The sequence below is a fragment of the Loxodonta africana genome, chromosome 2, assembly GCF_030014295.1.
Source record: "Loxodonta africana isolate mLoxAfr1 chromosome 2, mLoxAfr1.hap2, whole genome shotgun sequence".
Classification (NCBI taxonomy): domain Eukaryota; kingdom Metazoa; phylum Chordata; class Mammalia; order Proboscidea; family Elephantidae; genus Loxodonta; species Loxodonta africana.
Genome location: NC_087343.1, coordinates 75,640,271 through 75,762,166, shown reverse-complemented (window position 1 = coordinate 75,762,166; position 121,896 = coordinate 75,640,271). Strand labels below are relative to the sequence as shown.

General features: G+C 42.1%; 1 protein-coding gene across 2 annotated transcripts; it reads right to left on the bottom strand.

The window, feature by feature from the left end:
- Window positions 1-5,045: 5,045 nt before the first annotated feature.
- MAP1B (microtubule associated protein 1B) lies at window positions 5,046-108,925 on the bottom strand. Of its 2 annotated transcripts, XM_003408093.4 has the most exons (7): window positions 108,700-108,925; window positions 100,503-100,604; window positions 31,683-31,765; window positions 29,014-29,154; window positions 14,140-20,599; window positions 10,525-10,763; window positions 5,046-9,309 (listed from the first exon to the last, which is right to left on the bottom strand). In XM_003408093.4, the coding sequence occupies exons 1-7, from the start codon at window positions 108,881-108,883 to the stop codon at window positions 9,154-9,156; spliced, it is 7,365 nt and encodes a 2,454-aa protein (XP_003408141.1). In that variant the 5' UTR covers window positions 108,884-108,925; the 3' UTR covers window positions 5,046-9,153. The 2 variants fall into 2 exon arrangements, with proteins under 2 accessions (XP_003408141.1, XP_010586507.1); XM_010588205.3 differs by lacking the exons at window positions 100,503-100,604; window positions 108,700-108,925 and adding an exon at window positions 34,298-34,587.
- Between the last annotated feature and the right edge of the window lie 12,971 nt (window positions 108,926-121,896).

The window sequence follows — 121,896 nt, the reverse complement described above, 5'->3', positions numbered from 1 at the left end:
ACATCCTGTCATCCTTCCAACAACCGTACAAGGCAGGAATTATTATCCTCATTTTGTAGAGGAGAAAACAGACTTATATGACTTGCCCAGGGGTGCACAATTAGTAAGTAGCAAGGGCAGTGTTTGCATCCAAGTTCGTCTGATCCCAAGCCTACTTTCCAACAACTACACCACATAACCGCTGTGTCAACCTGAGACTATATTCACTCATTCATTCAGCAAGCATTTATTGAACACCTACTATGTGCCGGGCACTGTTTAAAAAGTCACTCAGGATATAGAAAGGAACAAAAAAATTCTTTCCCTCCCAGCACTTACATTCTGTGGAAGGAGACAGATAATAAGCTAATCAGTCTATAATGTATCATATGGTGATAAGTGTTTTGGAGAAAAATAAAGCAAGGACGAGAAATAGAGAATGCTAGTTAAGTGGTGGAGGTGCAATTCAAAACAGGCTGGTTAGGGAAGGACTTGCTGAGAAGATGACATTGGAGCAAAGACCCAAGGGAGTGAGGTTGAGAGCCACGGAGTCACCTGGGGGGAAAGCACAGCAGACAAAGGAAACAGGCTGTGCAAAGGTCCTGAAATGGAAGCATTTCTGGCGTGTCTGAGGGATGATGAGGCTAGTGTGGCTGGAGTAGAATGTGTAAGGCAAGGAGTAGGGGATAGGAGGTCAGAGAGAAGGGGCATAGGAAGGCACGGATTTTATAAGGCCTTCTAGCCTGTTAGTAAGGACTGGAGATAAGCAGCCACTTGAAATGTTTGAGCACTAGGTGGCATGACTCAGCTTAACGTTTTTTTAGAGGATTATTCTACTCTAGCTGCTGTGTGGAGAATCAGCTTCTCTGGAGGTTACCGACCATGTTTTCACAGCTGGTGGAGCAGTGCTTCAGAGGCTTGGTTCACAAGGTGATCAAAGACAGAAACAGGGAGATGAGTTAGGAGGCTACTGCAACAATCCCAGAGGAATGATGGTGGCTTGGGCATGGGTCTTAACAGTGAAAGCGGGAGGATGGGACTATTCTGATGTATTTGGAAGAGAGAGCCAGCAGAATTTGCTGACTGGCCAAGTTTTTTGACCTGAAAACTGGAATTACGCATTTGCCATTTGCTGAGGTGGAAAAGTCTAAGGGGAGAAGCAGGTTGGAGAGGGAGATCAGGGTTTGTTTGGGGACATGTTAAATTTTGTTTGGGGTATGTTAAAATTCCTTATTGGACATCCAAACAGATCTTAATAAATAAAAAAAAAAAAAAAAGGTCTTAATAGGCAGCAGGATATATGTGTTTGGAGATCAGAGAAGAGGTTCAGGCTGGAGATATAAGTGTACAAGTCATCTGTTTATACATGCATTTAAGTTCATGAGCCTACATTAATGCAGCATGCATTTCTGGCTTGTGTGGAGATCTTCTGAACCATGAAATAGAACTGTGCCTTTTGGTCTGTGGAGAGACCACCCCATGAACGAAGCCTGGTCAGCACTGCTCTATCATCTGTGAACACATCGCCAGAGAGTCAGCTAGAAGAACTGCTCATAGTAAAGGTACTGGATATGACCAAAACAGCCTGCATACAGGGCTCCAGTGTGTTTCCAAGACACACAGTATAAGACCAACGATGAAATGGTGACTTGGGGTTATACAAGAGGCCAAGAATTCATGAGTCAGGAGTGTGTTAGGAGATCATCGTTAAGGACACAAAGCATCCAGAATGAGCACTACAATTTGCCTAGAAGACAGGAAAAAAAGAAACTGAGAGAAACCTACCTTCACCATATAGAAAAGGACTAGCTAGAAGGGAGTGAACTCTTCCCTGTTTTTTCTGGGCCTGGGTCTGGAAGGAATGGGAGGGAAGGTGGTATAAAGAACAGGGGGGGTTCAGGTAGGGTGACCTGGTTTGCCCAGGATTGAGAAATTTCCTGGGACTCGGGACTTTCAGTGCTAAAACCAAACTAGCACTGTCCTGGAAAAACCAGGATGGCTGGTCACCCTAGGTTCAGGCCAGAACTCGATAGTTTGGCAGTAGAATGGAAAATAACAATGGAAGTTTAGTCTGATAGATTTAAGTAAAATCTCTTAGTAATCCTTTCCTACCCTGAGGTCTAACATGCTTAACCCTTAGTTTCTAGAGAGATTTCAGAAGCCCTTCTGGCTAATAGTGACTTCTAATAAGATCAGTTAATGAACTCTATAGTTCGGAGGCACAATGTGAGGTCAAGGAGTGTGTGTGATAGATGAAGAGACATCATTATGACTCAGGACAGGCTACAGTGGCCTTTTGAGGCCAAAGAACCATCTGTGAAGTTTTGTGTGTGTGTTGTCATGTGGAAGCAACTGAGGCGCCAGGCCCTCCCACTCTATGTGCTCCCCAGCATGTGCTGGCCCTGGTCTCCGTTGAGTCTTTGTGTGAGCTCTTTCCCCTGTCTGAAATGTGCTTTCTGCCCAGCACACACACACACACTCCAGCTTCGACGTCACTCTGACGCCTTGCCTAGGGTTACCTAAAGTTGCCCTTGAACTTTGGAATCTCATGCCACAATGTAGTACCATTCCGTCCTTGCTGGTCTGCCTTCCTCGGTCAGTTAAGGCAGCAGTTATGTTTTGTTGACCTTTACATCCCTGCAGTAAAGTCCACTTCTGGATGCAGAGTAATGGTACAATAGTCATTTGAATGACTGAGGGGAATTTCTCCTCTTTTCAGGCACTCTTGTAAACTAAACAACCTTTAGTCCATGAGTCAAATCCACAGCACATTAATGTTATTTATATAGAACTTGGGTCCCTGAATGGCACAAATGGTTGGCACTCAACTACTAATCAAAATGTTGGCAGTTCTAATCCACCCAGCAGTGCTGCAGAAGAAAGACCTGGCAATCTGCTTCCACAAGGATTACAGCCAAGAAAACCCTATGGAGCTCAGTTCCACTTTATAACACATGGGTTCACCATGAGTTGGAACTGAATCAACAGCAACGGGTTTACTTGTTCTCCTAAATACAGAGCTTATTCTATAGTAGTGAGCAAGAAACTAATTAGGAGCTCAACCAAATGACAGACTACAGTAATTCCAAATGCAAATCAAAGTCATTTTAGACCCAGAATGGGGCCTATAATCCTACTTTCCAATCTCCTTCTCTTTGCTTTTATTGTAATGTTTACAAGAAACTTTTAAGAAAGCTTTGATACATTAGTATGCTAATATGCTTCCAAATTTTAAGAGCAAAATCTCTGAATTCTCTATGTTGTTGTTGTTAGTTGCCGCTGAGTTGACTCAAACTCACGGCGACCCCATGTGTGCAGAGTAGAAGTGCTCCATAGGGTTTTCAAGGCTGTGACCTTTCAGAAGCAAATCACCAGGCCTGTCTTCCAAGGCACCTATGGGTGAGTTCAAACCGCCAGCCAGCCTTTTGGGTAATAGTCAAGTGCGTAACCATTTTTGCCACCTAGGGACTTCTGAATTCTCTATAGCACCTCAATTTTGAAAACTCGCTCTTTCCAGAGTACTGATCGCCCGAGTGCACACATTGTGATTCTAGAGGCTGAGATCATATTTCTTCATCAACTCACCTACCCGTGTAGTCCCAGCATCACACTAAAGCTCTCTACAAAGGGCTCTGATATGCGTCTCTTAGAGTCTCCACCTCTGGCTGTTCCTTGCGGGCATCCGTGAGGGGATCGGGAATCAGGGGTAACCTCAAGTGCCATGGGCTGTAATTAGAGTAGAAGGCGGAACCCAGAACCACTGGAAGTTACCCACACTCACCTGAAAACGCACGCTGACAGTGGCACTTCAGAGTCGTTTGCTCTTGAATCTGCAGAACCTAACCTAGGATGGCACATCTATTGTGGCGACACTAGTGCTTGCTGTCACCTGAACCAGCTGGTTCAGACCCTTTTCCATAACCAGAAACCACTTCAGTGTCCTTAGTGTCTCCAGCTCCACAAGCTCCGCCAGCTTGTAATCTGAAGAGGCTCAAGCATGATAAACCCACAAACAGGAAGAAACCTTTAACTTGAAATTCCTCAACCTGGCAAAATACTCTCCCCCATGATAAGCCTGGTAAGATGGAAGGAAACCTGTTTAAACATTAAATTCATGGCAGAAATAAGCAAAGAAGTTTATTGGAGAAGTTACATTTGATGACTGTGGTAAGAGGACCTCCCACTGCCTTTTTTTCTCTTGGGAGTTGGGTTTTGACACGTACATTTTCATTTCATGTACGGAAAGGAAAGATGGCGATAATAACACATTGGGTGTAGTTAATGAGTGGTTCTTAGCCAACAACTTTGTAGAGCCCACAATATCAGCCTTGAGACCATCAAATTTGACCCTCTTGTCAAAAGTCCCTCATTTTACAGATGAGGAAAGGAACAAAGGAAGGCCAGACAGGAAAAGTGACTGTGGTTTGCAGCTAGGTGTGGCAGAGCTAGGATTATTAGAACCCGGTGTCTGATGTATTTTTATTTGTCGTTTGCACAGGAAACCCGCCCAATATCCTCCTTCAGCTACACTGGTCTGTTTATTTATTTCAAGGTCAATGATGAGTTTAGCTATTTGCTCTGTTGTTGTTATTGTTAGTTGTCATTGAGTCAGCCCCACGCTCATGGCGACCTATGCACAATGGGGTCATTCCCCACCCCCCGGAAGTAGATCTCCCGACCCTTCTTCCTAGTCCATCTTAGTTTGGAAGCGCCTCTGAAATCTGTTGAGCATCATACCAACTGTCCCATATGGAAGGCAAGAATTCTACCACTGAACCACCAGGGCCTCCTACTTTTTTTAAGCAATAATTCTAATTGTCCCTTCCCCTCACCTCCTAGTTTCTAACATTGGTATGTCCTTAAACCCTAAAATACTCAAGGGCTTGGCTAGTAGCAGTTGGATAAATTAGGAGCAGGCCCTCTTGCTCCTTGCCAAATGTCTGGATCCCCTGTGAGAAGACACTCATCTGCCATGAATGCCTCAGCTGCCTGGGTTGTGTGTGGGCGGAAAACCTCAACTCCCGAGGAGCCAAACTCAACAACACAAAGACAGCACACACATGAACTTTTGTCACTTTTGTATTTTATTGTGGAACTGAGATTTTTTTTTTCTTTTTCCTTTTACATCAAATATCCTCAATGGAAGAGGGGATATTGCACACAAATATCATAAAAGCACTACATATTACTTTCACTGGAAACTAATTCTCTACATTAGATATGACTGGATAGGATAGAAGTGATGCAGGATTATAAGACATAATACCATACACAGCTGCAGACTGACACAAACACCATTCAGAACAAGAGAGAGGAGTGTGAGGGGCTTCTCAGGCTGGCTCAAGACCACTCCCTCCCAGGGGGAAGAGAAGGCTGCATGCAGCACATCGGCGCTGTGCTCCCCAGGGCAGCCCAGCCTTGATGCCTCTTCTCGGTCGGTGGCTCCTGTTCTGAGAGCTCTGAATGAGGGCAGAGAAGCTGCTTATTTTTTCTCTTCCTTTTCAGTTTTTGATGCTGCCTTTTAAATTAGTAAAGTCACAGGTTTTTTTGTTTTTTGTTTTTAATAGCAAATAGTTTTAATACCAGGTGAATAACCTAATTGCTTTTGAAAAAATGCTCATCCCTAGGCTGCTTTTGGTGTGTTGTTCAGTTGGCTAAAAGATAAAAGCCTACAGTTCCTTTCATATGGGAACAAGATCTTTTCTTCTAAATCAGAAGCGCAAAAAAAAAAAAAGTTATCATCCTAACTCACAATATCTTTACTGAGCAAGAGCCTCTTGTGACAGGTGACTAAAGAGAGGCAATAAAAGCAACTTCGGAATCGTAGAACGGCTCCAGAGAGCTGAAATTTGGGAACAGAGGGGAAACGCAAGATGGTAAAATTCCATTAGCAAATGATTAAATCTTATTAAAAGAGTATTGGAAAGCTCCTAAACTGCATAAGCTATTGGAGACACTTAAAACATTCATATACACTGGGGAAACCATTCACTATGATATGTAAGGTTTAAAAAAAAAATTTTTTTTTTAACTCCATGGGAAATGACGTTTAAAGAGGGAGTCAGTCATTGTATCCAGTCCCACCACAAGACTGAGAAAGCATGCACAGGGGTTGGGGTTCGGGAAAAGGGGTAGAATTGGTTAAAATTGAAAATGGAGGATCATCTCTAACATTTAGTCTCTGTAGAATTTTGTTTAAGAATACTACCAAAAAGGTCATGATCATGAGTGCTATCTCGATGGAATCCCATCATTTCAACAGAGTGTAAATTCTTTCCACTCAAATATTCAATCTGTACAATTGGAGTCAGTAATCAGTATCAAACAAAGCTCCTAGAAGTCTGTCAATCTTTTGCTCTCACCATGAATGTACATGGTACATTGTGATGGCTGTTACAAAACTAATCGTGTACGTATGAAACTAGCAAAATTAGGTTAGTCACAAGGTAGGAAAGGTGTCTAGAAGGACAGGAGCAAACTGTAATGCAAAGTTTGGTTTTCCTGGTTGGTCATCATTGGGAACAGTGGGTGGAGAAAGGTGCTGAAATATTTTCTAGGAAAAAGAGCCAGCTGACCAGTGACAGTTTTTGTATATTTTTTCCCATTAAATCCCATAGCAGAACAGAAAAAACAGGAGTCGGATAGAGTGGTTATAATTGAAGATGGGCTATAATTCTCCTAAAATGTTTGTACTTTTTAAAGCAAAGTAAAGTACATGTATCTTAAGTAAGTCTCTTAAGTGGTCTCATGAAATGTTTGACTAGATCAGTTTATACTCAAAATCATTTTCATCACAATGACTTTTCCACTGTGTGTTAATTTTTTGTACCCTTAATCAATGTGTTCTTTTCAAGGACTTGAGAGAAATAGGGTAATAAATAAAAGTGTTTCTAGAGAAGCCTAACAAAAATAGAACATTTATAAAAAAAAAAAACTAAACATTTGAAAAATGTCATTCACAGCATTAAGTAGACTGCATAGTCCCTCAGTGAAGGAAGGGACCTTGAAGAAGCATTGTTTAAACCCTCATAGCAGTTAGCAGTGCAAAACATATACTTATCAGTCAAAAATAAACTAACAATGTTAATTCTGAAATAAATAACAGACAATAAAATGAGGTCACTGTCCACTACTTCGTAGATCTCAGAGTCTGCAGGAAATGCAACACGACAGAACACAGTATAGTTGTCACGGAGAAGTTGTTCCATCTGAACACTGGGTGCAGTGATCTGCAACTTGAAACCTGACATCAGTTTTAACCATGATCTGGCTTCCCAGGTTCACAGTTCAATGATGGAAATGATCTCTGGACTCTACGTGATGAATCGTGGGAGTTGGGAATTCATTTGCTTTCAATGTATTATTTCTTTTGTTTTTTCTCCAGAAAAGAACATCCCAAAGCAAATTTATGCTAGGGTCCTTTGAACGTGGCTTGGCTCTTTTACCACATGGTTGAACATCTTGAAAGAAGTATGTAGGATGATGTACTTGTAAAGGCCCTGAAACATAGCCTACCATGCCGTCCTCCCCCACTCTCAACTAGCACATACTCGGATTTCTATGTTATGGGGATCAAGGGGTGGAAGGTATCATTATTCCTGTTAGTTATGGGTTTTTTAATATTATTACTGCAATATCAGACTTCAGTCTCACCAGAACTTCAAAAAAATCATTCATTTTTTGTCTTACGAAACACTTAAAAAAAGACTTCTTTGCAATTTCCTGTAAATGAAAACATTTGTTAAAAAGTTCGTCTATGAAAAGTTCTCACATATCTAAAAAAAAAAAAAAAAATTCTTCTGTACATTTGTTCCCACTATTATGTTGAAATTAATTGAAAATAAAAAAAGCAAATGTAAGACAAAGGAAGGTAAATACTGTACACCTGCTGAGAACCTCTTCCACTACAAGATCCACTGTTTTCCCAGTTCTGATCATAGAAGCCATTTCAATCTTGAACTTGCAGTAGTAAAGAAGCTATGAAAGGCTCAATTTGTTTGGCTGAGGGGCCACAGGTGCACTGAGGTGGTGTTCAACACACATGACTCAGCATCAAACCATTGCACCAATCAGATCAGCTTCTAGTACCCCCACATGCGCACACACATGCTCCTTTAACTCAAGTATCTATAATCCTACACAGATGTTTTATAAACTTGCCGCCTCACATTAAAAAATAAGTGCATCAAGTATCTTTGTACATTCAAGTCACTTTCTAAGGCAAATTGTCTACCGTATGTACTCCCAACTGCTTTGGTATTTGCTTCAGTTAATTGGGGTGGACTTGGGTGTTGACACATGCAGGTTAATTGACTCAGAGCGGCCTAAGTGGGTGGACAAATGCTGGGAGCATGCCTTAGATCAACCTAGTCGTGTGTTTACAAAGTCTGAGAGTTCCGAAGGGGGTTCAAACCACTTGCATGTCCAGTCTACACTCGCTATGCTATGTCAGTGTGCAGCCCTCAAACTGAAGGAGCTAAATTAAGGCGTGAAAATCTCACACGCCTTCATAACAAGTTTTGTTCTTTTTGTTTTCTTCCGCCAACTTGTTTTAGAAAAGTAAGACCTTTTTTGATGACTCAGTCTGACACAGATTGAAGTTTCCCTAGGTAGACTACAGAATGCCTATTGCCTGAGAAAATGCAGACCTAACTCTTGGTTATTTTCTTGTCCTTACCCCACCCTGCTCTCTCTTTTTCTCTCTGGGTATCTCACCAGCAATCTTTCCCTTACATCTCCTTCTCTTGCATTCTTTTTCTTTCTCATTCTCTGTTTCTCTCTCTCCTGTGTTCTCTCTCTTTGTGCGCTTGCTTTCCCTCTTGCTCTTGCTCTCTCTTGCTCTCTCTCCCTCTCTCTCTTAAGACAAATGCCTCTACCTAGCAGAAGTCAGTTGGGTTTGCTAGTGCATGGTTTCCAAATGTTCAGCAGCGATGAACTGGGGTAGGTAATTCTGCAGTAATTTGAACCCTATTGTGGGAATACTGTTACTTCCCTTAGCAATCAGCAAAAACTGAGAAATATTAGTGACTTGTATCACCATGACACAGTATAGCATTTGGCAGGTAATAGTTCAGTGACTTAATTAGGCGAATTGATTTTTTAGAAAAGATGGTTTCAAATTGAAGAATTTCTGGATGTAAAGTTCAAATCCTGTGGTGTGGCTGGTCTTGGTTTTTACAGTTCAATCTTGCATGCAGGGAAGGATTCATCTTGCATAACCACTGTGCTGCTGCTTGCTAAAACCATGATGTTGAGGTCTTGCTGTTTCTCATGGGTCTCCTGGTACCATTCTCTCATCACTTCTGAGTCATGAGTTGGGATCAGGGTCACCTGCAGGGAGAGAAAAAACAAATTTAAAGGCAGAGCTAGAAACCAGATGAAAAAAAAAGTAAGAAAACAATGACAAGGTGTTAGTTAAATCATTAGAGGAAGAAGGGAAAAGCAAGGAACATTTTCTGTATTCCTCAAGAAATGCAAAGGACGTTTCAACTTTCATTTTCCAGGAACCAGAACAAAGCCACAAAGAAATTATTTATTCTGGGGGGAGATGAAGGCTGGAACCAAAAGGCAACTAATGACTAGTCAATAAGTTCATCTATATTCACTGCCAGTTTTTCAATTCTTTAGTGTTAAGAGAAGTGCTTCAATTATGGTGCAACTTCTTGTATTTCCTTTAACACAACTGGTGAGTTTTGCATTAAAGATGCTGTATATTTAATCCAAGGAATTTTAGCTATTGTGGTAACTTAAAGCCCTTAGAAGTCCACTAATTGTGTGTAATTGTAATTTCATCCTGGAAACAAAGATTTGTATCTTTAACTTGCGTGTGTGATTGGGGGTGGAAGAGCGGGGTGCATGGGTAATGGCTTAAATAGAAAAACTTTCCTCTAGTATTCATTAAGAGGTCACTTGTCCTTCTCATTAAATCTCTATGATTAAGTAACATGTAATTCTATTTAAGATTATGCATACGCAGTTTACTATGTGACTCTGAAGAACCACAAACAAAACACAGATAAGGAAAGATCACAGCTGAAATAATATGGGGCGGCTCATGGCCAGACAGGTTATTTGGAAGTAGACATTTGGGAGCAACCTATTGAGGACCATTTTCAGCAGTGTCCCTCCTGTGGAATTTCACATGGACAGCTGATTTTCTAAAAGTCCGTATTCTTAGCTTGGTCTATTTATGAAATGCAAAGGAGTAAAGACGATTCTTTAGTAGCTCTCACATTTAAACATAATCACTTTGATTCATGCACACACAATACTCTTGGTATATTAGGGGACAGAGCAAGTAATCTTGGACCCATTTTGCAGATAATTTAGTTATGCCCTTCTGGAGGTGAAGTGGCCTTCCTCCAAGGCCGTGGTGGTGGTGCCAACACAAATATTTGAGACCAGGTTCTATTTGTTAAATCTGCTTTGCCCTCAGGAATGTCATGTGTGATAGACCCATGAGGCACCTCATATGGATCCACAGGCATAAAGGTGTCTCTGGGTACAGCTCCATCAGCAGTGCAGACACTGTCCTTGGGCTCTTACCTGCATGTTACTGCCCCACTGAGCCTTCCCTTCCAACAAGGCGTCCAGGACAGCCCGGCTGGGCTCCTCAGCAGCAGGGTCATTTCCACTCACCACGTAGTAGGATGACCTCACTCTCTTGAAAAATTCGACATCAACATTCTTACTATTGCTGTGGTTGGGAATATAGCACAGGTCCAAATACACAGGGGGACCTGGAGGCACGGCTGAGGATTTGGCCGTCTTGGTGGTTCCTGGTCCTTTGGTAAGTAAACAAAGACAAAGAAAAAGCAAGGGTCACAGCAATGAGAAGGGACCTACACATCCAGTCTACGTTCCCTACTCATCCACGAAGAGATTCTCTGGGACATGCGATGGGAGCACTGGGCATTTCCATCCCCTGGGAACTTGTGGAGGGCATTCAACACTGACAATCCGAGAAAATATAACATGGTAGTTTACCATCACAACAGAGAAGTGAAGAAGTGGATGGTTTCCCTTTGTGAACAACGCATTAGCAGAGTGTTTCGAGGCCTTTCAAAAAGATAGAATTAGAGAATAACTCTCCTCCTTCAAGAGCTACTAATGTGCATCTTAATTTGAAAAATGATCTAAGAAACAGATTTTAAAGTCAAAAGGAGACACTTGCATTTGGTAAAGCATAGTCAAGCGATCTCAGGAATCCACTCTAGGATTTCATTTATAGCAATTTTATAAGCAGTTGAATACCCTCACATTGGATCTTGCAAATGGATCAGATTTCAATCCCATATGGATTTCAAAGGCCCTCAGCACCTCACTCCATTCGTAAGCAGTGATGAACCACTGTGTTCTCTCCTCTGCACAGTACTTTGAAAAGCCAGACACGTCCCTCCCTAGAACAAGGCTGGATACTGAGCTTTGGCAAGAGGAAGGCTAAGAAAGACTAGGCTTTGTCTAGCCAAGCAGGACATACCAGACTGGGGAGGGGGACACCTTGTAGCCAAAATTCCCAGTCTAAATCAGAACAGGCTGGACAAAGTAAGAATAAGGACGGTATCCAACCAAAAGTTCCTGGCATCTTGTTTGGTGGGTTGGCATTCTCACTTGTTCCAGGAAGCAGGGGCCACCTCAGCCAGTTCTCCTGTAGCTCGTGGGCCCTTTCTCCCCCTTCAACTTTCTACTGGGTAAGGGAGACAGAAATCTGCTGCAACTGAGTCCCTGCAGGTTCTTCTAACTGGTGGGCCCCTCAGCAGGCCTTGTACCAACTTTTCTGCTTGAGAATAGTACTGCCCCCCAGTGGAGAAGTCCACCCAGGCCAAGACTGAAGTCTAGGTGGGGGCTGATGTGGAGAACACAAGCCATTAAAATTAAGGCTAAAACTTTGCAAATGCAGTATAACAAACAGGAAGAGATGATAGAAACTGGACTCGAAACTGAGTTCATACAATGAGCCATGATCAATTAAAATGTTCATTGTTTATGTGGCTCATATTAGAAGCTGCTCTTGTATCCCCTCCCCCATTCCACCCCAAACCCCAACAAACATACTCACACTGACAAAACTAATTTACAAATCTCAGAAGGTTTAACGTCTTTGAAACACTAACAGAACTAGCATTAAAAGGCAGCGGCTCTTCACCCTAGATGCACAAAGAATCACCTGAGGCTCTTATGAAAAATGCTGATGCCCAGGCCGCGCCCTCCAGACTCTGATTTACAACTGGGCTGGGGCTGGGGCTTGGGCACCACTATTTGTTAAAAGGGCCCCAGGTGATTTTAATGTGCAGCTGGTTTTGAGGTCACCGCTCTAAAGTCATTGAAAACACAGGCTGGATCCTTTATGCTTGATCCTCTTTCCACTCTCTATGGGATTTTTAAAGGCTGTCATCACATAATCAAAACCATCAGTGAATTCTGTCAACTGTCCAATTTTATTTTTTGCAGGAGGTTGGAGGGTAAGAACCAGCCAAACTGATACTTGAATAAACTGACTCACTTTTTGACTACATTAACTGGTCACTTTAATGAACCTGAGCTGAAATTCAGCCTTCAAAATACTGATTTGTGGGCCTTCTAAAGAATTATGGCTTGTAGCAGAAGTTTGTGTTCCTTTTCTTCTAATAACCTGAGCGCTAAATCACTCCCATGAACACCAAATGAATATTGCTCACAGAAGCACAAACCGAGGAACTTGCCAAAAGTCGACCCAGGTTTGTTTTAGATATCAATTAATAGTGTGATTTTCCCTTTTTAGAAATTCATCAGAAAAGCATTTTAAGGCATGTTCAAATTAACTTGTCTTTATTTATTACTTTGCCCTTAGATTACCTCTTTAAATGACCAAAAAGATTTTTAAAAAATCAATTGCATGGGCTAGGGCATATGTTCTCGCAAGTTTGGTGGCATATTTAAGTTTGTTTTTATCCATTGGAATGGATATCATGTTTTCTCCGAAGTGTGGATGAGCTGACAACTCTTTCAGACCAAGGAGGGACTTGTCTGGTGGTTTGTCATGAATTATAAGCATGAACAAATGCAGTTTGTTTTCTACATGCATGTAAAAGACGAAATCTGATGAGAACTGAGTCCTGAAATTGATGCTCTGTATTGCTTAAAGTAAAAATTTGTAGCTATAACTGATACTTTCTAAAATGTACTGAATTTGAGAGCTCCAAAGCTTCATCGATCAGATTTTCCCTAATAAATCAAGGAAATGTTATTTATATTTTGTTTTATATGTTTGAGTCAATTTATATTACTTTGTGAACTGTGATCTGAAAACCCCAATTAACTGTGTAAAACAAATAAAATGTATTAATGCAAATCGCCATGTGGGTTGGAAGCAACAAGAGGAAGCTGGGTCACCTGTTCCATAAAAAACCCAGGTCATGTCTGAGGAGTAATATAAGTCTGGGAATCAAGACCAAAACAGGAATGATCAGAGCCAAGGTCATTGCCAAGTAGGATCTCAATCTGCAACAGTGTGATGAATCTCTACTAGTGAGGCTGTGGAGTAAGAGAGCCTTCGATACTTCTCTCTCAATTTGTACTGGGTACCCACTGGTCAACTGAAATTATGGTATTTATTGGCTGATAATAAAACAAAAGCATTGCCTTTAATAGGGAGGTATCTCCAGCCTGATGATTTTTTTTTTTAATAGAAAAAAAAAATTGGAATATAAATCTTGGGATTAAACTGCTTATTCCAGGCTTGACTCAGAACACTTCGGTTTTCCCTTGTCCTTTCGGATCTTTGGCCTGTGTCTCCTCGGCTTGATTCTGGGGCCGGTGTGGCTAAAGGCAATGCTGACACAGTCTGCCAGGGAAGGTTTAAACTATACCCTTGGTTCTGAAGACTTAGAACAAAGCTTCAGCTGCTGTGTTCCAGAATGGTGCAGGCCCAGGAATCCCGTCTGGTGAGCCTGAGCTTCTCTGGGTCATATGCTGAGCTATCCCTAAGTCTAAGGGGCTCACTGGGCTGGGATATCTACCTTCTGGCACAAAGAGGATAGTAAAGAGAAGGTAAAGCACCAATTTGTGCTCCCTCATGACCCTAGCACAAAAAGGGAAACTTAAAGGCTCCAAACAGCTTCTTCAAATGAAAGTAGGACTGTTGTGGCCTACATCGGGGCGCCCACATCTTCCTTGACCTACCTGCAGTTGCGGTCTTCACTGACTTGGATGTGGAGGTGTTGGTGGCATTCTTGGTCTCCTTGTCTTCCCCCCGGGCAGTTTTGACCTCAGGAGCAGTGGTGGGTTTTGTTGCCTTTTCTACAGATTCTTTCTTCTTGGGAGAAGCCACTCTGGACACCTTATCTGAAGACTCTTTCAAGCCCACTGGTTTTGGAGAAGCAGCAGAGGGCTTAGACTTCCCATCACCCTTTTTGACAGGTGAAGATGACTTGGTCTTTGTACCTGGCTTTTTGGTTTTGGTCTTCTCTTTCAGGTCTTTCTTCAGAGCTTTGCCGAGGTTCTGCTCAATGGCCAAAGCCTCTGGATCCACCATGGACACATCAGGGTGGCGGGGAGATGGGCTGCGGTCTTGCATGGGTGCTGGAGGTGGGTCCATGTGTTTGTATGTGACGGTTTTGTCTGTGGGAATGGTTTCAGATTCATCTTCAGAGTCGATGTTTGCATCAGCTGTGATGGAGGGGCACTCTTCAGTCTCCGGGGGAACGTCCGAGTCTGTCTGGGATGGGGCTGACTCGCTGACTGAGGTGGGAGGGGTTTCATCACACTGTCGCCCCTGTTGCTTGCCTCCTGGAGGTGGCGGGGCTCCCCCTGATTGAATGAGGGGCTTCTCAGACTCTTCAGTTGGCTCTTCACTGGCAAACCACTCCAAAGGATTGGGATTAATGAAGGAGGGTGAAAGCTCTGTCTTGGGATGCTTGTATTCACAAGAGGACACGAGGCATAAATCAACATCCTGGCGGGCCTCTGAGGGGGACTTCTTTTCTGCAGTATAGCATTGGTCTGAAGTCTCATAGGAATATGTAGATGCCTGGGGGGTTCTGGTGATTTTCTCTGTGGTCTCATAGCAGTATGCGGAAGTATCAGGGGTTTTTGTAGGTGTCTCATAGGAGTAACTTTCAGACTCGGGAAAAGCAGTGATTTTCTCAGTGGTCTCATAAGAGTAGCTGGAATCCCCAAGTGTGTGGCCACCATCTTCAGTGTCATCATAGCCATTGCTAATGTCATCCAGTAGCCTGCTAGACCTCTCGGTTTTTTCATAGCTGTAACCACTCACTTCAGGGGTCCTCGTTGTCTTCTCACTTATCTCATATGAGTACCCACCCTCTTCAGGGGTCCGTGTGGTCTTTGTAATTTCATAGGCATAGCCATCATCTTCAGGGGTCTTGCTGGTTTTCTCAACGGTCTCATAGGAGTAGCCACTGTCACACGGGGATTTTGTGGTTCTCTCCGCCTCCTCATAGTAATAGCCACCTACATCTGGGGTCTGGTGGGTTTTCTCATAAGACTCATAACTTTCTTCACCTGGGGACCTGGCTGTTTTCTCTGGCTTTTGATAGGCATAACTAAAATCACCAGGTGTTCTTCCACCACTGTCCTCCAAGCCAGATGTGGTCAAATCTCTATCCAAGGCTAGATGGTGTTGCATTGTATCAAATAACATTGAGGCACGGAAGCTGTAGGGCTCTGCGGATGCTGCATCCACTGATGGAGAAGAGGAAGTGTGGCAAGCTGCTGCGCTCTCTTTAACTGCAGAGGTAGAATCTGAAAAACTAGGTGAATATAAAGGAGAGGACTCTCTTGGGGTCAGTGGAGAAATATCAGATTTTGGTGAAAGCTTCTCTCCTTCCAGACTTTGCACTTTTTCAGATGTGAGCGAGGCATATAAGGATATATCTCTGGGAGGAACCACATCGGATAGAGTATCTTCCTGGAGAGGAGAAGCTATCTGAGAAGGGGTATGAGCGGAAGAGGTGGATGGGGAGGCCTCTACCTGAGATACTGAGATAAGCTCAGAAAGATCATTATCTTGGGTGTAGGATGGCTCCTCCGTTGGTGGTATCTTATGTGATAAACTGGAGTCCTGCAAGTCAGAAGGACTATAGTCCACTTCAGTTGGCCCATTCTCAGTGATGTGAAGCATACCTACACCCACAGTAGGCTGATCTGGAGACTGTCGACTGAAGTCCATAGCAAGGGAATGCTCAGGGGATTCTTGGCCAAATTCAATAGACATTGAGGATTGTTCCGATCTGTGATCTTGAACTGGTGTCCTGGATTTGGCTGTTTTAGGGGAGAAGTCTGGTGGAGAAATTGACATTGGTCTTGGGCATTCTTCTTTAGATGGAGACATTTCTGTTTCCTGGAAAGTGGTAGGTGTTTGCACAACAGACACTGAAAGGGAGTCATCAACTTCTGTGGAATGTGGGGAGCCAACCTCAGCATGTAGAGAAGGAGACACATCATCTGTTGTTGGCTCTGGAAATGAGCTTGTAGCCACAGAAGCTGTGGAGACTGAAGCCACACCTTCCATATGAGAGTACGTGTCTTCTGCTACACCCTCATCAACAGGAGTAGCTGACTTGTCTGAGACAGTGCCTTCAGAAATGGACATCTTGGTATCTTCCTTAAAAGATCCAAACTGGCTGACATCAATTTGTGTAGGAGACACATCTCCTCCTAATTTTCTTTCATCCAAAGCCAGTCCCGGTTGAGAACTCATGGCTTCAACATCATCAGTTTTCTTTTCTTCTCCAAAGTCTTCCTTTATTGGTATAAAGTCTGCGCTTTTCTCTTCCTGCTTCTCTTGGAAAAGACCAGTGGAAGTTATTTCAGAAGCTGGACTTATTTGGTCTGGAGAACCTTGTTCTCCAATTGTTCCTTCAAAGGGGCTTTCAGTACATCTGTCGGGAGTCTTGCCATCAGCATTTAGAAAGCTTTCATATGCAGACTCTGATCCAATTAGGGGAGGGCTACGTAAAGGAGATAAAACTTTTTCAATAGGAGACTCTGAATCAGGCACGGGTTCATCCATGGGACTTATGGAAGGCTTTTCATTGTCATCTTTGGCATCATCAAATTCAAAACTCACTGGAACTGCTGGTGGTTTTTCAATGACTTCTGTGGGGAGATGACTGGATTTCTCATCAGTGGGAGATTGGTAGTAAGGGGTGTGGCCAGCACTGCCAGTCACAGACTGAGATGGAGACACCACTTCCAGAGTCTTATCCTCTGGACTAGCAAAATGCTCTTCAACTACTTCTTGGGTCACCTCGGGAGACACTGGGGCTGCCGCCTCTGCTGAGACTTTAATCTCATTGGGCATCAGAGAGAAATTCACACTACGTTCACCCAGAGGGGTCTTTTCTATGGGTGATGGTGGAGATGGACTCAGAGATGGACTCTTGGATGGGCTAAGTTTTTCATCTGAAACTGCTGAGGTGTCTTTGATCTCCAACGTGACGCTGGCTTTCATTTCTTTCTCTTCAGAACAGTAAGCATCACGTAGAGCAGATCTGCTGAATTTGTCTTCCTCCATGGATGAGGGTGGTGATATGGTGGAGGCTGAAACACTGTAATCTTTGCCTTCAGTGGCATCTGTTTTTGACACGTCAGATAATCCATTGAGTGACGTAACAGGTTTGGGGTATTCCTGAGAATACAGTGAGGACTCATATTTGGTGATGTTTACGAATTCCTGAGATGGGGATTCTGTCTCTTCATTGTTAGTCTCATCACTCATCACGTCACGAGGAGTAGACATCTCATCCATTGGGGTGGGCTCACTGGATATCTCAATAGTAGACTGTGTATAGCCAGAGGTGGCAGTGAATTCCTCAGGCTGGTCTTCTCGATTCTCCTCATCAGAAGCGGTGGCCTCACTCTCTGAACCTCCAGGTAGAGTCTCATCATGAATTGAAGATGCAGGTTCTTGGACAGGAGACTGGGCTCCCAGTTGCTTGGTTGATGTGGTAAGGAATCCATACTGATCCTCAGCACCACCGGCCTCTGCAGCCTTATCAACCACTGCCATCACATAATCTTCAGCTTCAATTTTTTCAGGCTCATATTCTTCCTCTCTGGAATCCTCTGCTTTGTCCTCCTCATCACCCTCCTCCTCAGACTGTTCAGCCTCTTCTTTCTCAACTGCCTCGTCCATATCTTCTTCTGCTCGGTCATCGCCACTGGCCACAGATTCCCTCTTCTCCTTGATGTGCACATCTGCCTCAGCCTTCACACTTTCCTCATCCTCAGTGGGGCTGTGCTTAGTTCTCATATACATGCTTTCTTCACCATCCTCTTCTGGCTCCTCAGCCTCCTCAGTTTCTGCCTTCTCTTCATAGTCTCCAGTCTCTGAGGATTCTTCAAAACCAGCTCCTTCATCTTCAAACTTTTCAATGTCATCCACTCCCTGTTTCTCGACTGGCTCCAGCTCTTCGGGTGTTTGCTCACACTCACCTTCCCCTTCAGTAGTGGTGATTCCCTCATCAGGGGACTCGGCAGGACCTTTGATGACTTCTGTCTCTTTCTGGATGACGTATGCTTCAACTGGTTCTGTTTCCTTCAGTTTCTCTTCATCTTCTATTAGTTCCAGCTGAGGCTTGATGTCCTTTGCTACATCAACCTCTTCAGCCTTTAACTCTTCAAAGTCCTTGGTTAGATCCTCAGGGGATGACATAAGGGACCTCTCAGCTTCAAGTTCTTTGGCAGGGCCAGTCGCTTCAATTCCAGCTGCCACTGACATGGCTTCTGCAGCGGCCACAGTGCTGATGGCTGCAGCTGCAGCCTCTGTTGTCTTGCCTTCCTTCTTAATGACTTTAATTTTTCCTTTCTCCTTTGGCTTCCCGGCAGCAACAGCATCTTTCTTGACAGGCTCTTCCTTCTTGGGTACTTTTGGTTTTAATGCAGCTGGTTTTTTTGCTTCAGGTAGAGGAGTAGATGGCTTCTTTACGTCTTTAGAGATCTTCTTGATTTCTTTTTTGGGTTCCTTTTCTTCCTTTTTAACTTCCTTCTTTTCTTCCTTCTTCACCTCCTTCTTGGCTTCCTTCAATGGTGTTTCTTTCTTAACCTCTTTCTTGGATTCTTTTTTCTCTTCTTTCTTGATTTCTTTTTTGACTTCTTCCTTTTTTGTTTTTTCCTCCTTCTTAACAGGTGTTTTGTCCTCCTTTTTAGCCACCTCTTTCTTTGGCTTTTCCTTTTCCTCTTTCTTTTCTTCAGGTTTTGGCTTTGTTTCCTTTTTCACGGTCTTCTCCTTGGTGACTTTGGGTTTGACGTCTGTGGCTTGCTTTTCAGCCACCTCAGTTTTCACTGAAGGCTGGTCTTCTTTGCTGGGCACCTCCTTTTCACTCACTGAAGGTTTGGTGTCTATTTTTGTTGGCTTGTCTTTTTTCACTGTTACCTTTTCTTTGCTTTCCACTTTGGGTGGCTTTTCCACAAGGTTAGCTTTTGTGATGTCAAGGGTTTCTTCTTTAGACTCTTTCCGCACAGATTTGCTAGGGAGTGGTTTTGTGGCTGGCTTCAGACTTTCTCGGCTATCAGCCCTTTGTTTCAGTTTTACTTGTTTCACTGCAGGAGTGGCTACCTGGCCGGTGAGATCCTTCTGGGTGGCCAGGGGCTGTTTGAGGAAGTCTAAATGTTTGAGTTTTTCCAGCCCTTCTAGGATGTTGTATTGGGTGCTATTTCCAGGAAATAGGACTCGGATGATTTTCTCTGCAGGGTTTGCTGGATGCCACACAATCAAAGATGAGACTGAAGTTAAATAGGAAATTGGAATATCTACTTCTTGACCACTAGGCAGAATTAGTTCAGCCTTGTCTTTGTTAGTGCCAGTCCACTGCTGCATAAAATACTGCATTTCCTTGCTGTTCTTGACAGGGTTAAGTACATACATCTCTAGTTTACCAACTCCCATTTTTTGGAAAAGAATGACAGGATCGATGGTGTTGCCTACACTTCTAAATAGAGGTTCTGGTTTCATGGACAATTTGTTTAGGTACTGAAGAGTGAAACAAGCTTCCTCTATGCTTCTTTTCATCTTGATGTTTGGCTCAGGGTTTTTCAGATTTTCAGGTACATTAAGAAATACAACTCCCAAGTCAGGGGAGATGAGGTTTTTCATCCAGTCACTATTTGTGGTGGAGCCCTGGGACTGTTCCTCCTCGAGCTCTGCTATTTTTCGCTGGAGCATGCTGTTTATTCCAGGCAAATTGTCATCCCCAATGTGGGTGAGCAGGATGGAGTCCACTCGGTCCAAGTGTCGGATGAGCTTCCAGAAGCAAGACTTTCTTTCCGATCCTCCATTGATTAGCATGTTGAATCCATTCACTGCAAACAATGCAGAATCGCCCCTCCCACCTGGAAAAATGTAACAGCAGGGCTTGGACAGCTTTAGAAATCCACCAGATGTGGGAGGTTCCAGGATGTCAAAGGGAGATGGGACTTCCACTGATTCTGAGAGATACTCAGTAAACTCTGAAAGTCCTTCCATTTCTGGCAATATAGAGGCTGAGTTGAGTTTAATATTGATGAAATCTTGGAGATTGTGTCTGTCAAGATTGGAGTTCTTCCAGTCCCCTTCTTCAGGACAGAACAGGGTTAAACTGGCTTTGTTGGCAGGGTGGGTTGTGCTCAGTAATTCCCCAATCTGGAATTTAAAAAAAGAAAGGAAGGAAGAAAAGGTTTAAGTGACTGTCATTACTGATCCATCATCTTCTTCTGTTACCAGATATCATAGGATCACTGGATGCATACAGGGCTAATGCACTTGCGTAGTGATGCTGGTTGTTTAAATGATGAAATACTTCCACACTGGCAGATAAACAGCCCCTTTCCTGAGGCCCCATACTATCCCCCTGCTACATCATCCACCTACCAGCCCCTCTCCTAGGGCCCATTCCCCTTCCCTTGATCCAGCAACCTTGGGTCCCTTCTTGCCCAGTAGGGAAACTCCAGACCTTGCCCCAGTTATGAGGCTAGTGCTACCTGGATCATCAGGGCCTGTGCCATAAAAAAAAATAGCAGTGATAAAATACTGTGTCACCACTGGGTATTTGCCATGCAAAGATACCCTTTAAAAAATATTAAACTCTCAAAGGGGAAGGCTGTGTGAATCATTCACCAATGATATAGAATCTTTTCTTTTATTCCTCCGAGTTTGGCAAAAAAAAACTGATTGACGCACTGAAGTAATTGAGATAATAAGGCATTTGTTGGTATCTCCTTTTAGACTTTGGTAAGTACAAAAGAAAAAAGTTGGTTTTGTGTTTATTTTTTCTGGGAGACAGGAAGTTATGGATTGGCCATTACCGCAAAATTACTGATTTTTGGCATCAGTTGACACTGCTTGAAATATGAGTGATTGACCTAGCCAATTCTCATACTATGGCTTAAAGGGCAGTCTTGCAAATATAAATGCTTAGAGTGATTAGATAATCATACAAGTGAGTGGCCAAATTCACTCCTCATTTGTTTATGTTTAATCCAGGGGAAGACACCATGCCCTCTCACAACTCCCATTCTTTTAAGGACAAGCTGGGTATGCATGGATGAAGATCAAATTTTAGCTCAAATGGTTTTCAATACGTTGTTTAGTACTTCCCACAGGATGGGAATGTGAAAGAGCAAAGAAGGAACAAAACCAGGATTATAGTTTAATGAAAAAGCAATTTTCTGTTCCGCTCAGTATTATGGCCATGTGTTTCATGGTCTTAGCCTAATGAACAGTGAAGGGGAATCATGTCATAAACTCTAGTCTTCTTTCGGTTTCAGTAAAGCTCATAAATCAGCTGAGAGTTTCAGGCTGAAAGGAGCCCTGGGTCTTGGTGGTACACGATGAAAGGGCAAAGCAAAGTTTTCATTTGGTCCAGGCATCTCTGAGCTGGCAGGTCTGTGCTCTTACCTTCTAGAACTAGAGTGGGTTTTCTCTGCATCTTATAGCCCCTGAATGCTAACATTCTGAGGCTTTGTGTGTGTGTGTGTGTGTGTGTTTGTGTGTGTGTGTAATTTATAAAATCTGAGTTTCCTACACTACACTACGGTAAGACAGCCATTTTTGTTTCGTTAGTCTATTAGACCTAAGCATAAAATTTTGTGAAGGGTCACAAAATAACAAGTCATTGACTTTGTTATTTTCCTCTGATTTAACTTCACAACTTCCTATAAAAGTGATTTTGGAAGCTAACAAAACTAAAAGAGCAAATAGTAACCATCCTTGGGTGGAAGCTTTGCTCATATTATTTGCTGGTCAGCCAAAACAAGTATAAGCACCGAATATTGTTTCTTGCCCAGTAATTAGCACAGACCTTTGTCACCATCACCATAGCACAATCAGGATTCTCCCAATCCTAATTACTAATGCAAACTTTAATTCAATTATGCAAACTATTCACATTGTATAATACATTTTAGAGAAAAAAATCCAGGATAACTCAAATGGCTGAATCTTTACTAGTGAAATATTTAAAATGAAGCTTAGTTCATTTTAATTTTTGAAATCCCACCCTAGCTGAGAGGTGTGGCAGCTAAGGGTATAACCCTGCAAAGGTAGGGGGTATTCCAACATTAGCTCTTTTTATGTGAGATGTGTGATCGCCAAGTTCAAGGAGAAGATAAAAAAGCTTGAAGAATACCTATCTACTTTCTATCTTATCTCTATTATGAGTTGCTATGAAATGTAGAAAGTGAGCCACCCCTCACCACCAAGAAAAGAAAAAAAAAAAAAAACACCCAGGTTGTACAGAATTCTGAGGAAGTCAGGGGTAATGATAAACAGCAATGAAAGGCTGGCAGATAGAAACCTACGGTGTACGACAAGAAGCACAGAAGAAAGTCAGCGCTGCCGGGCAGGTTTATTTTCAGACAGGAGAAATCCAGTCCCTCTGGAGAAATAGCAGCATATTGTGCATGATGAGGCAAAAATGCAGAGATGAGGGCTAGAGACAGCCAGTCATGAAGGAGATGGGTGGGAAGGGGAACAGGAGGAACAGAACCAACTACTACATCCTTGGAGCTACACAGAAGAAATAAGTCCCCACTTTCCCCCAGAGCCTGATTCCAGACCTGTGGTCCCACAAGCACACTAGACAGTGAGTGACTTAATGCAAAGACCATGTCTTCAGAGTGCCTGCCTGCGCTCCGTCAATGCTTATTCAATGAAAGCATGAGAACAATAAAGAGGAGCTAACAATGCTAGGAGTAACAAGGAAACTTGATACCAGTTCTTAGACTTGGTGACTGTGACTTCCTCTAGAAGAGTTTGGAAATCGCCATCATAGTAAATGGTAGCTATTATAGCCCATTATACTAAAAGGCCACCATCTGTCTATTTGTTGTACTGTTGTGGCTTGTATGTTGCTGTGATGCTGGAAGCTATGCGGCTGGTATTTTAAATACCAGCAGGGTCACCCATAGTGGACAGGTTTTAGTGGAGCTTCCAGATTAAGACAGACTGGGAAAAAATGCCTGATGATCTATTTCTGAAAAATGCCAATGTAAACCTTATGGATTACAACAGAATATTGTCCGATACAGTACTGGAAAACGAGCCCCCTAGGTTGGAAGGCACTATATAGTGGCAGTAACAATGGACTCAAATGCATCCTCTCCCAATTGACATTTAATTATGAATAGGATGGACTCAAATATACCAATGATCATTCACATGGTACAGGACCAACAACATTTTGTTGTGTTATACGTAAGGTCGCCATGAGTCTGATCCAACTTGAGGGCAACTGACAACATACTAAAAGTTCCTGGATGACAGAAAACATTTTTTTTGTATCTTTGTATCTTATTTATAATCAGGCTCATAATCAGGTTCAGTAAATGCTTGTTGAACTTCACTAAACTTGGCCAATTCAACACATGCTGTCTTCCTGGAGTGGGTGCTTGGGATGTGATGAGAGCCTGCTGGTATTTATCAAACACACTGACTAATACCCCTCCCTCGGCTTTTATAAAGGTGGATCAAAGACTTGACTGAAAGAAATATTGCTTTGGGGCAAAGATAGTCTTTTTTGTTAATTATATTTTTTTTTTACTGAATGCAGGCATACTGGATGAGAAAGGAAGAGATAGGAAATAAATGACTTTACTGCAGATGGCATCAGTGAAACAAGATTTGAATTCCTAAACCATGGGCTACTAACTACATTTCCTTTTTTGATTAAGTTACTGGCTGATGAGGAAATATTGCAGACAGTGTTCCTCTGGGTTTTTAGCAAGGCGTTTAGAAGGACTTCAGAACAGTATGATACAAGAATTAGGCAGATTTGTAACCAGCCATACAAATTTTTTTAAATTTCCCATCAAGTCAATTTTGGCTCATGGTGACCCCATGTGTGTCACAATAGAACTATGCTCCACAGGGTTTTCAATGGCTGATTTTTCAAAAGTAAGACCACAGGGCCTTTCCTCCGTGGAGTCAAACCTCCAACCTTTCAGTTAGCAGCTGAGCACCTTAACTGCACCACCAGGGACTAGACATACAAACAGTGCTGCTCTATGGGAGCCTGGAGGGAGATTTGTTGGTGGCCCACCTCAGGGCTCATTTTTGTCCTGCTGAGTACTCACTTGGATGAAAATGGTGAAGAAATATTTAACAAATCTGTGGATACCATGAAAATGGGATACATGGCAAAATGGTGGGTGTCAGAATTTAAGTATTTGTAAAAACCCTTGACACTGGGATGAAAATAGCTCAATCAACTCTAACACAATGGAATTCCAAAAGATTAAATGAAAGGTCCAAAAACCAGCTGGGTAAAGTGCTGGTTTGAGAAATATGGCTTAACAATGATACCCATGGAAAAGACTCAGGGATTCTGATTGACAGTCAAATGAATTTATCATGAAGCTAAAGAAGCTAAAGCTTCAAGGCCCCTCACTGGCATGGTCCCCTTCTAAACATCTGTACTTAATTTTAGTATTAATAATTTTGATTCTTTTCCTTAAAGGGGACTCCCAAACTGTATAAATTGCAGAGCCCCTCAAAGTCTGCATCCTCTCCCAACTGACATTTAATTGTGAATAGAAATGGCCAAAAGTTACTTTTAGACTTATGTCCCAGAAAATTTGTTGGAAACTAAACAAGTCATCAACTCTCGTAATCCTATCCTGATCGACAGACCTCTGGAAGATGATGTCCAGTCTGAGTCATGATGTTTTAAAGAAACTAGACCAAAAAATAAATTTTAAAAACTGAAACAAGTCTCCCTTGCTGGCTTCTTTTCCTTGGCCTTAACCTCTAAATGCTAGATATGGGTCCCTTATTCTTCTTAATGCATTCTTCTCCCTAGCTCATTTCATCTAGTTTCAGGGCTTTAAATATCTCTAATTTTTTTTTTAATACGCTGATGGAGCTCTGGTGACACAGTGGTTAAGAGCACCACTGCTAACTAAAAGGATGGCAGTTCGAATCCACCAGCCACTCCTTAGAAACCCTATAGGGACAGTTCTGCTCTGTCCTAGAGAGTCACTGTAAGTCAGAATCAACTCAACAGCAACAGGTTAATATGCTGATGGCTTCCAAATTAATATCTCAAGGTCAACTCTGAATTCCCTGAGCTCTGGACTCATAGATCCAACTCTGTGATAACACCAAGGCACCAAGAACTCAACATGATCAGGGCTGTGCTCTCTGATAATGCCAAGGCACTAACATGTGACCAGGGCTGAACTCTTGAATTTCCCCTATTAACCATCCCATCTCCCCTGCCTGCCAGTGGAGCAGGTTTGAAGGACAGTAACCAGGCAATGTAAACAACTTTTAATATCTTGTTTTATGAAGAACAATGGGTGAAATGGGTGTTTAATCTACAGGAAAATAATAATAAACATTGGCAATGTTGGTGGAGAGTGTCTAAGACACTGTTAGGTAGAAAAGAGATCACATTCCTTCCTTAAAGATACAAGGAGACAAACTGAGGAAACATCTGACAGAGAGATTGAAAAATGCCCCCAGGAGACGGTGATTTCACATCCCTGGATTTCAGGGAGGGGATGGGTTAGCCAGATGACTTTTCTATCTGTAAGTTCTGGTTTTTGCGTTAACTTCCAGCACAAAAAAACCTGAAGCTCAAAATATATTGATAGTTCTAATTTTCAGCCCATTTATTTTCAGCTATTCTTTTCAAGAAATTGATTGTTTTTGTTTTCCCCAAATTACGTATTTCTGGTTTCTCTGGAGTGACTTGTATGCTTCAAGGACTGGATAAAACAGAATAGAACTGGACACCAAACAGCTTTACGGGTCCCTTTGTTACTGAGACAGTCTGCACACAACCCTTCTTCCAAGGAGATAATAAGCAGTCATAGCTCCAAAAAGGCTGGGAGCCACTGATCTACTCCAGGGATTTTCAATTCACTTTACCTGTGGCACCCTTCCTTCCAGCCCCAAACAGACAAAGGTTGAGCTGCTCTGACTGGGGCAGGAGAAACATCTGGGCAGATCATCTACCCAACGTTCTTCCCTTCCTTTGCCTTCCCCTCCATTCCTGACACCACTGATCTAGTCTGTTACGGGAATCGCTAGAGAATCTTTTCCACATAGGTTGAGCATTACTTTCTCCAATATATCGGAGTGGGGGGAATTGGGGAGGCAGAGGAAAGTATGACTTACTCTTCCGCCTTAATGAAACCTGCCTGAACATAATGAAGACACGTGCCCTTCAGAAGCCCCACAATGATTACAATCCCTGAGAGTTTTGCCCTTTCATGAAACTCCATTCATCATTCAGTTAAAGCCACTTCTTTTTCTTCTGTAATTAGTGGCAAATCTGATGCACACACAGACCACTGTGCTAAAATTCTACTTCTGTGGACTGGCAAAAATGATTCAAGCAGCAATATTCCCAACATTCTGTCTTACTAAAAAAGAGTGGATTATCTGAAGTCCAGATGACTGAACTGTGATACCTCCTTATTTAAAAATTCGGCAATGACAAACCCTTTTCTTTACATATTTCCTTTGCTTGGTTTTACTGGGAAAAACAGAAACCAATGACATGCAGTAGCAACAAACCACTAGAAACTAACTGCAGAACTGCACAGGAATGAAGAGAGGCACCTGTGTGCAGGTAAATGAGCGGAGGGCTCAGGGCTGAACTGAGCCTACAAACAGAGCAGTTGACTGCTCACCTGTGTCACTGGGCCTTGGGGCTACATCCAGGCCTCCACAGCTCTTTCCCTTTCCCGGGTACAAGGTGCTGAGTGTGTGACCTCACCAGCTACTAGGCAAATGTTTGACTGCCTCTGAGCAAAACATGAGCATGGGGACACAATCTTGCAAAAGATTCACACATCGATTTCAAGTCAGTAGTTACAGTAAGCATTGCAGCTCTAGCTTTGTAATTTCCATGCAGTTTAACAAAGGTTGACCAGTTGCTATCAAGTCAATTCTGACTCATGGCAACCCTACATATGCCAGAGTAGAACTGTGCTCCATACTCATTTCAATGGCTAGCTTTTCAGAATTAGATCACCAGGCCTTTCTTTCAAGGTGTCTCTGGGTGGACCTGAACCTCCAACCATTTAGTTAGCAGCCAAGGGCATGAACTGTTCATACCACCCAGGGACTACTAACAAGGGTTTACTGGGCCTTTACTCTGTGCTGAGGGCAATGGATACAAAGATGAAGGAAGCATAGAGCCTGAATTCTAGCAGCCTTGGAAGAAGACAGATTGTGAACTCTGGAGAAAGACAGGGCCAAAGTTTTCATTGTGCAGTAGTAAAGACAGTACTGGCTGTAAGTGAGCCTTTCAGCCTCTGAGGAAGGAGCCAACAGACAGACTTGGGGTCCCTTTGCAGCTATGGTGGGCGGCAGTACTATCTCCCTCAAGACACAGATGACACCACTATCCTGCAAGCTGGAACATCAAACGCTAGGTAAAATATTCCTTTTCACAGTGCTTTCTTTCCCTGAAGTAGGTGGAGAGTGACACTCAGTTATGCCATCGACCAGTGTTTTTGCAAAAGCCTCCAGGTGAGCCAAATGAAGCTGGGCAGCCTGTTCACAGCTCTTGCTAGTGCTGAAAAAGTATGCAGAGATCTGTCTGTGAAGTGCAGGGCTAACGAAGATTCAGTGCAGAAGGACACAGGGCCCTCTGCAATACCCCCGAGACTGAGGGCTTCCGTCTCAGGAAGGCGGTTTTGAACAGAAATGGTAAGTCATCCTGTCAGCACATCCCTCAGCCTCTCACTTAGAAAACCGCTATCAGCTCTGGGCAGGCCCCAACCTGCTGTGGTGAAGGCCCGGAATTGTTTCTGTAGCTGCTACACACCATTAAGCAAAATGAAGGAGGCCCGTTATCTTAGAGATGGAAGTTTCCCAGCCAGGATAAATTGTCAAACAGAAATAACCAAATCAAAACCTTTTATCTGATTTTAGCGAATACCACTAACTTCCTATCATTTTCAATACTTCACATGTATCATCTTTTTATAAGATAGGTGTTCATAAGAAATACTAATGATCCGGCTTCAGGCCAGCTACTTTAACCATCTTTTTCTTGTTCATAGACATGCCCTGTTTTCCTATACATCTCCCATTCTAGAAATGTGCCTTCTCAGCCCAAGTTCAAACAATGGGACCAGGAATCAAAAGTAAGAAATCAGAAATAAGTAGACAAGGAAAAGTAGGTACAAGTACTGGAAGAGATCAGGGCAGTTAAATCCTACCAAAAGCCCGAGAGATCTGGGGAGTATTCACTCATAAAAACAAGAAACCTGGGTTCTCTTTCTGGCTCTGTCATGTTTCTTGGACATCATTTTTGCCATCTGTAAAATGTTGAGTGTGCTGGCCCCCACCCACCCATCTATATCTTGGACAGGTTGAGAATGGCTCAAATTAATTACAGACGAGACCAGTGAATTATAATTGGTGATGGGCCATTGAACTATATGGTATGTTAGATCATATGTTTTTGCTTATTTCAAAGGAGGTGTGACATTCTCTCCCTTCTGCCTCTAACTTCCCCCACTGCTTTCAAAGAACAGCTTTTAGCTGCAACAATAACCAAGCAACTGAAAAGCTTAAGACTTTTCCAGACAGGAGCCCACCTCTTGATCGGTGAAAATCTCTATGAAGTTCTGGAAGGAGAAAGAGCCGGACTGGAGAATGAGTTCTCCGGTATTTTCAAAGCACTGCCCGGTCAGCACGAGCAGCTTGTGTCGGGCGGCGTCCGTGATCATTAAGCGCACCTGAAACAAAGCACAGGGAGCAGGGCGTGAGCCATGGTGGCACTGACACCCTACCTCCAGGACAAGTCTTTGGAGCCTCATTCATTCCCTGGCATTCTCATGTCCCTTTGGGGGGTTGGACACAGCCCTGCCCATAGCCATCATCTACAAAGCCCATGACTGTACCCACCAGCTTGCCCATGAGTGCCATTTTCAAAGTTCTGCTACAACCACGACAGTAACAGTCATTGCCTTTCTTCCCATAGTTTCCTCCTCTTTTTCAAAGCAGTATCTACATGTGGCACATAGCTGCTCGGAAGTGACTGCATCTGTGGGACGTGGGAAGACTTGCGAATATCTTGCATGAGTCACCAAGTACTGTCCAGGTCCCCAACTGCCTCAGGAAGGACAGGTTTCCAAGTAGGGTCCCAAGTCAGCCCTCCCTCCCATCCAGGATCCTTTTTCTTACTAGCCATACACTGAGCACATAGCTCCAGATGCAGTCTTCAATGAGATTGGCAAGGAGCCGGATGTAAACAACATAAACAAAAGGCTGCCCCTGAAAGGGAGTCTTTTAAATAGAATTGTAAGTAGTTTGCACTAAATAACTTTCTGTGAACTTTAAGTGGCAAAAAGCCAGCCTGTCCTTCAGTAGAAACAGGGTTGTAAGCATAAAGATATTCATTCAGACCCCAAATCAGCTCAGCACTTACTCCATGTTAGGTATCATGGTAGGCACCGAGGGAGAGAGAGAAAAATAGCCAGATCATAACTCCTTCCCCCAGCAACCCTACAGCCTAATCATGGAAGAACACATGTGCCTAAGTAATTGTTCCAGCCCCATCTGCTCCACAGGCAAGCCTGAATTCCTTATTTTTCCTTTTTCATTTTCACAGCTGTTCCAGGCAGTCTGCCTGGACATATATTAAATCCTCCAGCTTGTTTCAGTTATAATTACTTCCTGATTCTGTTAGTCACACAGAGATTGCTATCTCGTCACTTTCCTCAACCTTGAGCCTTAATGACTTATCAAAGAAGTCCTGCAGATCTAAAGCAGGTGGATGTGGAATCAAAAGAGGATAGCCAAAAAGTGGACATAACCCACATGTCCATCAATTGATGAGTGTATAAACAAAAGGTGGTATAGACATACAATGGAATAATATGCAGCCATGAAAAGGAATAAAGTACTAGTATACATATGTTACAACACAGATGGACTTTAAAAATGTTCAACTAAGTAAAAGAGGGTAGACACAAATGGCCACATAGTATATGGTCTCATTTATGAAAGACCCAGAATAGGCAAATGTATAGAGACAAAAAATAGATTAGTGATTGTCAGGAGCTGAGGGGAATGAGGAATGGGATTTTTTAGAGTTGATGAAAATATTCTGGAATTACATAATGATGATAGTTGCACAACTTTGTGAATATACTAAAAATAACTAAATTTCACATTTTAGAAGGGGGGATTTTATGGTACATGAATTATATCTCTATTAAAAAAAAAAACAAACAGGCTACAATCAAAAAGATGCTTAAATCATGGGCAGAAGAGACACTGGGTAATGGAAGCCCCCAGGGACTTTGGGTATTTTAACGCCCAAGAAGCAACGCAATCTCAAAGATGCTAACTGTAATAAAGGACACGGAAAATGCATCTGTATCAACTCCTGGCCTGGGTGACCGGGGATTCCTGGCTTCAGCCAAGTTCTTATTGCAAAGTGGCTCTGAAGCACCCAGTTACTCTCTGTGGCAACGATTTCACGTGGTGGTAATAATAACATGAATAATAACAGCAAACATTTATATTTCAGTTATTACGTGCCACACTCTATTCTAAGCACCTGACACATCTAATCACAATATTAACTATGAATATTAAAGGTAGGCGCTGTTATGATCTCCATGTCAAAGAGGAGGAAACAAAGAGGAGAGACAAAGAGGCAGGAAGTATCTTGCTTGAGGCCGCCCAGCTAGTAAGTGATAGTCCTGGGATTAAGAAGCCAGGCTGTCAGGCACCAGAGTCCATACTCCTGATCCCCATGCCATCCTGCTTTTCAGTAGTGATAAGGGGTGTGCAGGATAGATCTGAATGGAGCTTCCATCGGAGATGCCGTTCTTCTCCAAATCTGGTTCTGTTATTTCCCAAAGGCTCCGAGTCTATTTCCCCTACTACATGCCTCCCAGACACCATGCCAGCAACATCATCATCCCCCATACAGACTCAAGATTTTATAGTCCCTTGACTAGACACAACATTACAGTGCCAGCCAGTGTCTTCCACCTTGCCTTTATTGAAGAGGGGAAGAGGGCTGTGTAAAGTTCAGAGAAGCTAGATTGGGAAGGGGGGTGATGTAGGGTGGTGCTGATGAAGACAAAAGCCACTGACTGAGGGCTGAGGAAGCATTCCTGGGCTGGAACTTCTCTTCTCTGTGTCCCTCCCCCTGCCCGCACCTGCCCCGGCCCCTGGGATCGGCTGGGTCCTGCCTGCATGCTCCGCATATCCTGCCCTTCCCTGGACTCTGCAGAGCCAAACGGCTTACCTCAGTGCTGACTGCTTCATCTGAAGGGTTGATCAGGACCACTGTTTCTAAAATGTCACTTCGGTGATGAAGGATTTTCTGTCCTGCAGACACAAAAAGACACAAAGAAGGAGACCTTTAGTTTTTCCGGATTAGAGTTGCCCCACCTACTTCTGGGGCAACAGAGGGGTTTCTGCCTCTGAGATGGCAAACCCACACAAGAATTCTCCACACTATCTTTGGAAGCACAACTGGTGCTCCCAAACAGGAGCGTGTGGACCCCAGCAGATTTGTGCAGAGGTGGGTCTGTGTGATCAGGGGCTCCTCAAGCTCTCACACCCCGAGTTTTCATGGTTGATCGCAGGGCTGCCTTTGGTTGCTGAGGGCGGGTTTTCTTCTGAGACAAGCAGTGGATGCCAGGAAAACTCAATGGGGCTCTTGACATTTCTTTTCTTATGGTAATGGGGGATGTTTCTCCCTATCAGCCTTTCTTCTGCTGAGAACTGTGCTGAGATTAATTAGGGGCCTTATTGTGAAATGAATGGCATCCAGAAACCCCAGCTAACAATTAGCCCAATAACAAGAATGGCTGTCTGAGGCAGGCTTACAGTCTGTTGGGGTATTCATTAATGAATTCACTTGCTTGTAGAAAAGTGGAGAAACTGCAAGCAATGAAAAGTGGGGAACAACTCTCCTGCTGGACAGGGTGGCCAAATTACCCCGTAAAGACAAGCACGGTTGATGGAGAACAACAAAATAAAGTGTTGTGCAGGATACGGAAGCCTGTCTAAAGAGGGTTAGAATTCTGCTGGGCCTTTGGTGCCACCTCTTACAGGTTTTAGGATATCCTGTGGCTAAGCCACCTCCAGCTGTGGTGAACTGAGGTGTCTGAATGACACTCTACAAAGACCCCTCTCTTCCCTCAAAGAGATGAAAGTGATCAGGCAGATGTGTGGCCAGATGTTGGTGATATATGCTCTGCCTGCTAATAAGGCAATGACGTGTAGAGAAGAAAGGCGTTTACTCAAACATGGGGGAGGGAGACTAGGGGTTGGGAGGGTAGACAAGAACATGGCTGCTGCGTGGAACTACAAAGAAAGGGGTGACAAGAGGAAATGGGATAGATTCTGGGGGAGACAGTCACCAAAAGAGAGATACACAAGAGAATGACCAAACAGCAGTCTAGGGTACACAGCTCAGTTAAGAGTATTTATCCTTTATATCACCAAGGACCAAAGATACTATAAAAACTTAACAGGCTGGCGTACTTACCCTCATCCCTATGATCAAGCCCATCCTCATCCACTGTCTGATCCTCCCTAACAGCTAGCATTTACCCAACAAACCCCACATTAGACACAGAAGCCCAAACTAAACAATAATAGTAGCTTACCATGTGTCAGGCACTGTTCCAGTCACTTTACATATACTGATTCATTTATTTCCAGAAGAGCTCTATGACATAGATACTATTATCATCCCCCTTTACTTACTGTCGAGGAATTGAAGCTGTGGTGGACTGAGGTGTCTGGAGAATGAACTAACCCAGGTCACACAACTCATAAGTAGCTGAGCCAGGATTTAGACCCAAGTCACACGGCTCTAGGGGCCATATGCTTAGCTGCTACTCCAAGGTGCCAGAGGTGACTGATGGTTACTGGGACTAAGATTTAGAACATCGGTGAAGGTACAGATATAAACACCAAGGTGAAGCTAGGGCCAAGTCCAAAGGAGTAAAACAAGAGATGTGCTTGAAGAAGCAGAAAGCCAGGAAGCAGCCGCAGAAGAATAGTGACAAAAACAAAAAAAAACAACAACAAAAAAACACAAGAATGGCAGAACATTCACATAAAAGAGAACAAAATTAAGAGAAGATATGTGATGTTTTATTCCAAATGCCTAAACATTAAAAAAAGAAACTCCACACAGTCTGAGCAGGCGAAGAATTGAGTTTAAAGGAGAAAAAAAAAAAAAATTAAACTAAGCCACAGGAAAGGAAGAATATTATGAACGCCAAAGTCTGTCATTTATCAGATACTGCTTTGGGGCTTGGCTGTGTTTTGCTTTTGACTACTGTGTGCTTTTAAAGCTAAAGCAAAGGAAAATCAAACTGAATAGGCAAACAATAAAAGGAAACCAGCAAAACACATAAAACCACCCTCTTCCTAGGTCCTTCCACCAGCGGCCTCCTCAAAACAAAGTCTTGAGGAACATCATGGAAGTTAAGCAGAAGCAAAATTAAGCCAAAGCTTAAGACCAAGGAAAAATGAATAGCCATTTCCTTAATCATACTTTGACGTGACTGTTTCCAGCACCCGAAACATCAGGCAGCATAATGCCAAGGTATGACCACAGTGGTGACTACATCTTGGAAAAACCCACAAAAGTAGACTTCAGCAAGGTTCACAAAACTGGCTCCCTCCCCAACAGATGATAAAGAAATCAGAGCCTCTTTCTTCCTAAGGGATCATACATGATTCTCCCAACCGTGCTAACTGTACCTTCAAGACGAGTGTCTAAGCAGCAACAGCCCTACACAGACCAAGCTTCTGCCCCACCCAGCATGCCCTTCCCCAGACATACAAGCAAAGGTGTCTGCTGCCATGGTACTACTCCCTGGCAGGGGGGCTTCTTACCATCCACGAGAATTTCCTTTTCCCTTTGGCTTCGTCACTTGCACAAACAAAACAAATGCCATATGAGGGCTGCCGTATACAACTCCTCCCACGTCAGTTTTCAGACCTGTTTGCCCAGGAATTCAACTAATGATTTTCTTTTTATCCATCTTTGGTAATACTGAGAGGAATATGGCACCAAGATGCCATCACTGCTCCTTCAACAAAAGCCTTTTTATAGAATTTGATTTGAATGAAGGAGGGGATTTAAAGAGAGAGAGAAGCCTCAGCTCGTGTCACAGCCAGACTGCTGGCCAGATTTTTCCCCAGGACGACGTAACCAGGGCTGGGCCGTCCCAGCATCTGGCAGACCCAGGGCCTGAGTGCCGTGCCCCCACCTCCGGCAACCCCGTGGGATGCCATCTCTCCCGGCTGCAGGCGGCTCTCAGCTCAGGCTGTTGGGATGCTCACGAAGTTGCATATTTGGGGAATGTTTCACACTGGGCAGTGGGCCAGGCATTCTGAAGGAGAGGCCACCACCCTCGGCTGTAAAGGTCTCATTCAGCTGCTTCAGAAAAGAAGTTCCCAGGAAAGAAAGGCGACATGTTTCCAGCCTCTCTCCCCACCATTATAGTCTGCCCTCTCCATTTTCTGGTCTCCATTCTGCACCTCACAAGGAAACCATTAAGGGGGTCCAGCCAATCGTTAACTTTCCTCAGCACTGGTCTGAGAGAAGCCAAAGTGGGGGTTTGCGAGAGAATGACCATGGCACTGATTGCTTTGATGAGAAAACGTCTTGGAGGGCTTCCCCCACGCAACGCAGTGTAATCATGAAGGCTTGACTAGAGAGAAAGTCTGTCATGTGGGTGGTGCAAATGCCGAAGCTCTCAGCTGTTAACTGAAAGGTTGGCAGTTCAAATCCACCCCAAGGTGCCTCAGAAGAAAGGCCTGGTGGTCTACGTCCAAAAGATCACAGTCATTGAAAACCCTGTGGAGCACAGTTCTACTCTGACACACATGGGGCCGCCGTGAGTCAGAGTCGGCACCATGGCAACTGGTTTGTACGTACGTGTGTGACAAAAAAGGGGTCTGCTCCACCTCAGAACCAAAAGAGGGTGGTCTGAGGATACCTGAAAGCAGCAGGGTCCTTGCAGACAATGAGACACTGGTCTGGACCCTCCCAAAGGCTGTGCTTAAAACTCAAAAGAGAAGCATTTATTTTTCAGTTATTGCTGGGGCATTTTCCTTTTTTAATATCTGACAAAATATTCTGAAAAATCATCCACTGAAAACCCTGTGGAGCACAGATCTACTCTGACACACATGGGGTCGCCGTGAGTCAGGGTTGACTCAAAGGCAGCTAGTTAGCTCCGTAGAGTTTAGGATTAAACTAAACACATATCCATATACACGCGCACACACACACACACACACACACACACAGAGTCTTCCTGATTTAGAAGAGACTGAACATAGCTGAATTCAGAGACACCACTAAGATGCAGCCACAACCACTCAGTGCCTTCTCCCCTGCACACAGCTGACCCTTCTTTGCTTTCACACACATCCCACAGATTGGCTCCAGAACACAGAGGCTAGGAGGTTGTAACATCTCTGCTCTGGTCCTAGCTAACAGTCAGCCGTAACAGTGTCGGCACAGGCAGGAAGCTGTGAACAAAACAGCCTAGCACCAAGGAGAAAGCACTGGATCCAAAGCCACAGAAGCACTAGGAGGTGGGGGAGAACCCTTGATGAAAAACCAGCCTTGCTAAAATATTTTAAATGTCTTTAAGAGGACAACAACTTGATATATTTTGAAGATTAATTTTTAACTTCCATATCCAGTAATGATCACAATCCAGAACTTTATTTCAACAACTACTTTTTCTGGAAAAGCTAAAATGTCAAACATAATCCAGAATGGTTAACTGAACAATCAAGTCTTCAATTTCTGCTCAGTATGAAAGGGAGAAGATAAGGAAGGTCCCGAATCATGGATACAGATGGACCAGTAACCAGGGCTAAGCGTCAGGGCCAAGGAACTGAACAAGGGGAAAAGTTCTCCTCCCCACCCATCTCTGCCCCTGGCCCCAGCAGCTCCACACCCGATGCCCACCACCCCCACCTTCGTTCACCATCTGATTCTCCAGCCCTTTGCCCAGGTCAAGACCATAGTGGATTCTTTCTTGAAAAGGCATTTGATATTGTGATTCAGCACTAGGAACACTTCCAATGGGAACAAGCAGAAATCTTAGAGAGGGTTAAAGATGATTCTAGAGTTAGGGAATTGTGGGATAAAGTAGGGCTGGAGCTATGTAGATAAAAGCACAGTTTGGTAAATGAAGAATGCCACAAATACAAAATATTTTGTTGTTAAAAATACGTTTTCATTAAAGAAAAGCTGGAAGAGAGGGAGGGAGGGAGAGAGGAAGGGATAGAGGGAGATAGGGAGGAACAGAGAGGCAGAATGAGAGAAATGAGTGCTCTTCAGCTCTACCTCTTCACCAAGGCGGATTTTTGAAGAGGAAACATCTCACCTCTAACCCCGTGTGCAAATAAACAACACAGCCTCAGGGTAAAAGTTAGCTAAATGGGTAAAAGTTAGCTAAATGGATAAAAGCAAGAAATAAAAAGGTGCTCAGTGCAGAAATTAAAAATTAATTACCAACAGATTTCCCAGCAGCTTTTAATAACAATTTTTTATTTTTAATCACATCCAAGTCTCTTTTCTGCAGGAATCAATATAAACGCAAAGCAAAAGTGTGGTCTGTTTAGAGAGAAAGGGAGCTGGAGGAGGGAGGAGCCGTAAGATGCCTGAATCAGCAAAGTTTCTAATGAATCTTCTTTTCTTCTGGAGAACAGAAAGTGAGCCATCAGCAGCTCCAGAGCCCTCACAGATATCCTCTGTCTGTATCCCTGGTAGTTAACGCTGGGGCACAGAGCAGGCCCCAGGCCCCGCCTGGCAGAAGGTGCTCCTAAGCTCCCTCCTCAGAGGGAGAGAAGTTACCAGCAAGTAAGGAGACCTCACAAGCAGCACAAAGGCCTGTTCTCAGCAGCCTTTGATGGTTCACCTGCCCTCCTTCCATCACACCTCAACATTTCTAAGCAAGAAAATCAGAGAGGAAGAAAAAAAATGGGGTGTATATAGGTTCCCTGGTAACAGTGCTTCTGAGAAGTTACAATTAGCATGTCTCCTCCCAGATGCCCCACAGTTATGGCTCAGAGGAGGGATCCAGGAGAAGGGCTGAGGGCTGCCATTTCTTGGAACAAAAAATCACCTCAGTCCTGAGGGAGAACGTGATCACGAGGCAAGGCTAGACAGCTAAATCCCTTCACCTCTACCGCTGAGGCCCTCTTAAAAAACAAAGGTGCTGGGAGACTTCGTATCTTCTGATCGCAAGGTTCCCCAAAGACCAACAGTGTTAGAACAGAAAACGGAAAGCAAACTGTTACCAGGAAATCACACAGATTCCCTCTCAGGGGATGAAAGCTAAGCACGAAGGGAAGGTGTGGAGCCTCCTTGATTTCTCAGAGGCCCAAACACATCAAAATCGACTTGTTCATCTTTTCACATCATCTGCCCTTACACAGCTCAGCCTAAGGCTTGGAAAAGAACCCTTTTTAGACTGGGTGTTTCATAGGCAACAGAGAACATGGTTAAAAAGACGGCAAAAGCATAATTCAATCAGGCATGAAGGTTTTATGGTCACACATACGTTAGAGCACCATCTGTGGGCTAGGTACTATCCTTGTTGTTGTTGTTATTAGTTGCTGTCAAGTGGACTCCTGCTGGCCTGGATCAAAAATCAGTAAATGTGAGGCTAATACTTGGAAGTGGTTATTGGTAGCATCTAATTCTTTGACCACCAGAGAGCCCATAACAAGAACATAGCAATGAAACTTTATACATGTAGAGGGCTTTGAAGTCTTCAAAGCATTTTGTCCTTTAGGTACTTCCTTATTTAATTGTCATACCACTCATATGAAGTGGTTGGGGCAAATATTATTATCCTCTCTTCACCAAAGATCTCACAAACAATACAGTAGTGCAGAACAATAAGCCATGATGCATTCCACTAGGCCACCATAGCTGGGGGGCAGGGCTATGACACTGTTGTTTTTCTTTTCTTGACCCAGTCCCATCCAAAGTAAAGTTTTCAAGTTGTGATGCCAAGATTCCCCTTCATGAGAAGTAAACATGCAGCCTGGGCGGCCACTGGTCAGTCAACACCTTCTGAATTACACGGCAGGACACACACTCACCCTTGTGGCCTGGCACACTGGCCTCCCACATGCACCCCAGAGGCCAATTCCCTCTTTGTTTCTGCTCAACAATCAGAGCCAAGTTCTCACCCACTTTCCCTCTGATATTCCTGGAAATGGCATTTCTTTTCTGTTTCTGCATTTGTTTCATCTCTGATGTACATTCCTGCATGTCACATCACTCTTGAAATACTGAAGTTTTTTTTTTTTTTAATTAAAAAAAAAAAAAATCCATTGTAAACAAGTTCAGGAGATTTTGTGTATACACACACACATATATATATATAATTTTTTTTTTAATTTAAATAAGTTGATCACTGCCTGGGAGTTAAACAACTTTTTTTTATCTTGGAGTTACTATACAATTTGAGTCTATACCTATTTTTCTCCACATTCCTGGACCTTGTTGCAGTTAACTATGTTTTCTTATTGTTGTTGTTGGGTTTTGTTTTTCACATGTCTGCTAGTCCCTCTGCCCCACCCTTCCTGTGCATTCTCTGCCACCATTTATGTTTTCCTGGCCCTTAGATGCCCACTTATAAGCAAACCACCAAAACCCTCAGACTTCCAAGGTCTCTCCTTGTTCTAAACATATTCACAGTGTACACATGCAAACCAAAGCCTCGTATTTCAGGCAAGCAGGCAGCCCTTGCTTCTGGCAGCACAGAGAGCCTGATTTTGCATTTCACAGCCCATCATGTTCCAACTGCTTCCACTGGAAGCCCAGCTCCTGGGAGAAGAGGATGCGAGGTGACAACGGGCTCCAATTCTTTTTGTAGGGTTCTCATTTTACCTTCTTCCCAAATCCTCCCTTTGGTGTTTTATTCTCCTACCTAGTGCCATATTCTTAGGGATGAGAACCCAGGATACCAAAGGTTAGAAAGAAGTTCCTGTCCCTTTTTTTTCCTCTATTTTTTGCTGTGGCTGAAAGAAGTAGAAATAAATACCACAGATGGTGCTGACGAAAGCCTGGCCCCACATGGAGGGCACCTAAGGAAAAGAGCAACACCAGATGCTGGCACCAGTGAGCTGGATAAGAAAACGTGAGGTCATTTTTTCAACAGTCTACATACAGATGCTACAGATTCAAAAAGGACACCAAGTGAAGGGCAATGCATTGGCCTTCAACATCTGTCTACTTCATTGCCACTTATAACGCACTCTCCTCTGTATTCGCTCATTTCAACCTTGACAACCGTGACCCGAGTCTATGAACTGGCTGCCTAGGGCTAAGGCGGGGTGGAATGTCCAAGTGCCCTGTTCTCTAAACAAAATTTGTTGTGGAAAAAGAAAAATATTTCTACTCCCCAAGCACAAGAAAGGAATCACTTCTGCCTTTAAGATGGGATGAGCCCAGCAGCCAAGGAGGAAACATTTTACCCACGAACTTGAGAGAACAACTTGTCACTCTTATGGTCAACCAGTTGCCATGAAGTCGATTCTGACTCATGGTGACCGCATGTTGTCAAAGTAAAATTGTGCTCAGGGTTTTCAATGGCTGATTTTTCAGAAGTAGATCTCCAGGCCTACCTTCTGCAGTGCCTCTGGGTGGATTCGAACCACCAACCTTTCAGTTAGCAGGTGAGTGCTTTAACCGTTTGCACCACCCAGGGAGTTCATTTAAAGGTACAAAGATTTGAACAGTTTTCCAGAATTTAATTCAGGCAAATGAGTGCTACTTTCATAAATCGAGCACTGAGATTAAAGCGTGAATAGGATGCTACCCCTATCCTGAAGGGCATATAGCTTAATGGGAGACTTGGTAGTTTTGACAGTTTCTAATTCAGGAAACTAATTCGGTTAAGTCAGGAGTAGCATCTGACACACAGAGGAGCTCAATCAATATTTGATAAAGGAATGAATAATAAAAACGGCTAGGATATATTAAATAGCTTCCCTGGGTCAGGCACTGACCTTAATTCTTTACATGTGCTATCTCATTTAACCTTCACATTAACCCTATGAGGAAGGCACTATTCCTATTTCACAGATGAGGAAAATGAGGCACAGAGCTGTTAAGCAACAGCCCAAGGGTCCATATTAGCAAGTAGTGGAGCTAAGACGGAAACCTGGGTGGTCAGTCTCCTGAGCCCAGGCTGTTAACTAACAGGCCATTTTAAAAGGAGGGAATGAAGGTAGATGAGAGTGAGTTTGGTTTGGGGCATGTTGAGTTTCAGGTAGGCAGAAATGCAAACCTGACGCTAAGGCGGAAGGATGGGCCAGAAGCACAGATCTGGGAGGCGTGAGCGTATTTTTAGCTGATGTTCTTGGAAACAGAGAAAGAGCCTCTTAATCTTTCTTGCTGAGAACAGTGTTGGGAAATGCCACAATGTAAAGGGCGGGTAGAGTCCGGGGGGGTGCTGCAAGTGGTTAGTGTGCCTGGCTGCTAACCGGAAGGTTAGCGCTTCATGTCTGTCCAGCGGTACCTCAGAAGAAAGAGCTGGCAATCTACTTCCAAAAGATTTGCCATTGAAACCCTACAAAGCATGGTTATACTCTGACACACCCAGGGTTGCCAGGAGTCAAAGCTGCCTGGATGGCAACTAGAAAAAACGGGCTGGCAAAAGCAGGAAAAAGCTGGTGAAGGTAATGGACCAAAAGTACCAGGGAAGTGCTTACCTTCTTCTCTGTTCACCCTTGCTCACCCCCTGAGCTCCATATAACTGCAGCACTGGCCCGATTTGCAAACCAAGAACTAACTACCTCTGCAGAGAGGAGAAGCAAGGAGACATTAAACAATCCAGTTGTAATTCATACCTGGTTTTCAAATTCAATTGAAAACGCACTTGCTTTGACCTACACATCTCTGCCATAATGCATTACACAGCCTCTAGGCATTGCTTCATTTTCTGTCAGCAGCCTAGGAGACACATGCCTAGCAGAGGAAAAAGATCAGCAGTTCTAGAATGTTAATATACCCCACAGTCGCCTGAGGAGCTCAATAAAATAGAGATTCTCAGGGCACATCCTCAGAAATTCTGATTCAGGAGGTGTGGGGTGGGGCCTGGGACTCTGCATTTTTGCAGTTTCCCAAGTGATCCTGATAGAACTGTGGTCCCTTCTTTGGAAGACAGTGTAGATGATGAATACTCTATTAAGCAATAACTGTGACCTCAATGAAAAGCACCCTCACATTGTTTTTCATGTATTGCTATCCTAATGTCTGAACATACTGCTAGAATTATTTCCCTTGGGAGTAAATGTGATAATTAAAGGCTCAAACAACTTTTCCTGGTAAGTATTGATTTTGGAATAATTTGACAGGTTTATGTGACATTTAATTTCCCATCGAACTCCTGCCATTTATCAAATCCAGGAAAACTGCTGACTTTTCACCTTCATCTGTTCCTGTTCAGAACCAAATTATCACACTATTTGCCCTCAAAACCAGCTGCCTTAAGAACAAAAATCAGAGTTTTTTGGTATCTGGCTACTGAAAAGGAAACAGAAAAAGGAAAAAATTCAAATAGCTCACACAACATATATTAAACCTAGCATCTAATAATTACTAATCCCTTAGGAAGCTCTTGGAGCCCTGGTGGCACGGTGGTTAAGAGCTCAGCTGCTAACCAAAAGGTTAGCCATTAGAATCCACCAGGCATTCCTTGGAAACCCTGTGGGGCAGTTCTACTCTGTTCTATAGGGCCGCTATGAGTCAGAATTGACTTGACGGCTATGGGTTTGGTTTGGTTTAGCTCTAGGCCAGAAAGATATAGTATGGGTTTATTTTTCCCCCAGTAAAATCCACATTTGAATTGTGGTGCTGGCAAAAAATACTGAATGTACTATGGATTTCCAGAAGAATGAACAAATTAGTCTTAGAAGAAACACAACCAAAATTTTCCTTAGAAGTGAGGATGGCAGACTTTGGCTTGTTTACTTTGGACATGTCATCAAGAAAGACCAATTGCTAGGAAAGGACATTATGGTTGGTAAAGTGGAGACTGTTGGCACATCAGGGTAAAGCCCTGATTCCTCTTTACCTTCCTGGTCCTTGCCCTCAGTTACGCGCCCTGTCTGCTGACCCAAAATGATATCTCACTTAGAGCCTACTTCTCAACTTCTCTCAGTCAGATGTTCTACTCATGTCTGATTGAATCTGAAGCTCACTCTTTCCATTTTTAAATGTCTTTCCTTTAAACCCATGGCCCACGGTCAGTCATTCATTACCTCTACCATATCTGTAGATTTCATCACTTGCTGTCTTCTTTTAATAGCCCAGAAAGAATGTCATATTTGTTTACATCTTCCTCAGTATACTCCTTTTCCTTATTCTAAGCTATAAAGAAGTAAGTCTTTTCCCCTCTTCCATGTTACCCTTTTCTACTCTCCATATGTTGGTCTAACAGGCAGCAGCAAGAGAAGGGCACCATTTTTTAAGACTTTATGGGCACAGAGGGCAGAAAAAATATATCAGAAGAACTCTCTTGACTGGAACACTTAATACACTGCTGGTGGGAATATAAAATGGTACAACCACTTTGGAAATCGATTTGGCACTTCCTTAAAAAGAAGTACCACACGATCCAACAATCCCACTCATTGGAATATATCCTAGAAAAATAAGAGCCATCACATGAATAGATAAATGCACACCCATGTTCACTGCAGCACTGTTCACAATAGCAAAAAGATGGAAACAACCTAGGTGCCCATCAACAGATGAATGGATAAACAAATCCATTATGGTATAGTCACACAATGGAATACCAGGCAATGATAAAGAACAATGATGAATCCGTGAAGCATCTCATAACATGGATGAATCTGGAAGGCTTTACGCTGACTGAAATCAGCCAGTTGCAAAAGGACAAATATTGTATGAGACCACGATTATAAGAACTCAAGATATGGTTTAAACACAGAAGAAAACATTCTTTGATGGTTACGAGGGTGGAGAGGGAGGGAGGGAGAGGAATATTCACTAACTAGATAGTGGAAAAGAATTATTTTAGGTGAAGTGAAGGACAACACACAATACAGGGGAAGTCAGCACAACTGGACTGAATCAAAAGCTAAGAAGTTTTCTGAACACAACCAAACACTTCAAGGGACAGAGTAGCAGGGGCGGGGGTCTGGGGACCATGGTTTCAGGGGACATCTAGGTCACCTGGCATGATAAAGTCGGTCAAGAAAATGTTCTGCATCCCACTTTGGTGAGTGGTGTCTGGGGTCTTAAAAGCTAGCGAGCAGCCATCTAAGATGAATCAGTTGGTCCCAAGCTACTTAGAGCAAAGGAGAATGGAGAACACCAAAGACACAAGGAAAATACTAGCTCAAGAAACAGAAAGAGCCACATAAACCAGAGGCTCCATCAGCCTGAGACTGGATAAATTAGATGGTACCTGGCTACCACCAATGACCACCCTGACAAGGAACACAACAGAGAGTCCGTCATGGAGCAGGAGAAAAGTGGGGCGCAGAACTCAAATTCTAGTAAAAAGACCAGACTTAATGGTCTGATTGAGACTGGAGGAAGCCCAGAAGACATGGCCCCCAGACTCTCTATTAAACCAGAAGTAAAACCACTCCCGAAATCAACTCTTCAGACAAAGATTAGACTGGCCTATAAGACATAAAATGATATTCGTGAAGAGTGTGCTTCTTAGTTCAAGTAGATACATGAGAATAAAGGGGCAGCTCCTGTCAGGAGGCAAGATGAAAAGGTAAAAAGGGACAGGAGCTGGTTGAATGGACACAGGAAATCCGGAGTGGAAAGGAGTATGCTGTCACATTATAGAGGGGGCAACTAGGGTCACAAAACACTGTGTATATAAATTTTTGTATGATAAACTAATTTGAGCTATAAACTTTCACTTCAGGCACAATTAAAAAAAAAAAACTCTCTCCTTCTTCAACAAAATCCAAACCCAGTATTTTAGCAGTAAAGTATTTATTAAAAGGGAGTTATTACGTGGACTGGGAGTCCCTGGCTGGTGCAAATGGTTAACACACTCCCTCACCAAAAGGTTGGAGGTTCAAATCCAGCCAGAGGTGCCTCAGAAGAAAGGCCTGGGATCTACTTCTGAAAATTAGCCATTGAAAACCCTGTGGAGCACAGTTTTACTAAGGCATACACAGGGTCTCCATGAGTCAAAATCAATTCGACAGCAACTATTCATAAACTAATGCAGTATTCTCCTAGAAGCATCTTACAGAGTTGACTGCCTTTCATACCATTTCTTGTTTTTAGAGGGGATAAAGAGATATGGAACTCATCTCACTCCTAACTGAGGCCGCATGAGGAATCATACTTTGATGGATAGGAATGCAGATCCCTGGCTTTCAATTCTGCCACTGAGATTTTTCATTTCATCTAATAGCATTCAATCCAATAAGTCATACTATTAAAAAGCTTATATGAAAATGGTAATCTACAATACCAGTGTATTAATTTACACTAAACAATCTAAATTTTCAGTAAATCAGATTCTAATGCCAACTGGTCGCCACATTCATTCCCATGCCCCAACCCTCCACCCCCAGTGGAACAGTTTGTTTGAAGGTTGTTGCTTGATGATACCATTTATTGTGTCATTATAATGAAGGTATTAACCCTGCTTAACTCCAATCCATTCCTCACAAGTCCAGCGCATGTCTTATTTCCTCTGGGAATAGCTCCCTGTCTACTTCAATTCCCAGAGTTGTCTCGTCCCCCCACATTTCAATAGCAGTTAATGGCCTCTATATAGGGTCACTAGGAGCCGGAATAGACTCCGGCAGCAGTAGGTCTGGGTTTTTTTATATCATAGAAGTCAATTAAAGAAAGTACACAAATATTTACATGAGTTATTCCCTCCAACTAAGTTATAACATTTTAGTTAACAAGAGGCTTACACATACTTTCATGTATAATATCTTATTTGAACTTCCTGTGAAGCTGACAATATCTATGTAAATCCCACAGACCCTAGGTCACAATCTTCTACCTGTAAGCATTCAACACATTTGACGACAGTCTTCTGCAAAATGTAACAACTAAAAATATAGATACCACAGTTACATACAAACACCCAATCAATTTCTGAGTAGGATTTGATATAATAGTACAGACTGAAATTCAGCCTCTAGAAGTCAGCAAATCGGGTGCTCTACCTTCAAGGTTTGAAAAATGACACTCTGGTGTCATCATTAGGAGAAAACCCATTGGTATACATAAATAATTAAAAAGGAAACACTGTCTAGCTCTTTTTTCTACATGATAAGGACCAAAAAAAATTTCCAAAGTGCCAGGGGTTGTTAGCGTTCATTTGTTTTTTTGTTGCTGTTGTTTCTTTTTAACAAGTGCATTGAATTTTGCCTCTGGTCGTCCAGCCACCCTTTATAATTCCTTAAGGAATTAGTAGGGCACCATTAGGAAGATTTGGATTTTATATTCAACTACAAGGTCACTATCAATGGAGAGTCACAGTGTGTCCCCGAACCACACTTTTTGCTGAAGACTTCTTTCTTACTTTAATTATTTATTTTAAGTTGAATACCATTAACCTTCTCTGGGAGGTTGTACCTGAATCAATATATCTGCGGACTTCGGAAAACTTGATATAGGAAACGATAAACAAAGGAATAAATTAGAGGCCATGTAGTTGTAATTAATGCGTACTTAACAAGCAGAGATTTGTTTCTGACACCATTCAATCAAGTGTGACCAAGGGGCATTTTCAAGATACTGATAAATGTATTCTGAACCAACAGATACAGCTCTCCTGAGAAACAGGACCAGAGCCTGTGATACACAAGGGATTCATACAAGGTATTCAAGTAAATTCCACTCTCTTCTATCTTCTTTTTAAAAAGACTGAAACTGCAGTTTAGAATGGATTTAGGGAGGAAGTCAAATAAACTGGGGACTTTGGGAAAACTTGCTCTTGAGAAATCTCCAGGAGATTTTAATTTTTTGAGAAGTAATAGGTTCGCATAAGAAAGTCAACACGCATAAAATCACTTTCTACATTCCTACCTTCCATTATCTTCTGCTGGATATTTTTAATGCTTTATGCACTTGGAATATATGCAATTATCCCTATGTATGTCAGTGGAAGTTCTTACCATGCAGTGCTCTTCGCTTTGTCACAAAGAACACAGTGTAAGTTGCGAGTACGTTTGGTTCCTATAAAAATGCCAACAGGTAAACAAGCGCTGGGAAAGAATGGCCCAAATCAGTCTCTGCAGAGTATGTATCCTCTGCTCAGGCTCAGAGTATGCATAATTAAAAGAAACAACATCTGATTCCTCTTCAGAAAGGAACGCCTCTCCATTTATTCTGGATAGAGGCTGTCATTTGAGAAGCTAGAAAGGTGAGACGGGGCACGCAAAAGCTGTAGGGGCACTACTGACTCAATTTAAACTCTGCTATCGATTTTTTTTTTTTTTTTAATCGGGAAATGGGAAACCCTGGCAGCATTGTGGTTAAGAGCTACGGCTGCTAACCGAAAGGCGGCAGTTCATATCCACCGGGTGCTCCCTGAAAACCACATGGGGCAGTCTACTCTGTCCTATAGGGCCACTATGAGTCGGATTCGACTCGATGGCAATGGTTTTTTGTTTGTTTTTAATTAGGAAATGAGTGGATTCAAAATTACTAGTTCTTACAGGAAAGATAAGAAATCCACTTGTCAATACTTCAATCCTTGGGATTTGATGCCAAAAAGTAAAGAAAAACATATTTCTTTTTCCTGTCCATTTTCTTTCAATATAAAATATTTGCTCACTGTAATAAGTTTCATTAGAGAAATTATTCCTTTAACTTTTTTTTTTTTTTAATTTAAAGAATGACATTCACCCAAGGGTATCTAATGAAATACAAGTTACATGGTTTGACACATAAAACACTAGTCTGAGCGTGTCTTTCCTATTAATGGATCATTATTTAAAGTGGGCCCAGTTAAGTGCACTCCCCAGTTCCCTTCTGAGTCTTGTGGCCAACTGTGAAATGTCTTGTCCAGAAGAGTAGCAGAGAGAGATCCAGCTCACACTTTCTTATTAACATTTGCTAGAAGCTATAATAACTACTCTGGAATTTTATCTTAACTCGCTAACTTTCTAGTCTTTCGGTAGGTGGAATTTTTGCTTTTAGTATTAAAAAATCCAGTTAACACAATCCAGACAATGGGACAGATGCTGTGAAAAGCAGTATCGCACATAGGAAATCGTACCCCTCTGCTCACTTATTTTCCATAAACTTTGCATGGAACAGAGAGCTGTTGATTTAGCAGAATGCTAAACCATTCTGCAAATCTGGATTCCCTGTTTCCCTTTGTTCTGCCTCCACCTTTTTGTAATGTCTACATTTTGGCATTTCTGCCTTGCCTCTTTGGTTTCAGAGCTTTCCCACTGAGCATTACCCACTAAAAAAAAAGAAGAAAGAAAATATAGCAATTAGCATATATTATGCGGCTGCAGCAAACTAGTATACTCACTGATAAGCATGTCTGTACGAAAGAAGTCTGCCCTGCTTTGTCATATGCGCTGGACTGCCTTGCACTGCTCACAGCCTGCCATATGCCAGCTAGAGATGCCCGCCCCTTCCCTTCTTTCCCAGCCACTGCACAGCCCAGCCAGCTTTACTGGATCGAAGTATTTAATGAGGTTTTTTTTTTTTAATTCAGCTTTGGCTCTGAACCCTGGCCAGCTATTGCTGCCTGGGGCTGGCATTTCCCTTTATACATCATCCGAAAACAGTCATGAAGAAAAACAGTGTCACTAACTGCATATCTATGGGAGATTCACTCTGCCTCGGATTATCCTGGGCTTTGCTGCCTGCAGACAAAATTGGCTAAAGGCAGTCACCACTGAGAGCCAAGGGGAGAGGGAGGAGATAGCTCTTGCTTTGCCCTTTCTAGGGAGTGAACAGTGTGCTCTCTTATCACTGCGCCTCAGTTCAGCGAGGAGAGGGAGAATTAGACCACACAGAACATTCTTAGGACCAAAGTTACATGCACTTTTACCAACAGGCACCCATCGTGTAACAGGACCCTGGAGTACCCCTCTCTACCATGATTCCAGTGGCTGATTCTTTCCTCTCCGACATTAGAAAGGGGTCTGCCTGCTCCTCTTACCTCCCAGACTCTCCTGTGGATTATGAAACCACTAATGCCCCTCAAAGGAAGGCTCTATATAAGCCACAGAAGCTAGTACTCTAAGAGAATATGTTGAGAAAACTCTGAGACCTATAGGGTTCACACATACCTCATAAATTATACAGTCTTTCTTACACTTGCCAAACAATAGCCAGGATGTTGGACTCTAGAATGTCAGGGCCTGGGACTGGCAGCCAGAAGTCCTCTTGCCAGCTGTGTGATTTGATGCAAGCCCTATCTTTTAAATGGGGATAATAATAATACCTGATTCTGAGAATCATTGTGAGGATTGAACATGATGTGATAGGAGAGCTATTTAAATGTTTGGTATTATTATGACTTCTGCCTCCCAGTCTCTCAGGTCCTACAGTTAGGCTTTGCACCTTCCTCCATCATACACTTAGCATGCTTGATCACAGTATCTACCAACAGGTGGTACAAGTGCTATTGGTGGTATGCAAGTGTGGTGATACACAGATGAACTTCTTTTTAATTTTAATAGTGATGTATATATTTTTTATATAATGTATATTGTTATGGTTATACGGCATTGCTTCTGCATCTAGTGTAGTGATATAGGTACTGTTTGAAAAATGGTTAAATGAACAAATGAGCATTACATCCAATCCCCCTGTTGAGTGGATGAGAAAATTGAGACCAAGGGAGGTCATGGGACTTACTCTGGCCCCATCCAACTACAGCTTTGGCCAGGACTGGGACTCTGTCATTTTTGGTTCTTCCTCCTAGCCCACACTCCTTCAGCACCATCTAATGACATAAGTAATATCTCTATTGTATATGCATTTTAACCAGCTGATGTATGTCTTCTTTAATCCTGACTTATTTTAGACACTGGTCTGTGGACTTGACCTAATCTGTAAGACTCAAGAATACACTCATTCATCTATTCAACAAATCTATACTACACACTTCCTACAGCCCAGGTGCTAGGGATACAGTAGTCAGCAAAACTTCCTTTCTAGTGGGGACAGAGGAGCAAAAAAAGAAAAGAAATAAATAAGAAAAATACCTGATAGTGCTTGACAAAGAATTAAAGTAAGGGCATGTGAAAGAGACAGATTGGGTGACAAGTTTTTGACCACATGGCTAAGGAAGATTAACACCAAGAAATCCATAAAGAGTGAGCTGATAAAATTAAGTTTTATTTCTAAAGAGTTGGCCCTGATGGTTTCTGTGCTTTGGTTTTAGCCTTTCAAGGTTCTCGTGATGTTCTAAAACCAAGTGTAGGGCAGCATATGGGTATGGCACAAGATATACATGTACTGGTAAGTACACGCAATTGGAAAGAGAACTTTAAAAAAAAATAAAAGGATGCAAGGAAGGAGTTTTCCAGGGAAAAATACTAATCAATAGGTAAATACTAACTAAAAGGCAAAACTACCCAACAAAGAAATACTAAAATTAACCCAGATGAAACATCCTTGCAAGAAAAACATTCAAAGCAAGCCATATTCACCTGATAGACTGAGAACTCTCCCCTCTAAAAGAGCACTACTTACCCTGCATAAAGGAAGATCCCAGAGGACACAGATAAGGAGCTTAAAGTGAAGTCCCATCCACCTCGGAACAGAAGTATTATTTAATTGCTAAAGGTGACTGCATTGGCTTCCTGGTTACCCTGCATGTAATTCCCATAATTCTTTGCTGCTGTCTTGTCAGAGCATAAACTCTGGGGTCTAACAAGAAAGCTGGCACCCAGCAAAAAAAGAGACGGCAGCATCACCAGGAAAATAGTTCCCATCCAGTTCTTTGTCAGTTCCTTTTAGGCCATAAGAAGAGACCAAGAGCCAAATTCAGTGGCATTGAACAAAGGAACCATTGCTCCTCAACCCAAGATGCCCAAAAGATTCTAACCAATAACTGATACTAAAATATGAATTTCAGACCACGGATAATTTCACCCTTGTCACAGACTATCAACACCTCTCACCTAGACTGAGAAATGCCTCTTACCTGCTCTCCTTGCCTCCAGGTGTACCCTTGTCCAATCCATTCTCCAGACTATAGCCAGAGGGATCTTTTTATGTACAAATGTGCTCATAGTTAAGAGCTCAGACTCTGGAACCAGACTTCATGGGTCCAAATTCCAGCTTTACCACTTACAGGCTATGTTATCTCAGGGTGTTACTTTACTTCTCAATTATTTCATCTCTTCATCTGTAAAATGGGAACAATAATAGTACCTACCTTATAGGGTTGCTGGAAGGAATAAATGTGTTGATAGCTAATGTGCTTAGCAGAACAGTAGTAGATAAGTGTTCATGCTATGTAAGTGTTAAATGCAAGCACTATGCTTCATCATTATCATCAAAATCATGTTACCTTTCTCCTTGGACACATTTCAGGTCTCCCCAGTGCCTTTGAGATAAATAAATCTAAGCTGTTAACATGGCTTACAAGGTCACTCACGCTCTGGCCCATCCTTCCCATTTCAGCCTTCATCTCACCACTGTGCCCGTCACTCTACACTGTAGTCACAAGGCACCACTTATACTTCCCTGAAGCTTACTTTATTCTATGTGGTCTTTTCTGGATCTTTCTGGGTCTTTCCCTTCCCAGAATAAGCTTTCTCCCCAATTCATTTGGCTGCTTCCTACTTGTCCTTCTTTGTGAGACATCACTACCTTTGGGGAGTCTTCCCTGAATGCTCCATCTCCCAGAGCACCTGGAGTTCAACCTGTGATTGAAAACACCCCCCTATGCTTCTCCACGTGGTCAGCACTGACACCCACGCTGATGTCAGAAATCAGATTTCAAGATGGAATATGGTGCTCTCTTATAGATAGAAGCTTGGCGTTTATTTCTTATTTATTAGTAGAGATGACTGTGTGAAAGACTTCCTAATCGAAATGGTAGTTAGAGGTTTCTAAAAGAGTCCAGTAATATTGATTAAATAAATAGAAGTAGAATAGTTGAAAAGAGGCTTTGCAAATGAGGCAAAAGGGAAGGGAGATTGATTTCGACTAAAAGTTAGCATTTAGATATTTTTAAAACCTGCATAAATGTATCCCACACAAGCTATGGTTCAACCTATTCATAAATACCTGAGAACAAGTTGCTAAAAATAGGTACTTCCTTTAATCTAGTCATTAAGTAAATTACTACATTTTACCTACAAATGTGGGGTTTAACTCCAAACAACTGACAATTTAACCCTTTTAAAGCCCTGGTGGTGCAGTGGTTAAGCATTCATCTGCTAACCAGAAGGTCAGCAGTTTGAGTGGATCAGCTACTCCTTGGAAATCCTATTCAGCAGTTCTACTCTCTCCTATAGGGTCACTATGAGTCAGAAATGACTTGATGGAAACGGGTTTGGTTTTGGGGATTTCTTTTTGGAGGGGGAGTTATGGAGAAGGTTATCTCTTGAGGTAGTGAGGCCTCACCTGTGCAAACAGATACGAAACCAGGAGCTGCTGGTCTGCCTGCCAGCGGTTATAGAATGGTGGTGCCGGACCCTGGCTGATCATCAGGGGTGCTTATTAAAATTACAGATTGCTGGGCTCCCGGGAGATTGTTCTAGTGCTGGGTGGAGGGCTAACTTCCCTAAACAGCCTCTCCAGTGGCCCCTTTCAATTCTTAGTTTCACTGGTTTATAAACACTTGAAACTGTAATAAGCCACTCCTCTGGAAAAGTTCTCTTATCAAATTCCACAATATGCTTAGAATCAAATTAACGCCATTACTTATCAGCATGGGGATCTCTAGGACTTGTAATATGAGGTTACTGGGGGGAAGGAGAGAATCATAGGGGTGCAGAGCTTTCAAAAGATGGAAGAAAGGAAGGAAAAGAAAGAGGTGGCATTCCTGAATGAAAAAAAAAAAAAACTTCCCCATTTAGGGACTATAGGAGGCCAGGAAGGAGGAGAGGGAGAGTAAAAATAACTAAGGAAAGGATCTAGAAGCCAATGTGAGAACAAGAGCAAAGGACTGGGCATTTGGGGCCTTGCTTTATTTCATGGTTGCGTGTAATTCGATACTCCAATACTGATGGAACGCTGACCCCATGCACGGCCCTCAGCATTATAAGCTGGGGGTCGACGCAAAGAACAAGATGGCCCTGCCTTCTGGGCAACACACACTCTGGCAGGGGAAGATAGAGCAATTAAGAGCGGACAAAAGAATAGTCATGGGGTAAACATAGGGCTTAGGAAGGCTTTCTGTGTAAGGTGGTATCTTAGCCATCTAGTGCTGCTATAACAGAAATACCACAAGTGGATGGCTTTAACAAACAGAAGTTTATTCTCTCACAGTCTAGGAGGCTAGAAGTCTGAATTCATGGCGCCAGCTCCAGCAGAAGGCTTTCTCTCTGTCGGCTCTGGAGGAGGTCCTTGTCATCAGTCTTCCCCACACCAGGAGCTTCTTAACTCAGGGACCCCTGGTTCGAAGGATGCACTATTCTCCTGGCTCTCATTTCTTGGTGGTATAAGGTCCCCCTGTCTCTCTGGTAGCCTCTTTTATATCTCAAAACGGATTGATTTAAGACAAAACCTAATCTTGTAGATTGAGTCCTGCCTCATTAACATAACTGCCTCTAATCCTACCTCATTAACATCACAGAGGTAGGAATTACAACACATAGGAAAATCACATCAGATGATAAAATGGTTGACAATCACACAATACTAGGAATCATGGCCTAGCCAGTTGACACACACTTTGGGGGAACACAATTCAATCCATGACAGGTGGTATCTAGATGGGACCTAAAGGATGATGAGTAAAATGAGGCAAGGAGGCACCCAGCAGGAAGCTACAAGCCAGCTAGGGGGAGGCCCAAAGAGGCCCTCAGGGATGGAGTGACCTAGTTTAACTAGACTTCTAGAAATGTGAATTGGGATGAATCTATCCAAACCCCTGTTTTATAGATAAAAACATGAAAGTCCGGAAAGGCTAAGTGACTTGTCCAAGGGCACGCTGCAAGATAATGGCAGAACCAGGAGTAAAACATGGGTATCCCAACACTCAGTCTGTTCTTCCCCAAAAGAACCACTGCAGAAGCTGAGGTTGCTCTTAGGAGCCTTGTGACCTCACAGTTCTGTGATCTGGAATGCCTCTCTCCTAGTCCTACACTCTATCCTGCAGCAAACAGAAACATTCCATTAAGTGATATCATCTCAATTGGAGTAAAAGGTGTCTCTGATTCTTAATCTAGATATTGCTCAGATTCCTTACTGGGAAGTCACAGATGGGCTGGGAGAGAAGTCATTTAAGTTCAATTCTTAGGTTACCCATCTGGGTCAGTGATGGCAAAAATATGGAATCTCATCCACTTGACTAAAGCTGTTGGCATAGAGCTGGTCACACATCCTCCTTTCTTTCGGGAAAGGAACAGACTAGAAAACATAACTGTCTTATTTATAAAACAATTTAGAGTGGAGGCAGGGAACTCTTAAACGACAATGCCCACTACAAATTTCTCCTCTTTGTTATTGTTGTCAGCTGTCATCTAGTCAGCCTCTGACTCTCAGTGACCCCATGCACAATGGGATCAGACTGTTGTGATCCACAGGGTTTTCACTGGCTGATTTTCAGAAGTAGGTCACCAAGCCTCTCTTCCTAGTCTGTCTGAGTCTGGAAGCTCTGCTGAGCTCTGGAAACTCAGCATTATAGCAACATACAAGCCTCCACTGTCAGACAAGGGGCGGCCGTACATGAGGTGAATTGGCTGGGAATCAAACCCAGGTCTCCCGTTTGAAAGGCAAGGATTCTATCACTGAATCACCACTGCCCCCTTCCTCTCCTTAAAAAAAAAACAAAACCAAACCCGTTGCTGTCATGTCGATTCTGACTCATAGTGACCCTGTAGGGCAGAGAAGAACTGCCCCAAAGGATTTCCAAGGTAACCTTTATGGAAGCAGTCTACCACATCTTTCTCTCCAGGAGGGGCTGGTGGGTTTGAACAATGACCTTTCAACTAGTAGTTAGCCAAGCACTTAACTACTGCACCACTGGGGCTCCTTTTCCTCTCCTTAGGCTCCTCTATATCGTGCTTTCACCGGCTTCAGATAAAACCCACATGGCAAACTCTAAGTGATGGATGAAATGAAAATCCTCACACACTGCACTAGAAGGCTTCAAGCCAGGAGCAAAATCACCCCTGAGCAATCAATGCTTACCGTGCCATAATTAATATTCTACCCACGAGCATTCACAAAAGTTTAAAGACTCAAAATGGAATTGGAAGTGCTTTTTAATGATGATGGCTTAATATTTACTAAGTCCCCACTGTGCTGGATCTCTCAGAATGCATGTAAACAGCAAAGACCCCAGGATCCTTCGAGGTGACAGAATCTAAGCAAAGAAGCAAAAATCATGTGAGCATACTTCCATTTTCATGTGCTATTTCATGAGCACAACCATAAAGTGCTGCAAATAACTACAGGGAGTAAGGTAGTAAGCTGTTTATTAGGAGCGATTTCCTTTTGTTTTTTCTTTATTTTCTTTTTTAGGATAATTTTCTTTTTCTGAAAACCATTTATTTTTATCTATTTCAAAGAGTAAAAGAAAAAGGGAGGAAAAAGAAGATGGAAAGATTTTCCCCCAGTCCTGTCATGTCCTGACATCAAAGATTTTTCAATTTAATCCCTCTGAAAATCTCAGAGGAGCTGACTTTAAATTGTGATACTTCTGCCTCAGAAAGCCATTTTGCCAGTTGTACCTGTTTTGCTAAGTGGCATGCCATATCCTTGATCACAGAATTTTAGGTTTTAAGAGTCACAGAGTCCAGTCCCCTCCCTTGGTGCTTCGTATGGTGTGATGTGGCCTATAGCACTACCTCAGACTTGATTGAAGACCCTCTTGCTCTCTAGTGATAATAACTTAAACCAGTAACTAGTTGCCATCAAGCCAATTCCAACTCATGGCAAGCCCACATGTATCAGAGTAGAAATACACTCCATAGAATTTTGAATGGCTGATTTTTTAGAAGTAGACTGCCAGACCTTTCTTCCAAGGCACCTCTGGTGGACTCAAACTTCTAATCCTTTAGTTAGCAGATGAGTGTGTTACCTGTTTGCACCACCCAGGGACTCCGATAATAACTTAATACTATCGTAAGAACTCTGAAGTGGCTGTCAATCCTCGCTTTTTTCAATACCTATTTTTTTCACCACACCATCAACAGATCCTAAGTGTCAGCTAAGGGACAGAAGTCTCTAGGAGTGGAAGGCGGAAGAGTTTGATAAGCTCATCAATAAGCATTAAGAGTATTAGTCGTCCTACCCTGTGGCCCTCATCATTTCTGCAGAATCACTATCTCAATGCATAGTTCTGTATCTCTGAGAAATACCACAAACATGGTAGAGTGGGAAAGACCCAGGACCTGGCTGGCTTTTAAACTCACTGTGAGCCTTCTCCTCTTTTGCTCAGCTTTCTCATTTGGAAAATAAAGAGCTGATACTAAAAAAAAAAAAAAAAAAAGGCAGGGGGGGAGCAGAAGAAAGCCCCATGCAGGGGCACTCATTGCTTCCTGGAAGCCAGGAACATTGTCACTACCTACAACTTCCCCTGTCTGTCTATTTGTCTGACTCCTGGTTGCAGTAGGGTAGGGGAGCAAGAGGTCTTTTTAGTTAAAAAGAGTCTTTCATAGAGAAGTGGTCTCAGTTTGTTAAGGGATTGGCCCAAAGTCAGGCTGCTTGTAAGTGGTTAGGCTCGGATTCAAACCTTGGTGCATCGGGCACTGAAGCTCATCTTCTATCCTTGGTCCCTCAGTACCACTGCATTCAACACCCTGGCAGACTCAGTGCTGCGCTCGTCTCTGCTCCCTGGCCTACAGCTGTGGTTCTTGAAGGTGCATGTACCAAAATCTAAGGAAAAACCAATACATTCTCCCCAGGGCTCCTGAGGCGGAGAGGGCAGGAGTCCTACTGTTTGCCCTAGTCTCCACTTCCTGAGGATTAAGAGATTTCTTACAAATCCTTTATGATGTCACGGATACACAGGTCTCAAGGACATGTCGCTATAGCAAACTTGAAATATTATAGTACAGAATGAAACTACTAAAACAGGGGGCCACTAAACTGATACGAGAAGGCACCCTACAACAATCACAGAACACTGGGAACCCTTCTTACCTGAAGAGATAGCAAACAAAAGGAAAAAGAAAAAAAAAAGCCTTGTTTCTAAACACTATAATCAGCCAGGCTACTCCCAGCCTACATTTAATTCCTAGACAATAGTCATGGTTGCTTAAATAACTTCAGCTATTTCTAGCTTGGCAAAATAAATACAAGCTTACAGAAAAATATAACTTGCAGTAAAAGAGTTAATACTATCACTCTTGATTAAAGATGTTACTTGTTTTTTAGGAATCTTTTCAAAAACTGATGGAAGTGGTTGCAGGAAGTCTTTTGTTGTTGTTGTTTGCTTTCTTTTATTTTTAACTACCAATACGCAATTGAAAACTGCCCTTTGCTCTCTGTCCCTGATCCACAATAACACCTTCTTCCCTCTTGTTTCCCAATTCTCATTAATGCTCAGCGTGAAAATAGAAATAAAAGGAGGGAAGAAGATAAAGGAAAGGAATAAAGTGATCTGCCTTCCCTCACTCAGTTCAAAAGCATATCTTTACCTATCTCCATAAGCACTAGAACAGACAATGCATTTGAAATGTCGAGGGTGCTGTAGAGCAATAAGGAGATTGATAAGGCTGCTTGGGTGAGATTCTGATTGTCAGAGCCCCGCCTCCCACCATGTGAAAGGCATTATTTCACGTGGGCAGAGGTTATATAAACCTCCTTCACAAGTTAAAACAACCGACGAGTAAGGCCTGGATCTCACACAATACCCACCCAAACCAAATCAACTGCTGTCAAGTCGATTCTGACTCCTAACAACCCTGTGGGACAGAGCAGAACTGCCTCATAGGGTTTCCAAAGCTGTAAATCTTTACGGAAGTAGACTGCCATGTCTTTCTCCCGTGGAACGGCTTTTGGGTTTGAACTGCCAACCTTTCTGTTAGCAATCGAATGCTTTAACCACTGCGTTTTCACATTGTACCGTCACGGAAAACTTTTCTCCCTTAAAATTGAATTTGGTAGAAAACTCATTAGTTCCTGGAGGGTCCCTGAAATTCCTGCTAAATCTTCACAAATGTTCCTTTCTTCATTTCCATCACTGAATGCCTTAAGGGTTTCCTCCAAATCCATCAAACCAAAACCAAACTAAACCCGTTGCCATTCTGTCGATTCTGACTCACAGCAACCGAATGTGTTTCAGAGTAGAATTGTGCTCCACTGGGTTTTCAGTGGCTGTGATCTTATGGAAATAGATCATTAGGACTTTGTTTGGAGGAGTGGCTGGGTAGACTCGAACAGCTAATCTTTCGGTTAGTAGCCAAGCTTTGGCGGATTAACCAGTAAACAAGGTATACGCAGGCATACTTGTGTTTACTTACGAATCTGTAGTGCACAATTTCATATGGCTTTCACATCAGAGATGTGGTGAAAAACATTTGAAATTGTGCACTACAGATTAGAAAGTAAGAACAAGTAAACCAGTGTGTATGTTGCTCATCGGGTACTCCATCCCTGGCTGAGAACAAACCATTTCCACCACCTGGGGACCTAAATCCATCGAAGCCACCTTTTAATGATCATTCCTCCAGGGCCTAAGCCAAATAATGCCTATATGGTGCTTATCAGTAGCATAAGACTAGATGTTCAGTGTCATGAGCTGTGTCCCCCCAAAATAACTGTCAACTTGGCTAGGTCATGATTCCCTTGTATGATTGTATGACTGTCTACCATTTTATCTTCTGGTGTGATTTCCCTATGTGTTGTAAATCCTATCACTATGATGCAATAAGATGGATTAGTGGCAGTTATATTGATGGGGTCTACAAGATTAGATAGTGTCTTAAGCCAATCTCTTATGAGATATAAAACAGAGAAGCAAGCAGAGAGACATGGGGACCTCATACCACCAAGAAAGCAGCGCTTCCAACAAAGAGAAATTTATTTCTCTCACAGTCTAGTAGGCTGGAAGTCCAAATTCAGGGCATCAGCTCCAGGGGATGGCTTTCTCTGTTGGCTCTGGAGGAAGGTCTTTGTCATCAATCTTCCCCTGGACTAGCAGCTTGTCTGCGCAGGAACCCCAGGTCCAAAGGACAAGCTCTGCTCCTGGCACTGCTTTCTTAGTGGTATGAGGTCCCCCCTCTCCTTGTTTCCCTTTCCTTTTATCTCTTGTAAGATAAAAGGTGGTATAGACCACACTCCAGGAAAACTCCCTTTACATTGGATCAGGGATATGACCTTAGTAAGGCTGTTATAATCCTTGTGTCATGGATTGAATTGTGACCCCCCCAAAATATGTGTCAACTTGGTTAGGCCATGATTCCCAGTATTGTGTGGCTGTCGTCCATTTTGTGATTGTAATTTTATGCTAAAGATGGTTAGAGTGGGATTGTAACACCCTTAAACCCGCTGCTGTGGAGTCGATTCCAACTTTATGAGACACAATTCAATCCATGACACAAGGACTACAATAAAAATAATGAGGAGTAGTAATAGGTAGCATTTAGTAAGTGCTTTCTATGTGCAAGGCATTGTTGTGTTTTGCATATATTATTCCCTGTCCTTTTCCAGCACTATGTCCCATTGTCCAGAAGTGATTACTGGGAGTTTGGGACCTCACTTTTACCAAAAGGATCCATTAGTGGATAGTCATAAATCTTAGCAAGTAAGTGTGGGTTGTCTAGTCATTTTTCTCCACTTTCAGGGACTGAGATCAGTAATTCCTTTTACGTTCTGCTGCCCACTTGCTCCAGACACCCCCCTCTCTGCGATCAAAGGCGTCCTCCCCAGCCACCCCCCAGAGAGGCCGTGGAAGCCCACAGCTGGCTCTTCCCAGGAACCCATGTCCTGACTGCTGCCTGTTTCTCACTGTCTGGGTTCCATGGCTGCAGCTGTTGACCTGTGTTTTGCTGCTATTTGCACTTTAAATAAGAAATCAAATGACGTATTGCATTGGCCAAATCAGCTGCAAAAGACTTCTTTAAAGTGTTACAAAGCAAAGTTGTCACTTTGAGGACTAATGTGCACCTGACCCAAGCCATGGTATTTTCAATCGTCTCATATGCATGCAAAAGCTGGACAATGAATAAGGAAAACCAAAGAAGAATTGATGCCTTTGAATTATGATGTTGGCAAAGAATATTGAATATATTGTGGACTGCCAGAAGAACAAATAAATCTGTCTTGAAAGTACAGCCAGAATGCTCCTTAGAAGCATGGATAGCAAGACTTCGTCTTATGTACTTTGGAGATGTTACCAAGAGGGATCAGTCCTTGAAGAAGGACATCATGCTTGGTAAAGTAGAGGATCAATGAAAAAGAGGAAGACCCTCAATGCGATGGACTGACACACTGGCTGCAACAATGGGCTCAAGCATAACGACTGTGAGAATGGTGCAGGACTGGGCAGTGTTTTGTTCTGTTGCACACAGGGTCACTATGAGTCAGAACCAACTCAATGGCACCTAACAACAGCAACAACAATTCAAGTCAGTCCATCATTCAGCCACCCGTTTAACACACACTTACTAAGTGCTGACTAAGTCCTGGGCACTGTGCCCTCGGCCAGTCGGGGTGGATGTGGGGAGCTGATTCCTTTACAAATAAATCTACCGTCTGGCCCATATGATGTGCTGCTTATCAGCTCTGACTCATGACTTCCAATGTCTCCCTGGGTCTCAGTGTCTTCACATGTAAAACGGGGGAAGGGAACAGGATTGAACTGGCTGCTCGTTGGCAGTCCCTTTCTTCTCTGATATTCGACGGCACCGTTGGGTATTTTGGTCCTGCACTGTGTCCCTGTGTAGGTCAGAGAAAACACTGCTTCCTATAATGTGCACAGAAATGCACAGCAATGAAAGTTGGAACCAGAAGAGCCATATTTGAGGTCCTGGTTTCTTGGTATGCAAAATGGGAATAATGACAATTGCTATCTACAGGATTGCTCAGAGGATTGAATGAGATAATGTGTGAGAACCGCGTTGGAAAGCACTGTACAAATGTGAGAGAGCCCTGACATTCCTGGCATGTAACAACCCTGTTCAGGATCAGAAAGCCATAGCTCATCTTTCTACTGTCCTTACACAGCTCTATCATACTTCATGCTTTTACTGCTCAATTAGCACACAATGGCTTTTATTATATGGACGTCCTATTTCATTATCAGGTTGCTGTTTGTTTTCTTTCTTAAGAAGAGGAGATTTGAAATTTTTCTGTCTTCATCTAATGTTTTTTGGTCCACAGGCAAATGCATCATTTAGTCAGATTTTTGCCTTCTCTCCCAGATTTCACAAAGTATTCCTGGCTTAAAGCCTTAATCTTATTCCAAGAAGGGGTTTAAGAAATTCCATACGTAAGAAAGTGAGACTGAGGAGCAGGGAGCAGTCAGTGTCTCGGCATAGGTCTGCACCTGCCAGCCTGAGGCTTCCCTGAGTCTTCGCACAGTCTGGAGTAGCAAGTTTGATGGAAAGGCCATTAAAAAAAAAAAAAAAAAAAAGCCAGTGTTTCAAAAGCAGAGGAAGTAAGTTTCCTCAAAAAGTTAGATATAGAATTACCATACGATCCAGCAATTCTACTCTAATGTATACACCCAAAAGACTTGAAAGTAGGAACTCAAACAGATACTTGTATACCCACGTTCACTGCAGTATTGTTCACAATAGCCAAAAGGTAGAAACAACCCAAGTGTGTGTTTGTCAACAAACACATGGATAAAAAAAATGTGGTATATACACGCAATGGACTACTCAGCCATAAAGAGAAATGAAGTTCTGATGCATGCTACGACAGGGATGAGCCTGAAAAACAAAGAAGCCAGTCACAAAAGGAAAAATATTGCATGACTCCACTTACATGAAATATCTAGAAGAAGCAAATGCATAAAGACAGAAAGTAGAACAGAGGTTATCAGGGCTGGAGGGAAGGGGAGTGGGGAGTTACTGCCAAATGGGTACAGAGTTTCCATTTAGGGTGGGGAAAATGTGTTGGAAATGGACAATGGTGAGGGTTGCACAGAATTATGAATGTAATTAATGCCTCTGAATTGTCCACTTAAAAATGGTTAAAATGGAAAACTGTGTTTTATATATATTTCACCACAATTTAAAAAAAAAAAAAAAAAGGCAAAGAAAGAGGGGGAGGGTTGCTGGCAAGCCCAAGGAGGTAGATGTGTGTTCAAAATGAAAATCCTTCTAACTGCCATTTGTACTGCTTCTATCAGATTTTCCACTGAAAGGCTATATAAAAGTGAAGGGGAAACTGTCAACAAAAGAATGAATTTAAGAAATGTTTCAAAAACAGACAGCCCCAGTAGATCCGAGCATCCATCTTCTTCCAGCCCTGCAGATGTTGGAAATACCATACGGAAAGACACTCAAATATGATTGTGTGTGCCTCAACATAATGGAAAACCTTACCTTGTATAGACTTAAATACTCTGTCCTACTTACAGAGGTATTTTCATTTACTCCACCACATATTTTTGTTATTAGCATAACTACGAGAAACTTCCACAGGCAGGAATACATAAAACCACAGCCTCAGTTTTGGAGCCGATACATTCTGCCCAAATCATACTTTCAATCACAGGTCACGAACCAGGCTCTAATGGCTCCCCACTGCGCTTGGAATCAAATTCATACCCCTCAGCTCAGCCCTTAGGCCCTTTCACATATTGGCTCTTTGCTATACTCTGAGGAGAGTGAGATGCACAAAATGTGTGATTATCACTCTTAACGAGCTTAACAATCTAGTTGTAAGGCCATATTTTCATGTATAAACTATTTAGAAAACAATATCCACTAATATATCATTAAGTGCTAAGTCAGTGAAGGGACACAAATGTGCAAGGACATGGTAAGGATTCATTCCCACTCACCAGAATGTGCAGCCTCCCATTAGCAGTGGGTACCCCTCCTCAGAAAAATACCTAGTCCAGTATCCAACCTGGAGTCTTGAATAATCTAGGCTCTGGAGCACCCCGATGTCATCCAAAGATTTTCAGTGCATGTGGATTTGTCAGGGCAAAAGTTCACCAGATAAGAGATTCCTAGTGTAGAAGATGCTCTTGAGATATGTAAAGATTATCAGGAACTGTTAGGGTGTCTGCTCACAGCTCAAGGAGGGACACAAAAAGGGGAGGAGGTGAGAAAGTTCAGTACCTATTAGAATCCCAGAACCAGTGGGCCTGGGGAACAAAGACCCTGGTGAACAAAAAAGTAGATTCCAAATCCAAGCCCGGTCACCAAGAGCCACACAACGACTAGGCCTAGAAGCCGTGTTCCACAAGCACCTCTCCATCTGGGAGGAGCCCGGGTTTGTTTATTCACAGAAACCCTGGTTGGCATGATTCTTGAGTCCAGCTGGGGCGGGGAGCTGGGGAAGGCTGAAACGATAAACGTCGCTGCTGCAGCACTTCGCTCTGACTCCTGCCTTCGCCTGGCCATCTGTATTGGCCAAATTAACTAAAAGTTGTCAAACCTCCCCTTTGTGTTGCATAGACACTACCTCTGTGTCTGTTTACAAATAGATGAAGTTGTTAAAAGCAAACTGGAATGGAACCAAAAACGTTCAATTGATCCAAAAATATGTCAGGCTAGCATATACTTCGAGGAAAGTCCCTCTGGCTGTGTGACATTATACATATGCAAGAAACAGGTCCATCCGCTTCTTGGCCCTAAATCCTGTTCCCTCTGGTCATGAGAACACTTCATGTACATACGGTTCCAGGGAATCCGAGAGTGTCTACTGCATAGCTACTACAGGAAACATAGGGGAGTAAGCTAGGAAAAGGAGGCATGTTAACAAAGAAAATGAATCCCCCAGTGGAAATATAGGCAAAATAGTAATAAGAATTCCACACCGATATTATTTTAGGGGCTTGTTTTGTTTTACTTTTGTTCACTATGTCAGTGAAGTACAAGCCATTTCAATCAAGAACAGCTCCTTAACTGTTTCTAACTATAGTTCCAACCTGCAGGTTTTAGTAAGAAATTTTCAGAGGTCATCTTGTCAACCTAAGTAAAACAGATTTTTTTTTTTTTTAATGGCCATCGTAAAAGCGGTAGCACAGGCTCTGGGAGACAGTCTTTGTCCAACACACTGGCCACAAGTTCCCACAGCCAAGAGCTGGAGATAGTCTCGTCGTTTCAATTCTCATTTGTTATTTAAAATGAACTGGTGGTCTCCAAACAAAGTGGAAGTAGTTCTCTCCTCTCTCTGTCTCTCTCTCTGGTCTCTTTGTTTGAGGTCCAACAGGAAGGAATCCAGAGAATAAAGGGAGGAAAGGAGGCTGAATCTAACACGCTCAAAGACAGACATTCCTAAGTGCCTGTCTTATTTATCTCCCGCCCATACCACCAAAACCCACATACCATCCAGCTGCTTGTTGTCCCTCCGGGAGCCAATTCCAGTCCCTTGTACATATCATCACTTCCCTGACTCCAGGCCTCACTTTGCTTGTCCTCACTTTACTTGAGAAAGACTGTAACGGAAGGTTGGTTCCCCCGGAAATAGCAAAGTACCATTGCTTCTAACAAATACTTCCAAGATTTTGTTATTGTTGTTGTTAAGTGCTGTTGAGTTGGTTTCAACTCATAGCAACCCCACGTACAACAGAATGAAACACTGCCTGGTCCTGCGCCATCCTTGCAATCGTTGTATGCTTGAGCCCATTGTTGCAGCCACTGTGTCAATCCATCCCATTGAGGGTCTTCCTCTTTTTAGCCAATTAAAAGACCTCATACTTGTACATGACTAAATTTCAATGAACAATTCCTCTTAAGTTAAATGTGGTCCCAGACATCATGAAATAGAAAGCATCCAGCAGGGAAACTGAGTTTTGCACATCCACAGCCCCTCACGTGGCCCCTCCTGTGAGAGCACTGGCCACCTTGAGCAGTACAGTCTGTTGCCATGTGACAGAACAAGGCTAGCATATCACCTTACGTTTATAAACGGGAAGGCAAGAAAGACAAATTTGTGTAAAAAGAGCAGACACTCACCTGTAGCAAATATGAGGTAGCTCAGCAAATACTTGTCAGACACCAGACATATTCATAGTACAATTTCCTGACTAAATTTTATTTTCGTATATTCACTCCTGAGACTCTAGATAAGCTTTCTTCTCAGACTTCATATAGCCTTGGTTTCTTTGTGGTTCCGCTGGAGGAACCACATTACTGCTTCTGATCACAGCAATGCCACTAGCCGTCCAAAGTCAACTCTGCATCCGTGCTACTTTCAAGGGCTAGCTCTACAATGTTATCCTCACTCAAAACAGGACTTTATAACAAAAGCTGTATTTTTAAGAATCTGATTGATTATGGGGCCTTGGTGGTACAGTGCAGGAATGGTGGCATAGTGGTTAAGAGCTTAGCTGCTAACCAAAAGGTCAGCAGTTTGAATCCTCAAGTCACTCCTTGGAAACCCTACGGGGCAGTTCTACTCGCCACAATAAAACCGGACAGCAATGGGTTTGGTTTTTTATTGGTTGGTCGATTTAGAAGAAATGCCATAAAAATATCTTGAGATTTTCTCAATGCTTTCTTTTTTTCTGGGATTGTATAATACCAAATTCTTAGTTTTGGTATAACTGATATTGTCGTTAACAGCACTGCACAATGTCAGTTTCGTAGCTTTGATAAAAGTGATGATGATGCTGTCACATCACATGGTGACATGCACTGTTAACGTTAGAGGAGGCCAGCTGGAAGGTCTACGGGAACTCTCTATACTATCTCTGCAACTTTTCTGTAAACCTAAAATTGTTTAAAAGTAAGAAGTTTATTTTTATAAGAAAGACCACTCTGAAATGTCTCAAGTGATTGAAAACATGTTCAGGCATGACACAGTGGTTATCTACAATCTAAAGAACAAAGGAGGGAGTTGTGACAACCACAGAGGGCAAAGCCAGGACCCTGGTGCAGTGGGCCCAGCATGGCCTGTTTGGGGCTGACCTCCATGGCAACAAGACCAGCCTCCTTCAGTTTCACAGACATGGCTTTTCTAAACCTTTAAAAAAAACTATCAGAGTAAATGCATGCCCACTGTAGACAAGCTGGATGCCACAAATGAAGAGGCACCTAGTACTCACCTACAAGTACTTTCATTATTGTGCATCTTTGATCAAATTTCCTTCCAGCACTTTTTCCACACATACCTTTTTTACATAGTTGAAAACACAGTTCTTTTGGTCCTGCTTTCTTCACTTAGTATTCTATCTTAGTATTTTCCCACATAAATCCAAAGCTTTGTAAATGCAAGGTTTAACACTGCACACTACCTCCACTGCCTGGCAGACCCAGGGTTTGCTTAACCAGGCACCAGCTGCTGCTCCAAGAAGGTGCATCAAAGTTAGGGCTGATGGCGTCACACCACAGAGATCACTTAGGGAAAAAAACAATCGGTCCTGTACCCAGTTCTCTTTGGGCTTAAGTTACTCCTCACTGGTTGATTAGGCAGAGCAGCTTGTTCCGGAATGTTTGGGGCCAGTTCAGCTTTGTGGCTATTTAGTGATGCTTAGAATAAAATGTAGTCACCAGCAGAGAAAAACTTAGACCGTGAGAGAACGGGATGCAAGGAACTCTCAGTTCCTTGGTATAAAACAGTAAATGAATTATGAATGAATAATTAGTATATAATAAAATAAAAATAGAAGACATTGAGACCTAGAAAATCATGGTATTTTAAATGAGCCAGTCCCCTTCAGTGACACACTAAGTCGACACGTTCATTTTTTTGTAAAAACTAAATGGGAGAAAATATTAGCCCAATTTTGAAAAATGGTTGAAAAGCTGAATATGCTAAAGAGGCATAAATGGCCTGGGCTCAGTTCCTTCTCTGGAAAATGGGATCCTCTGTGATGTGCCTACTCAGGTGCACACACAGCCAAATCCTAAAATAAACTTAGTCCTGCTAAGATTTTCCTCCCTGAGGTACACTCGAGTGGCTACATCAATATTCAGGAAGAAAAATCAAACATTCGCAGAGAAGTTGTTTCCGAGGAATAAATTTAAATTTTTATTTGAATTTCATCTGTCCCACTTCCTCCCTTCTGGCTATAGGGTGTATCTGGAGCTATAAGGAGAAGAGAGAACTTTCCTTTTTGTTTCCCCCTTTCACACCTCCGATTTCCTGTTTCAGTCCACTTGTTTCCACAGTTCTAACCAGAAGTATGCAGAAGTGACAGAAGAGGACAGAGATGTCCCCACTGAGCAAACAGACTCTATCCAGAGGCCATCCAGGGAGACTTCCAACAATCTGTGTGGAAAATCAAGTCCATCTCTAATTTTACGGGTCTGGACCAGGATCCTACTGATGAGCTAACAACCCTTCAACAAAGCCAACAAATCACCAAACATTCATGTAAATTTCAGTGTTCATCAGGTTGACATTATACAGTGAAACAAATGTCTATTTTGAAAAAGAGGGAAAGCAATGATTTTGCTTACCACCCGTCCTAAATCTCAACATGCCTGATTGATGTATTTCCCCAAGAGGGGATAAATCATTTGGTTGGAAATACAAAATTCTTTCTGAGGTAGTTTAAAGGGATCTCAGAGATGGTCAACTACATTCTCGTTGGTATATACTGAGTTTGTTCATTCAAGAAAATATTTACTGAGCACCTACCATGTGCCAGGCATTGTGTTGGATGCTGATGGGAAGCAGTCTCTGGCCTCATGGGGGGTGAGACATTAAACAGATAATCACAAACAATTATAAGATGCAGGGCTCTATGAGAATGCATAACATTGTTGTTAGCTGCCATGGGTAGAGCTGGCACAGACTCATGGCAACCCCAGGCACAATGGGATCAGGCCATTGTGACCCATAGAGTTTTCATTGGCTGATTTTTTGGAAGTAGATCATCAGGCCTTTCTTCCTAGTCTAAGTCTCAAAGCTCCACTGAAACGTGTTCACCATCACAGTAATACACAAGTCTCCACTGACTGACGTGTGGTGACTGCATTTGCGGGGCACTGGCTGGGATTCGAACTTGGGTCTCCCACACAGAAGGTGAGAATTCTACCACTGAACAACCACTGCCCTCTGAGAATGTATAACAGGAAAGCCTAAATGAATCCAGAGTGTCAGGAAAGGGAGGACCTGAAGGGTAAGCAGCAGTTCTTCGCCAGATGAAGACAGGGGAAAGAACCAGCCTGGATAGCTGTAAATGCTCCAATTTGGAGATTGCAGAGGGATGGACAAAGAGGCTGGCGTCTCCTGACTCCTCTATGTCAGCACCACCAGAATGTGGCTGCTTCACTGAAGCTCCTTTGTACCAAAGAAGCATCCACAGTCCAATTCATGACCAGCATTATTTTAGAGAGCATTCCAGAACAAGGGGCCTTTCCCTGCATTACTACAAACAACCCTCCTTGCCTCTCCTGTTCCCTTCCCCACCTCAGCATGTCCTGGGTGTGTGGAGAGTGGATCCATGTCCTAGAGCAGTGGCTCTCAACAACTCATGAGCACAAGAACCATCTTGGGGACGGAGCAAATGGGGAGCAACTGTGTAACAAGTGTGGGGTTTCCTTTTGGCGTGATGAAAATGTTTTGGAACTAGACAGAGGTAATGGCTGCACAACACTGTGAATGAACTAAATGCCATTGGATTGTACACTTTACAATGGTTGATTTTATGCTATGTGAATCTCACCTCAATAATTAAAAAAAAAAGCATCAATAAATAAATAAAACCATCTGATGATGAGCTTGTTTAAAATGCAGATTGCCAGATCCCACCCATGGAGACTTCACTTCAGCCCTGGAATGAGACTCAGGAGTCTACATATTCTTAACATGTACCACCCTTCCCTCCACAAAAGATTTTCATCAAAGTTTTAGCTATTCCAGCCTTTCTGTGATTAATTTGAGAAGAACATTCAAAGTTAGCAAGATAGTGTCTAGAACAGGTAACTGATTCCCTAGACAGTGTTTGCAGAGTACCCCGAGTGTGTGCCCTTCTGCCATCTCCACTGGTGTGCATGAACAGAGAGGGCGAGTGGCTGACCCCTGAATTCCCAGAGGACGGATGGGAAGGATAGAGGACTATAAGGAGCCTGTGCAGCCTCAGAAGTCCCTGGGTGGTGCAAACGTTTAAGCACTCAGCTACTAACTGAAAGGTTAGCGGTTCAAATCTACTCAGAGGCTCCTCAGAAGGGCCTAGTGATCACAACCATCGAATACCCTGTGAAGTATAGTTCTATCCCACTCAACTCCAACTGGTTGGTTTTTATTATTGTTGTTGTTTTTTGTGCAGCCTGAGGGTAATGGAAAATTCCATGGAATAAAGCTTCAGAAGTGGCTTAACTAAGCTGGATATGTTCTTTGAAATTACTCCTACTTTTAAATATTCAAATCCCTCATTACTGTGGATAACTGGCTATAAACTGGGTAACATCTTTATAACCAACTGTTCTTACATTTAAAACTGACCATTTCCCTATTTTGGGTGATGTTCCCTCCTCTGTAACTAAAAGTAATTTTGGAAACCACTGTTCTGAACTCCACTTTGCAAGGTCTCCTTTTACCTCTCACGTTAATTTTTTATCTGGGTCCAGTACGAAGGTTTTGGTTTTCAGTCTATAAATCTGGCAGTGAAGACAGCATGCTGAGTCTTCCTCTGGTTCATTCTGCAGTCAGCAGGGTTTCCTAGGCAACAGCCACCACCTCAGTCCATCAAATAGTCACCAATCTTCTCCCTTGACATCGCCCCCAAGTCCTCCCCTCCCAGCTGGCCGTCAGCACAGCACCACTAATCTTCTGTCTGTGGGGGAGGAGGGACAGGCAGTCCTAGGGAGGATCCATGAAGACTGGCCACTTCATCACCCAGTGGGGTGCACACAGCCCTGGAGTGTCCTCTGTGGGCCTCACACTGGCCTTCTAGGACTGAGTAGCCATGTCAGGGGCCTGCCTTTCTTTCCCAGCCACTTCCCCCGTTTCTTTTTTTAATCAGAAAAAAGGATCCGTGCAGTAATTCGTATCAGAGTCATCCTGCAAGAGGAGAGGTACTCTTCAAGACTTTGGCCCAGTGATTAAGGAAGGCCTCTCTGATGCAGGTTCATCAATAACATTGTTGCTTCTAGGCTCTGCTATTGAAAAAGGCTTTACCGATAACCAGCTGTCGTCGAGTCAACGCTGACTCGTGGTGACTGCGTGAGTGTCAGAGTAGAACCGGGCTCCACAGGGTTCTCGATGGCTGATTTTTTGGAAGCCGACCACCAGGCCTTTCTTCTGAGGCTCCTCTGGACAGACTCTAACCTCAAACATTTTGGTTAGCAGCTGAGTGTGTTAACTGTTTGCACCACGCAGGGACACTAAAAAAGGTTTTTGTTGCCCCATAAAGGGGCTGGTGCTGCATGCCAATAGCATGTACTTCCCATACTTGGAATCCATTTGCCCCAGACCTACAAGGTCATCAGAAGTTCATTAACAAAGAAATACTTCCCACTGGCATGTGAGGGTCTTCAGAACTGAAGGGCAGGCTCTAGGGCCAGATTGGGCATGTATACGCTGCCTCCACTACTTACCGGCTGTGGGATCCTGGGCGTGTTACTCTGTGCCTCAGCTTCCTCATCATTAAATGGGACGTTGTGAGGATAACATTCGTAAATACATGTAAATAGCTTAGAACAGTGCCTGGCACATGGTGAGCTTTCAGTGAGTGTTGGATATTATTACTCTTGGCTCATACCAAGAGTGGAGCTCAAGGCAGGCTGAGTTCACAGGGGACAGGTGAACAAAACCAGACTCAAAAGCTGCCAGCTCTGTCTGAGAAAGGCATGGCCTCTTCCCTAGAATATGATTCATCCACAGAAATCCCTAGAAAGGTGGCCTGCCTGAAATCATTTTTAGATTTAATGAAAAAAGCAATCTAGTCCAAATTAGATGAGCTGGATGACTCTGAGAGCCAGCCCTGGGGCACTGTTCAGATTTTCGGTTGTGGGTATAATGCTAGGCTGAATTAAATTGATATAAATGAGTTAATGAAAAATTCAGTCTCCCGCATACTGACAAATCTTCTGTACAAGGGTTTCTAAAACAGCTCCACTGAACAAGCTTCTTGCTTATAATAGAGGCTCTCTCCCTCAAAAAAACCAGAATGTAAATTTAACTTAAATAGCTTTTCCCAAATCACTCCCAATGACTCCCTTCCTTATCTGGCCTCTTTCTCCAGCCTCAGCCTTTCTGTTCAGATTCCCTGCAAACTGGCTACATTTCTAGGTCTTAGTTTACTCCTAGAAATCCCTCAGTGGCACGAATGGTTAAGTGTTCAGCTATTAACCAAAAGGCTAGCAGTTTCAATCCACCCAGAGGCACCTCAGAAGAAAGGCCTGGTGATCTGCTTCCCAAAAATCAGCCACTGAAAACCCTAAGGAGCACAGTTCTACTGTGACATACATGAGGTCACCGTGAGTCAGAATCGACTCAGTGGCAACTGGCTTGGTTTTTTGCTTTTGTTTTTTACTTTACGCCTGAATGAAAAGTTAATGGATGTGGCTGGTAGTTCATTACCGGACCAACGTGTAACAATATATCATGCTTCATGCATAATAAATAAGTGAAATTTCTGAAACAACAGGGATGAATATAACTGAGATCTCGAGTGAGGCCCTCTACGTGCCCACTGGACATTATCATAATTACCTAGAGATTTAGGACAACTCAGCTTCCCACCATCATTGCCTTGTGCCTTAAGGAAACCCACCAGCACTTCACCGCTTCTCGGAGGAGATGCTTGGAGTGTGAATGGAATATTGTCAGGTGAAATTAGGCCACTTCTGAGTTGTGCCACATTCCACTGCAGAATCTAGCTGATGACGCAAACACTGAATAATGACACTGATTCACGCATTATATTCATCAGAATGACAAAGCACTCACCCTGGCACCCTGTTTCACTTTGCTAATGAAAAACAGCAAGCTTTGAAGACCACCATCCATCAGGAGAGAAAGAGAGCTCACTTCCAGGAACGACAGGTGCACGACAATAGAAACAGCATTTTTTTTTTCGAAGTACGTGGGCTGCTGCCAAAGATTAAAATCATCCTGTGTTTAATATCATTCTCTCTCTTTGTGTTCCTCTGAGGTTTAGTATTTTCTTTCAGGAGAGAAATCAAAAAAGTTGATGTCAGAAACTGCCAAGTTCCTGGGGGATCTTCTACAGTTTCATACTACGTTGGTGAACATTTTCCACTGGGGTCTCTATGACTTTTTTTTACAGGGAAACATCCTTCCCTTCAGTCCAGTGGATAAGTCTGAACAAGGGTAGTTCTCAAAAAAAAATATTAAATAAACTGAGCTGAGGCAGGAGTGTGTCCCAGACAGTGCCCCCACAGCTGCGGAGAACGTGACCTTTGCCAGAACAGAGTGTCATTCACCGGCAGCACAGGGGGCAGACAGGGATGGGCCCTCCTCTAAAAGCAGGGGGAGCAGCAACAATCTCACAGCTTAGATGCAGGAGAAAAGAGGGATTTATGTTTTAGTCGTAAGAAGGAATTTATTAGTACTTCTCCCACGTAGCCCCTTCTCACCCATTTCTAGTTCTAGCCTAGACCACCTCTCAAAAGCATCACTTGGCTAGTTCTTCCCCCCTAGTATCCTACAAAGCACCATCTGAAAGACTCAAGAATAACACTTCATGTCTCACAAGGTTATTATTCAGCAGCCTCAACTATAAGAAATTCAGCTTGGAATCCAGTAAAAATGAAAAAGGGAGGGGGGAACATTTGAGCAGGCAAAATTAAAAAAAAAAAAAAAAAAATGCCCCTAAATCACAAAACTACTGTAGCAGAAAAGCTCAAGGGCTTTACTCCAGGGAGACCCCTCTGGATTTATCACGCAGAGTCAAGTCTCTCCTTCCCTCTCTTTCTCCTTTACATAGGTCAAGCAAGCTTAGTTACTAGGTTCTGCAGTCTCTACAAGATTCGCTTACCACCTGTCTGTCAGTTTGTCATACTGTGGTGGTTTGCGTGTTACTATGATGCTGGAAGCCATGCCATCGGTATTTCAAATACCAGCAGGGTCACCCATGGTGGACAGGCTTCAGCAAGCTTCGACTATGACAAACTAGGAAGAAAAGCCTGGTGATCTCCTTTCGAAAATTTTTGTCGTTGTTAGTTCCGACTCATAGCAACCCTACGTACCACAGAACAAAACACTGTCTGGCCCTGCGCCAGGCTCACAATTGTTGTTAGGCTTTGTTGCATGAGTCCATTGTTGCAGCCACTGCGTCAGTCCATCTTGTTGAGGGTCTTCCTCTTTTTCGGTGACCCTCTACTTTACAAAGCATGATGTCCTTCCCCAGGGACTGATCCCTCCTGACAACACATCCAAAGTATGAGAGATGTAGTCTCACCATCCTTGCTTCTCAGGAGCATTCTGGTTGTATTTCTTCTAAGAGAATTAGCCAAAGAAAACTCTATGGATCACAACAGAATATTGTCTGATAGAGTGCTGGAAGATGAGCCCCCTAAGTTGGAAGGCACTACACAACAGCCACAACAATGGATTTAAACATACCAATGATCACGAAGACAGTGCAGCACCAGGCAATGTTTTGTTCTGTTATACATAAAGTCCACATGAGTCTCTGACTAACTCGATGCTGACTCGATGGCAACTAACAACAACAGGATTCACAAAAGCAAAATACAAGGAAGGCTATTTAGAACAACTACACTGAAAGTAACTTAGAAGGAAACAACATGATACAAGTGAGGAGACCCAGATGAGTATGTTTTCTAAAAGACATGAATTGAAAAATCAGAGCAGGGACTGTTTTCTCTGGTGGCAAATCAACAGGTCCTCTCCAATAAGACATTGAGGGCATGATGACATAATCCAATTGTGCATGTTCATAATGATGACCTTGAATCAGCCTTTAAATGCCTGGGTTCTGCTCAGGGTGCTCTAACAAGGCCTAGCTGTACTGCCTCACCCCATAGCCCTGAAAAGGAAATGTGTTTGTTTGCCACTTGGATTGCACTAAACATTCTCTTTTATACTTGGCATCTCAGCGTGGCAGTGTATTCTTCTGTTACTAAGTTCTCAAGACTAATATTTCACGTGGTCTTTTCTGGTTATTCTGGTCAAACTCTACAGTTTATCAATGACATCTGAAAAGATTTCTCTATGCCAAATCAGTGCTTGCGCCTTTCCATGGCAACTGCACACACACACACACACACACACACAACTTACGGACACAACAACAATACTTTATTAGAACTTGAACATGTCAACATCTCAGCAATCAAACTTTGCAGCACGAATTGCACATGAGGACTAGAAAATCTTATTTCTGAAGTTGGGCTTATAATGATTGCATCTTGTCTTCAAATCACTGAAAAACTTTATGCCTCAATTCCCCCCTCCATCTGTGAAGTAAGAAATAGGCAACGCACACCACAGTTGGAAATTTCAAAATACAGAATATAGCCCATATAAAAGTATCCCGCAACAACTTATGCTGTGGAATTTCTCATTCCCTTCAGGGAGCATTTTTTCCCTGAGAAATCTCTTTTTCCTTTATTTGAAGTCTCCTTACTACTAATTCCTAATCAGCTGCCGTTGAGTCAACTCTGACTCATGATGACCCCAGAGTAGAACTGGGCTCCATAGGGTTTTCAATGGCTGATTTTTCAGAAGCAGATTGCCAGGCCTTTCTTCTGCAGTGCCTCTGGGTAGACTCAAGCCACCAACCTTTTAGTTAGCAGCCAAATGCCTAAAAGTTTGCGCCACCCAGGGACTCCTACTTAGTTCAAAAACCACCCAGTGCCGTCTACTTAGTTCTAAGTCTCCTCAAATCATCTTTGAGAATGAGAAGTGTATAACTTTATGCAAATACTTCTAAGATTATCTTTTTTTAGGTTTGATTTTATGCTTGTTTCCACATAAATACTTCTCAGTTAGTTCCAAGATCCCTCCTTAGAAAAACTTAGAAGCAATTTCCCCACCTCTTTCCTCCTGGTGATCGGAGCAATTACATGGAGTTTTTGAATACAACCTCCTTCTTACCTACTGAAATGATGCGGCTGTGAGAACGCAAGCCCAGCCCAAGGTGGGGCAGCCTCAGCATCACCATCCAGTCTGCACAATAAGCAGCCGCCCAGACCTCCATCCCACAAGAGGATCTGAAATCACTCCTTTTCACTTTGGCTTTGAAAAAGCTCCAGCCTGCCCTCCACCCTCAGCCCAGGTGGGGGGTGGGGTGAGGAGGGAGCTGGAGCCCCATGGTGGGCACAGTGAAGGTGGCACAGCCCATAAGCCATCCCCCACCACCATCATTCACGCTTCCTCCAGGCAATCGAGCTGGGCACGGAGCCAAGGTGGGAAGAGCCATCAAACTGTCACTGGTAATGGCTCCACATGTCTCCTTTGCTTTTGCCCTGTCAGCATTTTAGGATTTAGGGTTGGGGGCTGTGTTCCAGAAATAATTTAAAAAAACACCCATTTGCAGAAACACGTGGCAGAGCTTTGTGGCCTCTGGGGCCCTCAGCAGAGCAGCATCAGGAAAGAGAGACAGACTCGGGCCCATCAGTGTGGGCTTCCTTGGTTCCAAAGTTTTCAAGATGGGGAAGGCCCGCCAGAACCATGTAAATGATGGCTTTGCTGCGCCCCCACTGTAATCCAGCATTAGGGTAGAAACGATTTGAAGCTGTATTTTCTTTTTCTTTTTTAACCAACTCTCTTAGTAATAGGATATCATTGCCTTAAGCTTGTCTTTCTTTCTTTTTTTTTTTTAACTGTGATCCTCTTACAAACCAAACATAAAATAGAGTCTCAGAAATCTCTCCATATAAGGAGTTTCAAGACCGAGACTGATTCTGCACCATGTTTGTTGGGCTCAATGGAGAAAGTCATTCTAGGTCACTTTTAAGCTTTCTGAGTCATGCAACACGGAGGCCTGAGAGGGTAGGTCACACAGGAAAGGGCCTAACCTTTCTGAACACCAGGCCAACCACGAGTGGGAAAAGTCACTCTCTGGCTACTGGTCCCCGTGCAATAAGTTAATGATTTCAAGAGACCCATTCGGCCCCAGGACATGGGCTGGTCTGTGGTGGAATGCCCACACAAAGGCTCTGAACCCAGAGGTCTTTTCATTTATTTCCAACTGGGCATCGGAGGCCATTAAAAACCTGCTGAAGAAATTAAACATGTTGTGGCTTCCAAGTCCTGTTCAAGAACTGCCAATCACGTAAATTCTGGAACACTGGGTGCCCACTGTTCTACCCTACCAGTTATACTCAGAGGTATGTCATGGTCACCCATGGGCCATGCAGATCAAAGGCAGAAGAGAAGGGGAAAAATGGGAATAAACAAGGAAAGAAGACAGAGGGCTAAAGAGTAAAGTGAAGGAAGGAAGCAAGAGAAGGAGAAATGACAGGTGCTGGGAAGGATCCCTGGGGCGCCTGCCCCTCACTGGCCTGGGTGATGCTCCAGAGACCAGACTAAAAAAAAAAAAAAACATTGTCGTTGAGTCTATTCCAACTCATGGCAACCCCATGTGTGACAGAGTAGAATTACTCCATAGGGTTTTCTTATCTGTAGTCTTTACAGGAGCAGATTACCAGGATTTTCTTCCAAAGCACTGCTGGGTGGGTTTGAACCACCAACCTTTAGGTTAGTAGTCGAGCACAAACCATTTGCACCACCCCGGGACCTGGAGACCAGAGACTCCAGATAAAGCACAAGTAGTAGTGCTGCATCGTGAGAGGCCTGCATACACCTCCAGGGATGAGTGGTCCAGAAGCAGGGCTGGAAACCTGCGGAGCACTAACTCCCCTCCCCCCAAGGGTTTGTGGCTTAGAGCTGTGTTACTGTGTGGTCATCGACTATTCACAATGACTCACAAACAGAGGTGGAGGTTGAGAAAGAAGGGGAAAAGGGCAAGCTGAACACAGGGAGCAAAACCAGGCCCACTTAGATCTTGGCCCTTTTGTTTTTCCCTGTTGTCTACAGTTGGTGGTGATTTCATTCATTTGCATAGATGTAATCTAATTGCTTCCATACACACAATTTTACCTCTTCAGATACATCTTTTTAATTTGAGAATTATTGGATATGTGTAAATTTCTTTTTTTTAACATGTTCCTCCTCTATTATTTGTGTCCTATTTCTGACACAATGAGTATAACATAGGAAGGATCTATCTTCCTTTCAGATTTCTCTGCAAAGAAGTTTCCAAGTGATATTTAATTGTTCTCAGGACAATGAAAACATGCCTCACCTTATGTACAACCTCACATTTGATACCAACCAGCAGGCAGAAGGCAAAGTCAGGCAGCTCAATATCTAAATTGCACATTTAGGTGGTCAATTAAAACTTATTGATTGGTTTATATCCACCTATGTTCCGCTTACAGCCTATATTGGTCTTTTGGAAACCCTGGTGGCATAGTGATTTAGAGCTACAGCTGCTAACCAAAAGGTTGGCGGTTCGAATCCACCAGGTGCTCCTTGGAAACCCTATGGGGCAGTTCTACTCTGTCCTACAGGGTCTCTATGAGTCGGAATCGACTCAACAGCAATGGTTGTTTTTTTTTTTTTTTAATTGGTCTTTTAATAGTAGCTGACATTTGGAAGAGGCTGAAATCCTGGCTTTTAAGTTTCAGAGGACATTATGAAACCACCTAAGAAGATCCATGTAAACACAGGCCCACTATTGTCCTATTGCTTCTTTGCAGAAAGTAGTGTTATAGGCAGGAGGGCTGTCTGTTACCCTGATAGGTGGCCATCTGTCCACCTTCTCTTGTTCACCATTTTTATAGCCATTACTTTTATGTTGCCTAACTGGGGCCCCATTAGAAGTATGCCCAAGGTATAAGAGATCTCGATTGGCTGTGAACGGTCATCTTGACCAACAATCTAATCTCTCCATATAAACCCCAGAATATGAATCTAAAACAAACACTTAGAAGATCTTTCAGAATCTGTATGTTTTATTTATAAAGACACTAATGTTCACCCTGTCAGCACCAGTTCCTTTCTTTCCCCACATGTATATCTGTCAGAAAAAAGAAACAAAGTGCGTGGCAAACCATGGCCCACAGCCATGATATAAAATAAAAACAAATCCCATTTTACATAGAAAAAATTATCCCTCCATTTTGGGTACATCTTCAAAAAGCTCTATACCAGCGTTCTTGCAAATGAGGGTTGCCATACTTTAGCATGGCATGAGATCAAATCAGTGGGTCACTACCAGTATTTCTTTTAATAGAATGGAAAATGTCATAGTACACAGTAGACAGTAAGGATAAGCAGTGCTTTGTGAAACTTTTTGTTTCAATTTTTTGTGTATGTGGGGATCGCCATATTATACTGTGTCTAAAGTAAAAGAAGTTTATAAACCATTCCTATAAGACATATAACTGAATGTAAGTTTGTCTTTAAGATTAAAAAAAATAAGACCCCCTGAATTGGGCCTTTCTTATATATCAGTTATATTGGATGAAAGGAGCCCCGGTGGCTCTGCTGCTCACTGGAAGTTTAGCAGTTCAAACCCACCAGCTGCTCCATGGGAGAAAGATGTGTCACGGTCTGCTTCTGTAAACATTTACAGACTTGGGAGACTATGGGGCAGTTCTACTCTGTCCCATAGGGTTACTATAAGGCAGAACCAACTCGACGGCAATGGGTTTGGCTTGGTTTTGGTATGCTGGATGAAGATCTGCCTAAAGTTTCAATTCTAAAACCACATGTACCATGTATGAGATGAAAATTAACCTGATGATAATTACAAACCCGCATTTTTAAATTGGAAAAAATATACATATTGCTGAAGTATCTACAGTGAAAACTGTGAGAGCCAGAACTCGCTGGGACTGCCTTATTTTTCCTGGTCTGGCAAGTTTTCTGCCTGTGATAGGGTCCAGTCTTACCATTTTTCTATGGCTCTCTATTAGTGGAAAATGTTTGTGTTTGCCTTCTCTGACAGGTTTCCGCCTTACACAGATTCAGCTTTTGCACGTTTTACTGTGCCGGGTTCGTTTGTATTCTGTGACATGTCCATGCTTTCCTTCTGTGGTCTCCAAGAGAGAATTCAACTGCCTTTCTCACCCTCAGCTGCAGTCCTTTCCAGGTGCTCACGTTATGCTGACTTATCATTCAAAACTGACCAAGTACCAGGATGACTTCAGATACATCTGATCCAAGGGAGTGACCAGCAGGAGCCTCAACGTGTCTCAGCATTGGCCAGACATCGCAGGGACTCACACTCTACCTGACAGGGCTAGAAGCTGCCTCCACATGCTGCTCCAAAAAGGAATAAACACTCAGCACTGGGACAAAATTCAGAGCTCTGGGAGTTGGGTGACTTGCCCAAGGTTGAATACAAAATGTCCTAGCAGGGCAGTCAGAAGAAGAACCAGGCTTCCAAGTACCAGCCCCAACACCATGCACTTCGACATAAGATTTAATATGGAGTTGCAGATTGACCCTGGAGGTCACCAGAGCTGGAGGTAGGGGATTAGCAGAGTTTTTTTCTCTTACAACTGTTTTATATATCTACGCTAACCTCCTTAACTCAAACTGACATCCGTGGCTTTTTGTGCCATGTCATTATTCTACTACATGCTAGTTTGAGGTTTCTGAGGTTAGCAATTCAGAAGAGCTTTCCAACCTCTGACTCAAATGAGCTCTATTTTCCCCAGACACATAACTTACTATTGAATCTCATTTCCATGAGAAACACAAAAGCCATAGTGATTCATGTCTCAAATGCTAGACCCACTATTTTTGTTTAAAAAATGGCTTACATTTTTTCTTGATTGTAAAATAATATGTAGCCATAAACCCTTTGTCTTCAAGTCAATTCTGACTCATAGATGAGTATGTACCCAATATATAAAATTTTAAAACAAAAAAGGTAAGGAAGAAAAAAATTTTCATTTACTGACCTACTATTCGGTGATAATTGATATTAAAATTTGGGTGTATCTGGTCTATGAGTATATAGAAATTGGTACAAAATTACGGTCAAACTAGAAAATAACTTGATGCAACCTGACTTTTTTTTACCTAACATTACAAATCAGTATAACCTGTTGCCGTTGAGTCAATTCTGACTCATGGTGACCCTATAGATTCTTTGAACATATGATTTATAATGCCAGCCAAATATTGCAACCTATTGACGAATCGTCATTAGTTACACCATTCACTATCGTTAAGAACTTTGAGTTTTTCCAGTTTTTCACATATATAAATAATGAATCAGTAAACATCTTTTTATATACATTTTTGTGCATATCTCGGGTTATTTTTTTAGGAAAATTCCCTGTACGGAATTACCAAGCCAAAGGGTTTGAGCATTTTTAAGACTCCTAATACATGGAAAAATTCCATTCAAGAAAAGTTGTATCTATTTATATTCAGTTAGCAGAATGTGAAGGGGCCTATCTTGTTCTCTTCACCAATAATGAGTAGTATCATTATTAAAAAAAAAAAAAAACTTAAAATTTACAAGTAAAAATTTGTATCTGGTTGTATTCATTTGTATTCCTTGATTTATAAAGAGGTTGAACATTTTTTCAATGTTGGCCATTTTGTATTTCTCTCTCCTCTCTTCTCTCACTCTTTCTGTCTATGTGTATGTATGTATAAACTTAATGTTCATATCCTTTGCTCATTTTTCTATGTGAGTTAAGACTTTACTTATTTATTTGTAAGAACTCTTTATATCATAAGGATATTAAACTTCTGAATTTTCTATTTGCGGCAAATACTTTGGGAATCATTTTTAATTATGTAACAATTTAAAGTGATAAAATGCATTGGGGTTTACAATGTCCTAACAATAACTCATGCCATCTACTGGTAAAAAAAAAAAAAAAAAAAACACCCAGAATCTATATTAGTTCTTCATGTTTCAAGATAAGATGCAGAATTAATATTTTTTCTATGCCAATTATTTTAAAGTTTTGAAAACAAAAGACTAACAGTTGATTGAAGCTATTTAAGATGTTTTATACTTATACTATGACTAAAGATTTTTATTTACATTTAAATTTTTTAAAGGTTACTTCATTCAAATGAACAAAAAAACTCTTGTCTCTTACTAGACATTACTAAGAGAAAGCAAAGTGGTTTAGTGCTGAATCATCTCAAAGGCAGTAAGAGCAGTTCTGGTGCCAACTCTGAACACAGGTATATGTGCCTTGCTATAAGGAATCATAATAACTGAAGACCCAAATTTAATAATCAGACAAATGAGGACAGGTGGCCTCATTATTTATTTTTATAAAAGGCATTTTTTGAAAGGGACATCTTTAAACCTGAGCTTCTCCTACACACTGGTATGTTCTATTTGTAGGTCATTTAAAATTACTGCCAGCTTGATCAGACCAGGTAAATGAGGGGAAGCTGCTGCCATTTCATTCTGAATCAAGATGGGTCTTATCAGTTAAAGATTGTAAGGCTTTCATGTAATGCAACTGGAAAATATGATTTAATTTGTGGCTTACAGGAAACACTAGTTATGAAATACATTTATTACCTGTATGTCTCTAACAGATTGACCCAGGAAACATAATACACTCAGAGGTTCTACAGAAACTTAGGCTGTCAAGATGACCAACTAATAATAGCAGTAGGGCCAATGGGTCATTGATTTCACTCATATGCATGGAAGGCAAGAGCCAAGCGACAAGATTTATCACCAAATGGTCTGACATCCCTAGGAAGATAAATAGAAGAGATGCTTGATAAAAAGCCATCTCAGTGAATAAATGATATTGTGAATTATCACTCAGGCCCTGAAAGGTCTGATGTAAGCAAAAATATGAATCACCCCAATAACCCAGCTGATTTCATGAGCCATAAACACAGCCTTCGGTAAAAGTGAAAGGGCAATTGGGGCACTAGGTGGAAGAAGATGCAGAAATCAGAATCTATCTCTCTGCAATTTGTCGTGACCAAATGTAAAGCACTCAAAATTGAGTTCGTAAATTTTTCATAAAATAAGTTTTGGTATTGTCCCTGCAAAAAAAAGGACTCACATGTTATTTGAGCACTCACTTTAACAACCTCTGGACAGGCTTTTCCCTGCTGGCTGACTTAGGCTCAGTGGACAAAACTGACAAGCTGGTAGTTTGGATACAAAACATTCCCTAAGGGGGCAGAGGGGTCAGCAAACAATTGGCCTGGTCTGATTTGGGGCAGGATCTGACAAGGGATGAGAGTAAAATGATTATATTCCCCAACGGAAAGCAGCTGAGAAGTTCTCCCCTTTTCCTTCCATCTAAACTATGAAGTGTGGTGAGCAGATTTTAAATTACCCCCAGAGAACCAAATCCACAGATGAGGAGAAGCCTTGAATGACAATTCCCTGCTGAGAGCTCAGAGAGGTCACCATGGAGCCCTAGGAAGATGACCCAACCACCCCTTCAGCCAGCTGGGAAAAGAGCATCTGGCTATCCACAGACAGCCATTTCAGTTTCCTCAAGCAATTGCTGATTTACTGTTCATAACGTGTTTCCTATGAATTACATTTACATTCAGGTACTTGCGGTAAGGGAGCTGTTTTATATTTCGGATAACACAAGGAGTGCTGGAGGTAGGAATGGAAGAGGCAGCAGCGATATTCACAAAGCTAAATGTTGAGAAACTCAGTGGCTGGCCCCTGACACAGTAAGTAGATGCTCAGCACACGTCAGTGCCTTCTCCTCATCCCACACACAGGTACCACAACAGGTGATTCGATGGTCTAGTCCTTTCTGGAACACACAGGCAGAGCCTGGCACATCCAGGTTTCCTGCTGACCAGACAACCAAACATACTGACCCTGAGGAATCCCATCTAAAGACAGTGTGCTCCACCTCAAACCCCAGTCTGAATCAGGGTCTTCTTTCTAAAACATTGTTCTTATGGGGAAAAATGAGCTAGGAATCTGGACCTGAAAAGCTCGAAGAAGAAAAAGAAATAGTTCACCAGCTGGAATTCAAGGCAAAACAAGAATAAAAATGGAAAGGTCCCAGGGCACTCTGGTTGGAAAATTATCACCTGGCAAGACAGCCTGGTTTGGATTGGATTCATACTTCTTCACAGAACAACTCTGTTCCAAAGAAACCGAGTGTCCAAATATAGAGAACTGAGAAACATTTTAAGGGCTTGTGAAACTTACTCAGAAAAATCTGTGGAAATTTTTTTTTTGTCCTTCCAAACCTTTGGTAAAATTCAACAAGACTGAAATTCTAAAACCCATATAATCTAGGTGACCCTCAATCTCAGAGCTCCCAGGTCCACTTCGCAGGGAGGGGATCTAGACTTGCAAGAGTCAGTTCCCTAACCAGTGACTGCAAAACACTGACAGAACTGAGTGAAAAAAAGGAAGAGAGGAGGCTGCCGCCTTTACTCACCAAAGGTAATAAGGTCACCTCATAACACTAGCTTGTCTTTTGAAAGGAAATAATTTTGAGAGGTAAAATACCACAGCCGATAAGTACCAGTACAACCCTATACATTACAGGCACTATTGCTGGTTAATCCCACTATACAGATGAGCAAACTGAGGCTCAGGGCAATTCAGTAATTTGTCTATGGTCACACAGCTAAGTAAGAGCCAGAGCTGGTATTTGAACTCAGTTTTTCTGCCCCTGGTGGTGCAGAGGTTAAAGCATTTGGCTGCTAACCAAAAGGTCATCAGTTTGAACCCACCAGCCGCTCCAAGGGAGAAGGATGTCACAGTCTGCTTCTGCAAACATTTACAGCCTTGGAAGCCCTAGGGGGCAGTTCTCTGTCTTACAGGGTCACTATGAATTGGAATCGACTTGATGGCAACGAGTTTTCTCCGCCCCAGAGTCATTACTCAGCTGCTGTAAAGGATGAAATTATTCCCTTTCCCCAACTCTGCCGGTGATTTTCTTCCTATGTTTATTTTTGTGGGAGGAGTTGGAAATGATTGATGAAAATTATGCTCTTCCATGAACTCAGCTCTGGGCTCGAAGCTGTAACTTAGGCTTCTACCTCACTCCCTAATTTACTTGTTCACGAGGGAAGGAAGCCTAGAGCTTTACCCTAAGAAGTAAGGAATGAGACATCGATAAATATTTAATGGACGCCATTACAAAAATCTGAAACACTTTAGCGAGGCCTGACGGGCCCAGCTGCCTGCATGCCCTTTCCACCCAGCAGCGGCCACCATCCTGGCCCTCCTTTCTCAGGGACATTTTCTGCAGCAGGGCCCTGGCCATTGTGGGCTCTGTGAAGAATGATATCCTGCTTTTGTAAGAGAAGGCGCAGATTTCCCATGCCTGCTTTGTGTCCCAGACTCTTTCACTAATTGATAGAGTGGCTACAGAGCCCACCACCATTCATGCAGTCGGCACATGGCTGCTCCTACATTTGCACGTTTGTCTTGTTTTTTGTTTGTTTGTTTGTTTTGTTTTTTAATCTCTCCTACAAGGTAAGACAACAGCTCCTGTTAACAAAATGAAGCAAAACCAAATTCTTCTTAACAAAAATGAAAATGTCAGTAGGACGTCTCTCTTCATGCTAATCCACTGTTTGATATGCAATGACGTCATTCCACAGAAGCTGGCGACGAACGTTATGTCTGCTGTAATTACAGGGCTTAATATGCAGGATAAGGGACATGGCTGTGAAGTGCAGGCAAGCTCTTCCCACTGGGCCCTCCTTGGGAATACAATCGAGCCCCCAACTGCAGTGGGGAGTCTTGCTGTGACAATACTAAAAGAAGCAGAAATCAAAGGACCACCTTGGTCATGGAGTCAGGCTTGATTTTCTGACACAAACTTTATCCTCAAGCAGCCACTTAAATAAAAGTACATTTTTCTCACGCAACTACAGTGTCACAAAAGGTAACAAGTACACGAACAAAACTCTCCCTCACAAACACGCAAAAGCTAAAGTTAGACAAGAAAGCTGTAACTCTGAAGGTTTCCACACAGTGACAATAAGAATGAATGTGGCACTTCTTTTGGTGGGGGCTAGAGGTTACGAGAAGGGAAAATGCTATTTCTACAATATCATAAAGAAGAGAGGGATTTATATAAAGTTTTGAAATGTGTAAACTCTTGATTAGATAAAAAGAAATGGAAGTATTTGGCTCCAGGGAACTTCCAGTATAAAGAACTGATAATACTATAAAGGAACCCTATGCCCCAACAAATTATTGATGAAGAATACTATAGATTTTATAGAGAGGCAAATATTACAGGTTATTTGAACATTGAGTCAAGATGAATCAGCTTTTCCTGCTGATTTGATATGAACATTTCTTATTCATTGCCTTGAATGACAGGTTAAAAGCATTAATCATTAACAAAGATTTTTTTTAAGTACTTTTATCTGAAAAGCTAAAAAAAAAAAAAGTAACATATTTGCTAAACTATTGGTTTATAGTACAAAATTCGTACACATTACTTAGAATAAGAATAGAATGCCATTTACCGTGGAACCAATCCACCCTGTTGTTGTTGTCAACCCTCCTAGAGAAAATATTTTTTTAAGAATGACACATATAATTCTCTCTAAAATACTTGATTTCAAGGGATATCAAAGGCATCAAAATAGTACCACACTTTATAAACAGGGCAGCACAAATGAAGGCTATACCATTTAATTATTACTCTGAGTTAGAATTACAAAAAGTTAACATGGGTGCAGACCAGGAGAGCCTGATATATCCAAATCTGTGAATTTTTTTTTAATATTCACGACAAAAACTGACCATGGCAATTTATAATAAAGAGAGGACTAGACACTGACAGGTGGAAGGGGGTTCAGGGAGGAGGGAGAAACACACCAAAAGGAAATGAAATACACATCCTTGAATCATATGTTACTCCACCCTCTGAAGAAACAGTGCATATACTAACAACAGCTGATCTTTACAGGGCACTTGGTAAGTTTTAGCGCTTTTCATGTTATATAGTCATTGAAATTTCATAAATCCTCTTAAGGTCAGTTCATGGATGAGGAAACTGAGGCACAGAGATGGAGCTTCTATTTGAACCTCTGAGCCCACACCCTTAACCTTTCTGCTGGACGCAAAGAAGGTAGGGAAGGTTTTGATTCACTCTGCAAATACCCCTATAGCAGGGTAACTGATTCGTTCTTTCGCGCCCCACCCCACCCCTCCTCTAGCTCCTCACCTTCAGAACCCAACCAAGACACACAGCCAGAGGAGGCAGTGGAAAACGGCTGTCCTGCATTATAACCTGAGCCAAAGGGTTGTCTCAGGGAAAGCACTTGTAAGTAGGAGTAGAGACAGGAAGAACCAGGGGAGGAGTACGTGCTAGAGCCTGGTCTTTCTAGCAGCCTATCTGTATGAAGAATTACAGATCCCATCTAATTCTCTGTCACAGGCAGAAGCACTGACAGTGAAAACGACTCTTCCCAGGCCAGGATTCCACACCTGATGAATGCCTGCCGGGTCATGGACACGGGGCAGGGATATGAACCTGAATCTGACTTCCTGGTTCTCGTTAGGAGAGGGTAAAACTGCCAGCGCCCAAGTGGGCAGCCAGAACCACTAAGGAGTCTCTACAACCCTATGTGTGGGCAAATGCTGAGTCTGGGCAGACTTTTACTTGTTCAAGAAGGAGTAAAAAAAAAACAGAACTCAAGATGAGACCTTTGAAAAAGATTCTGCAGCATGAGAAAAACTATCATTATCTTGAAACTTGCTGGAAAAAATATCTCTCTAAAATTGACTATCTATAAGAAACACAATAAAATGTTAGAAAATGATACTTGGTGTCTACAGAAAGGTACCAAGCACGGCCTCAATGAAATGACAGAAAGCAACAAAGATAGGGTGGGCTGAATTACAGGCAGAGATTTAAAAAGAAGGAGCCAGTTGACTCAACAGAATAACTCAAGGGAAGACAAAATGCAATAAAACCCACTCAGTGCTGTCGAGTCGATGCCCAAAACGCAATAGGAGAATGTAAATCTGCACCCGAGGCAGTAAATAGCGGAACTGACACTGCAGAATGCTGATTCTGGGGTGGGCAGGGCAAGTGGGCGATGCTCTCCCAGGACACACAGAAAAAGACCAAAGAGAAAATGACAAGACAGAGGATTCGATATAACACCAAGTTCCATTATAAGATTATACATATTCTTAAGGCTAAAATCAGAATAACTAGAAAAGAAAAACTGAAAAGGATACATAAAGAACTTTGCTGGCTGAAAAAAAAAAAAGGCCACAGTCTGCAGACTGAAAGGTTCAGAACACTTCAAGAAAAAATTAATAAAAATATTATAACATACTTTAATTTCAGATGAATTCAGGAGATAAGCTAAGATTTGAGAGTGAGCAGTGCTGGGAAGAACCTCACGCCCCATTCATCGTTCTCTACAAGCAACGTATACATAAGGTATGATTCTCAGTAACCACATAAACCTTCAAATTCTGATGTCTCTGTTTCACATCTCTTTTTCTCATTGGGATTTTGGCAGCCCAGCAAACTTGTAATTAAGTCCATGTTTTCATGTGGCCACAGAAAATTCAGGTAGTTCTCTGGTACTTTGATTCTTGACTCAAAGTAGAGTAGTAGAATTCTTACTAGAATATTGACATCTTTATAGAAATATTTTTTAACAAGTTCTATTTAGTTGTTTCTGTTTTCAAAGAAATGTGCTTCACATTGATTCTTATGAAATTTAGAATAAATCTGTTTACACCAGAACCTGTAAAACTAAGATGGGTTATTAATATTTCATTAAAAAGGAAACTTAAATAGAGTGCCTGATACCTTAATAGATCTCAGCTCTAAAGTTCCCTTGACCAGGTCAGTTTCCTCTTTTCTATACTGACATAGCACCATATTCTCTTCCCTCGTACTTCACACAGTTTGTGACTGTTTGATTAATGTCTGTCCCTCCACCTTGAGTAAAGAGTTCAATAGTAGGGACCATGTCTTTTTTTTTTCTGGCTTATCATTGTTAACCTCAGTACTAGACACAGTACCAGATTCCATTAGACAAACAACATACTTCTGTGGAATGAATAGACTTAGTGTAAATGTTTTCATTCACTATTCAGACAAGCAAGTTACGTCCTATGAATTCCAAAGAACTTTGTACCAACAAGACATCTTGGCTTTACACATTAGCTATGTTTATCAACTTTGCATGAAAACCATTTTTAAAAAAATATTTGAGTGACTTTTTTCACTAACATCTATATATTTTAGGTAGATATTATATCACCAACAATTAGATATAAAAGGAACCTTAGAAATACTGAAAACAAAGTTCATAAATACTCAGTAATTTCTCCACAATGGCATAAATCTACTTAGCAGTAGAAAAGGGATCAGAGATCAGATTTTCTGCCCCACCACACACACACACACACACACACACACACACACATATCCCCTCACCTGCCCCCACCCCTTGCCCAAGGCTCTGTCCATTGTTTCTCAAGAGACTGGCTCTTAACCAGAGCTTCTATGTTGCTAAGTCTCTGAAAGTAACTGATAGTCTGTAAATAAATGCTTTGGCACACCTCAATGTTTAAAAGAATCCATAGTAAAAAAATTGTTTGTCATGTAAATAATCACTGCAAATTTTCAGATTTCTTATGCAGCTTATTGCTCAAGCCTAATTACAGCTTCTCAAACCTATGACACTTCATTAGTCACTGTCCTACCTGCATGGAGCCAGTACTATGTGTCAGGCACGGTTCTAAAGCTCTTTATCAAGGGACATTAGTCTCAGGCCTCCTTATCTCTATGGTTAAGAGATAATTGCATTCCTTTTTTCTTATCATTCAGTTGCAATTGGGAGAAAGCCATTTCTGAAAAGTTAGAATCCTGGAAGATGAAAAAATTTACCCCATTTTTCTCATTCAAGGTAGGTTTTTGTTTCGTTGGTTGTTTCTTATTTTCCTTGGAAAAGTTGGAGCTTTTTTGGTAACTAGTTTCAAATTTCTGATGAGTCTGCTTTTCTTTTTTTATTAGAAAATCCATTTGCTGGCTAAAAGATTCCAGTAATAGAAATTTCTATCTGATGACTGAATCGTATTTCTAGACTACCCCTGGAGTGAGTCAATTTGCCATATTATTTCATTTATATTTACATGCTAGAATGTTATTCCAAAGGCTCCAAATAGTCCCTGTTCTATGTATAACACAATAAAACAAAAATAAGACACAGTATAATGACATGTATAACTAAAACATAATGTAATGCTTCTTTAAAAAGTAGACACTGATCTCATGTTAGATGTTTTTAAAATAACCCAAACCAGCTTTATTTGTAGAAAAGAAGGCGGTGGTTGGGGGATGGGAAGGGTGCGCTAGGAAAAAGAAAAGGAGGAGAGAAGAAAGAAAGACAGGAGGGAAACAGATGACATTAGAGGAGACAAGAGGCATGAGTGATACAGATGAGAAAATAATGGAAGAAAAGTAGGTGAAAATACATGAAATGTCACTTCTGCATCTATAGATATTTACTGGGATGTTCTAATTCTTCTTGAAAACGAAAAGATGGATGTGGCTTCAGCTATTTTTGAAATAACATATAAGTCATACACACACAGTATCATGTATGCACAAGTAAATGGCTGCATGATTTAGCCATACAAACGTTTCTATTCCCAGGATTTAAGATATCCTGATCAATCTTAAGGAAACTCTGGTGGTGTAGTGGTTAAGTGTGATGAGATGACTGCTAACCAAAAGGTTGGCAGTTTGAGTCCACCAGGTGCTCCTTGGAAACTCTATGGGGCAGTTCTACTCTGTCCTGTAGGGTCACTGGGAGTCAGAATTTACTCAGCAGCAACGGGTTACATAGAAATGCAGTCGTATTAATACTGAGGTGTCCATTTGACAGCCTTAATATAAAGAGTTTGCTTACCACTGTTTCATTAGTAAGACTCACATTTACAGAGTCTTATTAATCAACACTCCCTCGTTTTTTACAGAGTAATTACCACTAATGTTCATAATGATGACCTTGGGGCACAGGGAAAAGACCTTCCTCCTGAATCATCCAGGAAAGATTCAATTAGATTGTTCTGAGTTTGGGTTCCAAGTAGGTGGCAAACTAGGTGCATTCTCCTGGCGTTCTCCTCTTGTGTGAATGCTTCTCACTTGGCCTGTGCTTCAATAAAATGCCAATATTTACCCAAGGTGTGCACATGCCTCTTTTACAAAAAAAAAAAAAAAACTTCCCTTTGAAAACATCACTTTATTTGGGAGGGAGAGGGGATAACAGATTTCTAAATATGTGTTTTCTATAAATAGTTTGAGTATATAATATTCTGGGCTAATATATAAATTTGGTTTAGGAATTTGTAGTCAATTCTAGAAAAATTTGAGATTTTCATATAAAAGAAACAACTGTATTACTGGATTCTAAAACTTTGAAAAACAATAATCCCATAAGGAATTACTGGCAACTCTAGAATATTTGATTAAGAAGACCACCGTACTTCTCATCCATAGGGTTATTATCATCAACATTGTTATTGTGCATAAATTATCTTGAGTTTTAGAAAATTCTGTGAGGTTTGCTGTAAACATATCACATTTAGATTTTAGTGACTGAATTAAACATTTTTTGCAAACATGATCAAATTAGAGATAGGATGAATTGGGATTGCTAACCTTAAAGGTATTAGATACCAATAGTCAATCATGAGACATATTACCATAAAAATCACTTTTCCTACTAGATAATCATGACCTTCTGATAATGATTACCAGCATACAAGTTGTGAACTGGCAGTAATAATTTGATCTGAGCATTGCTTCCCAAGGGCATTTATATCTGCATGTGCTGACTTGTTAAATTACGCTGTGCTAATTGATGGCTCACAAGACATGCACAGCTGATCATGCTTATTAAAATGCAGGTCATTCTCAATTACCCATAATAAACTATGTGCTTGAGATTTTTAACACACTCAACCTGCAGCTCATGAGGTTCAACCTTCAGCCTCCTTCTAAGACCTGTGAATAAGCAGCTAATCTGAGACTCGATGGAGCTCCCAACATCAATGTGGAAATTCTAATTTTAATGAGAAAACAACATATATATTGCCTATTTGGCATTGTGTAGGTAAAACAACCATGGGTTTGACTTTTGAAACACCTTTCCATCCAGGTGTTTGGCATTATGCAAACATAATTAAGTTTTGTCTTGTTTGGTCTTTCTGCAAGGGAAAGATGATAGAAAAAGCCCAGGGCCAGGAATTCCCAGACTAGGAAATCAGGCTGAGTGTCAAAAAGCTGTGCTGGCCCAAGGTTGGACATCTTCCCCTAAAGTTAATCACACTAGTTAATGGGAGAGGCAGATTTTCTAAACAAAATTCTTTCACTGATACTTTAAAACCTGAATAAAAACTGTTTTAACAAGCTCAACAGAGTAAGACAAGCTCCCTTCTACATTTCGGTGGTAAGGCAATTTAGTAAAAATTCATAGATTCAAACCGGAAGGGGCTTAGGTATCATTTAGTTCATCATTTCCCACGTTATGCTCTACAGAAATCCAGGTCCATGGGCCCAAGTGGTGCTAGAAGTAGTTGGTCAAATAAGGTAATGAAACATAAGGCTAAACGAAATTTAACAAGTTTATTATATGCCTTTACATGCAGTATGGCTTTTCAAGGAATAAGATCTTATATGCCATAGTTCCCAAACTTATTTCACCATGGTATTCTTTTCCATGGAACATCTATTAATGTTTTACACAGTTAATGACTGGCAGAACAAAGTTTAGGATACCACGATTTAGTCTAATCCCTTTAAGAAGAAACTTGACTCACAGTAACTTCTCAGGGAGCCATATAAGCAACAATAGCCTTGGCGAACCAGACCTGCTACATTAGACCAGGCTTGGAGGACTTTCTAGCAGGGGAGGTCCTGGCAACCAGCTTCTCAACCTCTCTGCTTCCCAGTCACAGGGACAGCAGAATTGAGTGCTCTCCAAAGCAACTATCTAAGCCTCAGAGTGGGTGAACCAATTATTTCAGATTTGCTCCCATAAAACCTTTTACAAACTGTCCCTTATGTCTTCTGAGTCTGCCAACGGACAATTTTCCAGTACTCAGAGATGAACAATCTCGAAGTTAATTTTATGATTTCAGTTCTGCAGTTTTGTTCTCACGTGCTTCCAGAGTGGAAAATCTTTTCATAATTGAATTAAAGGGCTTAACTTAAATGTATCTCCAAACTAGTGAATAATTGAGCTCGTATTCAAAACTCCTTGATCAGAAAGTGAGTTCAGTATGTTTGGGTATGTTACATTTATGCCTCAACTTATATAGATAATATGATTATATATTCACATAATATATCCTTAATGTGTATTTTTTTATGTACATGTATTTTTAAAAATAATTTGAACAAACAGAATTTACAGAGGGACCCTCCTGCTAAATCCTTATTTGCCACATACTATTTTTATAGACTGACTTGTTCTGGTAGTTGTCTTATTTCCACCACTCAGCTGTAAACAGCTTTCAGGCCAGAGTTGCTTACACATCTTCATATGGCCTGCTGAACCAAGAACTGGAACTGCCTCTTGCTACAGGAACTACTACACAAATATTTAATGACAGATTCACAGATAAAAAAAAAAATTTTTTTCACAGATAATAGGTCACCTTCTAAAACAATACATCATATACTGTGAAAAACTTATCTCCTTCCCAATGGATTAGACTAGGTGTTCTCCTCTCTCCTGTTGGAGCTTGCCCTCTCTTCTCTCTCTCTCTCACACACAAACACACACACAAACCTGAACAAATTACACTGAACATAATTCAACTACCTATAAAGCACTTCAGCATTTTGCAAGGCCCTGGGACTTCATTGTGAACACCACTTCCCACTGAGTGGCATGGCCAAAAATTCTTCCTATTTGAGACTGCTTGGAACTCTAAGGAGTGATTGCTATACCATCTCTAAAAAGGCACTGAGTTCAAAAGGGGAGGAATTTCATCAAGTAATTTCCACACCTGTTTCCAGTGGTCTTTCAAAAGTCAAAGCTTCAATGTAACAGTTTAAAAGGGCAGAGGACAGCCACTCAAAATGGCCGAGGATCTCTGCACTGAGAGAGAGGTGTTTGCCTGGGTTACGGAAGTTATTCCATCTTTTATTTTCTTCTTATCAGGCTAACTTTCCCAAATGTGATATTTCAGTAACTAAAAAGCAGCATCTATGGAAACCCTGGTGGCCCAGTGGTTAAGAGCTACGGCTGCTATCCAAAAGGTCAGCAGTTTGAATCTACTAGGCGCTCCTTGGAGACCCTATGGGGCAATTCTATTCTGTCCTATAGGGTCTCTATGAATCAGAATCAACTTGAGGGCAGCTGGTTTGGTTTTTTATTAGGCAAAGCGAAGTTATTGGGGTAAAGTGCTGGGAAAATGTGTTGTTCCCTCAGGAAGTAGCTATTCCTTCATTAGAGATGCAAACATGTGAGAGGAAAACAAAGAAGCTGTGAATTTGGTCCCAAATGCTCAATGTTTGTTTATACATAGCCTCCAGTGAAGACCTGTTTCATTAAGAAAGAAAGGGTTAGCCTAATAGTAGAGCACAGGTTTACAGGATTCTTCTCTAAGACAACAAAGGCAGCCCTTGGGGTGTTCGTAGTTTATCTTAACCTCTAGGGAAGGTCACAAGGCAATTTTGAGAGGCAACCACATTCTGAGTCTTGAAAATGAGGTGTGGTTACCACTAAGAAGAGCCACATTCAGTAAAACACTACTTTCCCTTAGCCTTTTGGTGGAAGCTGCCCTCAGTCTGGAAGGAAAGAGAGAAGGAGCTGGAGAGAATGAGAGAATGAACCACTACTAGTGTTCATTTTTAATTAGATAATTATATTTTTAAATCATGTGCAACTCTTTTCTAGCTGCATTTCCTATAAGCGTTCATCTTCCCAGTCTTGACCATATGCAAGCCGTTAACATAAATTATAGGGTCGCCATGAGTCGGAATTGCTCGATGGCAAAGGCTTTGGTTTAGTTTTTTCTTTTTAACATAAATTGGCATAGTTTATTAAAATAACATTATTTTTTGTCTTATATTTATGTTAATTTCTCTAGTCCCTGAGGTCCATTTTGAAGTGGCCTTCCCCAGGGGCCTTTCTTACTTTCTCACATTTCCCTGGAACCAAGGAAAGCTGACTTCCAGGCAATGGAAATTACCCTTAGACCACTGCAGAGAAAACAAAAGGGGTGAGCCCTGGAGTATGATGTTTTGGGATACTTGATCGTTGCCCGGGTAGCGTTTAATTAGTCCTGGGTTGCGGCTTTGGTGGGGGTGGGGCTGCTGGTACCTGGGTAACCTTTGTCATTGGGACTGAAAAATCAAAATGCAGTGCTTCCTGTAACATCCAGTCTCACCCCTAGTCTTCCTCAGGAATTTGAGTAAACACCTCTCTCTCTCTCACACACACACACACACACACACCACACAGCATTTGTAAATTAGGAAAACAATCTTTGTTAGTGTTTTTTAAAGCTGTGGGTGACTTACTTCCCCCCACTAAACTATGAGGCTGTCTCATTCTTCCATATATCCATTTATAGTTCCTTGCCTATTAGAAAGCAAAAAAAAAAAAAATTACTTGAAATTGTTTGAAGAAGTCTATTAGTTTATGCTTCATTCCTCGTCTTCCCCCATATTCCTCCTATTTCTAGCGTGCATCCAGAGATGCTGAATAAAATCCCCCGATAGACCATCCCAAAGCAGGCAGTACAAAGCAAAGGGAGCATAGCTGCTTGGTGGTTTGCTGTTGTTGTGTGTTTTCTTTCAAAAAAAAAAAAAAAAACAACTTTACTACCAAAAACCATGGGGTCCCTTTGGTCTCTGGAAATGAAGACAAAGGCGCTGCCATGCAGCATAAGACGCTGTTCTTGATTAGCAATGAGAGCAAGCTGTTCTGCAATGTCCTTAGTTGGATTTAATGGAGGGGCTATTGACATTCCCCAAAATGGCTACTGGGCCCAGGCAGCCAATATTCTGCTACCTTCCTGCTGCTGCGTGTCTGTGCCAGTGGTTCCACTGTGCCCATTAGGAACTGCATGAGAGCCATTACAGTCGGCAGAGCAAAACATCCTTTTTACTCTAAAAAAAAAAAGTGAGATGAATAGGTATTTCTAGGGTGGTCTGAATGAGCCATTATTACCGACCCTGAGGAATGCGAGCCCCTGACCATGGCAATGAAGCACCATTTTATTCCATTCTGTTGGGCACACACACACACACACACAAACACACACACAATCACATAAAGGTGTGAGCATCTGGATGCCAAGAATCCCCAAATTTTAAAGTTGAGCAAAGTGCAAACCTCGCAGGAATTCCACCTTGTGTAGCAGACACTACAAATTCTGGATCTTCTCTGAAGGTCTGGTCCTTTCACTGTTATAAAGGGAAGGGGCTGGGGGTCCACAGTGCGTGGCTCCTGCTGCAGACACTGAATGGGGGCGCTGGGGCGAGAGCTGTGAGCAGGCGGGGCTGTGACCACTCCACCGACTGCAGCCAGGCAGGCAGGGAGGGATAGGGGCAGGGTAAGGGGGAGAAAGGCGAGGAATTTGCATTAAAATAGGGAGTCTCCATCCCAGGTGGCCAGCATTGACCTCAATGGACATTAAAAAGAGGTCTGGCTTCTTCAACAGAAATAAGGCTCTCTTTTTTATTTGTTATGTTTCTCTAATGCCAGGATTCCTCCCCAAAAGAGCCTCGTGGACATGTGGGCAAGTGCCTGTCCTTGTGCACGCATGTGAGAGAGAAACCATGGCGATAAAGTATTGACTGCCCCTCTAAAATAGCAGGTTCTCCCAGCGTTAAGGCAGCCTCTTTAATGCAACTGGAACATATATTTGTGTGCTTTATTGTTGAGAGGTCAGGTGCAGGGCTGAAAACCCATTCATTACCCCCTGTCATAGAGCGGTGGGTGCATGTGAGGCACATACAATTAAGCTACAATTCTACACAACAACAGACTAAACATGCAAGTCTAGACCAGAAGGAAGAGGACGGAAAATATTCTTAAGCATTTGCTAAGAGCATTTTAACATTTTCTTAACATTCTACAAACAAATAGTAGCTGCAAAACCTTGCTTCATTAATATCAATGGGAGAAGAGGATTCGCATGACTTAAATTCAAAGGGCTCAATTTTAGTTCTCCATCAAAACCAATGTTTAACAGTCACTCAGCACAAATCCAAGGATGCCTGGCAGTGGTGTGTTTACCTTCTAGGGAAAAGGCATGGATTCATAAGCAAAACCACCCCTGTACACATTACAAAATCAGTCACATCGTGTGCAGGTTTGTTAATGCGATCCAGGAGTTATGAAACTAGTGACAAAACGTAAATACACCAAGCCCTTGCTATTTATTCAGCTGATGAAGAAATAAACCCTAAGAAGTCCCAGTTTGTTAAAACTGTCAAGGTCTACAGTCACTCGTTTACTGGGGAGAGTAGAACGGAAAATGAGCAGTGTGGATTATCATAGTTAGAAACCAGGCAAGCAAACCCTCACTGCACCTTAGCATCCCCTCATAGAGACCTGACAACACCATTTGCAAGTGGTCTATTTACAACCTTGCTCTAAGCGTGCCAGGCCAGAAGCTTAAAGCACTGACTGCCTCCCTTTTATTCTCCTGCCCAAAGTACCTTCCAAAGCTCAGTCATAGAATGCTGCTGCCCCCTACACATAACCAGCAGCTATGTGCCTTTTGATAGTGTTGAAGGCAATTGTTTCACTGAGAAATAATTTTAATATGAATTAAAAATTACTACAAGGAGGAAGCCCGCCAACCTCTAAATTCAGTAATTGCCAAATATACAAGTCAAATAGATCCTTAATATGGGAGAGACTATTAATACTAAAAAAAAAAATTAATACTAGCTTACATTTATTGTTCACCATGTGACAAGCTCTTCACATGCATTAATTCCTTTGATCCTTATGAAAACGCTATGACCTTCCCTCTCTAGCCTATGATTACATTGTACAGGACCAGGCCTCCCTCTGATCATCCCTATTTCACACTGTTAACCCTCCTTTTTCCCCCTCCCTCCCAACCCTGGTAACCATTAATAAACTTTGTTCTCTATATGTTTGCCTTTTCTTGTCTTTTTATATAAGCAAGGTCATACAATATTTGTCCTTTTGTGATTGACTTATTCCACTTGGCATAATGTCTTACAGCTCCATCCATACTGTAGCATATATCAAGACTTCATTTCATGTGGTAGTTCTGGAAACTCTGATGGCATAGCGGTTAAAAGCTACGACTCCTAACCAAAAGGCTGGCAGTTTGAATTCACCAGGCATTCCCTGGAAACCCTATGGGGCAGTTCTCTGTCCAATAGGGTCGCTATGAGTCCGATCGACTTGACAGCAACCGGTTTGGTTTTTTAGGGTTTTTTTTTTTTTTGCTATGCCAGTTCTATTTTTAGATTTTTGAAGAACCATATACTGTTTTCCACAATGGCTGTACCATTCTGCACTCCCACCAGCAATGGATAAGGGTTCCAATTTCCCCAAATGCTTGCCAACATTTGTTATTTTCCTTTTTTTTTTTTTTAAATCTTAGCCATCCTAGTGGGAGTGAAGTGGTATCTCACTGTGGCTTTGTTTTGCATTTCTCTCTGATGGCTAATGATGCTGAGCATCTTTTCATGTATTTGGTGGCCATTCGAATGTCCTCTTTGGTGAAATGTCTATTCAAATCCTTTGCCCATTTTATGATTGGGGTATTTGTCTTTTTGTTGCTAAGTTGTCGAAGTATTGCTCTATTTTGAAAAGACTTGATAGTTGAATTTTTACATGAGTGAAAGACGGGTTGTGTGCTCATGAAAGAATATCTAACCTTTTCTCTCAAGACAACTGGTCTCATATGACCCCTGCTTAGACTAGCCAGAAAGGGTTTTATGCCTGGTGATTGTCCAGAGCAAATCAGCAGAGTATGGGTCCTGGGCACACGGGAGATGTTTGCTGAATAATCTGTAGGCAAGCCAATTCTGCATCAGGTTCAAGAAGATGACCCTAGATGGCTTACCATTCAATGAACTATAGTATGCCAGAGTCAGATGGGGCTTAGAGATTCTAGGGCTAATGTTCTGGGGAACCAGGGAACCCACAGTCTCACTATTCATATTGTCCCCCCTCCCCAACCTTGTGCAAACATAGCGCTCATACTACAGGTTCCTGCTCAAAGGGTATTTGTTCAAAATGACTAAACCTTTTAGAGTTGCCTTGAATGGGGCCAGTAATCTTGAAGAAATGGCTAAACTAAATCTCAAAACTATATTTAAAAACTCATGAATGGGGTAAGCTAGTACAAGGGAACACATTCGGTTGTGCCACCTGGACAATCTCTGTTAGCTACAACTTGAAGCTATTGCCAGTCTTTTATAAGCAATCTCTAATTTTTAAAAACAACTCCAAAAGGTTTAATGACGGACAGGAATGTAAAACAGATATAAGAGCAACCTCATCCCTAATCTACTTGCATCAGGGAAGACAACAAATACTTTACCACAGCTCTGCAATCAGCTAGCCTAAAAAAAAGAAAAAAAAACTAAATGAACAAATGACTTTTTTTTTTTTTTTAGGGGATCTGTCATTTATCTTGTTCCTTGCCTCTATGTTAACTTAGAATCTTAAAACTCTAAATGCAGATTCAGCCAGCTCCATTTAAGATGGCCTGAGTTACACGTGTTAGCTTTTAGAAAACTTCAGTGCATGGGGAAGAGCCTACTAGATTTGGACCCACTTACAAACAAATAGACTTTGATTTTTTCCGTAAACCATTTCTGGTTTGATCACAAAAAGCTAAAGGCTTCCTAAATGGCCCTTTTCTAGATGCTTAGTCCCGACAGAGGGGACTGGTCCTGTACAATGTACTCAGAGGCTGGTCACAGTTTAGTGCTTTCTGGAGTCAGCAAGAATGGTAAGGATGCTGTGTGTCCATAGGCCACTCCCTAGACATAGCATCTAGCACAGCACGGATATAACTAGGTAGGTAACCCGTCTTTACTGCAAGTGGCAGTTTGGGGGGACCTGACCTTTTTAATCCACAACAGTTAACACTGGGTTATTGGTCAAAAATTGGTGAATTATTCAGCAATTCTTGCAGCCTTTCTATTTTGCAATACACAGCTGTTAGTCTATAAAACAAATTCAAGTATGAATGAACACAATGGGAATCACATTTTACCAAAAAGTAGTCTTACAAGCAGTCATAAGAAGAAAACTGAACAATCTACATAAAAAAGGGATAAAAGCCTGACTTTTACTGTCATTTTGAAATAAACATAGCTGTAGGAGAAAGGATACTTCTGATTTTTTGTGAGATGATTTTTAAAAGTTATAGAGATTTGCAAGTCACAAAAACACAACACAAAAGCAGAAACAGCCATATACTGTACCTTTACTTCAGCAAATGGTGGGCTGTTTGACAGGCTCTGGATCATACTCACTCTCTGCTGTTTGACAGGCTCCGGATATACTCACTCTCTGCTGTTTGACAGGCTCTGGGTCATACTCACTCTCTGCTGTTTGACAGGCTCTGGGTCATACTCACTGTCTGCTGTTTGACAGGCTCTGGGTCATACTCACTGTCTGCTGTTTGACAGGCTCTGGATCATACTCACTCTCTCTTTGTTTTTTTTTCCTCAATGCAAAGTTACTTAAGAGCTGGCTTTTCACATGGCTTTGCAGCAAGTTTAACTTTTAATGAACAGGTTCTTGTTAAGTTTTTCCTAGCATATTTACTCAATCTCATACTTGGAAACTACAAGTCATTTGGATAACCAAAATGTATGGGATTTTATTCTAATATCATATCCAAAGGGGAGAGCTGGAACGGTCTCAGTGGCATACTGCTAGCGAGCTGCTGCCAACCTTGACTCATGATGGCACCGACATCCTATAAAAGTGGACTTAAATCTCAGCTTGCACAATGCTAACAGAATACCATCTACACAGTCAAAATAGACAGAACTCCATTTCTGACTTTGTATCAATGCCAATAAGCTTAGCAGTCATACAACGAAAACATGTAGACAGAAAAGAACTTTCTCTACTCTGTGTTACATAAAATTCAAGTGACATTCAAGAAATAAAATGCAATGTAGTGTCTATGGCTGATCCATGGTGGAGCTTTTGAGAAACACATCCTGGGTTTGAAGTCTTTATGGGCCAGAAACTATCCCATAACTCCCCGATGTGATCAAGTGGGAGAAATATGGATCACTGCTTACAAGGGGAAGGCAAGTGGATGGGTCAGCATAAGCACACTGCTAGCCCTACAAACATGGCCCAACTACATCCCCAATAAGCGGGCTGGTTAATGGAAGCATCTTCATGTAAGACAAGTTTTTGTCTCCTTACCTGTAATTATTCGCAGGATTCTTTTTCACTTCTGTAAGAAAGGCTATCTTAACAGCAGTTTGGCATATCCAACTCACTTTACCGACACGAAGGAAGGTGAGTGACAATGCAACAGTGGATTATAATTCAAGGATGGGGGTATATTAAACTTTGAAATGGCATAGATGTTGTGGGATTCTGGAGGTATCCAATTTGTATTCGTAACCACATTTAAGTAAAATTAACATGTAAATAATTAGCAATCTCTTGAGCTCAGAGTACAGTGAGATAAAAGGAAAAAAAAAAAATTTACCCCAAAACTTAAAAACTGCTAAAAATCCACAAAAGAGATAACCCTTGCAGTGAAGACTTTGAATGTGGCTTCTGGCTAACCCAGTTGATAATAACAAATACAAAAAATCCTTTAGCAATAAGATGAAGTTTTTTTAAGGCTGTAGACAAAGCCTTCAGCCAATGGTCTGTTCTCTTTGTCCTTTCAAATTCTACATTGACCAATATTGAACAAACCCTCACCTGGGACTTCAGGAGAGAATCTTGCAGAGTGTCGAGACACAAAAAGTTTCAGTTCTTGGTCCAAGTTGCACTCGATCAGGTTTGTGTCCCATGATCGGATTCCTAGGGAAGGAAAGCAAGACAGTTACAAGCTTCCAGCTAGTCATTTCAGGGTAGTTTGGAAAACCTCACTGTAACATTTCTCAGGCTTGAGGGGAGGATGTGGAAACTCCTTTTCTGAAGAGCTGAGTGACCAGCAGGGATGCCCACAAAATGGGAGGGCTGGAGGGGTCTCTCTGCCAGGCCACAAGGGAGAGATAACTAGCAGTGCGGACTGAACTTCTGCCCCTCCTAAAAATGTAAATGCAGCTTTTCTGGAAGGGCAAAAGAAAACAGTTATTAGGAAAATGACAGACTCCACTCCAGGGCGGAAGTAGGAAGGGCAGAAAGATGGTGTGTTCTTGAGCCGCTTAAGAGGCCACCAGAACATCTCTGGCTTTCCCATGGCCCACTTGTAGGTAGTAAGAAAATGTAGAATGGGGGTAGAGAAGATCTGCGGACTGGCATTACGCCCTTTGTTTTTAAAATGATGTTCTTGCACTGTGCAGATGTATTCTGTGAGCACATATAGTTTCTTTTCTTTACCCATTCCATTTTTGACCTTGGTTTCTAAATCCCTAGTTATCAATCCAAAATTTGTGTGATCTTTGATTAGAAGGCTGGATTTCAGTCTTCGAGACTTGGCCTACCCATCCTCCCAAGCATTATTTTACCTGACTGGCTTGGCAGGCAGCTCTTTCATTCACAATTGTTAGTTGTATTGAGTTATCTTACCAAAGGCAAAGAAATGTAGCAATTTTTTTTACTTTATAAAACTATGGAGCTGGAGGCCACGAACGGTCTATTCGCACAGAAGTTCAGGGTTACTTTCTCAAGTCCGGAACTTGGGGTGAGAGGAATGCCAGGGCGAGAATGAAGGCAGTTTCCTGTGCTGATGCTCGATCTCCCTGGTCACTTCCTTCCTTTCCCTCTGCCCTCCTCTCTCTTGCCCTCCCAGATAGAATGGCTCAGAGGTAAACCCAAAGGACATCAGAGAAGGGAGATCTGGGGAGTAAGTGAGGAAAAATGGGGAACCACAGAACTCTGGGGTATGTCTGTTTGCTAAAGAGAAGCCAATATGTAGTATTCATGACTGTACCTTATATAGAGAGAGCATCCTCAGTTGCCAAGAGCAAATCTCTGAGCAACTAGCATGTATTGCATACCTACTAAGGGCAGGGGCTTGAACCTCTAGGTGTAACGCAGCAGGTGTACTCTCTCTAAATAAGCATCTGGACAAGTAATAATTTTTATTGATCATTAATTAGTCAGGTATACAGACTTGACCATTAGGTATATAGAAATGGCAGTGTATTATTTAAACACACCTTAATTCCTTAATATGATCTGTTTTTACTCCCATTTATATCTTGTGCAGTTTTCCCATCTTGCAAAGAATCAAGATTGCCTATATATAAATATTACCTCCGAAAATTCTGGAAACTCAGTTCACTGCACATCTAAAATACCTTTTCAGATTACACATGAAAGACCTTTTTGACCATGAGGAATATTGTCAAATGGACATACGTCTACTAAATAGAGGCAAAAATATCTCCTGTGATAAATGGGGAGAATTCAGGTATGCAAGAGTTAACATTCCTAAAGAGGGGCTAAATTATTACAAGAATTTTATGGGTCTCCCCGGAACCATTAACAGCCTCAGTTTGCATTTGCACTAATGGAGTATTTAAATTTTAACAAGAAAGGCTTGTTGAGATTTGCGTATCTTTTTAGTCCAGAAATGATAAATGGGTTCTTTTTGTTTCATGGAAAGCTTGACAGGTTGAGAGGTCTGAATTCATTAGAATATTTTACCTCAGCATATACACTACATACTCATCTAGTGTGAAAAATCATTGAGTTCCTGTCTGAGCTGCTTAATTGGTATTGTTGACTGCATTCTCTGCGCTCCAGGTCTGAGCTCTACTTTGTCTTCTGGCTTGTCAACCTGGGTCAATAAGTTAATAATGAAACATGTATTTAAATTAAATTCATACAATTTTCTGCCTTTGTTCCAACTAATGTCCAAATTGCTACATTTATTTGAATGACTTCATTGGGGTTATAGGTAGACTTGCTCTTACGTTGTCATTCACCATTTTTTCCTTGGCTTCAATTTACTTACCATGACACATGCAATTAAATGTTTCCTTTATATTTTATAAACGTCTGGCTTTATGATTTATAATTTAGCGATGGAGAAAGCACCAAACAATAGAAAAACTATTTTAGTAAGTTTTAAATTTTACTAGTAAACAGATGATAAAAACTAAGATTTCTCATTTTTGTACTCCCAATGAAATTAAAAAATTTAGCTTAGCGTCTCTTTTTAGGTGAACAGTTTCCAGCCAAATTATTTCTTAACAATGCATAATCACTACTAAAAAATCACTACTACCACTTATAAAATAAAGGTTACAATGGGTTCACTAGTTATTTTAGTTGGAAAGAGAAATTTTGGCAACAGGCCACTTTCTCTACCGATTTTAAAAATAAAATACTTTATACTTGGTACTTTCTACTGGATAATATTTCTAGAGGGAAGTGGTATTTTGCAATGAAAGTTCATATTGCATTTAATAGGTGTATCTCCCCTTTGTGACTAAGTCAGCTAAGAGTGGGCCCTCTAGAGCTCATAGAATGGGAAAATATCTCTTTGGCTCTTCCAGATTCTCTCTTTTTTCATCATTGGCGAGGATACTGGGGTGTTGGTAAAGAGGTTCTGATGAAGCCTTGCAGAAGCAAGTTATCTGGTCTCTGATGCAGGGTGAGAAAACCAGGACAAATCCCGCATCCTTCTTCTGACTATGCCCCCAATATACCTCAGATCAAGCTCTTCCCTGAGCCTTAGCTTCTCCAGGGCTCTATGAAGACTGTGCCTCTTGCTGGCTTATCCGGGTGGGATAAGGCGAACCTCGACTTTTTAAACACCTGGGCTCAGAGGGCATCTGTCAGCCCTAGGAACTCAGCAGTGTGACTAGGCATCCTAAGAAGCTCACAGCCTGCTTTGCAGCAACCACCCAGCCAGGAGGTGAGGGACATTACTGCGTCTGTTTTTCTGGAGCCTATTCTTGCCTGGCCTTATTGGCCAGGAGGTAACAAAGGAACTTTTCTTCTCTGACCCCAGGTAGTAAGAGTCCACAAAGGGTAGGCTAACATGCATATGAAGTTTACAGATGGACAAAGGAGAAAAGATCATGTGTGGAAGGGTGGGGGGTCACCACAGGACAAGTCAGGGTGAAAAATGAGAAAGAACCAGATAGCCTATGGTATACAGACTATAGCTCTCCTACTTTACCAATTATGCAAGCATCCTGCAGTATTGTTTAATGAAACCTACATCAAAAAAAAAAAAAGCACCTTCCATTTAAATGGCTAATATCTATATTACTAAAAGAGGCAGTAGATTTCAGAAAGCAGAATGAAATGGCCATGTGTTAAAGGTTGAAATGGCACATGGGCTCTATTTGACAGCTATCTGGGCCTTACCCATTGTATACCCACTGCCATCGAGTCAATTCTGACTCATAGCAACCCTACAGGACAGAGTAGAACTGCCCCATAGAATTTCCAAGGAGCAGCTGGTGGATTCGAACTGCCAACCTTTTGGCTTGCAGCTGTAGCTTGCCATAGCTTTTAACTACTGCACCAACCAGGCTCCTATTTGGGCCTTAGACAAGTTCATTTTCTTCTATGGGCTGCAGGTGCTCTCTCTGAGAAATAGTTTTTAAGTATTTTTGCAAATATCTAAATCACTAAGCTATAATCATAAGATTCTATTTGTAAAATTATGCTTTAAAAGCTTACTGAAATCAGATTAGAGACATAAACCAAACAAACAGAATTAAAACAAATGATATGCTAAGTTCAGGCAGCCTTTATTTTCAGGGAAAAGATTTCTTATTCTTTCCCTTGACCTAACCACCTAACCTGGTGATCCTCAATCCAATTTCCTTTTTTTTTTTTTTCCTTTTTTAGCCAACAACTTGATGTTCATAATGTGCATGCTATGTGTAAAGCAGACAATATCTTATATATTGAGCTCATAATTTCAAAGCATTGAAGCATTGATAACAAATAATTTGGGTCTCGGATAACAGCTCACAATAGAAGCAAATAAAAGAAGTGATTTACAATAATTTATTTATTGACCTAAAAGTTGGAACTTGTTGAAAAAATAAGCCCTTAAAAAAGATTAAAAATGAATTACCAATTTATTGACCTTAAATTTTGGAACTGGCTTGTATTTCAACACGGGTTACAGAACCCTTAACAGACAAAACCAATTAAGCAGTGCAAGCAAAAATTCATCTGCCTTTTGACTTTGAAAAATATAAAGATGAGTATCATAAATGTAACACTCTCCCAACATTTTATTTAACTCCCACCATGTATGGGTTTTTTGTTTTTGTTTTTTCCTATTAAAACAAAATGACAAAAAACTAAACCCCAAACCCTTCCTGGGTTCTTAATTGTATTACTATCTCAGACAGAAGACAGTCAGTAAATGATCTGGGTTGCAATGTAATCAGCTAAACTTATATCAATCCAGAGCAAGAGATGTTACACATCTCTCTCTCTTATGTACAAATTCTGCTGATTCCCAATGTTCACCATTAACTGGAAACATCAAATTGACACTTAGTATTTCTTATATGTTTTAATTCCTCTGAAAAAATAAAATGAAAACTCCTTTCACAGGGCTCTAGAATTCAGTTTGCGAGCATGGCTGTATGCAGTCTACGTATTAAAATAAACGAGAGGAGTAGGGGCTCTGCTAAAACTGAGGAAGGCTGTGAAATCCCTGTTGTGGGCTAATAAGGGAGAGGGCGGGGCATGGAGCCAGTGGTAGAGACAATGGTTTGGCATAAGGTCTTCCACAACTAAACAAAGCTAGACCAGTCCAAGGAAAGATGATTGTTGCAAACTCTGGGGAAGATACAGCCAGGCCCCACATTATGCTTTTTGAATATATTTGAAGAGACTAGAGCAATCATCTCTCTTCCTTGGTTTCAAGAAGCATTTACTAAACATCCAATTCAGGATGTTTTCAGGCCTGTTGATTTACTGCATTACCACCATCTCCCTACAGATTTACAGGTTATTTTCTAGGTCTTCCCAGAGACCCCTCAATAATCAGATGGCAAGAACCCAAGTCACCGGGGTCTCTAAACCCACAGAGCCTCAGTTAGAGGGGAGGGGAAATAGGATAAAAAGTAACAGATGATGAACTGCTTTCTCAGCCTGTGACTAAGGTTCAGAGCCAAACCCCCTGGAGCAGATCCATCTTGCTTCACACAACATGACCCAGTGTCACCAGCAACAACAGCAGCGCCACCAGAGTGACTTCTGGAGGAGGCCCAGCTGGGACCTGAAGGCTGAGGCAGCATGTCATCCACAGGGGAACAGAGTCAACCTGCCCTGTTGCTAAGTCATCTCAGATCATCTGAAAAGCTACTGGAGCAGTATCTTCACTTAGCATTGGAAGATGCTGCTGCAGGAGCTGAAGCCAAGACCCCAAGACCCAGGAGAGCAATCTCCAGAGGAAAGGCAGCATCTGTTACTCTGAATAAGGAAACAGCTCTGTTCACTCACTTGGTTGATTTTTAATGGGATCAATAAAACCATTTCAGAGTTCTGTGCAAAAACCTGAGCAAATAAGGGAATTAAAAAATCAGGAAGGCATGATGACTGGAAAGGGAACCTGAGGTGGGCTTCTGGGATCCCAGCAATGTCTGTTTCTTGATCTGGATAACACAGGTGTGTTTGTATTGTGAAAATTCATTGAGCTGCTCATCTATGATCTGTGCCCTTTCCTCTACATAAAATACTTCAATACACTTTTTTTTTTTTTTAATAAGAATTAGGAAGGTAAGTTCTGAATCTTATCACTCAGTGAAGCAGGCTGAATAAACCCCCTGAGGATTCCCGCTCTGAAAGGATGATCAGCAAGTAACAAAGCAGGAAGATAATTAGATCGAAGGTGACTGCTAACCCATCTCCCTGCATGGGGTGCTGCCCACAAGTGGATGACTGTACAAAGGCAAGCTCTGAAAATTGCTGTATTTGAAATTTCTCTCTGATGTTAGCCTGCCTTGCACTACCATCAGTGCCAGGGCCAGAAAACAAGCGATGCTGCAGTACTGGTCCTTCTGTCACTTGTGAATGGTGTGACCTTGAGCCAGTCTCCTATCCTTCCCGCCTCTCTGGACGCTCTAAAATGGGGGGTGATGATCCCTCTCCTGGCACCACACTGAGTGGTTATGAAGATTTTATAGATAGAAAAACATCTTCTGATGTATTATTGTTTCCCTGGCAATGGTGCAAATGATATTTTTTAAAATCCTAAGTAATTGATTCCTACAGTAACCACACCCAAAGTCAGTACGTGTGAAATTTTTCAAGGAGGAAAATGTGCAATATACCAAATTAAAACAGTTCTGATTAAAGGCCTGTGGTTTGAAAATGAAGGGTTGCTGAGATGCTCAAATAAAGCATTTCACTAGAGAAATCTCTCTACTCTTGAATTTTTTTTTTCCGAATAAAATAACACGACTGCTTTCTGCTCACTTTTTTTTTTTTTTAGCTGAAAAGGAAAATCAGTGCTTCAAAGTTAAACAAAAGAACCAGGTCCTTAACTCCAGTCCCCACCCTGCAGCCTTTTGTTCTAGTAACTAGTGGCCGTTTCCAAATGCAGAGGCAGATGACAAGCGTTTATTTTTTCAACTAAAACAAGCATTTTCTTTCGTCTTTTATTATTGGGGGTGGGGAGAGCAGGGGGCGAGGGCTGCGTGAACGCCCTTTGTCCGCCTCGGGCTGCCGTAGAGACCGCAGTGCGGACTGCACCACGCCCACCAGCCGGTGTCTCGGGTAGAAACGCTTCAGCACCACCCCAAGAGAATAGAGCACCGGCTGGGGCTGCGGAGGGACCCGGCGACGCCTGCCAGGGGCGAGGGGAGGACCGGGACGGAGAAGGGAGCGGTGGGGGTAAAGGGAAAGGCAGAAACGAGACCTGTCCACCCGGGGGCTCGGAGCGCAACAAAGCCGGGCTGAGGGAGCAGTGGGGGCGCGCAGCCCTGGCAAAAGCCCGAGGCCCGGCTAGAGCGCACGCCCAGCCAGCCGCGCCCGATGGGCGCCGCAGTGCAGGGGGCAGGTGCGGCGGGCGGGTGAAGAGCACTGCGGCAGCCTGGGTGGGGCTGGGGAACCGGTCGGTCCACGCGCCCCAGGCTGTGCCCGCTGGACCCCCTCAGCCCCGCCCAGGACTCCCGGGGAACCGCTATTCGGCCTCTGCAGAGCGCGCTCCTCGTGCGGGCAATCGGCGAGGAGCTGGCGCTACCCGCCGACCCCCTCCCCTCCAGCCGTCCCTCCTGAGGCTGGGACTTCTAAAAGAAGCCCCACCCCGCAACTTGGGGTCCCATTGTCCTTTCTGAAAGCTGCAACTAAGGACCCAGGGGCCGTAGCAAGGCGGGCTCTCTCTGGGAACGGAGCGCAGGCGGTTCTCCATCCCTGCATCCCGGGCGGGGGGGGGGTGGGGAGCGGTGGGGGCGGGCGTGGCCCTAGCACTAGCCTAGTCATTCCCAGGAAAGAACGAATCTTGCGGTTTTTAAGCCAGAAAAGGCATTTTTCGGGGGCTAAGGTGGCCGTGGGTGAGGACTATTCCCACACGGGCCTTGGCACATGGTGTTTCAACCCAGGGCCTGCCGGCGAGGGGACCCCCAGCCATTTGAAGGGAGAGAGAGAGGGAGGCTGAAAGGGAGTGGTTGCATCAGGTTCTCCCCCACCCCTCTTTGGCCCCTTGCGATTGCACCTTTATTGTGGCCTCCGCTCCTCTGACACCTGCCTTTCATTTAGCGGGAGAGGCGGTGGTCAGCTCCGTGACAGATTCCCTCAAGGTTATCAGGCATTTACTCTCTCAGGGTCTCAAATGTAATAATTCGGATTATTCTCCGAAAGTAACCCAGAAAAGACTCTGGACGCAGTGCGGGAGGTGGCAGGGAGCGGCAGGGGTGTGGGGAGCGTCGGGGGAGGAGGGTGGCCATGGTGCCCTGGGTGGGGTCGCGTTTGCGCGTCTCCTTGCGCTGGTCTCCTGGGGACCTGGGGACGCGGGGACGCTTACCGAGCTCGATGTTGCCGATGGCGCGCCGCAGGTGCTCCTCGGTCACGATCTCGCCGACGACCACCAGCAGGTAAAACTTGCTGTCAAGGAAGCGGTGTGACAGGCTGGGTGAGGTGGACACCGCCGGGTTGGCGATGCTGCCGGACGGCTCGGGTTCGGTGGCTTCCACCACCACGGTCGCCATCCTGCCGGCCTGCTGTGCCTCGGCGATGTGTCTCGCTCCGGCTGCTCCTCTTCTCTGCCGCAGGAGAAAGGATTATCAAGGAGGGTGCTGCCTCCGCTCCGCCCCCTGCGTCCCCCCTCCTCCTGGCGCTGCGTGCCACCTCCCCCTCTCCTAGCTGGCGCTGAGCGCGCCGCGGAGAGGAGTGGGGAGTGAGAGAGGGCGGGGAGGCGGTGCCGCTTCTACATAGAGACTCGTCAGGGAGCCCAGGAGGAGGAGGAAGAGGAGGAGGAAAGGACCACCCGGCACATCCTCACGCGTTGGCTGCCTCAGCTCTTCCAGCCGTTGGCCCGGGGCTGATGTCATCTGCAGCAAATCATCTCGCCCGCGGCCCGGAAGCTGGAGGGACGAGGTGTTTGGACAATGGTCTGGGCAGGGCCGAGAGCCGGGGACGGGGGAACCGTAACGGCTCTCGCTGCAGCCGTCAAGGGGGAAAACACTTGTAGTCCACACATGCACACCCACTGCCGGCTCTGAACCCCCACCCTGCTTGTGCAGGAGACTAGAATGGGCTTCCGTTTTCAGAATGAAGTGTTTCCCTTGTCTGAGGTGCACAAGTCAGGCCATTGCCTTGCACCCCATCTGCAGTGAGGCCAGGTTCTCAGGAGCCTTAATAGCTACAGTAGATTTGATGCTCAGGGTACCCTGCCCAGGAAGACGGAACCTGTCTTTTCTTTGACCTTGTGGGTTTAGGAAGACATTTACCAATAGCAATATTTACCGTCTTCACTTAGTACATCAAACGTGCAAAACCTTAACCTGCTATTGTTCAGGCTTTGGATCCTACTCAGAAGGCCCAGGGGTGAAAAATACTGACTTAGTGGTGCTCATGGGAAATGAGAGCAATACAGATGCATTATCTTAGACACAGATTTCTTAATAACATGCTGAATGGATAGTATCAGGCATAACAAAGAATAGAAGATACTGTCTCTACCCAGCAGGATTACAATGATTATAATGTACTTTTCAGTTCCTTGGGGAGCACACAGGCAAAATTATTTGACAATGATGTCTTAAAATATATGTAGCATTGGGGATTTTTTAGTGTCTTTGTCTAGAAAAATTCATAAACGTGTTGCATTTTTTTTTTCCTAAGGACACCCTTCTACAACCATTTCTCACAGACTTACTGAATACAGCTTCTGTCTGAGGAAGGGCGGTGGAAATGGAACAAAGTGTGCAAATACGGTACCATTGTAAAAGACTGGGGGGTTGAATGTTTAGGGAAGAGGAATGGATGGAAATTAGAGTAGTTCATATACCTTTAACACCAGGATGCATTTTTTTTAAAATCACCTGGATAATTCCAAGATTGCCAAAAAAAAAAAAAAAAAGAAAACCCACTTTGTCTTCAGTGTTAAGCACCATAACTTGTAGTCTTTGCTCTTAGCTTTTTCCTGAAATCCTGATGTGCTAGACCTGGTGGGCAGCCATCCTACATGCCAATCTGATCAAAGGGAAATAATGATACTGTCTGGACTGTAGCATTTGGGGGCTGTGGCAAACTTACTGGAGAGCTGAATTCACCAGTGAACAATGACTAAGAGTTTCCCAGCGAGATGGTAACAGATCGTGTCTTGGTCAAGAGAAGACATTTAATTGTTGTTATAGAGGTGAGGCTAGCACCAAAGGTCAGAATGGGGGAGGGGAGGACTATGGTGAGGTGCACTGTTTTCCAAAGGTCAGCCATTGGAGCCCAGCCTCATCTAGCAATTTCTTTCCAGACTATGAACTGCCATTGCTTTTATTCTTGAGATAGTTTTCTTTAAACAACTCATTCATTAATTTACTTCAATTTATTTTTTAACTGAAATTTTATGTTGCTTTGTAAATGGAAGAAGTACAGCCAGAATGCTCCTTAGAAGCAAGGATGGTAAGACTTTGTCTCAGGTACTTTGGACGTGTTATTAGGAAGGACCAGTCCCTGGAAAAGGACATCATGTTTGGTAAAGAGCAAAAGAGAGGAAGACCCTCAGCAAGATGGACTGACACAGTGGCTACAACAATGGGCACAAGCATAACAACAATTGTGAGGATGGTGTAGGACTGGGCAGTATTTTGTTCTGTCGTACATAGGATTGCTATAAGTTGGAACTGACTTGATGGCACCTAACAACAACAACATATAAATGGAAACACCAATATCACATAAATAGGAGGTATCCATATTATAAACAATGAAAATAAGATAATGTGATTAAATTTTTGCTAGGTACTGTTACTTGCACAAGACTGAGCCTGTGGTATACCCTCTCTAGGTTAAAAGTAGAGATTAGTAAATGTGAGTGAGGTGTTAAAGACATACTAAGCACTTAACTAAGTTGTTCTTGATGTCATGACAGAAAGATTGAATGAAAATTACAACAGAAGAGCTTTCTTACTGTGTGAGTCAATGCAATTAAATGCTATGACCATGAACCACCTAACTCTTCGCCCACACTTTGAAAAACAAAGACATAATGGGAAGAACACAGACTAGGGATGCTGACTCCTACTTTACAGCTCTGTAACTTCAGGCAAGTGACTTATTGTTTTTGAGCCTCAATGTTTTCATCCGTGTGGTGGGGAGAACAATATCTTCTTAACTGTTTGAATATGTGTGTGAGAGAGAATTAAATGATATAACATGTAAGTACCTAAAACAGTGATTAGAACATAGTATGCACTCAATATATGATTGATGAATTGACCTGAACCACTAATACCAATGTTTTTTCCCAGTTCCTTACACAATGGAATGAAATCCTTACAAAATACGCAGTTGGGCACAGTCACCAACATCCCTGAAACAAGAATAGAATATTAAGTGACACTGCAAAACCAGTCTCCTCTCGTCACCCCAAGAAAAAGGATACAGCTCTAAAGAGGTGGAAAGGGAAAACTGACGTTTCAGAGTGCCTGTATTGCCAACTGCCCACTTGACATCCCTTGGATGTACCAAAGACACCTCAAACTCAACAGTCTCCAAAGCCAAATCAGCATATTTGGCCTTCAAACCCAGTCATCCTTCACTTTCCAAGTTTCAGTGAATAGTATCTGTCCAATGATGCAAGCCAGAAACCTCAAAGTCATCTTGGATTCCTTCCTGACCCTCAGCCCTGTGTGCAAACCGGTATGGAGACTGGTCGATTTTACCTCCTGAGTATCACTTCAGTCCATCCATTTATCTCCACTATCACCACCCTAGTCCAAGCTACCAACCTCTTGAGAGATAGTAGTATACAGGTTAGAAAATGGATTCTGGAGTCAGACTGCCTGGTTTTGAATCCCAGCACCATAATTTATTAGCTGTATGGCCTTGGGCAAGGTGCTTAACCACTCGGTGATTTGGTTTTCTCATTTGGATAGTCTTCTATCTCATAGGCAGGGAATATGTAAAATGCTTATAATAGTGCCTTATGTGTAAGTACTCAATAAGGGTTTGTTATAATATTTAACAGTTTACTATGGAAAATTTCAAACATATGTAAAAGTAGAGAGGATATTATAAGACGTACTATCATCCAGTTTTAACAATTATGAATTCATGGCCAATCTTTCTTCATCTGAAATATCTATTCACTCTGCCTTGATTATTTTGAAGAAAATCCCTGATATCATGTAATTTTATCTGTAGATATTTCACTGTTATCTCTAAAAGCTAAAGATTCTCTCTTTTTAACATAACAAAAATATCTTCATTACATCTAAAATTAACAATAATAATTTAACATTAGTTATCCCATCTGTGTTCTAATTTTCCCAAATAGTCTCACTATTTTTACAGTTTGCTTGTTTGAATCCAGATTTAAATAAAGTCTGTATATTTCAATTGATTGACATGTCTCAAGAATAAACATATTAATTTTCAAAATAATGAGTTCATTCTATAACATCTTTCAGAGGTGACTGATAACATTTTTTGTATCAGTAAGAATATAATTTGCAATCATTATTCATTATTCATATCCATATTCTTTAATCGTCACATCTTTGGACAGTGGTATGACAAGATGTTCCCTGCTCATCTTGTACATTTCTGGCCTCAGAACCTAAATTAGCCATTTCTCTGATGAACACTGGTTCCTTAAGTAGGAAATGGTATTTGGAGACCATAACCTGGATACTAGGGGTACTTATTGCTACTATCTTGGTCATCATTTCTAGATATTTTCGGGGGACAGGGATAGGAAATACATTTTTTTTCAAGGTCATTACTAATACTGCCAATTCAAGATAGGACTACTACAAAGATTTTGCTTAACTTTCTAGCCTGCGTTTGTATTTCGTTTATCCCATACTGAGAATTCTAGTTCTCAAAGATACCAAAGCGATAGAAATAGAAAAGATAATTATTCATTTGCTTTATCCCACAATATATACAGATACATTAACAGCAGTCTCAGTTAACAATACAACACTTTTGCCAAAAATATGATGACTAAATGCTGTAAGTCGAAAATCGACTCCACGGAAACAGGGTTGTTTTTTTTTTTAAAACAGTTTAATTTTTTTTTTTTTTTTGCAATTGTTGTTTTTAGGATGTATCACATTAAAAAAGAACCAAAAATCCCAGTTGCCAGACACCAAAATGATCACTTCTTTGTTTTATCCCCCAACAGGCACACACAAAAAAGTCTTAGAATATTGATAGGATTACTGAAAGCAGTTTAGGATTTTTGTGGGGGATTTTTCAAAAAAAAGATTTTTTTTTTTTTTGTCATTAGATATGTCCCAATAGAGATACAGTTTTAAAATCGCTTAAATTAATTCCTTTTTATATGATTATGAGACAGACTCAATACATTCTTAGGTTTATTTGTTTCATTTTGTTTTCAATTTTTAACAATTATAAAATTAAATTTTGCTTTATAGTTATGCAAAATGTTTACATGGTTCCAAAGTCAAATCTAAAAAAAAAAAAAAAAAAATTTATATTCAGAGAACTTCAGCAACTTCTATCTTTGCCCCCTGCTCCCTGCTCTCTCTCCCTATACATAACCTTTTCTTGGATAGCCATTTCAAAAAATGCAAATAAATGTGTGTGTGTGTGTGTGAGTGTATTTATATTTATATATTTATGTTTCTACCCCCCACTACCTTTTTTGGATAAACAGCAGGATACTATGCACAATTTTCTCCACTTTGCTTTTTTCACTTAACTGTATATCCTGAGATACTCTGTAATGGTATGTATTAATAGTCCTCATTCCTTTTAATAGATACGTAGTAACCCATTGGATTTATTACTGATTTATTTATCACCAGCCCATTATTGATGGATATGCGGGTTCATTTTTTTTATTATTATAAACAGTATTTAGCTATTTTTTTTTTCTCTCCTGTGCAAGACCAATAGTCACCTGAGTGACGTGCCCGCACCCACTGTGGCCCTCATCTAATCCATGCTCCACGCCAGTGGAGAGTAATCTGCTCCCTTCTCCTAGCTGTGTGAACTGGGCTCTTCCCATCACCATCCTTCAACAGCAAACAAAACAAAACTCTAAGTATATAGAGCAAAAAATAAAATTTCCTCCGTCTCAAATTCTGCTTCCCTCTTTAGAGGTAACCACTGTTATTCATCTGAACTAGTTCCTATGCATTTGCAGATAGAGACATAGAGGAGCTCTGGTGGCTGCTTGACTGCTAACCAAAAAGTTGGCCGTTGGAATACATGAGCTGCTCCTTGGAAACTCTATGGGGTAGTTCTACTCTGTCCTATAGGGTCGCCGTGAGTTGGAATCAACTCAATGGCAACTGGTTTGGTGTTTTTTTTTTTTTTTTTCAGATAGGTAGGTAGGTAGATGGATGACAGAGGTAGGCAGACAGACATAAAAAAAAAAATAGATATAGCTTTTTCCCAAATGGGATATTTTACATACTGTTCTTTAAATGACATGTTCCCTTTGGAGCCCCTTTCATGCAAATATATAAAAATCTGCCTTATTTTTTAAACTGCTGCATAGTAACCCACAGAATGAATTAACCATAGCTTATGCACCCTTTCCCCTAATGGTGGTGCTTTAGAAGGCCTTGTTTTTTCCTGTTATAAACAATGTTGCAATGACCACACTTGTACCTGCTTCCCTGTACATGTATATGAGTACCTCCAAGCATAGATACCTAGAAGTTCAATAGATGAGTGGAAGGTAATACATAGTTTTAACATTTGATGACCTCTGCCAAATTACCCACCAAAGAGGCTTTATAGGTTTATGCTCCCACCACGTCATTGCATGTTTCCCACATCATCATATATATATCTTTTAGCTTCTGCTCATCAGAAGGGAAAAAAATTGAGTATCTTTTCATTTGTTTTGTTTTTTTAAGTAACAGAATTTATACTTAATCTTTGCCCTTGTTTTCTATTGGACTCTTGGTTTTATCTTTATTGGTTTGTAAGAGCTCTTTACATAATCTGGATAATAGGCAGTTGTTATCAGTATATGTCACAAATATTTCCTTTCAGTATGTTAGGTTTTGTGTGTAAATCTATTTATATCTTTGACAATATAGAATACCCACCCAACCCAGTGCCGTTGAGTCAATTCTGACTCATAGCAACCCTACAGGACGGAGTAGAACTGCCCCATAGAGTTTCCAAGGAGCGCCTGGCGGCTTCGAACAGCCGACTCTTTGGTTAGCGGCCGTAGCGCTTAACCACTACACCACCAGGGTTTCCATATAGAATATTAACTTTTTAAAAACACTTTATTGTTTTAGATAAATGTTTACACAGCAAATTACTTTCCCATTCAACAATTCAAATACAAATAGTTCCATAATATTGGTTGGTATCCCCTGACTGTGTCAGCACTCTCCCCATTTCCACCCTACCTCACCAGTTTCCGTCCGTCCAGTTTCCCTGCCCCTCCTTGCCTTCTCATCTTTGCTTTTGGGCAAATGTTGCACATTTTGTCTCATATAGTTGATTGTTCTAAGAAGGACATTCCTCACTGGTGCTATTTATTTTATAGGCCAATCTATTATTTGGGTGAAAGGTGACCTCTGGGAGTGGCTTCAGTTCCAGGTTGAAAGGGTGTCTTAGGGCGATAGTCTGAGGGGTTCCTTTGGTCTCTACCAGTCTAGTAATTCTGGTCTTTTTCAGGAATTTGAGTTTTGTTCTACTTTTTTCTCCCATTCTAACCAGGACCTTCTATTGTGTCCCTGGTCAGAGCGGTAGGTAGTGGTAGCCAGGCACCATCTAGTTCTTCTGGTCTCGGGCTAGAGGATGTTGTGGTTCATATGGGCCATTAATCCTGTGAACTAACTACTTCCTTGAGTCTTTGGTTTCCTTCCCTCTCCTTTGCTCCAGACAGGAAGAAATCAATAGTTGTGTCTTAGATTGCTACTCACCAAACTAGGTTGTAGAACATTATCTTTATGAACCCTGTTATGCCAATTGACCTAGATGTCCCCCAAGACTGTGGTCCTTAGCCTTCAAGACCAGTAACTCAGGCCATGACGTGTTTGGCTATGCCTAGGGCATTTCTATAACTCTGCCCACTATGTGCTCAATTATGTATATGAATATATACATAGCATGTACAAACATGTACATACAAATGCCCACAACTATACCTGTACATGCAGGAGTATGTACTCCCATACACCCTCCCACACCTATATAACATACATATCTACCTATGTAACCACTTACGAATATTTGGCTGTTATTGTTGTTGCAGAATTATATACATAATACATTTACCATGGTTGTCCTTTATTCTTGCGTACCTCTCAGTGTCTTCATTTGCCTTGGTCACACTGTGCTGACTTCCCCCATATTGTGCATTGCCTTTCCCTTCACCAGAATTAACACATGTCTACTATCTAGTGATTAATTGTCCCTTTCTTCCCCTCGCATCCCTGGTAACCATCAAAGCACATTGTTTACAGTGTGTAAACTTATTCTTAACTTTTTATAAAAGTATTATCATACAATATTTGTCCTTTTGTGATTGACTTATTTCACTCAGCATAGTGTCCTCCAGATTCATCTGTGTTATATTTCATGGACTCATCATTATTTTTTATCATTGTGTGTATCTCATTGTATGTATATATTACATTTTGTTTATCCATTTATTCACTGATGGGCACTTAGGTTGTTTGCATCTTTTTTCTATTGTGAATAATGCTGCAATGAATATGGGTATATATATGTCTATTCGTGTCACTGCTCTTATTTCTCTAGGATATGTACCTAGGAGTGGAATTGCTGGATCGTACAGCATTTCTAGTTCTAACTTTTTGAGGAAGCACTATAGCATTTTCCATAGTGGTTGTGCCATTTTACAGTCCCACCAGCAGTGTATAAGAGTTCCAATCTCCCTATGACCTTGCCAGCATTTGTTGTTTTCTGTTTGATTTTATTTTATTTAACAGTGTTATTTTTGTAGGGGTGAGATGGTATCTTATTGTAGTTTTGATTTGCATTTCTCTAATGGCTAATGATCATGAGTATCTCTTCATGTATTTGTTAGCCGACTGAATGTCTTCTTTGGTGCAGTGTCTGTTTATGTCCTTTGCCCATTTTTTTTTTATTGGATTGCCTGTCTTTTTGTTTTCGAGGTGTTGAAGTTTTCTACATAAAAGATTAGACCTTTGTCAGATATGTTATTGCCAAAACTTTTCCCTAGTCTGTAGGTTCTCTTTTTACTCTTTTGTTAAATCCTTTTGATGAGCATTAGTGTTTAATTTTTATGAAGTCCCAGCTATCTAGTTTATTTATCTAGTTTATCTTCTGTTGTTTGTGCATTTTTACTTATATTTGATAGTATATTTATGCCATAAATTAGGGCCCCTAGCTTTGTCCCTATGTTATCTTCCAGCAACTTTATAGTTTTAGGTTTAACATTTAGGTCTTTGATCCATTTTGAGTTTTTGTATATGGTGTGAGGTATGGATTCTGTTTCATTTTTCTGCAAATGGATATCCAATTTTGCCAGTACCATTTGTTAGAATATTTTTATAAGGTTAAACCAGTCTTCTTTTATGAATTATTGATGGGTGGTCATATTTAGGAGGGATCCCTCAACCCAAATCTTAAAACTATTCTAATAATTTTGTAATTTTGTTCAACTGAGGGGATATATAATTCAAATCAAAAGACTAATAGTGGAAAGGATATTTGAGATTGTCCTGTAAGAACTGTTTTTCTTAATATGCAGATGGAGAAAAGGTGATCTATATGAAGATAATATCATGAACAAAAACAACCAGTAAAAATATACTGAGTTTATTCCTTTCTTTTATACACAAAAGATGTCACACTGAACAAACAATTCTACACCTTGCTTTTATCACTTAACAACACATCTTTGAAATATTTCCATAATCTTTCATAAAAAGCATCCCTATTCCTTTTGACTAATGTGTAGAATTCCATTGTGTCTGACTACCGTAATTAACTTATTACTCCTCTGTTTTTTTTTTTTTAAATCACTCCTCTATTGATGATTATTTCCAATCTTTTGCTAATAAAAGCAATGCAGTAAATAAGCTTCTGTATTTGTTTGCTTAGTTTCCTGGTGCTACTATAACAGAAATACCACAAGCAGGTGACTTTGAAGATCAGAAATATATTTTCTTACAGCTCTGGAGGCTAAAAGTCCAAATCAGGGTCCTGGCCATGTGAATTCCTCCTTTGTCAGTAGCCCTGGACATTCCTTGGTTCCTTGGCTTGTAGATGATCTTTATACAGCATCTGTTGTGTGTTTCTATGTTTAATCTGCTCTTTTTCATAACTCCAAAGTGATTAGATTTAGAACCCACCCAACTCAGGTTGATTTAATTAACATAGCAAAAAAAATCCTATTCCCTAACAGGATTAATCAACAGGTATAGGGGTTAGTATTTCAACATTTTTTGGGGGGCGGGGACACAATTTAATACATAGTATATGTCATTTTCCCTCTTTTAGAGACTATCTGTAGGATAAATTCCTAGAAAAATTGCTGAGTCAGAGGTTATACATATTTGTAATGTTGAAAAATCACCTCTTATAGGGCCACTAGGAGACCCTGGTGGCATAATGGTTAAGAGCTATGGCTGCTAACCAAAAAAGTTGGCAGTTCAAATCCATCAGGCGCTCCTTGGAAACTCTATGGGGCAGTTCTGCTCTGTACTATGGGGTCACTATGAGTTGGAATCATCTCAACGGCAACAGGTTTGGTTTTTTGGTTTATAGGGTCACTATGCGTCAGAATCGCCTCAACGGCAATAGGTTTGGTTTTTTTAGGTGTTGTACCAGTATGTACTTCTACCAGTACTGCATGAGTGGGCTTTTAATTCCTTGTAATATGTTTTCAAACCTTTTGATTTTTGACAGTTTAATAGACAAAAAATTGTATCTCTTTGTGATTTTAGTCACGTTTATTTTATTATGAGTGGGGCTAAATATCTTTTTTTATGTTTAAGGACTATTTGCATTTCCTTTTTTGTGTACTGTCTGCTTATATCCTTTGCCCATTTTTTCACTGGACTGTTAGTGTTTCTCTTATTGATTTGTATGCATTCTTATACATTAGGGAAATTAGTCTTTTTCTGTTACATGAGTTGCAAGTGTATTTTTCTGTTTGGCAGTTGTTTTTCTGACTTTAAATATCGTAGATTTTACCATGGAGACTTTTTTTTTTATGTAGTTAAATTTGACTAGTTTAATTTATAGCTTTTGAGTTCTGTGTTAGAGCTAGAAAGGCCTTTCCCATTCTGAGATTATATAAGAAAATTTCTCCCAGGGTTTTCTGTAGTACTTTTAAGATTTCATTCTTAGTATTTTAGATTTATCTGGAGGTAGACTATGAGCTATGGTTCCACTTACTGGTTTTTTCCACTTCCAAAACAGCACCTTGTTGATAGAAAATTTCACAGAATTTTGAAATGATTTGGTAACTTATCTTTCTCCCCCAAATGATTCTGAAATCTGTAAGAGGAGAGGCTTTTATATTTTCACTCCCTCACTTACCCACTGTTTAATCCACTGCCAGCCCCAGCCCCAGCCCCAAGCTTAGCCTAGTGCCTGGCAATTAAACAGTTCTTGCTTTTGCATTTCTTGACTGCTCTGGACGTAAGAAATCCACTGCCTGAGCTACGGCAAGGCCTACCCGGGGAGTGGCTAAAAATGAAACTGAGGTGTTCTCTGGCCAGTCAGTGCCTTTTCATTAAATTCAGGCTCTTACCCAGTAAAAGTGCCAAGTGAGTCATAGCAACACATGTAGAGGATGGCATCCTGAGGGGAAGATAATTATAGTGGAAATCGCCAAGGCTGCTTGGAGATGGGACTGCTCAGCCGGCACTGCAGACAGCAGCCTCTGCCACAGCAAACAGTCAAGCAATAACAAGCAGACTTGCGCAAGGTGGGAAGCTGCAGACGTAAATGCAGGCTCCCTTCCCAGGCTACCAGCAGCCCCTGGGGACAATGTGTCCTAAGCAGGCAGCGATTACAGAGTCCTCCCAGCTCACACTCTGGGAGGATATCGCTGTCTAGCAGAGGTGCTCCAGGCTGGGGCAGGGGTGCTGTCTCAGGACTTCAGGGGTAACATCTGGGTGGCACTAGGTCCAAGAAGGAGTGGCTTATGTGTCATCTACTAAGCCTAGACAGCAGTAACTGAGTATCTACAATCTGTCACATGTTGTTCTAGGCCCCAGGAGGGCCTGGGGAGCTGGTCTCTGGCTCAGGTTAGTCAGGAAAGTCACATATGCACATAAAAATATGGTGAAAGGCAGCAGAAAAGTAATGCCCTGACAGGGACCATGTTACTCAACAGAGTATGGAGGAAGAGAAGTTCCTGGGTGGTATACATGGTTAACATGATCAGCTGCTACCTGAAAGGCTGGTGGTTTGAGTTTACCCAGAGGCACCTTAGAAGAAAGGCCTGGTGACTGACTTAAAAAAAAAACAAAACCAGCCACTGAAAACCCTATACAGCACAGTTCTACTCTGACGTACATGGGGTTTCCATGAATTGGAACTGACTAGATGGGAACTGGTTGTGGGGGAAGAAGCAGTTGCTTCCAGCTGGCGGGGCAGGAAAGCTCAGAAGGAGGAAGGAGGTGGAAAGAGGCCTCTAGCAGCCTGTGCATACAGCCTGTCTTAGGAGAGGGAGACTCTGAAGACCAGTTTTTGAGGCTATTAGGAAAAAGCAGATGGAACGGAGTGATAGAATAATGGCCTCCCAAAGATGTTCGGATCCAAATCCCTGGAATCTGTGAGTATGCTACCTTTCAAGGCAGAAAGGACTTTGCAGATGTGATTAAGTTAAGGATCTTGACATGGGGAGATTATCCTGGGTTATCTGGCGGGCCCAATGTAACTACAAGGGTCCTTATAAGAGAGAAGCAGCAGGATCAGGGTCAGAGGAGAGGCATGTGTGTGGTGAGAGAAAGAGAGAAAAAAAAGCGAGAGAAAGAGAGAGATTTAAAAATGTTATACTGCCAGCTTTGAAAATGGACAGGTCAAGGAATGTGGGTAGCCTCTAGAAGCTGGAGAAGGCAAGGAAACGAATTCTCCCCTAGAGGCTCCAGAAAGAACAAATCCCTGCTGACACCTTGATCTTAGGACTTCTGCCCTCCAGACAGCTGTAAAATAACAAATTGGTATTGTTTGAAGCCACTACATTTGTGGTCTTTTGTTTCAGCAGCAACGGGAAACTAACACAGGTGGTTAGACACTTGGAGAGATGCAGGGGCGGCTTACCCAATAAGCAAGGTAAAACCAAAAAACCCAGTGCCGTCGAGTCGATTCCGACTCATAGTGACCCTATAGGACAGGGCAGAACTGCCCCACAGAGTTTCCAAGAACTGCCAACCTTTTGGTTAGCAGCCGTAACACTTAACCACTACCCCACATGCTTAAAACAAACAAACAAAAACAAACCAATTGCCATAGACTTGATTCTGACCCATAGTGCCCCAAACCCATTAACCTCAATTCCAACTCATAGCGATCCTATAGGACAGAGTAGAACTGCCCCCATGCTTAGGGCATCAAC

Excerpts from the sequence above, each read along its gene's own strand:
- MAP1B (XM_003408093.4), bottom strand. The coding sequence starts at position 108,883 with ATGGCGACCGTGGTGGTGGAAGCCACCGAACCCGAGCCGTCCGGCAGC. Across the intron at positions 29,155-31,682 it reads ATGAAGCAGTCAGCACTGAG|GTGCGCTTAATGATCACGGA; the intron begins GTAAGCCGTTTG and ends GCTTTGTTTCAG. Across the intron at positions 9,310-10,524 it reads AGTGGGGCAGTAACATGCAG|GTGACCCTGATCCCAACTCA; the intron begins GTAAGAGCCCAA and ends CTCTCCCTGCAG.